This window comes from Toxorhynchites rutilus, chromosome 3, assembly GCF_029784135.1.
Source record: "Toxorhynchites rutilus septentrionalis strain SRP chromosome 3, ASM2978413v1, whole genome shotgun sequence".
Classification (NCBI taxonomy): domain Eukaryota; kingdom Metazoa; phylum Arthropoda; class Insecta; order Diptera; family Culicidae; genus Toxorhynchites; species Toxorhynchites rutilus.
In genome coordinates this window covers 266525143-266649385 of record NC_073746.1, presented here as the reverse complement: position 1 = coordinate 266649385, position 124243 = coordinate 266525143, and the positions used below count along the sequence as shown (strand labels likewise).

The 124243-nt window shown below is 38.0% G+C and overlaps 2 protein-coding genes and 1 long non-coding RNA gene across 5 annotated transcripts; 2 read left to right on the top strand and 1 right to left on the bottom strand.

Moving 5' to 3' along the window:
• Nucleotides 1-2547: 2547 nt before the first annotated feature.
• On the top strand, nt 2548-59439 carry LOC129775902 (ATP-binding cassette subfamily G member 4-like). 2 transcript variants are annotated; one of them, XM_055781125.1, is made up of 8 exons: nt 2548-3446; nt 27170-27748; nt 48011-48137; nt 48524-48729; nt 48787-49361; nt 49430-50134; nt 50202-50302; nt 57645-59439. In XM_055781125.1, exons 2-8 carry the CDS (start codon nt 27402-27404, stop codon nt 58143-58145), a joined length of 2562 nt encoding a protein of 853 aa, XP_055637100.1. In that variant the 5' UTR covers nt 2548-3446; nt 27170-27401; the 3' UTR covers nt 58146-59439. The 2 variants fall into 2 exon arrangements, with proteins under 2 accessions (XP_055637100.1, XP_055637099.1); XM_055781124.1 differs by lacking the exons at nt 2548-3446; nt 27170-27748 and adding an exon at nt 40702-41022.
• A 34132-nt stretch (nt 59440-93571) lies between these two features.
• Nucleotides 93572-111673, top strand: LOC129773657 (period circadian protein). 2 transcript variants are annotated; one of them, XM_055777300.1, is made up of 5 exons: nt 93572-94267; nt 107771-108108; nt 108175-110243; nt 110302-110679; nt 110740-111673. In XM_055777300.1, exons 1-5 carry the CDS (start codon nt 94071-94073, stop codon nt 110959-110961), a joined length of 3204 nt encoding a protein of 1067 aa, XP_055633275.1. In that variant the 5' UTR covers nt 93572-94070; the 3' UTR covers nt 110962-111673. The 2 variants fall into 2 exon arrangements, with proteins under 2 accessions (XP_055633275.1, XP_055633274.1); XM_055777299.1 differs by having other exon boundaries at nt 108172-110243.
• Nucleotides 111674-117166: 5493 nt separating this feature from the next.
• LOC129776317 (uncharacterized) lies at nt 117167-117929 on the bottom strand. The gene is made up of 3 exons (XR_008743087.1): nt 117815-117929; nt 117645-117758; nt 117167-117293 (listed from the first exon to the last, which is right to left on the bottom strand). It is a non-coding gene; the product is annotated as an uncharacterized LOC129776317 (long non-coding RNA).
• Between the last annotated feature and the right edge of the window lie 6314 nt (nt 117930-124243).

Here is a 124243-nt window from a genome sequence, read left to right as displayed (position 1 = left end):
AGAGGGATTGTCTGCAGCATTCTTTCACTAAGCTTCTTGCGGCTGGCATGATTATGTCCATTAGTTCATTTGTTTGTTAACATGACTCTGTTGGGATAGAACTCTAAATCAAGATGAAAAATTTTACTTATCGTACAGTTGATCTTGACATTCTCAAAGTCACAGTAAATTCTGTGAAATATATACCGGGAATTAGTAATTTACCACCTGGACTTTTTCTATTTAAAAAAAAAATAAGTTGGTATTACTCTAAGTGGCCTTAATGTTGATTTTGAGCGCAATCTGAACCTGCTCGGCGATTTTTAATACGATGTTGTCCGCTCGGAATTCCTTCCGAATTATCGAACGGCCAATAAAGAGTATTGGCGTTATGAGGCGTTTGAGAGAGAAAATTCGTCGCAAGCGGCCAGATTTGTGGAAGGATAACACTTGGATTTTGTACCACGATAATCCACCAACTCATCGATCGATCATTGTGAACGAATTTCTGACCAAAAATGGCAAGAATATGATTGAACAAGCACCGTACTCTCCAGATATGGCCCCATGTGATTTTTTTCTTTTTCCGAAACTCAAATTACCGAATCGTGGGACCCGATTTGACGGCATTGAAGACATAAAACATGAATTCGCTGCGTGAACTGAAGGCAATTTTTGAATACAGTTATAAGTCTTTCGATGACAGGATTGTTCAGTGGTAATGTGCATTGCTCCTAAAGAGCCTTTTTTTAAGGCGATAATATAAATTTAGATGATGAATAAAGCATTTTCTTCAAAACACAAATTCCCGGTACACTCGTGTACAAATTTACCCGTTTTTACACGGTTTTTTGCGAGGATTTTTTTTCACGCAGATTTTCGAATCACCGCGGTTTTTTACGCGGTTATAAAACCTGAGCAATATCACATCTCTCTCTCAGCCGAAGCTTTTTGAACATGTGAACATTTCGAATTAAATTTACGTCCTACGTTTCTACGAAATAAGTGCCGCACCTTATGACGATTTTCACGTGGATGTTCAGGTGAACTTGTTTGTTTTTACGCGGATTTTCAAATCAACGTGGTTTTTTTCACGCAAATTTTCGAATTAACGCGTTTTTTTACGTTTTTTACGTGGATTTCCGAACTAACGCGGTTTCTTAGCGGTCCCTCGCATAAAAAATAACCTAAGCAATATCACATCTTTCTCTCAGTCGAACATTTGAACATCTTAAATTAAATTTAGTGCTTCGACGGAAATTAATTCCGCACTGTGGATTTTCAGGGGACCTTGTGTTTTTTACCCGGATTTTTACATTGACGTGTTTTTTTACGCGAATTTTCGAACTAACGCGGTTTTTCAAACGATTTTTCATATTCATTTCACATTTTTAGTTGATATTTAACTTCTACGTCATCCATGTGTACCTCTTAGGAATGTGCTTTCTTTAACAGTCACACGGGTAAACCAACCTAGAACCGTTTCAGCATCTGGGTCGATCTCTGGATCGGACGTGCAATGGTCTAACGCTCATTGTATCTTAATCATTGACCGTTTGATTAACCATCATCATGACTAGAGATCTGGTCTCAAGACGATCAAAGCGACATGACAACGGCCCTTCTATACCCTCTCCAACCCCGGCAGATCCCCTTTGAAATCTGGGAGTCCCTTTTTAACCACAATGTAGAACCTTGGCTTGGATGCATTCTTCATGCCATTCTTCATGAGTAGACCTCCTTGTTATCAATACCTTCAAACGAATCTGTTGATCGTAAGAGTCACTACGACAACGACGTAACTGTCATTAGAATGAGAGAGTTTTGAGACTTAAGTGGGTGGGATTTTTGAGAGCTTGGCAGACAACTAATGTTCTTTCGGATCATATACATCTTTTGAAAAACAAAATAAATGACGGAAAATTACAGATTCAAACACTAGGGATTGCTACAAAATAAATCATTCCAGATTATAAGTGACTAGAGTTTAGTTTACAGGCTTTACAGACCCCCAACTGCCTCACAACAGCCCAATTTTTACTTATCGAGTCAACCTTCGATAGACAAACTGTGAATTCATTTTGTGAACAATATATTTTGAACTCTCGTATAATCGCTCTCTCATCTGTTTCGTCCTTGTGATTATTTCTCCCCGGATGGAGATCGCTGTATTGGTCGTCGAGCATATCTGGCTAACAACTTTGGATTGCTATTGCCGTATCGTAGCGCAGATTTGATCGCGTTGTTAACACATTTTCATTATTATCAACAGCGAAAGAACGCAACGCTTGCCTTTGTTGGGTGGCCGTCATTCATTTATCCAAAACAATCATTCAAGCCGCGCTCGCAAATTCGCCGGGTATCGCTGGTTGCGTTGCTGCCAAATGTTTGGTGTTTGTGAGTATCAGTGAGGGAAAGAGAGTCGACCCGTTGTTCGGCCGCGAGAACCAACCTCCAACCACCCATTTCCTCCCGAAAGAGACTGGTGGGTTCGCGGCGATTCCTCCACAAGAGCGCTTCCCATCGTCGCATCTCGCTGCCGAGGGAAGCGGTTGGTAGGTCGCAAGTCAGTCAATCAGTCAGTCTGAGAAGTGTTCGCCAAGCGGTTAGAGCTGCAAATGCGTGGATTTTTCGGGATTTTCGTTTGCGTTTGTGAAAGCAAATGTCAATTTTTTTACAGTTTGCAAAGTTGGAGTTGTTTCACAAATGGGTATTCTAACCATCAATAAGTGGTGATATACGTTCAGCGTTCGATAAAGTTTGGGCTCCAGTGGTTTAGTCAGTGAAAATGATGAAATTTATGGATAAATAATTGCCCGTTGTGGGGCACTTGTGCAAGCGCCAGTGAGGAATAAGATTACATGCCGTTTGATAAATGCTACATCTGTTTTCTTACCAGGTGGAAAATTGTTTAAATTAGAAAACACCCCCAGACAGCCCTGCAGTGGAAATCCTACATCCCACATTCTCACAACGGATTTCATGCTGGTGTAATTACTATCCTGAAGAATAATTGTGATTGTGAGAAGGTATTGTGAGGTGAAATGAAACATTTCGCGTGGAGAAAATTTGTTACAATCAAACAAGAATACATTATGAAAAACGGAGGATGAAATCTTCATAGAAATCGATCCTTGGTTCTGACGGCTCTGTGCTTGTGTGTAGTTCCAGTGTTTGTGAGAGCGTATCCCGACAGGACCTGAGGCAATTATTTCTCTTCTTCGAAAAATGAGAAATCGAGAGAGAATACGGAACGAGCATAAGAGTATTTGGAGAAGAATAGTGTTCCGAGGGATTTGTCCTGTAAAATTGTCTCAATGAGAAGTACTACACTTCTCTTTTCCTCCCTCTGGGCGAAACATAACAATTTGTGTTATGCTAGACTTTGATACCATAAACACCAGTGTGTGATATCAGCTTTGTGGTGCGCGCAAGATAGCCATCAAAAATAAGTTGGTCATTTGAATGTAAGTATCACCGTAATTTGCCATTACACTTGAGTCGCTTCTCACTCGAGGGATACCAAAATCCGCGTAAAAATAAACCGCGCAAATTTCAAAATCCGTGTAAAAAATTAACATACAGTGAATTATTAGTTTAAAATGCAACCCATATTCTAACAATTGATTAACTGTTTTTTTTGCATGCTACAATCATGATATCTGTTTCTCCTTCCATTTCTCAGCTACTAATCACTGATACAATACAGTTCGGACTCGATTATATGTGATTCGATTATATACAATTTTGGACTCGATTATATATAATTTTTTTTCAGTTCAAATATGACTTATTTCAAGAAAAAATGTAACCTTCAACGTCAATGTGAAATTAAGTGGCTATTATTAGAACAATGGGATAAAAATCACGAATTTTGAAAAATTTTCCTGAATTTTCACCAGGAATTGTATACATCGATATTGCAGCGAAATTAAGGAAGATAGAAGTTGAGTATCAAAGAACAAAGAGTGGTTTGAGAGCTTCAATTTTATTGATAGTAACAATCAAGTTTAATATAATTTCTTGGGATAATATGAATAATCACACATTAAAAATTTCTAACTTATAATTGTTTACTCCCGAAATGTTATTTAAATCCACTGATTTAGATGTTCCACTACTATATCGTGTACATAATTTTCTCATCTTTTAAATGAAAGCAACAGAATTAGCTTAAGAAGCGTACTTTTTAGTGTATAGCCAATTTGAGGCAATAGAGTCCAAAACAAAAAAAAAAAAAGTTCTATAACATTGTTGAAATTCGAACATATGCGTAGAAGGATATTTTTCATCAAATATGATCCCCTCCTCCGGAGATAATCTGGAAAAAAATATTTTTTTCATGTGAGAAAGTTGTTTTCTGGCTTCAAGAGGAAGAATCAAAAGTTAAATTCTTCTTTTATTTTCAATGAAGAAAAAGTATATGCATAAAAAACGAATTAAAGATTTTTTTTCTGGCTCGATTGTATATACAGGATTCGATTATATACAATGAAAAGAAATCGAAGACTGTATATAATCGAGTCCGCGCTGTACAAACTTATTTCGTGAAAAGTCACATCAATGCGAAAATTTCGAAATCCGCGTGAAAAAAATCGCGTAAATTGCGAAACCCGCGTAAATTCCGAAATCCGTGTAAAAATATACCGCGTAAATTCTTAAAACAGCATAAAAACGCGACTTAAGTGCATTCATTTTCCCGGCGCAGCTTTACTGGAATCAATCATTTAAAATTATTCGACTCAACTCAATAAGGCAGATGCACAGATGCACAGGCAGATGTGTTTTAGAGTACAAGTTCACAAATCGTCACATTAATTCCACAGCTTTCCGAAACAACCCAACCGGTCATCAATCCAACCTTTGCATTAAAAAAATTGACTTTTTTCGGATAGTGATAAAAAACTAAGACAGATAATTGAGTTTGATAAATTTCCCATGGAAGGTAATTATATTAGCTTACTTGAAAAAAAAATTCTATGCTCTTGCGAGCGGCCTTCCGGCAGTTAATCGGAACATTCGCCATGGCGGACGAAAACATGCGTTTTGGCATATTTTTGAGTTCTTTCTTCGTTTTATTTATCAATTCCTTCTCAGTTTTCGCGACAAAATTGTTGGAGTAGATCTTACGCTTCAGGTTTGCCCAGAAATTCTCGATGGGACGCGGCTGGGGACGTTGGGAGGGCTCGCCGACTTGGGTATTCATATTCGAATAGTGGGCCGATGCAAGATCCGGTCAGAACACCGCTTCTTCGCCTATATGGTATTTCTTGATTAACGACGCAACTTCCGGTAAGCACTTCGTACTACAAATTTTCCCGTTCATAGCCAGTCCGGAGCTAAAGAAGAGCGGATTTGACATCCCCTTCTCGCTGATTGTCGGCCACAGCAGCACCTTCTTGGGGAACTTGGTGTGTGAAATAAACTCCACTTCGAAGCTCACTTCCTTCGTGGGGGAAGTAAAATACGAAGTGCCCTGCCAGTCGTTGCGATCCAGGATGAGATAGGTCTTGTCGACCATCACCGCCGCCACGTCGTGATTCGCCGGGAAAATCGACTTGACCATCTTATTCAGCCGCTGCCGCTGCATCATTTCCTGCAGCTCCGAGACTTCTGCTTTCTGACATGTATGTCCATGTTCACCAGGTACTTTTTCACTGTTTGGCCGGTTGCACCGACCTCCCGGCAGCGATGTAGAAACTTTTCCCCCGATCTTCCTCTTCAGCATCCTTTGGAGCTTCTTGTCGCTCAGGGTCGTCGGCCGTCCCGAACCGGGCTTTCTTTCGATGCTCTGATTGTTGAACAATAGTGTCAAGATGTTGTAGATGCCGGAACGGGCGTATCCGGCGTCCACAAAGTACCGCACGATGTCCATTTTCAACGTGGCAGGGTACCGTTCTTTGAACGCGCACACTTCTGAACGGAGTAGTTTCATTGTTTTCGCAATCACGGTTAGAGTTCGACTGATAGAGCTGTCATTTTTTTTCTGCTGACTAATGGGTTAATATGATTGACGCTGCATGGGTAGTTCCGACAGTGCGTGTGAAGGTAAACCCATGAAAAATCGGCGATTTATATTCCTTTTTTTAATGCAAACCTTATGTAGAACTTCTTTTCAACTCTTTGCAATATCGCTGTTCAGTTGAGCATCCAACCAAACAACTATGGGTTATTTGGTGGCTGAATGTTTCCATTACTGTCGTATTTATGACGCTTCATGTTGTCTCTCATGTCATGTTTAGGAACATGTTTCCATAATTATGATGATCTACGTATGCAATGTCGTGGTTGTGTGGATTCCAGAATGCATATTGGCAACACAGCCAGCTATAACTGTCTCGCCATATTCGTTCATCCCACGCTCATCGTACATACCCCGATTATAGCAATCCGATGAGCGAACCTCGAGCTCGGTTTGACCTGAGACGAAACATGACAATAGAGGGGTGATCCCGGACCACTTTTTCTGTCAAACTAGGATCACTTGCAAATCGGCTCCTGATTGGTTGACGAGGAAAATGATTGCCTAAGATAAATATTTGGATTCTCCGCTATTAAATCCATAGCAAATGTCACCAATCCAGAGCCAAAGTAAACAATTTGTGTCGAATTGTCATCGATACATCGTTTTTCGCTAAAGCCTTTGTAGGGGCGCTGGTTCTCCGGATTGGTGATATTTTCACGGCGGAATCTGGTCCGTTGGACGGTAGATGTTTACCGTAATAAAAGCGCGAACGGTAACACGTGGTACACTATTGAAATTTTATCCGTAGCGAAATGGAAACAGAACTATCTTTTTTTTTTTTATCCAAAATATATATTTTTATTAAGGCTCATATGGCGTCAACCTGACGGGGCCGGGAGTTCAATATTTCGACAATGTTTGCCTTATAACTATGTTAGTAATATGTAACCGATTACTCGCGGTTGGCTCGAGGTTAGTATTACAAGTGTTTTCGTAATTGTGATGTTGCTGTCTTCAATGATCTGTACCTGTGCCCGACACGGGATACTTCCTATTGGGATGCAGCTGACCATTAATCAGCAACGCCCCCCTAGTCTGTACCCCATATCTAGCGTGGTGCGTCTTCTCGAGGAATCCAGGATAGAATGGTCACTAGCCGGCGCAATCATCAGCTCGTGTAGAGTTGTCATGAGCGGTAGAACCTTTGGCTTTTGTTGAATCATCAGTGGACTGCACAACCTTTGGCCCGTGTATCTGTAAAGAGTGTGTGTATGTATTGCCGCGACTAAGTAAAAGTTTATAGATCGAATAGGAGGGATACGAAACAGGGACACAACGAAGGAAAAATCATTAAACGTTGACATCGGCGTTCCTGAGGAACAGGTATAGATGAAGCAGAAGATCAGGATCACGGCTACCTAAGATATCCCGGACGGGGATATCCGATTGTCTGCCTTTTGCTCTCAGTGCTCTAGAGAGCTGAGAGCGAGCAGCATGGAACCGGATACACGACCAGACAATATTATCCAGAACTATCTTATCCGACGATTTTTATTAGACTGATCTGCTCGATAAAACTGATAGTGGTTATCGAGGCAGAGTGTTTCATCTCGATAACGAGATGCGAGAGAATCCTATCTCCTATTACTACTCTCCTCCGCTTTGCGTCATGCAAAACGGAGTGAGTGACTGAATATAATTATGGCAAATTCTATTAGGGTCAGCTTGTTATTTGTGGTAAGTGCCCAAACATTCCGCCCACCATTGAAATCTTGATTTCAATCATAATCTCTATCTATAAATAATTCGCTTTTCTAACTACATATAACGTTTAGGATACATTTCAATAAATTCATCAATACTGCATCTTCTGGAACAACGTAGTAGGGTGAGGGGAACTAAGCGAACTAAATTTGAGAGAGACGATTTAATTGAAAATACGGTGCTATGTACGACGGCAGGAAGAGCCACTACTGGTGTCTCTTGCAGTTGTTCTTGAGTGAAGATGTTGTCTGATGTCCGAACAATCTCAGGCCAGAATCTATTTGGCTGTTGCAACCATGGAGGCCCTTGCCACCATAGTGAATGGTCGATCAGCTCTTTGGCTGGCATACCCCTAGATATGACATCTGCCGGATTTTCGACACCGGAAACGTGTCCCCAGACACCTGAAGCGGTAATTTGCTGGATTTCAGCCACTCTATTGGAAACGAACTTTTTCCATCGCGATGGCGATGCTGCTAACCAATGCATAACAATCATTGAGTCCGTCCAGAAGAACGGACGGGCTGCAACTTGCAGACTGCTTTCCACCTTCTCGAATAAGTGACTTAATAGAAGCGCTCCACAGAGCTCAAGCCGTGGCAATCGAATAGTAAGTTCGAGTTTTTCAGTCGCCTTAGGGGCGACTTTCGATTTTGCTGTGAGCAAATGTACAAAAACTACTCCAGTTGCAGAAATAGTTCGAAGAAATATACACGCACCGTATGCGCTTTCCGAAGCATCGCTAAAGCCGTGCAGTTCTGTACTGACAGGATCTGTGATTGATGCCGCCCACCGTGGAACAATAAATGTGTCGAGAATTTCAAGATCTTTCCGGAACTCTTTCCAGAATTGTTGATGATTTTCCTTCAAAGGGTCATCCCAGGAAACTTTCGCTTTCCACAGCTCTTGCATAAAGAGCTTGGAGCGTAGAACGATTGGCCTCAATAGACCAAGAGGGTCGAATAAACGTGCTGCTTCGGACAATACCAAGCGTTTGGTAATCGGCGCTTCGCAGGACCAATCAGGTATCTTAAAACGGAAAACGTCGTCGACTGGCTGCCACAGTAAACCAAGAGTTTTTACTTGTGTACTCGATGAATCGAGCTCTAATAAATTTCTTTCTTCGCGAAGCTCCACCGGAATATTTTGAAGAATAGTCACGCTGTTGGATGCCCATTTATGCAATTTAAATCCCGCAGATTGCAAAAGATCGTTCAGTTGGTGGCAGAGTTTGATTCCTTCTTCTTCGGAATCTACCCCACAAAGTAGATCGTCAATATAAAAATCCTTAACGAGGACTTTGGCTGCGTCGGGATGGGCCAATTCACCATAAGTGACGAGTTGTTTCAGCACGCGGGTTGCTAGATATGGGGCCGATGCGGTGCCGTAAGTGACCGTCAGCAATTCGAAGGTTTGAATGGGTTCCGACGGAGAAGACCGGAAGACGATGCGCTGGAGCAAACGATCGCTGGGATATACCAGCAGTTGTCGGTACATTTTCTCCAAATCACTCACAATTACGAAACGAGGTATGCGAAATCGTAATATGATGCTATACAGTTCGTCTTGAACTACCGGTCCCACCATCAAAGCGTCGTTCAGCGAGATGCCGGAATCGGAGGGACATGAAGCATCGAAAACGACGCGAAGTTTCGTTGTAGCACTATCTGCTCGAATAATGCCATTATGAGGCATGTAGTAGATTTTTTCTTCAGGTTTTGAAACATAGTTGGTTGGATCGATCAGGATCATGTGTCCCAAGTGTATGTACTCCTTAATAAAAGCTTCGTATGCTCCCATCAGCTGAGGATTAGCATGAAGACGCCGTTCAAGCGATAGAAAACGACGGATTGCAATGTCTCTGGAGTTTCCTAATTTCTCCAGAACATCTGGTTTCTTAGGTAAAGAAACCACAAACCGTCCGCTGAGATCTCGTGTCGTAGTAGCGGTGAAGTGAGATTCACATTTCCGTTCCTCCACGGAAAGAGTTTCATTCGAATGGCACGACTCAATTTCCCAGAAGCGAGTAAGTTGTTTTTCCAGCTCAGCATTACTACATACGAAAGTGCTGGCTGGTCTCGTTGACTGTAATGTGTTGCATTTACCGGAAACTATCCACCCGAAAACGGTTTCTTTTAGATGGGGTAGTTCCGGTCCGAGGTCGACAAGACCATCACACAGTAGATTAAAATAGATGTCTGCACCAATGATGACAACAATTTGGTTGGGCTCAAAGAACTGAGGATCGGCTAGCTGGATATGCGATGGGATGTTCCAATTAACTATGGACACTTGATTCGATGGCAAAATAGGTTTAAATTCCGGTAAAATGTGGAATTTGAGATCGACGACAAAATCCGTACAGCGTGAACGGATGGTTGCCATCGCCGATTGTTTCGAGTTTGCAGTGCTTTGTCCAATACCTTGGAGTGCGAGAGGATCGTGTTTCCGATTTAGTGCCAATTTCTGCGCCAAATGTTCGCTCATCAAATTTCGTTCGGAGCATCCATCCAAAAGGGCTCTTGCAAATAAAGTATTTCCGTGATAATCTTCTATCTTAACGACGGCGGTCGCGAGAAAAACGACACTGCTATCGGCTGGTACACTAGCGGGCAAGGCTACTGACATGTGGGTGGAGGTAGTGGATTTCATTGACGGTGCAGTTACGGGCGTGGTAGCATATGTTTGCGATTGCGAAATAGATGGATTGTTCGCGTTTGGTGCGATTGAACTTGATCGATGTTGATGTATTATGGAGTTAGATGATTGCGATTGCGATGGTTCTTGTCCTGAGTTGGAGGTGTTGCTTGCTGGTCGCAGATGTAGCATCGTATGATGTCTTTGACCGCAAACACGACAAGCTGAGCTAGGACAAGCCCGCACCAAATAAAAGACAATTTAAACACAAACCAGTCTTTTTGACTGATTCAAGTCGTTGGGAAGGAGTCATTTTATTGAATGAAATACATTTGAAAGGAGAGTGGAAAGGATTTTGACAGTGTGGACAAACTTTCTGGAGGACCGTGGTTGTTGTTAGTGTAGAACCAATTTTCGACTTCATTACCATCCTACTATGTTCTGAACGATAGTCTGACGCAATAGATTTCGAGGAAGTGAGGGGTTGTAGGGTTGCCAGATGATCCCGGAGAAACTTTAACAATTCTTCGTAGATTGGTGCTTCACGTGAATTATGTACTCGTTCCCACAGCCTCTGTGTTTCTTTATCGAGACGTTTATACAACAAATGAGCGATGAGATGCGACCACCCTTCAGTTTTCAGACCGATTTTCTTGAGTTGTAACAGGCTGCGTTCGTACGAGTCGATGAGACCAACGTACGATTCCCGCTTGATCGACTCAGCGTCGAGGAAACTGTCCATCAATGTTCGAGCGATGACCTTTTTGTTCTCAAAACGTTGTTCCAACATTTCCCATGCTACATCAAAATTGTCTGCAGTCACCTCAATCGACTCCACCAAAGTTCTGGCTTCTCTCGTCACCACCGATAACAGATAGTTGAATTTATCAATGGGCGAGAGCGTCGTATCTTTGGCAATCTCTGAAAAGCATCACGGAAACCTAACCAATCTTTAACACTGCCGTCGAAGAATGGAATTTTAAAAACTGGAAGGTGAACACGGGAGGATAAGGTTTGGCTGGGCGGATGGGGAGTGGAGGCTACAGCTGTCGATTGGATTCTATATGACATAAGAAAATCTTTGATATCGAAATAACGGTCTTCAAAATCTAACCGTGACTTTCAATTGGCGACATCTACATCCTTCCTCACTTGATCTTCTTTTTCATCGGACCCAGTCAACTTCAAATCTTGATCTTGCCGAGCTTCAATTTTTGCCCTGTTCTCACGAAAATCTTTGAACAGGACCTCCAAATGCTCCAATCGGGAAACAATTCTCCTATGATCCCGCTCTAGGACGAAATTTTCAATAAAGGATTCCAAATTGGACAATGAATCAATAAAACCACGTTCAGCCTTTGTCAATTCACGTAACGACGCCATTGTTGAATAAACCTCTTATCGCTGTGTGTACTCACGCTGCCGTCTATAGTTCACCGACCCACGCCAATCTTGCCACAAACAGGAGGATGATGTAGAATAGGCCAATTTGCTCCGTGTCTGCGGGATGCTAGTAATAGTGGTTCAGATATGTTGCAAAAAGTCCATGCAGCTCGTCTACTGGATCTGGGATCGCCGATCTGTTCAACCGATGTCGAAGGAACAATGGCACAAAGGACCAGCAACTACAACGGTGGTATTGTCACCACACACAATGTGTTCCTTTTCCCGCCAATAATTTCGATCACGCCAATCCGGTTCCTCGAAGGACCATTAAATGTAGGGGCGCTGGTTCTCCGGATTGGTGATCTTTTCACGGCGGAATCTGGTCCGTTGGACGGTAGAAGTTTACCGTAATAAAAGCGCGAACGGTAACACGTGGTACACCATTGAAATTTTATTCGTAGCTAAATGGAAACAGAACTATCTTATCCGACGGTTTTTATTAGACTGATCTGCTCGATAAAACTGATAGTGGTTATCGAGGCAGAGTGTTTCATCTCGATAACGAGATGCGAGAGAATCCTATCTCCAGCTTATATAGAGATTTGTATGAATTCAATAGCCTGTTTTCGAAGTTTTTGGATCAATAATTTGGGTAAAAGTTTTCAAAACCTAGAACTTACACCCCAGTGTAGAAATGAAAGACGTAGTCCTACGTCAAAATAAGAAATTAAAAAAATTACAAAAGCACAGTGAATACGTTAAATGTGCTCATACTGTCGTTAAATTCCATATTTCTCCGAAGTTTCTAATTGTAAGAATATCTGAAAGAACCATCGATAAGTTTTTGATTACGTTTTTCGGGAAATGTTTATGAACTGAGTATTGCAATTGATTAATAAGATACAGTTTACTTACAGTTTTGAGTTTGACTTTGGATATTTTGAACAACATCTGAAGAAGTTCAAATCAAAACGTTTGAAACGAAAGATCGAATAAGAATATAAATATAAATAAAACATATCGGATTAATTTATTCAGAATGGAAAAAAAAACTCTCCAGAACCCGCCCGTTTCCTGAGAACATAGCTTCAAAGCAATTCAATATCACTTTTTGATTCGTTGATAGTTATCCGGTTTTGAATTGTTTCCTCATTATGCTACCTTTCAAATCATCACAACTATTACATTTTTTGTATGTTCCAAAATACGTTATAATGAGAGTAATTACGTAGCACAATGTAAACAATCATACCCCGATAACTATTTAAACTTTCTTTACACTTCAATGAAGCATTGTACAGTCAGTTTATTGACTGGCTCTATGTGGATACCATCAACATCGATCAATGATTAATCAATAATAACTATACCAAACAGTTATAATAAAGATAAAATTGAGACTAAAAATTAGAGTTATCAATTGAATACTGATATTAATACAGATTTTCTGGAGAACTAAGATAAAAAGATTTTTTTAGATAAAAAACACAGATTTTATAATGGCAGCCCTGCCACCTAGTGCAGAAATGAAAGATGTAGACCTAGTCTTAGAAGCGAATGAACTGCGAAGATAAAAGCCTCTTAATGCCAAAAAGAAGAAGGAGGAGGCCTACGTCAACGAATTGGAGAGGATCGCCTCAAAATAGGCTGTTATAGACTGATTTGGCATGGAATTGAACCATACGTTTTTGCTTGGGAATAGGGAATAGGGAATAGGGAATTGGGAATAGGGAATTGGGAATAGGGAATTGGGAATTCTACGTTATCTCTTTTTCTTGTGTTGAGTATTTTCAACTATAATTTTATCGTAACAAGAAATGGTAAATAACAAAAGATCAGCAAAAAAATGGGATTTCCAACATTTTTACACTGTTGCCAAATATATTCAAAATTGAATAGTAGTTGCATTCACATTTAAATTGATTGAAAATTTCTATTATCGTTTTTTTTTGTATAATTTCGTTTCTTTTACGTTCTGTGTTCAGTTCTCGAAGAGAGGGAAATATTGCATCGGAAGTTCCACTCTTTTTGTGATTCTCCTGCGATCTAGCATAGCATAATATCAGCGGTCTAACAGAAAGAGCATTCAATTATTTCTCAACCGTAAAGCAGTTAGCAATCAAATTAGGACCAGATAACAATCAAGAACCAAGGCAGCAGAAAAAAATATTCAAAATCATGTTCAAACCTGAAAAAAATACAATCATCCATATATACAAAAAAAACGGAAGAGACGCTATGTTGAAATTTGAGAATGAATAATTTTATCAATATTTCAGTACTCTGGTATTTACACGATATCAGGGTTGAATTATAGAGCCTTACTCCCGTATAGACTTCACAGTGAGAACGAAATAAAGTGTATACGCGATGACAACGGTACGGTGTCGACATCTGGATACGGAATTAGTTTTTAACAAGGCTTATTACTCTATCAGATTAGCCGGCACGAAGGCAGTTTAAATTGCTAAAATCTGAATGGAAAATTTTACCTGGCGTTATTAATTCGCTTGAAGCACGTTTTTCTTGCCCTAACTTGACCTATTTTTATATACTTTCCGATATTCCGATATAATATAAAATTATCTTTAGAGATAATTTTTGTAAGAGATTATTTTACACATGAAGAAAACGAAGTTGAACACTAATTTGATACGGAAATTAATTAATTTAATTTAATTTCCATTTATATTTCCTATTGAAAAAATACTCATTCTGCCTGAAAACCAATTTGGGTAAATGATTTTGGTTTATCCGATTTAAAGTGTTTCCTCGCAACTAGTAAATGCAAATCGATTTTTCTTCATGAAAATCACATATAACCAAGAAGAGTTTGGGTTTGTCGGAAAGCCCCAAGTCTCTGCTAATAATACCATAAGGCGTTCAAATTATCCAATTTTTTATGTTTTTTTTTTCTTCGAAATTATGATCACGGTTTGTTTACCTCTGAGCATGGTTTGTCCGAAAAATGATCATGGTTTGTCCGGTTTTAGAAATCACCATTTCTGAATGAAAAAAAAGTATTTTCAAGTAGATTTCTCATTGCTTGAGTTTTCTGTCGTCATATTGTGATTGTGATTAAGAGTTAGCTCAAATGAGAAGCGCGTTGACACCAATAGAAAGTGGATTATATAAGCCTTTAATACATGTGAATCCGTGAAAACGTCCTATGAAACTACTGTAAATTATGAAAAAAACTTTTTTATTTATATGTTTGGAAACATTTGAATACCTGATTTGATACAGGTGCTCTGCACTAGAACATTCAAAAAAGTGGACAAACTATGATCATATTTTCGACTGGACAAACCAAAATCATTTACTTTATTATCTTTGACGCTTCACCAACTTGTAAAACGAAGTTCAATGACGTGCCGTTCATTTTGTTTTCATCGTGAAGTGTATGCGGGAATAAGGTCCATGATTTAAATTCATGTATGTCAACATATCATACTCCTGCTATCAAATCTACGTTTTCTAGTTTTCTTTGTTCACTCCACATTTAATTTGTTTGCATACCAAAATAACCTATCCGGCCAATATTTACTATCCGACCGGATACCGGAAAGCGACCTACTGTCTTAGCGACCTTATATGTTAATTTAATGAAATGTGGATGTAGCTAGTGCAGTCTCCTCATAAAAACAGACGCGAATTAGAAAAATAAAGAGTTAGTTGTTGTTAAGACGCCGAAAGAACGGTCTTTTCCATTAAAAAGAAATTTCCGTTGCCTGGCGACGTTTTGCACTAGGATAAGCAGAGTCCATTTAATATGTTTAAATCCGGTTATCCACAGTGTACTTCTTGCTTTAAAAATCAAAAATTCAAATGAAAATATAAATTCAATAATAATATACAGTGACATGCGTTCGTTTAAACGCACCATGTTTTTCATAGGTTTTTCATTCAAAGCAAATAGGATTTTGAATGTCATCAATGATTTTTATTCGTTATCATAAACTAAAATAAATAGCATCATTTCTTCAAATAAAGTTCACTTGATAGAATAAAGAATGCGAAAAAGTAGAAATTAGCTGATGCATTCGTTCAGACGCACCTCAAGTGAACGTAGTAAAAGCCCAAATTTTCTGAGTCAATCAGTTGGCTAATACTTTGTAGCTCCTCCCTTATTCTTAATAACTTCAAATACTCTTCTGGGGATTGAATTGACAAGGTTATGGAGAGTATTTACAGTGATTTGTTGCCAACATGAACGTATGCATGATTTAAAGTCGTTTACCGTATTGAACTGGCGTCCATCGGCGTAAACTCTTGCAGGCAATATAACCCAGAGGTTCTCAATCGGGTTGCAATCCGGACTACATGCTGGACAATCAAGTACGGTAATGTCCTTTTCAGAAAACCAGGCCTTGGTTTGTCGGGAAACATGAATAGAAGCGTTGTCTTGCTGAAATACAACAGGTTCATCCATATGATCCTCCAAGTATGGAACCAAAACGTCTTCCAGAAGCTCGCAGTAGTTGCTGGAATTCATTTTGGTGGTGATCCAGCAGATAGGAAGCTTCTCGTCATAAAAAAATCCTTCCATTACCATAACCGTTCCTCCACCAAAATTTCGCTAGGATCGAGTGACATTTAATTCTGCCAAATCGTGCCAGTATTTACTGTAAGAGTCAGGACCATCGAAGTTATTTTTTTTCTCATCAGAAAAAATTACATCACGCCACTAGTTAGTCCAGAACTTTAGGCGATTTTCCTTGTGCTTTGTTTCGTTCACTTGACGTTCGGTATTGTGTTCAAAAATCGACTTACGGTTGTTCTGTGCAACGGGAGACCGAGCTTTTTTATTATATGCGGACAACTCAAGTGGTTTTTGGTCGCTTCATGACGGATTGGACCTTTTTGTCTAGCGGCCAATTTGGTATTTTCCTTAGTACATGCCTTAATCCCTTACTTGTGGATATTTTTCAAGTAGGAACGCACAAATTTCTCTGACCGGTGGATTTTCCGAGATATTTGGCGATTGGAATGGCCCAAATCCACCAAAACCTGGATTTGACCCCTTTCGACGTCGTCCAAACGTTTTACTAAACGAAATGGATAATGTTGACGGATTACTCACTATAAACAAAGATATAACCTTTTTTCTACTTTTGTAAACTCAAATGTTCAAAAGTTTTGATTTGTAAATCTATATGTAAATACACTGACTGTATCTAAACGAATGCAACGCAGAAATGTGTCAAATTTTGGAAAACTTGTGTTTACTCCAGATTGAAAGTATAAAAATAGTGGTATAATGCGTGTTTTCTTTTACTAGACATGTCACTAATACATGGGATTTGTAACACTGAGAGAAATGAGATAGTCGCTTTTGATTTCACTGCGTCTAAACGAACGCATGTCATCGCATGAATATGATGATTCGAATAATCATGGACTTGGTAAGGAAAAGAAAAACTTGGGGTAGGAAAAACTTGGGGTAGGAGTGATTGTCCCAAAGAATAAAGTAATCACAAAATAAGTGATAAACCTTTGAATCCGTTTGGATAGTCCAAGATGATTTTTCAGAATGTCAAAAGATGTCTAATTAGCATCTTCCTATGTTATGATATTGTTGGTATATAAATTTAATAAAATTTGTTTGGAAAATTATTATTTATTTCAGTTCAAAAACAAATTCATGGGTAACGATGTGCAGTAGAGTGCAAATGAAAATTATCATCTCAAATTTATGAACGGGATTTCCTGAAAAATACACTATACAGAAGAAAAAAACACTATAGAAAAGTTCACCTCAATCGGACTTTATTTACTAGTGTCGCAAAGATGTCACAGTTTGAGTTTTTCGGAAAACCGAGAAATACCCCAAAGGGCATGAAATCGGAGTTTTGAAAACAAATTGTTCGATAAAAATGTCTTAAAATTGCCTGAAACCTTGAGATCTACGGTCATCTCGAATTCTTTTTGTCAACTGAGAGAGTCGATTTTTGATTTTACGTTAGTCAAAATCAACATTTTCATCATGGTCAATCATCATGGTCGAACGAGCAACGCTTAATTACTTTCGAAATTTGGAGTCTGTGGTTGGAACTTTAAGAGCGCTTACTCCAATTTTCGGCCGTAATAATCGTCCCAACCAGTAGGCTGCACATAGTTTTTGTCTAGAGGATAATGATCTTCCATAAAGTTGTATTCTATTTAAGTTGCGTTAGGTTCACCATGAAAAAACGTTTTTTTTTGCTCTAACTTTTATATTTCAACCTTAACATCAAAATAAAGGGTGTGTCACATGAAATTGCATCACGGAAAAAACGATGTAGAAATTTAATTTTTAGGAATTATATCTTCAGCTTTCGCTTATAATCAGATAAGAGTGTATAGATCACGTTGGCCATGCATCACTGTCAATTTTTCGTAAATTTGGAAAAATGTCGTCGAACGAAAAAGAGCGTCGTGAATTAATCCTGTGCACTCATTTCGAGAATCCGGAGTTGTCACATCGGGAAATCGGTAAGATGCTGGGAATCGTCCAATCCACGGTCAGCAGAGTACTAAAACGATACTTCGAGAACCTAACCATCGACCGGAAGGTGAAGAACGCCAAAACTGGATGCTCCGTCAGTGAAAAAGATCATAAGCGCGTAGTTAAGCAGTTTAGACGTGATCCGAGAAGTTCGGTCCGGGATGTCGCCAATAAGCTGAATTTGTCAAGTTCATTCGTCCAGCGGACCAAGCAGCGGGAGGGCCTGCGTACATACAAGGTTCAGAAGGCTCCTAACCGCGACGAAAGGCAAAACATGGTGGGGAAGACACGAGCCCGGAAGCTGTACACCGAAATGCTGACGAAGCCGCATTGCCTGGTAATGGACGACGAAACCTACGTCAAAGCGGACTTTCGTCAGCTGCCGGGCCTGTTGTTCTTCTCCGCAGAGGACAAATTCAGCGTTCCGGAGGAGATTCGCAAGCAGAAACTATCCAAGTTTGCCAAAAAGTACATGGTGCGGCAAGCGATCTGCTCTTGCGGAAAGCGGAGTGCCCCCTTCGTGATGACCGGCACGGTAAACGGGCAGGTTTACTTTAAGGAGTGCCTACAGAAGCGCTTACTACCACTATTGAAGCAGCACGAGGGCCCGACCATCTTCTGGCCGGATCTCGCTTCGTGCCACTATTCAAAGGACGTGTTGGAGTGGTACGAAGCCAACGGGGTCACCTTCGTGCCAAAGGAAATGAACCCGCCCAACGCGCCGGAGCTTCGCCCAATAGAGAAATATTGGGCGATTATGAAGCAGGCCCTCCGGAAGAACCCAAAAGTTGTCAAATCGGAGGCGGACTTGAAGAGAAAATGGATTTCTGTTAAAAAAAAAACTACAACCTGACGTTGTACAGAACCTTATGGACGGGGTAAAGAGGAAGGTGCGAGCATACGGGCTTGGGTTCGAAGTATGAATAAAAAGAAAATGCCAAAAGTTGTTTAATAGTTTTTATTTTACTGTCTAAAATTTTCAAAAGGATCGGTCTACTGGGCGAATTTCTACAGCGTTTTTTCCGTGATGCAATTTGATGTGGCACACCCTTTAGTCTTGGGACGACTTTTAGATCTATACATCCTATACATAATCGAATCTTAAGAAAACAATTTTTTCATTAATGTATGAATGTTAAACATTAGTGGAAAAATAGCTTTTTTGTGATTCGATTATGTATTGGATTCGAAAACTAACGTTGAAAGTGAAATTGCGATTATATATTATCGAGTCCGACCTGTACTGCATTCCCCACTTCGGGACGATAATGTTCGGCCTCTCGTTCAGTCTGATCGGATGGTTTTTAGTGTCAAGATACAAGAACGTGTATTTTTAGTGAAATCCTATTACTGGAGCAACTGAAGCCTTAATGAAAATTTGTCCTCTTATGGTAAGAATTTCAACATTTCTCGTCGTCAATTACTTCCTCTGGGAGTATGTGAAGGACCGTTGCTATGTTAATAAGCTATAAAATTTGGAGGAACTTGAAGAAGAAATAACTCGGATTTTCAACAGCACTATGCACTATGCACATAAAACACCTTTCTCTCATAATAAAATTACATTTATCCGGAATATTTCAGGATCATATTTGATAAAATATGTCGAATAAATATGACAGAATTATTGACCTTTTTTGTTGCGGGCTCGGTTTGTCCTAAATTGGCTTTAATTTCTTCCAATGTAATTTACGTAGAACGATCCTGTTACTGCCATTTGAAAGATGAGAAAGTTCAATACAGGATACTGTTGTGAAACTAGTAAAAATAAATAAATAATTTTGGAAACAAAAAAAAAAGTTATTGAAGGTGTTATTATCAATTTTATCCTTATGTAATAAACGTGATTGTTTTTATGCTTCGACATACCGTACAATTCGATACAACGTACAATTTTGAAAGTAAAATGTACGTTATATCGAAGTTTCCCTGTATTTGGAATATAAAAAATAGTTTAACTGTATATAATCGATTCTAAAATTGTACAAAATCGAATAATATACAGTATAATCGTGTTCGACCTGTATTCATTGACAACAAATAGCATTGGAATGTACATTAAAAACGGAACCGAGTGGAGCAACTGAGTTTCTGGTTTGTAGAGTAGACCTCTATAATTAAGGCCAGTTTTCTATCATCGATCTTCATTGTTGTGATGATACTACTGCATCCAGCAAAAGCAAGGTCAATAGAAGCGTCCCAACCTAACATTAGGGACAAGTATCACTCGTGTTGTCACAAAGAAATTGTCATTGTGAGTAGCACCATCTAAATTGTGTAGTCCAGCAGTACAGACCGCTACTTGTTGGTTTGCAGCAAATATAAACAACAATTGACCAGTCATTTTCAGCCACTAACGATTATCTTCCAGTCTGTGTGGTGTATAATTGAAACCCCTTCTGCTTCCCTCTCACGGTAGCTGAACAGTATCATTGATTGCAATCGGTGTATATTGTGTCATTACGTTCTTCCGGCGAACAAATCCATCTACACCAGGAACATGAGGATGATTGACTTTTCCTTTGAATTGAGCGCCCTTCCAACCGATTCGATTTTGTCCTTAGCAAGGCAATTCATCTGAGTATTGAAATTGTAGCCTTTTGTGTCTCTCAGGCACAAAGAATGGCAACAACGGTGACGGGTGTCCCACATCAAATTGCATCACGGAAAAAATGCTGTAAAAAATACCCAGTTGATCGATCATTTATAATTTTTCAGACAATAAAATTTAACCCATTAGTAAGTTTATGCCATATTTATTTATTTCAACTTAAATACTTCAAATCAATTTAACTTCAACTCAAAAATTCTGTACAACATCTGGTTGTAGCTTCTTTTGTGCGGAAACCCCGCTTTTTATTCATATCTTTCTCAGATGTCACCTCCTTGGTATGCTTCCGTTGTGCCTGCTTGATGATAGCCCAGTATTGGCCTTAGTTCCGGTGCGTTGGGGGGAAGGCTAATGTCCTCATGTCCCGAAGTGGTACGAACCCGTTGGCTTCGTACCACTTCAGGACATTCTTCAAATAGTGACACGTAGCTAAATCCGGTCAGAAGATCGTAGAGCCTTAGTGTTGCTTCAACAGAGGAAGCAGCCGCTTCTGTAGACACATCTTGAGGTAGATCTGCCCGTTTACAGTTCTGGTAGTCACGAACGGCGCACTCATGAGCAGATCGTTTGCCAAATCATGTATTTCTTGACAAACTTTGAACGTTTCTGATTTCTTACTTCCTCCGGAACATCAAACATGTGGCTCTCTGAACAAAATACTTGGACAGCTTCAACTTTTTGGCCACATTCCTGACCGAAGCATTGGGATTCCATATAAATGCTTTCATGACACGCTTGTGATCCTGATCACTATTAGAATATCCATTCTGACCGCATTGATTCACACGACTCACCGTTGACTGCACGATTTCGAGTTGTTTTCCTATGTCTCGATGAGAAAGTTGAGTATTTTCCAGGTGCTTGCGCAAAATCAATTCGCGACGATGCTTTTCGGGTGACGCTATTTTTTCCAATTTTCGAAAAACTGACAGCGATAAAAATACTGTGTAAACAGTACACTTTAAACTACCTCTACCATATTTTTTTAAATTTAATATTTTACAGCGTTTTCCCGTGACAAATTTGATGTGGGACATCATTTAGGGTATGTGCTTCAAATCAGTTTGTAAATATGTGCATTAAGGTGGCAGCGAAAATGGTCATTTCAAATTTCAAAAACCGACCATGTACATTTTATTTATTGGTCCAAAAAAAACGATCTGTGCCAGGGTACGTATATGGAAAGGTAGTCTGGACTGACTAGTGCATCAACAATAGTGAGCCCTTTACGTGTTAGTTTTGCAAGTATCATGGAGCGGTATAATTAATTTGTCTAAATAAGTTTATATTAGGCTGTCAAAAAAGTCCTGTGGTATTTTTTTTTGAATTTTCATTTGTTCATAAAATTAGTTACAATCATTTGTTTTAAGTCAAATATGCGCCGTTTTGTTCGATGACTTGTTCCCAACGAGATGCCAACTTCATAATACCCCTGTTATATAAGCTCGCTTCCTTATTGGCAAAAAACTCGGATAGCCAATTTTCACAGGCCTCTTTTGTGGCTAACTTCTGACTACCTAGCTCGTTCGCCATGGACAAAAACAGGTGGTAGTCACTTGGTGCAAGGTCCGGACTATACGGCGGATGCAAAAGAACCTCCTATCCGAGCTCCCGGAGCTTCTGGCGCGTCACCAAAGAAGTGTGTGGCCTGGCGTTGTCCTGATGGAAGACAATGCGGCCTCTGTTTATCAAAGATGGCCTCTTCTTCATGAGTGCTACCTTCAAGCTGTCCAGTTGTTGGCAGTACAGGTCCGAATTGAGCGTTTGGCCATAGGGAAGCAGCTCATAATAGATTATTCCTTGACAATCCCACCAAACACACAGCAGAACCTTTCTGGCCGTTAATAAGGGCTTGGTCACCGTCTGAGCCGCTTCAGCGGGCTTCGACCACGACCGTTTGCGCTTCACGTTGTCGTAAGTGACCCACTTTTCATCGCCAGTCACCATCCGCTTCAGAAACGGGTCGATTTTGTTGCGATTCAGCAGCGATTCACATGCGTCGATACGCTCAAAGATGTTTTTTGCGTCAACTTGTGTGGCACCCATACATCGAGCTTCTTTGTGAATCCAAGCTTCTTCAAATGGTTAATAACTGTTTGATGACTTATCCCCAGCTCTTGGCAGATGCTACGGCTGCTACTATGCCGGTCTTTCTCGGCTAATTCAGCGATTTTGCCGCAATTTTCGACGACAGGCCTTCCGGAGCGTGGCGCATCTTCGACGACCTCTACACCAGAACGAAAACGTTGAAACCATCGTTATGCGGTGGAAATGGAAACTGTATCGGGTCCATAAACTGCACAAGTTTTATTGGCAGCTTGAGAAGCATTTTTGCCTTTGTCATAGTAGTACTGTAAAATATGTCGGATTTTCTCTTTATTTTGCTCCATATTTGTGACACTATAACTCACGAACGACTTAACCAAACAAAACACTGTCAAGGACTATATTATAGCGCGCAAAAATACCAAAAAATATATTATAGCGCGCAAAAATACCAAATTCCAACAAGCTATAGTATGACTCGATACAATGAATACAACTAGAACTAGGCGCTTACAACGACACCTCGCGGAAATACCGCAGGACTTTTTTGACAGCCTAATATATATTGTATTTAAGGTTAATGTATATATTTATTCATTGCAGCGTAAAGATAATTTATTTAGATTCAAAACCTAATCAAAACATAGGGGAAATTGTGGTTCGGTAATTCTGAGCTTCCTGAAGCTACCTCCAGCCGTAGTGCTTGAATTATGCCATCGGAACCGGCCGAATCGCTAGGTTTTTCATTAAAGATGTTGATGATGCTGCTCCCGATTTCCTTTGATGAAATATCCCTCTCGGGATAGTCTTGTTTAGTCCCATTAGAAAGCTGAAAGCTGCTTCAGCGAGCCGTCCGGTTTTGATTTCCCGAGATATGAGAATCGTTGGCCTTTCTGACAGTAGGAACAGCTACATATAAACTGTTTGTGTATTAATTGTATAATCTGGGTTTGTTTAAATTTACCTGTTGGTATCAGTTTTCGACGGTATTGTTCTTCCAAGCCATCAAAATGCACGAAACAATCTGGACTGGAGTGAAGCGAGCAAATGTATATGTTTTTAGTATTGCTGTTTAGGTCCTGTCCGAAGAATCAAAACCATTTCATTCGAATGGTCACATCCCTCGGAAATGATAATTTGTGGGATATGTTTTCATAATTCGAGTTGGACTCGAGCTCTGGCATCAATGACCGAACACTAATGCATCCGGGTGCCATACATCGAGCCATAGAGTTGTCTGAAAATGGAAATATTTTATATATATTCCTTCGCAGTCGTGCCGCTGGAGAAGACAAATTTCAAAAAGCAGCACAGAAACAACACATCCAGGGTACTAATTCCGGAAAGCCTTTCACGTTAATGGTTCACTAACTCACTATCTCACGTATTGTTGAAGAATTAAAAAAAAAGTAGCAAAACACGTAACATTCGCAACAAAAAAAAACACTTGTAATGAATTGCTTTGCTGCCGCTACTTTTCGTAAAAGCTAAGATGTCATAGTTGAGAATGTATAAGTGAATCGTGTCCTACATACTTCGAGTCCAGGTTTCCTTGTCATAAACGTACCTTGGATCTGTGCAAAGTTTCCGCCCAATCGGACATTGTTTTGGGGTGCCTCAAAGCGTTCTGATTGTTTCATCCTCGAAAATCTTTCAAGGGAGGAGTAAAGAAAATTTGGAAAATCGATTTTTTTTTTCGATGCCAAATGACTTAGAAATGCATAAAACTTCGAGATCTGGTGTTATCTCTAAAAAAAATTTTTGGTCGAAAATCGACTTTTTGGGACTTAGCCTGAATGTCCAAAAAAAATCAAAACTTTGAGTGCCTTGAGGCACCCCTAAATCATGTCCGATTGAGCTGAAATTTTGCACAGATCATTTTTTGGGTCAATAAACAAAATGTATATGGTCGCTTCTTTAAATTCGAAATTTTTTTTTCACATACCTTCATTGCCTCTCAAGCTTCCCAAAAGGTCGATTTTCGGCCAAATTTTTTTGAGATGACACAAGATCTCGACGTTTCTATTTTCCAAATTTCCTTCACTCCCCCGTTGGAAGATTTTCGAGGATGAGCGCTTTGAGACACCCCTAAATCATGTCCGATTGAGCTGAAACCTTGCACAGGTTATTTTTTGGGCCAATAAACAAAATGTATATGGTCGGTTTTTGAAATTCGATGATAATTTTTTTTTCCGTACATCCATTGCCACCCTAATGTACATACTCTCAATACTTGTGAATGCATTGCAGTTCGCTGGATGTTTCAAAAAGCCTGTAAATCTGTGGACATCTAGTAGTAGCCGTTTATTTCAGTCTGCTTCTGTGATAGACTCGCTCTCCTGAGCTTCTTGGCAGCCGAATACCAAACTAAATATCCAAAAAGAAAAATGGTAATTTGGTGACGACTTATTTTTTTAAAGGCGTTAACCAACATTGTTGACCTTTTTTTGGTGAACAGAAATATAGCTGGTATTGTGAAGTTTTGGACCGATTAAGAACCGCGATTAAGAACAAAAGGCCAGGTTTATTGACGAAAGGAGTGTAACTCAAGAACAATTGAAAAAATTCAATTGGACTGTGTTCGAGCAACCTCCTTACTCCCCAGACCTCGCTCCTAGCGACTATCACTTATTCCCGGTGATGAAACAGGCGTTCGGCGGTCAACGATTCGATAACATTGAAGAAACTCGTGACGCAGTTACATCGTACTTCAAAAAGTTGAACGCTACGCACTTCGCGCTCGGAATAGAAAAAACTCTTGCCACGCTATGAAAAATGCCTCGAACGTTATGGCGATTATGTAGAAAAATAGAAAATAAAACGTAGATCACCTTGTTTTTTGTCCTAACTTCATTTTTCCGCGATTTCTGAGGTACTGAAACTTATTTTTTGAACGACCCTCGTATAATCACTCAATCGAGGGTTTTATAAAATGCACCCTCAAATATTTAAGAACACAATGGCACGACTACGCTCATTCTGCATTCATCTGAGTTACATCGAAATTTAGATTTTGCTACACATTATTTTTGTCCACCTTTCTCGTAAGCTTGTATAGTTTATAATATTATTCGAGCGAAGACACATAGTCCATTAACACGTTCGACGCCCAACGCGACGTTTTTGAGTTTCTTGCAGAGCCCAACTTGAGATTAAATTATTAAATGAAGATCAAACCTAGTTTATAGATAAGTTTTACATGATCTAGCAATGTTTGTTTCCAATTGAAGACGAATTGATGACAATAACACATGCCAAAGTCATAGTATAGGGGTTTTGCAAAAAACTGCAGTACAAACCATCCGTACTATAAATTAATAAAAAATATAGTATAAACAGTATAATATTATGATTTAATTATTTTTCTTCATATCTTATAGTTACATTTAGATGCCTATTCTATCAAATTCCTTCTAAAAATCCAACTCAATTTGAGCGAGGAAATTGTCACCCATATCTGGGTGACGGAGCGTCGAAAGCATTAATACGATAACTATCTAACGTTCAAACATTCAATCTGGGATGATATCGATTAGATACTTTTGCTGTACTCAAATAACTATATTTCATGACTGCTGTTCTCCCTTTCTTGGATAATGTTCAACTATATCACTGGATGGCCCAAGTCGATAATGTTAATGATAGGGCAAAAATAGCACCGTCGTCGTGTTCTAATGTTATATTGCAAAGGGTAATAAATTCAAACATAGCATCTTCAACCTACAAATGAACCGAAGTAATGATCTAATTCGGTTCTGTCATTCAACTGCTTATTCTACGTATCTGCTATAATTTCTGTCCTTCCATGCGGAGTTTCATTCGATGCGAAGCAGTTGATAAGTGATTTTAAAAGGGTATCATTTACAAAGGGAGCCTCATAGTTGCACGCATTTCCCCTCATGAGTCGCGTGTAGCCGTGACGCGCTTCCTCGGTGAGTTGCTTGTAACTGATTTCCCTTTTCGGAGGCGTGATCGCTGATATCGTTTCAGCGTCGATCGTCATTGAAATTGCGTAGATCACATTGCATCGTTGAATTCAACATTCAACATTAGGTGTCAACAGCTTTTGAAGATGGAGCTGTAAACAGATGTATATTATTTATACATTATTTCCCATGCTTCATTAGAGTATCTCTATATACACTTATCCTTGGAGACTTAATTTGTAACCATTAGAGAATGATATCACGTTTAATTGGTGTTAACTGCGTTTACTGTTTGAAATTAATGTACCCGAGCAAAACTATCCCAGGAAACGAACAATAATCCGCATGTTTTATTTTTGTTATTTCAGGAGGACACGTCATCACAAGCAAATAAGTTGCTCAATTTACTAGGGAAAAGACCAAACGGAGTCTAGCTACCAAAATTAAGCGGGAGCCAGCTCCAGCCGGAGCATGTACCGTAGGTGTCCGATTAGGCCGCAATAGGCCTTGAGCGAACGTTTCGTGGCGTGAAAAATCATCCCTCCGAACTCTCACACACCACGGAACCAAGCAGCAACGTACAACTGTTTGGTGCTACCAATGGCTGAGGTCAGCAAAACTAACAGCGACAGTGCGATGCCTGTATCTTCGGGAACGACAGCACCGGGAGTAGCACCGCATGAACTCACTGAGGTTTCGGTTGTGGACATTAATGCATCGCAAGCAGCATCTGCCCCTCCCATGTCTACACCAATAGCTAGTGCGGCCTCACCGATGCCTCATCTACCATCGGCAACTTTGCATGCCGGAATTGGAACCAGAAGTGGGCCCTTCAATCTATCAAACAGTACAGATCTGACGGCAGTTGCCTACAATTCGTACACCCAAAATGTACGCTGCAAGTCCCCACCGGCACTGGTCGATAATCTCAAGAACGGAATGATTGGGTAAGCGCTAGATATAAGTAGACTAAACATTATCGGGTTACAGTGGGGAAGGGTGAAGAACAAGTCACGATAATCGTTTCAAGCGCTAATTTTACTATTCATTGTGTGCCACCTTCCGCTGGGAACCGCATTGAAGTGGTTTCCGCCTGTTGGAATGTGTCATCACACCATTTATCGGTGTCTTTTATTGTGATTCGTTCGTGCACTCAGGTTTCCTATACCTGATATAAATTATACTCGATGGAAGAATTCGGCGTATTGGCATGGATAAAATTATTATTCCGAACTGAACATAGATAATGTGATGCTATAACCCCCTAACCTAATTGCTCGATGTTATCATTCTTGGTCAAATTGGCCGACCGCGATACTAGAGATATTGTAGGTCAAGTGCTAGAGGCGAATGAACTTCAAAGTTTAAAGCCTCTTAAAAACAAAGAAAGAAAGAAAGAAAGAAGGTCAAGTGGTTAAGTTAGGGCTAATACGAATCAATTGTTTTAATCTGAAATTCCATTGAGACAGCTTTTGGGCAACATGTAACGAGTGGCAACTAAAATATTGGAATTTCTTTCTCAAGATGTTAAAAAAAGAATCCCGAAGAAATCTTTGATTGGGCGACGCCGAGGCACATTTGTCGGATTGAGGTATTTAGGTACAAATGGGTATTCAGTAACGATTGTGCAGCAACGTAATGCGATGACGCTTCTTCCGGCAAAAACACGTATTGTCCATCTGCATGATGTTTTTGTTGAAACGGTATCAACATTTTCATCAAACATTCGTTCTGGTACACATATTGATCAACAGCTAAACCAGAGGATTTGAGCCATGGCTTAGAAATACCTCTCTTGCAAATGGCAATGTACAGAATCACTTTCTTTTCAATCTTATGTGTCGTCGTCTAAAACAAAACTTTTCCGGAACCAACCGAAGGCATTGGGATTTCAGCATCGAAATCTGTTTCTCAGTTTATTCCGGAGCTCTTGTCTTTTTTCAACACTTTATTCTGAATCAATGCTTTGCAGATTTACTGGTGAGAACAGTTGAACTTTTCTGCGGCAACCCGTTGGCTCAATGATTCCTTGTTGTCGAAGACACGAAATAGAGAACGAAGTCCTCATGCGTCCATAATTTTGGCTGATCTTCCACTACCTTGCTTCGAGTAGTTGTTGGAGATCTTAGGATATGGTTAACAGTCGAAGCCGCAACACTTTCGCTTCTAAAATGTTGTACCGTATACTTTTTGCCTAGGTTTCTGTGCAGTTCTAAGAACCGTACATTGCGTTCGCGAAATGGTTCTAGTTTCGACCGCATTTTGAGCAAAATTGAGCAAGCATAAAGATAACAAAAAATACTAGCCGAGAGAGGAGAGAGAGCTTCTGTCTAAGCACATTTGTTGTTGAGCATAGGGCGCTCGAAAAAATTGTCTCCCGATGCACCACCCCTTTTTCGATAACGCGTTCACAACTCTAACATTACGACTTCGATGCTGTTGAAAATCCGAGTTTTTTATTCTTTAAGTTCCTCCAAATTTTGTGGCTTATTACCATAGCAACGGTACGTACCCCCAGAGGAAGTAATCGACGACGAGAAATGTTGAAAACCATAAGAGGACAAAGTATCATTAAAGCTTCGGTTGCTCGAGTAATACGATTTCACTAAAAATACACGGCCTTGTGAATTGTACATCTTGACACTAAAAACCATCTGATCAGACTGAACGAGTAGCCGAATATTATCGTCCCGAAGTACGGAATTCAGTGTTTTTTTCGACGGAGCGGAAAATTTTTTTATAAGGAGCTATTCGATTTTTTTGTGTGAGCTTAGAATCTGAAAGACCCTGTAAAATTGTGAGTATTAGTGGAATTAAGGAAATGTATAGACAAATGGTTAAGTGAGTGTCAGGACTACATAGTGAAGACCTGAAGACAGATTCAAGCAAAAAAATTAATTGTTAAAATTTGGATAAAAGTTATTACTTGATGGTTTTTGAATCCTCAAAACTCGTTGTCCTAATAAATATTAGGTTGGGGAAAAAGTTATTTTATAAGTTATTTCCATTATTTTATAAGTTATTTCCATTATTTTCTCATTGACTGGCTTTAGAGATCAATATCTCGCGTAGTATCGATCAAACAATTTCAAGTTTATGCTCATTGTGAAGGTGACATTTCACACTCACAAAATAATTTTTCGTTTGTTTTTGTTTACTCCATAGAGTAGTGAGTTAAAGGATGTTAACTATGGAGGTCAACAAAGAGAAAATTCGGTACACTTTACACTTTTTATTTTATAAATGCGAAAATGCAAGCCAGGCTGCTGAAATTGTGATTGATGTTTATGGTGTCGATACTGCAACAGTAAAATACGTGCAAATTAATTTATTTTCAATTTTTTTTGTAATTTTAAAAAAAAAATTGAATTTTTTTTTAAATTTTATTGTTTAGTGTAATACACTGAATTATGATCTGTCAACAAATGGACCGTTTAAAGCTTGCGATTGTCCAGAAACGTTCAGAATTGGCCAACAGAAGAGGTGTTGTGTTCCATCAGGACAACGCAAGGCCACACAATTCCAAGAGCTTGATTGGGATGTTTTAATGCATCCACCATATAGTTCGAACCTGGCACCAAAAGATTATCACCTTTTTCTCGCATAGGAAGATTTCCAGAGTGATTAGAAATTGGAATCAAGAGAAGATTGAAAAAATCTATTGCTATGGTTTTTCGCTAATATGGACCAAGACTTCTATGATGAAGTCATTATGAAGCTACCTTTGGAAATTTTCCAACATAATGGTGCATATTTGACCCAAACCGGACAACGCGAAGCATATTAAAAGAAGTTTTGTATTTCACCCAAGAATAGTGGATAACTTTATCCCCTACCCAGGGTTGCCAACTATTATTTTCAAAAATCAGGGAGAATGGAAATAAAAATCAGGAGAAATTAGGATGCTCATATTGTGTTGTCCGGAAATTTCGAACCGATTTTTGGAAACACAAACGCATGATTTTCATAGGCAGACATACATTTATTTAAAGTTATATCCTCTCAGAACATGTTTGTTTTCTCGCCGAAAACTGTTTTATATACAAAAGAATATATTTTCTATACTGTTCATAATGTCGAAGTTCGTATGCTTGAGAGGAATTCGCAGCGACCTTAATCGGTGATAATCTTAAGGTGCAATATCCGGTTAGTTTAGCTGGTAGGATAGCACATACCAGCCAGATTCCAACATATATTGTCGTGTTGGTAAAGAGACATGAAGTTTGGCGTTGCTCTGATGGAACACGACGGCTATCGCATTGACTAATTGCGGATGTTCCTCAGGTTTGTTACGATCAGTAGTTGTGGGAATTTATTGACTGTTTGATTAGTAGAAGCTCATAATGGATCTTCGAGAATACTGAATAAGTCCAACTTCGAGATCTGTATCGTAAGATTATGCTAATGATGATGAATTTTTGTGGAAATATCAGGAATTTTATTGACACAGTTTTAAAGTAAGAACTAGGACTACGTGTTTGAATTATAACAAGTAATTATTTTCATTCACAATATAACGATTTGAAACTGCCTTTGGGCGTGCTTATCTGATAGAGTATCACGCTAACTTCAAGCTTTAATAAATGTCGACAAGGTATCTTCAATAAAGCGAATCGCTTCGGAATATATAGATAACAAACAAAAAAACAGAAAGTGGGTTATATCTATGGTATAACCGCAATGGTGACGTAGGACTATCGTTGATTAAGTGATCCTTTGTTTGAAGTTGAATCTGAATCCATTCTGAATGAATGGATAAATGAATATTTGGGGGACTTCGAAAACGAGAGTGTTACGTTGGAGGTACAAGGTTTTATGCATCCAATATTGGATACGAAAATATCCTACTGATGCGGAAGAATAATCTTCAGAAGCTATCCTGTTAATTGCGATTGATTGAAAAATCACAAAACCAAATGTATTTGGTCACAGTGTTACATGGATAGAAAACATTCAAATAAACTCTTTCACATGAATGTATTTTTAAATTCCCAGAGGAACTGGCAGATTATTTTCAGTAACGATTAGATATTTCCACATTTTCCTCGATACTGGAAACCCACCAGTGATTAATGCTAACTCGATAACCATCTGTTAATAGCACTTGATTGAAACATATTTGGTCACAGTGTTACATGGATAGAAAACATTCAAATAAACTCTTTCACATGAATGTATTTTTAAATTCCCAGAGGAGCTGGCAGATTATTTTCCGGATCTTTCTCGATGCTGAATGGCATCCAAACGGAAAGAATTCCACGCGTGTATGTGTGTGTGTGTGTGTGTGTGTGTGTAGCGGCTGCTTCGAGATCTTCCCTGGGAACCGTTTGTGGCATCACTCTCCTCCTGATGGACTCATGTCTGGCCTAAGGTGCACAAACAGGCTCTTGGTGACACCGTTCATCCGCGCTTTCATGATAAACGAAGTGCTTCACCACAACAGCGACAACACGCTCCAATCGCTGTTCAATTAGAACTGAGTGGATTTCCGAGCGGCGCTCGCTTATATACCGATTGGTGATTTCAATAGTCTGTTTTGAAAGCAATTTTAAGACTATTGAAACAAGTTTTTGGATCAAAAAGTAAGTATAGAACGCGTAGACATTTTATCTTTCGAATGAAGTGTTTATCATACCATTTCGTTCAGTTGTTTAGGAGCTATTAACACTCAAAATCTCGGTCTCCGGCGTAACGCTTTCGTTTTCGAAACTTTGATTTTACACCCCGGTATAGAAATGAAAGACGTAGTCCTACGTCAAAAAAAATACATTATGCAAGTGCGGACGGGAAAGCTTTTTTTATGTAGGCTATTATGACAATTCTCATTTCCAACCAGAAAATTTTATATTACGGATAATTTTCATTCTAATAAAGTAAAAAGTACAAAATCAAGAAAAATCAGGAAAAATCAGGATCATTTTGGAAAAATCAGGGCAAATTCAGTGTTTGTCAGGATATCAGGAAACGTGTCAAAAAGTCTGGGAATTCCTGAAAAATCAGGAAGGTTGGCATCTCTGCCCCTACCTAATATTTACTCTTATTATATTTAATCATCATCAGACACTATTTTCGTTGAATATTTTTTCACAACTTGCTGAATGCATGTTACTCTATTACATAGAAAACACAATTGAATCGGGAAAGTGAATTTTCACTGACATCTTTTACTCTCAATTTTTTTTCATTTCACCTGAAGAAAATCCATGATCATTTTTGCTTCACGCCTATGGAACACGAAACTGCCAATGCGAATCTGTTGTGTCTTTTTTTTCTGGGACACCACACCAACGAGCCTTTCTATGACAGCCTTGAGCAAAACATCCCTGCTGGCGGAGGTTGAAACCATGGGAGAAAACTATACTTGCTTCCATTATTCCGCTTTATTTCTCCGGACAGCTGAGTGTCGCCAACTTTTCCTTCACTTTTCCTAGCGAAGGCACATTTGCTATTTTGCGATTTTACTCCACCCTATATGAGAGAAGAAGCGCGAGTGTAATAACACTTACCAATCGTTGCATTAAGTATGAACCTAGTAGAAATGTGCAATTCTATCGATTTTGTTGGGTTCAGTTCTTGTAAATAGTTAATGGCTGTTGCTGATGCAGCGCTTTCTCTTACCCATCCCTCCCTATACTCATTGTGAATTAACACATGTGAACAATTAATTCTGCGATACATAGTTTTAAAGAATATTCACGTAATACATATTGGATGAACTGTTATTTTCTAGTAGATAGCATTACGAGATCTTTGTACGTGCAGATCAACGTGCCAGTGTATCTGCGACAAATTAACCCTTAAACCTACGAATTAATTTCCAAAAGAGCGGACCAAATGCGCACGCCTTGATCGGTAATTTCACTACTCTGCTAAGCGACCTAGCGCCCTATGATATGCAAGTGCACTACGAGTGAGATTCGATGTTGTAGTTTTTGGTACAGCCATTTCACCACAAGTGAGACTCGATGTTGTAGGTGAAAAGGGTAATAGTTTTCCCACCTGACATGGAAACATTTTCAAAATTTTACTGGTCGTTGAAGCCGATTGTTTGAAGTCACTGTGTCCATGTCCTTGGCCAAATTTCCAACCGATTTGAATGAGATCCTCTGAGAAACTTGTTCAATGGCTTGAATGTTATATCTGCAATAGAGCTCTTTCGATCAAAATTGGATCATCAACTTCAGACTGGGCAACTCCAGAGAGACTGGATAATGCCCTCAACCAAACCGCCATGACTATCGTATCGAAAGAATAATGAAATTGAACCAAAGCTTCTATATGAACGACTTGAAATCATTAGCGGCACCAACAGAAGCGCTACATAATCTTCTCCAGAAACTTCATGGGACGTACCCTCATTGTTGAGAGCTAGCGCATGGAGGCGATCTGGCGAAGTGGTAAGATCTATACCTGTCACGAGTTCAATTCTCACTCCCGACATTCTTCCAAAAATGGAAGTAAAAAAGACGAACCAGCCAAAATGTATTGAAAGTCACTATAATACACCCATACCTCGTTATACGGCCGCTCGTTATACGGTATTTCGCTACAACGGCCTCCTTCAACTAGGGCACGTTTTCGATTTACGGCCTAAAATGTTTCGCTATAACGGCAATAAATCTTTTTTTTTCGATGTATATATATCTAGGTAGGTTTATATTAGAGTGCCAATGAAAATTGCCATCTCGAATTTTCAAACGGATCTTTTCTAAAAATGTTAATTCCCACGAAAAACTACCCTTTGCAAAATATCAGCTCAATCGGACTTCATTTACTTGTGTCGCACAGCCGTGAAAGTTTGAGTTTTTTGTAAATCAAAAAAAAAATTTTTTTTTTGAAAACTGATTGATTCATTATACGGCATTTCATTTTGCGGCCGAGTTTGATGGAACATATCTAGGCCGTAAAGCGAGGTATGGGTGTAGAGAAAAAAAAGAGCTAGCGCATGTCAACAAATCATTATCGAACACGTGGCTGTTAGGAGGTGAACTCTTTTCTGAGACAGGAGAGTTTATGGTAGCCATCCATAACCGGATAACAGTGACTTCAAACAATCGGAAATATACCACAATCTTCAATTTACGTATGCTGCAACTGGAATGGTTCCATTGTCTCTCAAGCGGTCATCGGAAGGGCTGTAAGTAACAGAACAACTTGCGGTTCTGTAGAAATCGGTGATTCTTGTAATTTATAACATAATGCGCAGGTTCTTGAAACAACACAATTGAAAAACCACGATTATGAAAAAAAAAACTCCTTAACACGTTCACGCCGGCGCATACCACCGGTGGCTCGCACAAGACTGCCTCATCGTTATTATGTCATGATTCGTAGCATGTAACACCAAACGGATGCCACTGGAGGAAATGACTTTTGCAAGATCATATTTGAACAAACGAAAGTGAATTATTCAGAAAAACGACAAACACTGTCTGGAATAGCCCCGTCCGATAGGGCGAAAAGTATTAAGCGCAGCCGCCAGTGGGCAAGAAGCATGAATTACAGGGCCGGCGTGAACGTGTTGAACTTGAAGGAATTCAGCTTCCACATTGCGCTGAAGTATACAGTATGGGATAAACCAAATCAAGCTTACCATCGCCAGACATTTTCTAAAAAAAAATCCAATCGTTTTTTCCCGTATCGCTTGTTGTTCAAAGTGCACTTAGCTGCAAAACAGCTTCTGAAACCGCAAAAAATGGAGGGAATCTTCATGAAGTGCATCCTGTTGTAACGTTTCGAACCAGACAACGTTTGCAGTGCTACTAAATATTGAAACTGACAAAACTAATACTGTCCCAAGACATAAAAATCGAAGTGTATAATTTATTTTTTACACGTCAAAATCTCCTTCCATGAGCATAATAATTTTTAATAATAACTAAGATAATCGTATTTAGGTTTTGTCTTGGACACTGTTCGGTAAACATAAACTATTTCATTTTCTCCATGTACAGTCTTTTTCAGTTATAATTTGGTCACATACAATAGGACATTTCTCAGCATAGAAATAACTTTCAAAAAAGGGGAGCATGTCATTTTGTAGTTTTTTTTAAATGAACTTTAAGGTAAAATACATGAAAATTATTCGTCAACTGTTCGGAAGAATTATGGAACTTTTCAAGTGATACCGCCCATCATTTTCAGCACAGTACTGCCTGTAACCGTATTCGCTATCTTGTTCCACCACTTTTTCATTCGAGCTGTTTTTTTTATAATTCTGCCACATTTCTTCAGTTTGCTATTGCTAATTGCCCAATACCTCTTGATGGGACGAAAGTTCGAACAATTTGATGGATTGAAATTGACATCCCGGCTGTGAGGGGCTGTCCACATACCACGTAGACAACTTGAGGGGGTGTAGGGGGTACGAAAATGTCCACGGTGAGGGAAGAAGGGGCTTAGATAATGTCCACGTGAACACATAAAATGAATATTTTTTGAAAATACAACCATTTTTACTGCTTTTTACATTTTACTGCTTACGAGTACTCCGTATTTATCAATAAGAGACCAATTTTCTTTTCATATCATTGAAATGTCCCGCTGAAATGTGTATTCTGAGAGTAACGCAAATGAATTGAGAGCGATGGATTTATTTACATTGACAGAAGAGGATCATACATTCCGCCAGGACGAAGACACCACCAAAGAATGTTAGAATCTTAAATTTGAAAAAAGCACGACATAGTTTTCTTAGGTACGTGTTTTGTTGCTGTATCTGTCTTCTGTCGTACTCCTACGTCAAAAAATCATCCAGAAAACAAACAGAAAAACGCGGATACTATTTAAATGACCCAATATATATGAATAATTGTGTGTCTATAAGAATGATGCATTGGTTTTTTTTCCCTTAAAGTCGGCACGAATTTTGGAACAACCTAACATTTTCCAAGACTAAAAAACAGGAAGTGAGTTATATCTATGGTATAACCGCAAGGGTGACGTTGGACTATCGTTGATTTAGAGATCATTTGTTTGAAGTTGAAGCTAAATCCATTCTGAATGAAGTTTTTAATTTTTAGTTTACTTGCTGCTCCTATGGAAAAAGACGGGTGGGTAATGTCGGGGACATAACCGGAGTGACGTAGGACTATACAAAGGGGACAGCTTTTGTTAAATATATATTTTAAATATATTGTTTTATTTTCTTCTCCTACGTGAATACCTACCTATCTATAGGGAAGTCCCCAACTATCAATAAGCTCAGAACAACTGCCAAATTCACATACTCATCAGATCCTGGCAAACAAATTATGAAAAAATCAATTTGTGTTTTATTATTATTTTGGATAATGTTTTAGAAAGCATTGAACTGTATTTCCTAAACTCTTTTTTGGAAGGTTTAATGGCCCTGAAAAGCGCCTTGTTTTATGGAATGGTTCCAATTTAGAAAACTTAGTACTCGTGGTTTTGAAAAAAAACCATTTCGAACGCCCTCGATGCCGCCTTGTTCTGGATTTGCCACCAAAGCAGTTTGTATAAAGAACAAACTTTTTTCTTTTGCTACCTGATGCCGTTTTGCGATTGCGTTTGCCACTCGCCACTCGCTGCAACTGCCTGTTGTCTTGATGTCCACCGAACCAAATGTGTTCTGTTCCGAATGCGGGTTTTCTTATCGTCGCGAGCAGCTTTGCCAGATAACTCGATCACTTCGGCGGCCGAAACTATATAACGCCGGCTAGGTGGACTGGTACTAACGCGCTCGGCCTAGCTACCCTTGCGGGGAACTCCAGATCAACACGGTTCGAGCGGGATTTTGCCTTTCCCTTCACTTTTCCTCCTTTACCATGTCCAGACATGGCTGCTTGGGTTGGTTTGTTGATGTGTTGTGATGCGAACCGATGTGGTGTACGGTTTGAATGAGAATGATCGTTACGGCAGCGGAGCGGGGATTTTTAAGCTGACTGGCTGGCTCGAGAATTACGCATGTGTGAGACTGCGACCAATGTTTCGTTAATTTTTTTCTTTTTCCTTTCCAATCGTGCTTCATTTTATTTCGCTGCTGCTCTGGTTGCCCGTTTTGGTCGGTACGATTTGAGGAGCACAAAATGGACCAATAAAAAATGGACACATAGTGCATTTTGACAATGCTTGATATTTCACAATTATTCAATTATTTATCTCAAGAAAAATGAAATGTTATTCGTTATGATAGATGCGTAGACATATTTCCTATCAATTGATGCAAAAACCTTTGCGATCTATTGAGAAATGCTCGAGTTATAAGCGTTCCAAATCTTGCATTTTTTCCTACTTGTTCAGTGCCTAGATTTCCATTTCACCCCCTATATCTTCCGGTTAGACGTAGTCCTACGTCAAAAGATAGTTACTGGAATTACTGATGTTTCATCGACGTTGAATTGCCTTTCTGGTGGAATGTTGTATTTCTGCTGTTCGTCCAGTAAATCGTAGACTTTCCCGACTGCAACGCGATTGAATCCTCTGAATGCTCTGGCGGCGGTGCTTTCGAAAACCAGCCGATCAATCTATTCCGACTAATTGATTTCGGCCAAACCATACGCCAGCTTCCGGATTTCTCTCATCATAACACTGTAGAATCGTTGTCCCATAGCGAGAATATAATCTAATAGCTCGTTCTCTTGCTCAGTCGTAAAAACATTACCAAATGATCCGAGCAGCTGGAACTGCAAAAAGTCTGCTCAACGTAAATAACGTAACGTAAAGTGTTTCTCGCGGGATACAATGCGCTAAGGCTGCATGTCACACTGACGTACCACTCTTCACTTTCTCGATGAAACAGCAAAGCAGCACAATAAATCAATGGAAATGTTCAGAAATAATACCAGTACGTATTGATATGAAGAGTAGAATCATAAATTTCAGTATGAAGTCTACAGAGCTTATTTTGTTGGCAGCTTTTTTATATGTTTTTCGTCATAATCAGTCAGTGTGAGATTTCTTTCAATATCTTTATAAAACAATTGAACTTGAATGCGGGTTTCACGGAGATACTTAATAAGAGTATTTCTAACACAATTGTTAGAAAATGACTGTTATTGGTTTAACAACAAGCCCAAACGAAGGGTGGACCAACAGCTCAATCAACTTCTGTCGGTTAATAATTGTATATGATAAAGAATAATAATAAGAATAATAATAAAGAACTCCCGAGAATAGATTCACAAGTTAATTTTTTAGATGAATTTCAGCGGTGAAAACAGCCTGACAACCTAAATGGAATTTGGAAGAAACTAACTTCCCGTGGAATGTTGGAGAGAGAATGAACGAATACAAAACAAACCATTATTAATAATTAAGCTACCATTTTTATTCATAAATCTATAGAATAGAAAATAGAATCAATCCCAAAATCAAATTGAAGAGATGTTCAATATTATTTTGAATTTTTTTAGATATAATTGTTTTAATGTCCACGTGGACAACAGGGGGAGGGGTATAGGAAATGTCCACGATTGTCCACGGTGGGGGAGGGGGGTGCTCAAAAACATGATTTTTATGTCCACGTGGTATGTGGACAGCCCCAAATGGCAGCTTGCCGAGTCAGGCCAGAATTTCGCCGGACCTTTGTGTGATGACCCAAACCCATCCGCATTTCTGACATATGCGCACGAAATTCGCTCCGCACTCAAACGGTTAAGCTGCTATACAACCGGAAGGCATTTCAGTGGTACCAATACAACGGAGTAGATTATATCGGAAAGAATATGTATCTAACCAATTCACCCGGATTCCGCCCAATCGAGAAATATTGGGTAATTATCAAGCGGAAGTTGAAGAAGGCACGAAAGGTGACTCGAGATGCTGCACAGTTGGCCATATTAGGACAAACTGGCCGCTGAGGTTGATTTGCAGCATGTGCAACAGATGATGGCGGGAATTTCCCAAAAAGTCTATGATCTTATCTGAGGCCCATTGGGGTAATTTTCTCATTTTTAGATTTTGGTTTTTGTATTTGAATTTTGCTTACTTTATGTTTTTCTTCCGTAAAATCAATCCCGAGATTGTTCCAGATCGTACGTGGACCAGATTATAGAACAGCGGTAGAGTATTTATTGTGTTGGCTTTCTGCTAAAATTTGGATTATAGGAAAGGCGTTGCAATTGTTCCATACTTGAAGCGAGTTTCCAAAAGCAATCTAGATTTTCGCTTGCTTTACGATTTCTGCTAACGTGATGAGATTCGATTTATATATATATATATATATATATATATATATATATATATATATATATATACATATATATATATATGTTTCTTGTTTTGACGTGGGACCACGTCTTTCATTTCTGTATTGGAGGTGTAAGTTCAAAGTTTCGAAAACGAGAGCGTGACGCTTGGGGTGCAAGGTTTTGAACGCAATTGAATTCGGAAATTGTCTCAATAACTGGCATAATCAATAATTTAATCAATACACACAAATGACTACTAAGCCAAAGGTAGTCCTATGTCAATCTTGCGGGTATATCGTACGTATAACCCACCCATAGTTTTTTTCGATCAAAAAAATTAAGCTGACAATGCCGATATAATGTGTCTAGATGAGATCTGCTCTTGATTACGTGATTGACTTAAGCACCAAACAGTACATCGGCTGCTCGCTGTTCATCAATGAATCCATTAAGATTAATTGAATAACTACGTTTGGACTACAAAATTTGTAATTCTTTGCAAATTATTGCTGTACTAATTTCCTTCCAAATCTTCGCCTTTCATCAAAACGTAAGACAAGAACAGCTAAATCATTAGTGATTAGCACCAGTATGATTATAATCACTGAAGTGTCTCTATACTATCACGAACTGAGACAACGCGGGAACAGCGTAAAGTGACGGTAAGGGCGATGGCATCGTTCCATGAGTCGTGCAACAATTCGTCCGTCCGAATCAATCAACTCAGCTTCAGTTGCTTCGTCGCGGTTCTCGCGAGCGGAAGAAAGTTCTATCAGCATCGGCAAGATGTCCAAAATAATAAAACGTCTCAGTGCTAGCCTAGAGGACGATGATCCTCCGTACGAAGAACTCACGAGCTTACCCCCGAAACGGGCTCCCTTAGTAAGGCTGAGCTTTCCTCTATCCGGGGCGAGCAGTTTGGATGAGTTGGAAAAGGGCGACCGAGGGACGAGTCTCCACCATTTAAGCTGTGATGAAAGTTATGGTTTGAGTTTCCATATACACCGTGGAAATGAGGCGGAAGCGCTTCACCAAACATCCGATATCGGTTCAGAGGTTTGGATTGCAAGGTCGGTGAAGTGTTTCAATGTTTTTGTCCGTTTTAATTACAGTTTCGGTAATCGGGTGTGATATTGACCCAAACATGTGAAGTGAGCGAAAATAGATGAATGTACTAATAACTAAATGTACATACAGTCTGTTGAGATTATAACAGAAAAATATACAGATAAAAGCGTCTACGAAATGCCAGCTGTTCCCATCAGTTTATGCATGTGATGTAGTTTATAGGGGTTAATTGGTAACCTGATTTAATAAAGAAGTGCTTGAGGAAGGGAAAAATGAAATGGAATTACTATTAGCGACAAGGGGCCACAACGATCAGATGCTTTGTCGGAGGTTTGCTATAATGGGGGGAACGTAATCGTGAATGAAAAACACTAAAATGCATACGAATATTCAAACTATGAGACTGGCCGATCGATTTTCGGTGTAGACTTTGAACGAAAGAATTATTGCTTATAAGCATAAAGGTTGAAAAAATCGGACACGAAAACCTTGTTAGAGTAAAATTACGCGTTCATCTTTCAATATGTCCAGTATAAATTACTGGATTTTATGCTTATTGTGAAGCCAATGATTTCCTGCTTGTTTGGCCTTCCTTTTGATAAATTACATGGGTTATGGTTCCAGAAGTGTCACTTTTCCATCCATAGATTGCTTGCTAAACGAAACACTTTCTCTTAGTCCGCCGCGACACTCTGCCGATCGATCGAGGTATGATTTTTTTCGTTTGGGATCCAAATTTTGCTTCGCAATACAATCGCGTACAACTTGTACATTAAAACTTCTCAAACTAACTGTCTTCTCTGTTTTCTGGTCATAGGAGTGTGGAGCTCCTGCCATTTTCGCCGTATCTCTCGATGACGACTTTGGGTTCCGTTTGAGAAGAACAACTGTTTTCGAGTTTCAGGATCAGTTTTAGGATTAGCTGTCTTTGCTTTTCTGCCACTTACGGGATTGTCCGTTGATGGTCAGAAGTTTCGAGATATCGAACACCGTGCATTTAGAATAATTCAACAGTTCTGCCAACTCACGAGCAGATAGCTCGGGATTATCATTGTGAGCGTGTGAGATCTTTTCGCGATGCGCTTGTTCCAGTGACGCTATGATGTAAACAAATGAACTTATCCTGACCAATAATGCTCACTGTTGACAAAAGAAAAAAAATCTCATAGAATAAATGAACGGCAACATTTTTCGTATGTCATTTTTTCGTGTTCTATGTTAATTTTTAGCTTCACTTATTCTTTCTCACGCAGTTTTGTCAATATATTATACCAAGTATACGTGAAATAAACAATTTTAGTTTAATTCATAAGACAACTGTAATTTTTTTTTGTGTTGCGTGTGCAACTTAGTTCGTTACTTTTTTTGCATGAAAAACACATTTGTTCAAATAATAAAATTAATTGATAAATAATTCGAAGTATTAGCCACCATCTTTCTGACAATTTACGGATTCCGTCGCGAAATAAGCGTTCATCTTTTGAAACCAAGAATGAATCCGTCCAATTTTTGATATCCTCTTCTGAAGTAAAGCGTATTTTTACTCAAAGCGTTCTGCATCGATCGGAACCAAATGGTATTCGAAAGGCGCAAGGTTTGGACGTTGTCATGATGGAATATTGTCGAATTATGTCTGGTCACATAACCTGAACGTTTTTCGGCAATAGATCCCTTTAAACGGAACAATTGTTGCCTGTAAAAATCTCCATTGATCGTTTGACCAGCTTTTAGTAGCTCATAATTGATGACACCCAGTGTTGCCACATTTTTATCTGTACCAGAGGGGTTACTAATCTTTCCCATCTGCACTTTTTTTCCAAAAATCTGTACCATCGAAAATATTCGTTGTAGAGAAAAAACTGATTTATTAGCATGAAAAAAAAAATTCATTTATTTACTACAAATACTACATTTATATTTGCAAGTGTTTGATGATGCTTATACATAGTTTTTCTGAATTTAGATTTTATTAAAATTTTCGAGTTCATCGTATCGTTGCTGAGCCGATTACGAGGCCTATTTTTGTTCTGATTATATTCAGAAAAAAATCGCTCGACAGTTGCCGAGAAGTGAGGCATAGTGAGAACGTTACAAACAAGACATCGAAGCGCCGAAAATACGAGCCAATCGTCAATTCATTTTAAACATCCAATTGTTGTCCACCAAACCTGCACATGCTCGTCTTTTTTTCTTTTTTTTTCTTTTGTTTTTAGTATCAACAGATTACATTCAAACCAACAGATACAACTTACTTAAACTATCTTATACATAACACTAACATTATTACATTATTACAAACAAGTTATACATTCAATAGTCATGGTGATATAATATTGTAAAACATAAACTTAAGACTAGCACGAGAATTATTAAAGTCAAATATATAATAACATTTGTTGAATATTTTACACATGCTGGTCAGAGGTTCATTTGCACCATAGTTTGTACGAGATGCCGGAATATTCAGAAACGAGTGGGAACATAAATTTATTCGTCTTATGTGTATGTTTAACTGTTGGAGAAGTGCAACGCAGTCTATATCTGACCGTAATAGATCAGCAATAAACATTGCCTTAGACAGGTCTCGACGCACATTTAGAAGTTGCAGGTTCAACAAATTACATCTACTTTCGTAACTTGGCAGGTTAACGGGATCCCTCCAGGGTAGTTTTCGAAGAGCAAAGCGTACAAATCTCCTCTGTATGGACTCAATACGATTGACTGCATTATTGTAGAACGGCGCACAAACTACTGAACAGTATTCTAAAGTTGAGCGGACTATTGAACAGTAAAAGGTTTTCAAACATGCAATGTCTCTGAAATCCTTTGCATAGCGAAAGATAAATCCAAGCAGAGAAGATGCTTTGCTGGCGACATATGACACATGCTGTTTAAAGGTGAGATGAGAGTCAAGCATTACTCCCAAATCCTTCACAATAGACTCTCGGTTTAGTGACTGCCCACGAAGAGAGTATGTGAAGCAGATGGGTGATTTCTTCCTACAGAAACTGATGACAGAGCATTTCGAAGCATTCAGTATCATCATATTGTTTTGACACCACTCAACAAATATGTCCAACAGTTATTGAAGGAAAACTGCGTCAGTACGATCGTTTATGACAAAGTACAGCTTGAAATCATCCGCATAAGACAGCTTCTGGCATTTGATTGAGAAATACGAATGGACCGAGATGGCTGCCTTGTGGTACACCAGAAGACACAGGAAAAGGTTGAGAAACATGATCGCCTATTTTGACGGACATTTGACGACCCGTGAGATAAGATCGAAGCCAGTTGAGGAGTGCACCATGGAAGCCAAGCCGCTCTAGTTTGGCAACAGCAATCTTATGGTTGATTTTGTCAAACGCAGCCGAGAAGTCAGTATAGACAGCATCAACCTGTTTCCCGTTATCAAGCTCGCGGATTATAAATGATGTGTATTGCACAAGATTTGTTGATGTTGATCTTTTCTTCATGAATCCATGTTGTTCAGCAGCTATATAACTGGAACAACTGTGTTTAACGTAGTCTAGGACGATTAACTCGAAAAGTTTGGACACAGCAGCAGCCAGTTGAATATGGCTGCAAGTGGTGTACTCAGGACGTCTATACAGTATTTAATCACCAAGGCGGGGATTCCATCAGGACCAATGCAGGTGGAGTTTTTCAAACGAAGACCAGCTTTACGGACGTCATCTATCGATAAATGTGGATGGGGTTCAATGGCTAAGTGCATGGGAATTTCTCTTGCAGCATTTGAAACGAGTTCATCAGAAACCACTTCGCTAACGAGAACACTGCGAAAATGTGCCATGAACAAATCGGCGATTCCATCAACGGTAGACATTTCCCGATCTCCATTGGACATCGTGGAAGGAAGGCCGGATTCCTTACGTTGATCTTTCACGTGATTCCAGAAACTTTTGGGATTAGATCTAAGCTTATGTTGAAGACGATACTGATGATTGCGATAGAGATGTTTGTTGAGCGCCTTATACTGTTTGTTGATTCGTATGTATTTCTTTCTCGATTCTTCTGTTCGCAGTTTGCAAAACTTCTTCAAAGCAGCCCGCTTAGAGGTTTTTAGGCGCTTCAAACGATGACTGAACCATGGAGGGTGAATTGGTGAGAGCGAAATTTTCTTTGGTACGAACTGATCGATTGCGTAACCAACTATACTTGTAAATATATTCGATGCGGCATTCACGTCACAACCTCGCATTTCTTCATCCCATTTAATGTTGTCGAGAAAAGCGATCATTCTAACGAAGTCAGCTTTCCAAAAGTCGTATGAGATGCTTCCTGTGGCGTTTTGAAAAGGAAAAGCCTGGCACAATTTTAGCGATACTTGTAGAGGTGGGTGGTGGATGCAATGTTTCACTAGTGGCTCAGGTGCCTCAAAAATTTAAGCAGTTGGAAATTAGCTCCTGACTGAGAAAACATAGATCGAGCAGTCTATGATTCGCATTGGATACACTATTTAGTTGACGGAGACCTGCAGTACTATAACTATCCAGAAGGGCAGCCGCTAAGGGTCCAATGTTTGAGCAACTGGATTGAATATAGAGGAATCCGGCATCGTTGATACACCATTTGAGTGAAGATAGATTGAAATCACCAATAACAAGAATGTCGTCGTTTGTACTCATCTTCGATACAATCCAGAAGAGAGAATTTATGTGTTGATTTATAAATTCAGAATCTCTTACTCGGTCGGGAGGCAGATATACACAGATGAAAACAGATTTTGATTGTAGAGTGAAGGACATCCACAGTTGTTCAACACCAGTGCAATTCGGTGGATGGAGCTGTCGAGATTGAAAAGTTGACCGAATGGCAAGTAAAACTCCACCACCATTACTTTTAGGGCTCGTGTCTCGTGACCGATCAGTGCGATATACTGTGAACTCTGTGCTGAATATTTGCCTAGAGAGTGTGCTGCTTTTTAACCATGTCTCCGTGAATGCATAGATGTCGTAACAGGCGTCTGAACAAGCCAATCTGTATTGCGCCACTGACGTGTTGATGCCTCCAACATTCTGGTAATAGATGAGTACGTTATCTTCCAGTAGTGTGTTATGGTTACACGGGACACGGTCGCTGTAACGCGAAGATCCATTATGTGGAGAACAAGATGAAAACAATGGATACTTTCCTGATATTACAGGCTGGACGACTCTTCCACCAGACCCAAGCACAGGCCTGGGACGACTGTTGAACGCAGGCAGGAAATGCTCGACTGTGCTGGGGGGCTCAGAGTCTCCCATAATACTGAACGGTTTGCGTCCCAGGTGATGAAGACTATCAGAGTTGAAGAAGCTGCGATGTGATGGATTTTCAACGTATGAAATGTTCGTATTTAGAGAGTACTTGCCAGAGGAGGCAGCACGGAAGACCCCGTCTCCAGAACTGAACACAGAGCCAGGACGACTTGGACACTGCTGGTTAGACTCAGGATGCAGCACGACAGTGTCAGACGGAGAGGAGTCTTCCATAGTGCTTAATTCGGTGCGTCCTGTGAAGCGATGATCTAAGTTGCAGTTAGGTGACGGATGGATGATCCGTTTTTTTGGTTAGGCTCAAACATACGTACCGTTACCCCATCAGGCCTGTACCATGAGTCACCGACAATTTCAGATACGGCTTTTGATACGACAACTTTGAAGGATACGAAAGAGAGATCTTGTAGACTCTTCCCTCGCGGTACTAGCTTGGTGATTTTTAATAGAGATGAGTCAATGTTAACAATATCATGAATATGCTTCTTCAAGTCGTTTTCGTTCTGTTCCGGTGCGAAGGGGGTAACATAGAAAGACACCATGTCGTTGTCAGCTTGATCCTTTTTTGCCACTTTCAGGTTGAGCCTTGTAGGGCATCCAGTCTTAACACGCGATGCAGCATCAGAGTCGATGCGAGACCGATTGCCTGCATCTTGTGTGGTAATATTATCGACAATAGTCGAACGATTCAGAGTTTGTATTGGAGTGGATTGGCACGAAAGGTTATTACGTGGTGGAATGCTGCTCGTGGGACGGGATATATTGGTGATTTGAAATGGTAATATCCGCACCCGCTTGTTGGGACCAATTACAAACTTTTCTGTTGGTCGTGCAATCACTCACAAATCTGTTCCTTCACGGGGTGATTAACTGTCGCAGTTATGTGTCGGAACTGGATGCGAAAACGTGGACTGGTATATATTGACAGCGATCTGAATCGTGAATCGTGCACCAAATTTGTTTGTTCATACATGAATGTTTATGAAGCTCGATTCCGCCATGTTGTACAATAAGTGTCAAATGTAAGTGTTTGGTTTGATTTTCTTTGGTGCTTGGTAAGCAACTCAAAAAAAAAAATTAAATGTACCCAAAAATAGTTAAGAATGCTGAATAGCTGGAGAGTCCGATGTAAATTGGCTATTTCATGATTTATTGGAAAGATACTAAATATTCTTATAAATAATAAATATGTACGTCTGATAACTATGTTACCTATGTCAGATATTCTTCACATAACCGGGCATGAGTTTCAACTCGGTTTATTACTTCTTAATTCGATGGAAAAATTCATACTCATTATCAAATAGACATTAGGTTCTGTATAAACTTGGGTAACATTTTTATCGATTTATCGCAAAATTTGACGAAAAATAGAATTTTACTATTCTTACTATTGTTACTGTTCTTACCGCTAATTATTTTGAACTCCAGTACAAATGACCTCAAATACTCGTTCAGCTCGTGCCCTCACTACTGCATAGAGTACGTTCTGTTTAATCTGAAGATATCTCCTCTTCTTGTTTTTACAATTTCTGATTCTGACTTGTTCGTTTTATTTTTTCTAAACAACGTTCTACACGTTCGAACTCGTTACAAATTGATATCGATAGAAAATATTTTTTAATAACATCTCCTATTCATTCAATCTTTAGTGAAATATGTTTGCTTCTACAAATGAACAATAATTATTCTATTTCCTTTCCTGCTTCAGGAATTCTCAAAGCGCGCTCTGTAATGGCGCTATCATAACAAACGGGCAGAGTAAGGATGCAAATTTTCCACATGGACTAGTAAGGAAAGTTTTAAACAGCAGTGAAAATGGCCAAAAGAAATCAATGGTGAGTATGTGTTTTTTATTCGTCTGTTTCGTGGCAAATTTAAAGGAGACGGTCAGCATTTCAAACTTCGGCTCTGTTATTATAGTCTCGCATTTTTGATTCTGAAATCCAAAACAGTAACACATACGACCTGATCTCCAAAATCGAAAATATCTATTATAGAACGGACACTCAATAAATCTGAGACCGAACAAATCGCTAGTTTATTGAACCAATAAATCATCTATTGCAGTGACATTCATTCCACATCTGTTCATTCTGATAAGGATAAGATTATTCGCCTACATTGATCCACTGTTGCATAACCACAACAGCTCTCTTCCGTCTCGGATTAGTGTGGTAACCACAGTCAACTAATCGTATATGATTTTTTTTATGTTTTCCAGGTGTCGCTCACACATCTGCCAAAGAGGCCCTCGATCGATATCGAATTTAACGAGCTAGCTTACTCGGTGTCCGAAGGACACAAACGTAGCTACAAAACAATACTCAAAGGTATCAATGGGAAATTTCGCTCAGGTGAGCTGACCGCCATCATGGGACCGTCTGGTGCGGGCAAAAGCACGCTCATGAATATTCTCGCCGGTTATAAGTAAGCACCGTATGTCATATTCCGTCGTGATCCCTAACCTACATTCAAAATTTGCAGAACGTCCAACTTGATCGGATCGGTGCTAATTAACGGTAAAGAGCGAAATCTGCGCAAGTTTCGCAAACTCTCCTGCTACATCATGCAGGACGATCGTCTGCTGCCATATCTGACCGTGAGGGAAGCGATGATGGTTTCTGCCAACTTGAAGCTAGAGAAGGACATTTCGCTCGATCTGAAGAAGGAAATTGTTGAAGAAATTATCGAAACCCTGGGGCTGCTCGAAGCGGCCAGCACATTGGCGCTAAATCTGTCCGGTGGACAGCGCAAGCGGCTGTCGATCGCCTTAGAACTAGTGAATAACCCACCTGTAATGTTCTTCGACGAGCCAACCAGTGGACTGGACAGTGCGACCTGCTCGCAACTAATTCACCTGCTGAAATCACTGGCCCGCGGGGGACGAACTATCGTTTGTACGATCCATCAGCCCTCAGCCAGGATTTTCGAGATGTTTGACAATTTGTACGTATTGACGGAAGGACAATGCATCTATCAAGGACTTGTGAACGGTTTGGTTCCGTTCCTTGCTTCGCTTGGGCTGGAATGTCCTAGTTACCACAATCCCGCCAATTATGGTAAGTTTTCTTATCCCGTTTCATGTTCAGACTAATGAGTAAAAATGAATAACTTGGAACATTAACAGTGATGGAAGTGGCTTGTGGGGAGCATGGAGATTGGAACAGCAAACTCGTGACGGCAGTCAACAACGGCAAATGCAACAATTACAACCAACCAGTCCTAGCTCAAAGTAAATCACAGAAAAACATAACACGGGAAGATGACCAGTCAGCAGAGAAGATTGTTCAAGTTTTATCGCTGAGGACTGGCGAAGACGATCTGGTAAAGCCGTCAGCGGTGCAGTTTACCACTATCAATATGCCCACGACGGAACCGATGAACAATGAGAATAAATTCGCATCTTCTCTTAGCAGTAAAACAACCGATGATCCATGCAGTATAGTAGCTACAGCGACTAGCTCTACGATTGTTGGTTCCCACGCAGCCGGTGGAGGAGGCCCCTCTGCGTCATCGAAGCCTACATGCACAACGTCGCTGCTGGACTCGACGGAAAGTGTCAGTATCGCAGTACCAAAAAAGCTGACCGGATTTCCAACTTCCGGCTGGATGCAGTTCTGGATACTGTTGAAGCGAACCTTCATCACAATCATGCGTGATCAAACGCTGACACAAATGAGGCTACTGTCGCACGTAATTGTGGGTGCGATTATTGGGATGATTTACTACGACATCGGTAATGATGCGGCCAAGATAATGAGTAATGCTGGGTGCATTTTCTTTACCACCATGTTCACAATGTTCACCGCTATGATGCCGACTATTTTAACATGTGAGCGCTGATTCTTTGTTCTAGTCTGATCGTTTATTTAAAAGCTCTGTTTGTTTGCTAATTCTAGTTCCAACCGAAATGGCGGTCTTTGTGAGGGAACATCTCAACTATTGGTACTCGTTGAAATCGTTTTACTTCGCGAAAACGGTTGCCGATCTTCCATTTCAAGTAAGTTTAACATAAATATTGGAAATATGGATAACTGAATTACTTCAACTATTGGTGTGTTATAAAATTTGCTATGATTTATGGTTTTTGCAAACTTTTTGAAAAGTTGAATGGAGAGAAACTCATGTCCTTATATTGTTAACAAAATCTAGGACAAGTGTAGCGTAGTGAACAAACATATCGGGAAGAAATAAGAAATCGAATTTTGTGTTTTGTCAAAGTTTTTGTGACCTACCACATTTTTTGATAATTAAGTCAACAGCAAAGCCAATTAACCTTAGGCGTCGTGCACGAATTACGTAACGCTAAAAATCCGGATTTTGGATTTTTAGCGTTACAATCAATATTGAAGTTATCGAAACTGCCTTTCAGTTATTGAATTATTCATCATCAAAGACCAAGGGGTGATTTTTCATTCAAATACAAATTATCCTTGTATTGAGAGTAGGTTTATTTATTTATTGACGGAAAAAATATAATTTTTTGCATCTATTTGAAAAGGTGCCAAAAACAGTTTTTTCGTAGCGTTTTAGAAAATCATCTATAACATTTCAAATATTGCCGTCAGTTCTAATGTTTTCAACAAAAAAAATCAGCCTAGTGAATCCTCCAACCCTCTGCGAACGACTCTTATTGATACGTTCAACTGTTTTTTTAGCCGATCGATCAAATTTTGGTATAAATTAGAGGAGCACTTCATCACAAAATGCACTAGAAGTACCAAATGATATTCCCTCTGAATGAACGATTTGCCACTTAACAAAAGTTTGTAGATAAGGAATGTATGTATACAGTGATGGGCACAAAAAAATCCATCCCCATTTGAAATCGAAGTGTACCAATATTAAAAGTTGTTTTCAGTCTTTTCGGTATTCCAGTCAATACTACGTAAAAGTAGGTAATTAGTAGACCATTTTTTCATTTTAGTATTTTTGATTTATTTTTTAGAAAAACAAAAAAAAACTCGAAGGGTTGTATCCGAGACACGACCGCTTGGGACATAGAACTAAGCAATCTTTTTTTTTAAATTTGTTGGTTTATCATTTCGGATATTATTTGCGAATATATCTAATTTCATAAATAACTCTTTAGTCAAAAATTCCGGGGACCCTGAAAAGATTCAAGAGCTTGCGTGGTTTTGTAGAATCATTTCGAGAAGCAACGATTCTTTCTTGCCTTTGCGAGAACAATACACTAATTGATCATATGTCGAAATTTGTGTCTTTATATCAATGTACGCATTGCACTAAGTATTTAACGAGAGGCATCTTCCGTACATCGCCATTCAACAAGCATCAAATACGCGTCTAACTGATGCACACAGTTGCAGCAATAAAAATGAAACATCGCGAGAATGACCCTTTATGGCGAATCGATTCTTGACTCTCGTTCAAAACCGTCAAGAAAGCTAGGAACTTGTTGCATCAGAATAGAGCCGATGCGCACGAGACCAAATACCAATGGCAACTCAAAGTATCGAAGGTGTGCGTTTCACATGTACGGGGCTGTCCACATACCACGTGGACAGAAAAAGCACGATTTTAAACTCCCCCCTCCCCCTCCGTGGACAAGCGTGGACATTTTCATACCCCTCCCCCTGTTGTCCACGTGGACATTTTTCTTGATTTTATTAGAATAATTCGGGAAATAACTGAATTGCGCATGAATTAAATTTTAATTCCATTTAAGTTTATTTTGTTTCAAATTTTTCTTGCTGAACCCTGCCACGTTTGCCGTGGCTCATTGGTTTATTATGACAGAAAAATGAGTAGTAAAACAAAGCAAATATTCCATATGAGTTTAATTTTGAAATACTTGTATGTTTTTTGTTCATTGTTTTTGAAAGGCTTTAAACTTTGCAGTTCATTCGTCTCTAATTAAAATACTTGTAATACTTTGTTTTTCTATTATCTTAAAGGCAATCTGCCATCTGGTTTGTCAACACGGAAACGCACAATATCCAGTTGAACAATCCGCATCCGAAAATAAATTACAAAATTCCAAGGATTGATCTTGAGCAAAGCCAATCGAATAAAATTAAATAGATTTAAAATCACTATCAGATACAATTTAAGCTCACGATTTTTGAACACATGCAAAGAATTGTGTTACTGTCACAAAGAATACATATTCAATACTAGAAAGTTAATTTACCTACACAGATTTATTTCAGAAGTGTGCTTATTTCATCTGGAAATCTTGAAGCTTCTTGAGGCGTTGGCAGTAGCAACAACAATTTTTGAAGTGGCTCGTATCTTGTGTTATAATATGAGCTCCATCAGAGCTCGAGTTTTTGAAGCGCACAAAAACGAACAGAACGATTTTATATACATATACTCTTTTTCTATCATTTAAAAAGAATTTCAAAAAAAAAGAAAAGATAAAGTAGGAAGCATGTACTGATATCTATAGATCCTCACTTGACAAAGGATGAGGAGTAAAAGGTCGAAATTTTTCAGAGATTTCGGAACGCCTGAATCTTCGATATAAATGATGACATTAAGATAAAAAATACAGCATTTTCATGCTACAAATTTCTAGTGGGTGATGTGTATATGTGTTGTAGATAAAATACTTTGCAAGAAAAGATAACGCGTTTATAGTTTGTTTTCAAAGTTTCTCTAGATTTTGAGAATATATGCTTAAAAGCAATCCAATCAACATGATTTCGCGTCCATTTTATTCATAGAGAGTTTCAGTAGAACTATTTACTACAGAGGTATTCTCTATCGAATGAAAAATTATCCCTTGATTTCGAATTAAGAATATTTCATGAAATAATGAACGCACAGCAAATCGATGGTCAAATCTACTTATCGCAATCTTGGAAATATTTAATACATGGTCCAGTTGATGCTTTGACGAATGCATTATTTTATAACAGAGTTATAGCGTTTCAAAGATCACTCAAAACATTTTCGACATTTCGCCACAGGAAATGTCGGTTCATTCACACAATCAATTCACTTTTAGTCATCAGCGCAATAGAAACCTTTTCCGCAATAGTTTCAAAGGGTACTAATACCTTATTAAAAATATTTTCAATATCTATATATATTTTTTTATTTTTCAACTGCTTATTGACCATCCTGCATTGCGTGTCTAGATAGCTTCCAAAATGCTCGTGGGGAAAAAAAATCAAAAAACTCACGACTCAATAATTTTTTACTAATCTTGCACGATAAGTTATTTGTATTGCTCTTTAGTTTTCCTCCACTTAAATCCTTATTAAAACGTCACAGTTTACCAGAGAGCAATTCAACGCCAAATTAATCCTCCGCTGCCCCGATCCTCCCCATTTTATTGAAATTTCGTTCATTTTTTCCAAAAATGGCCCTGAAGCCTGTTGCCCGATTGAAACATTTTTTTTGAGAAATTCATTAACCTTCTATTATTTTTTTTTATAAATGTTCAAACTATTGAGAAAACTTTCTCATAAATTGAATAAAATATCGAAAACTATTATATCTGTTTAAAATAATATTATTATATATAGGTTATTAGGTAGCTGATCCGAAAAATTTGAAGAGATAGGGGATCATAAAAAATCTTCCACGCTGATGATCAAATCTTAACTACGAAAGAATTATTGAACTTTTCCTTGAGACCGGTTTTTTGCCTTAAAATGACTGAACTGAAAAGTCAAAAAGTGCGCACGATGCTTTCATTTGAGGAAAACTTGCATAAACATTATGTTGTGAACACATTTAAATTAGTGGAAGATAACAAGAAGGATAATAGTGTGGTGTCAAGGAAGGAACTGTAGAGTGGTTGGAGAGCTTCAATTTGGCTGATAGAAACAATCCAGTTTATCATGCATTTTTGGAAAATTAATTAAAAACACAAAATTTGAAGTTGGTACCTTACATTTGATAGTTGATCCTGGGTTCTATTAATTTTACAATTGCATTCTATGCAAAATTTTCTTATCTTTCAAATGAACAGTATAATTATTCTAAGGAGCGTACTTTCTAAATTAAAGTCAGTTCAAGACATAAAATTAGACTTAACAAAAATTCAACAATGTCCAAGTTGAGAATTGACTACATGCGTAGGATTTTTTCATCAAATATGATCCTCTATCACCTCCTGATATATTCTATAATTTATCAGAACACTGGCTCAACGACTAGTGATGCATAGACAATCTCCTGCAAATGTAAATATTTATTCCTAGAAATTAATGGAATGAAAATACTTTGGAAAAATGATTTTACACGCAATTCTGTATGAAAAACTATACAGACGTTGTTATCATATATTGTTCTCGAGATATAACAAAACGTATAGAAAATTATAATTGATAAAAATCATTTACGCATATCATGGAATCTCAACCATCATGGAATCGTTTAATTTTTATAGTTTTGGCTATGAGGGCTATGCATACCCCGTAACTATAAAAGTTCGATCATAGGAAATAGTTGGTCATTCACAATTTACGTGAGATATTTTTATAACACAGATTTCACTGAAGAAGATCCATGATATGAGAGAAAATATATGAACGTTTGCCTGGGCAGCACTCTCAGGCTTCTCAATCCGTTTATTGATAAATACGGAGAGAAAATTCTTCCTGTCCACGTGGACTCAGTCTATACCCCCTCTCCCCTCTCCGTGGACAAGAGTGGACATTTTCTTACCCCCTACCCTCCCTAAAGTTGTCCACGTGGTATGTGGACAGCCCCTACAGGAAATGAACAAATTCTATGTTTCTGTCATGGCTCGGATGGTTGAGTTAATCATTTGCACACTTCTCTTTTTTCATCTGCTTTGTCATGGCTCGGGTGGTTGAGTTAATTGCCAGATGCACAAAAAAACGAGCAGAATAAGGGACCTTTGTTGTTTCGGGCACAGAAAGATTCTGAGAATTTTCCTCAGAGGAGATGCAATACTTATACGCTAGCGACAGTTTATTTACTATGCAAGGGTGGAGTTTACTTTCGAAATAATCTCTTTTCGCTACCCCCTTCGTTGTTTCTATTCTAGCGGCTACATAAGTTGCCCGTTATTGACAGCTCTGTTCGGGAAAGCACATGGACAGAACAAATGTATGGGGAAATGGAAATGCTTCTAATGTATAGCATATAGAACAAAGCTTAGAAAATTTTCGATTCGATTGGTATGTAAATCGTTAAAACCCGTTTGCAGCTGAAAAAAGTTATTAACATTAACTTTATTTCATAAAAACGTGACCTGTTTTCTGATTTGATACCCTTAATGTAAGATGTAGTCCTACGTCGAAAATGGGTGCTTTTAGGGTATGACATAAAAAACCCATTTGTGTAAATTTGTTTTACCGTGTATTTTTCCTTCGGTTTCGACAACTGGTTGTTTACATCTGACACAAACATAATTTTCGTAGCTCTTTAGCCAACTTTTCGCTTGTAGTGACGTCTTTTTGACGCTGAGGAAGCTTCCGGAAAATGGGTGGAAAGGAAATCTCAACACAGGTCCGAAATTAGATTGTGCGCGACCTCCGGCGTAAGAATTCTCAACGAAACATTGCTGGGAAGTATGGGGTAAGCCGTGGTGCGGTCCAGCTGATCATTCGAAAGCATCAGATGCTCGGCAGCGTGGCCGATCAACCGGGAAGAGGACTGAAATGAAGGACTGATGCAAGAACGGACACGCTATTTCATCAGGGATGTAAAGAACAATTATTCGGGCGATTAAATGAATGTTGAATCGAGTGTGGCGTGGGCCTCTAGAGCCGGCATTTACAACCAACTGTGAAGCACGATGTTTGAAGCATCATGGTGTGGGCTGCTTCTTGGGGCTGGGGTGGGAAACATAGCGCAGGTCAACGATACGGTATTGTGACTATGGTTACATCGACATTTTGTGCGCGAACCTGGAAGAATACATGCTGAGAATGGGACTACACCTACCAACAAGATAAGAACCCGAAGCATACTGCGAAGAAAACAGCAGCAATTTTCTGATCGGCCCGGAACAAACTAATGGTGTGGCCCCGACTTGAATCCTATTGAGAATTTATGGGCGATTTTGAACAAACCTGACGTTACGAACAAGCAAAACTATTTTGCTGCGTTAAAGAAGACTTGGGACGAGCTGGACCCCAACACTCCCGGTGACATCGTGCATCTTTGACCATTGCTTCACATCTGATCTGCCCAACAGATCACTAATACATATGCACGCTGCAAGCGCCCTATTGCGTGTTGGAATGTGTGAGTGCCACATGAATACACTGAGAGAAATAAATAGTAAATATAACGATTTTTTTTGTAAATACTACCAATCTATAGTCATTTTCGACCGTACTAATAAACACATATGTCAAGCAGAACCATGATTCGGAAGCCCAATATCGGTTACATTTTCTCGCCGAAAATGCACGTATTAGAATTATATCCTTATTATACCTCCGTATTGCCTTATGGGAACAATGAAAATGGTTAATACGCGCTTTTCTCACCAGTTTTTAGATATGACAATATCCAAGCTTACTAATGTTTTCGAGTAAAATATACTAATCTTTGGTAGGGATGCGGGTTTGTTGACAATATGTACAAAAAATTTGTACATTCTACTAATTTTGCATTACCAAATGTATTTGGTAGTTTTCGACCGAGGATTTTTCTAAGTGTAGCTGCAGCAAAAGTAACTGCAAATGTAACACGCTGCTTAGGAAACTTTTCCAGAGATACGGTCTGTGCCCCTATGGAGGAATTTGTTGTTCGTGGTTCATTTTCTCAAAACCTTGGAAGTTCTTAAAAACCAGAATGTTACAAAATTCAAACATTCGCTGGCATCTTCATCCTGCCAGAATACCTGGTCCTTCAAAACCAATGAAAATTCATGTTCAAGTCATGTACGTTATTCTCAGAATACAAACCTCAGCAAAGAAGATCAACGATATAAAGAAAATATTCGACCTTGCAGCACTACCAGACAGCTCAACGCTTTTATTGATAAATAGGGATAAATTTCTTAGAAATGCAGAATAGACTTCATATATTATTGAAAACAGCAGATATTTTTTTTCAAAATATTCATTAAACTTGTCCACGTGAACATCATCGATACCCCCTCCCTCCTCACCGTGGACATTTTCGTAACTCCTACACCCCACCACCCCTGAAGTTGTCCACGTGGTATGTGGACATCCACTGTAGTAATTTTCCCTTTTAGGGTAATGTTTACTGAAAACCGGCCGTTCTCGTTGTACACGAGGAGTTTAAGAAAGATGTACATATCAAACAGGCGAACCACTGTTATAATTACGATTTGTCACCAGCGGTCGACGCTCTGGCCAATCCTGATATAGAGCCACGTACAAATTTTCCCATATTGATGATTTCCTCCTCTTTTTCAGGTATTATTCACCAGCGTCTACGTGATCGTTGTATACTATCTTACCTCCCAGCCACTGGAACCCAAGCGAGCGGGCATGTTCGTCCTAATTTGTATCTTAACTTCTCTGGTAGCGCAGAGTCTCGGGCTGCTGATTGGTGCCGGAATGAGTGTGGAGACGGGTGTTTTTTTGGGCCCGGTGTCCACCATCCCGATCATACTGTTCTCCGGCTTCTTCGTCAACTTCGACGTCATTCCGAAATACCTACAGTGGCTAACGTACGTCAGCTACGTGCGGTACGGTTTCGAGGGCGCAATGGTCTCGGTTTACGGCATGGACCGGGAGAAACTTCAGTGTACCGAAATCTACTGCCACTATCGCAGCCCGCAGAAATTTCTCGAGGAAATGTCGATGGACAAGGCCGAGTACTGGATCGACGCAACGGCACTATTCGGTTTCTTCATAGGGCTACGCGTAGTTGCCTATTTGGTGCTACGCTGGAAACTGCATTCCATCCGTTAAGTACCAACACTGACACTCAGAACCTGTATTTGATTTCTACCTAGTTCTGCTTTTGTAATCGATATTTGTGCGCAGACTATGAGGTAATTATTTAGGACCCACTAAGCCACCTTTGCTATAAGCATATAATGCTTCGTGATAGGGATGATCAATTTTTTTAACCTGATTGTAATCCAGATACAGAATATTTTGGAAGATAGTCACTAGCGGTACATTAGAGTCGTACATAAATAAAAAATCCCACATTGTAGTTGCTGCATGAACTCGAATAGTGCTGTCACCGCCTTCCATAGCCATGACCAAGTGTATTCAAACCAGTCGTTGAAAAGTTGATCACTCCGCTTGCGAAAATGAATTCAAGAAACCGAAAGTATATTATTCAATATATCATACACTCATTCTCACCTGCGAATATTTAAATCAAATCAAACCACATCAACATACACTCAAACAAATCTACAAGTGAAACGCGTTTAGTCAAAATTTATTAATTACTAGCTTAGATTATCGAAACAGACGGTGATGTTTCTGTTTAGCGCGTTATTCAAAGAGCGAAAGCTAAAAAAAACACACAAGACAACATAATATACAACTGCTAAAACCATACCAACCCTTTTGTTCGCTAAAATTGCATTGTCTCATCGAGCCGGGTAGTTTATACAACATAAATTATTAAACGAAATGAACGAGGAATAGCAGCCAGGAGTTGCGAGCAGTGTACTCAACTCGGCAAATTAGACATATAACGTGCGGAACGTGTGATAGGAGTGATCAATTAAATTTGCAAGCATTAAATTATTTGTGAGAGTATATCAGTATGATAATTTAGCATAAGTCAGAAAGTGAAATGAACATTTTTTTTATGGATAAAACGTGCAAATAAGAGCAAACTACACACAAGGCATCGGGAAACAAGGTTATGGGTTTATTCTTGCAACAGCGTGATATCGTTTTCTTGAATTCTATCATTTGAAGACAATATTCCTCGGAGTAGATTTTAGACGATTAAATTTAAATTGAGAAAATTCTCCGAAACGATCGAACAAGATATTTGTACCACGAAATATCGCTAAGCGAATATTCATTTTTCTTCGATCGCTCTAGAGAAAGTAATCCTTTTCACCAGTCCTATGTTAAGCCACGTATTATATATGTTCTGAAACAAGAATGAAAAGAGACAGAGCGAAGGACATCTCGGTGTGATTCTGAGCGCAGTAGCGAGCTGGGCACACTTTTTGGTGATTTTTAGCTACGAATTAGTGTGATATAAAACTTCATTTTACAAATTTATAAACAGCTGGCAAATCAATCATTTATCATTGAAAGAACATCCCTTTGGTTTTCTAAGTATGATATCCAGACCCTAGATCTTTCCATCAAATAATCGCAGAGAGCACGGTCAGTTTTCTTCAGACAGATAGACACTCTTTTAAATTCATATGAGATCACCGGGAATGGCTCCGATGAATAATGCATAGCTGTTCATTCACATTTACTCTCAGAGCAGTTGCAACTTATTTCCATCGTTTTAGTAGATCGTGGAATTGACAATCGCCAGACTAGATTGTACTTCGATCAAAGAAGGCAGAGTCTAACTCGAAGAAAGTGTGAATAGGTACATATTAATGATTTCGCAAAAAAGTTCATTCATTGGATTGAAAAACCTTCGCAGAAACGAACAGCAGACAGAGGAGGCGATTTGGTGCAGCAGAGGATTGACCGTGGTGTTGCCGACGAAGAAAATTTTTTTATAAAGTGAACCACGTGACCAAATAGGGTAAAGAAATAATATCGCACGAAAACTGAAAATATGTTTTTTTGTTTTATTGCATTTGTGTTTTGTTCAGTTTTTGTTTCATGTGTAAGAATCGACCTTTACAGATGGTAGGTAAGTCAAGAAATAGTTAATAGTGCGTTAGATGATCAAAAAGTGTGAGAAAACATTGATTATAATATTTTTAATTGGTTTTATTTGTCTTCTTTACAGCCTTATTCTATAAGCGTTAATTCACTCGTCTCGTTTATTTTAATATTCCAGGATACGAGCTCGACGAGAAACAGACGAGTAGTTCGTCTGATTCTACGGCTAGAAAGCTAGTGAATTATTGTTTGTGTTTGATCAGTGTTGATAGGTTTGTTCACTTTGTTGATTTGAAGTATCGGTATCCCTTTGTTCCACGTTTATCTTCAGACATTTCTGCACATTTTATTAACCCTCCTGTACTCGCGTGCAAAATCATAACACGTATTCGCGCACGGTGTCACAGACCGAAAGTTGAATTTATCTGTAGTGTTGCTATTGCATATTTTTCAGGTTTTATTGGCATTTATTTGAAGAAAAGGGTATAATTGAATGAAAAAACTCCAGAAAATATGATTTCTTCGTCATTATTCAGTTTTAACAGTCATCCAATTCAGCCTCTTCAAAACAGAGTAATTTTTTTTATACTCCAACAAAAATAACGACATTCAACTTTTTTTTTCCTGTTATTAATTAAACTTGAAAAAAAACTTGAAACACTTACAAAACAACTAGGAATGTTTTGACGTAGGATTACGTCTTTCGGGAACATATTGGGGTACAAATTGAAAATCGAAAATCGAGCGCACCGTGAAAATTATCCAATTTCAAATGCTTATTGCTCAGTCATTTTATGATGGATTGATGAGATTTTTGCGTCATTCAATTCCGGCACTCTATAACAATTTTTTACATTGACTAAAATAATATATGTCATGAAACTAACTATCGAACAATTAAAAAATCTCAACCCCCATCCTAACGGAAATACCCATTTCTGATAGGTCGAAATTGAAGACACATGCGGCGGGTCCCTAACAGAGACATCTAAACCAAGCTGCCTGGGGGAAATCGGCATTGCAGATACATAAAAGTAGGGGGAGCTTTTATTCTCACCGACATGTATTCCCTAACAGAGATTTCTAATCCAAGGTGTCTGGGGGAAATCAGCATGTAAATACCCTCGTGGTCGATAGTTTAACTAACGACGCGCACAAATGGATAGTGCTCATTGTAACTAGCGTGGGCATTGCTGATTGCATACGTGCTGGCGGATAAGTTCGGAGTGATGAACGAGTTTTTTTTTTGTTATTTTCGTTCCAATAAGAATCTATCGATAGGTAGATTGAAGAATGATGTTTCAATGAGCTGAATAGAACTTATGCTAGATGGAATATAAATAAAATTAAAATTTGGAACTTTGATGTTGGTTGCTTCGTGAAATTTCATATCAATGACCGATCATGTATTTTGAAACTTTTAGCAGAACTGTAAGCGTAAAATTGTATATGGTAGCTATTGTGTTAAAATGACTTGAAATATGAAACAATTTTTTTTTCTCCCAACGAAAGTTCATGCGACAAGCAAAATTGGAAAAATGAAGGAGTATTCGAAAAAGTGATTCCACATATGCTCTATATATCGTATTGGGTGCTGTTCGCTCAATTGAAATTCGCCTTGAGGCATGTAGGATCGTGTTCCGTTGGGTTTAAAGCGAAAAGAAATGGGTTGAACACTCAGAAAAAAAAATTATAAATGAAATTACCTTTTCCATTTCAAATATATTTTCTCTATACTAAAGTAACACTTTTTTTCTGGTGATAAAATTTGTGTTCGATGATGATTGATGAGCTTTTTTTTCTTTATTTCATCCATACATTACACAGGAGCCATCTCGTCCAGGAATACAGAGGGCGGCTTTGGTACGTGATACGCACTATCTAATGACTAATCACCATCCTTCTATCATTACCACTCGATTATGGACACTGGTGGAGTGAACAAACATTTCCTAACAACCAGACAAAACTGACCCAAACCATCGAACGTAGATTGAAGAATGATGTTTCAATGAGCTGAATAGAACTTATGCTAGATGGAATATAAATAAAATCGAAGAGTTTTACAATTTATCCAAAATCAGCATGCAGCAGATAGCCTAACGGAATCCTACGTCAACTATGCGGTCGTGTCTTGGATACAACCCTCCTGTGACTTTTTTTTATCGGGATACTTATTTGCTGTAGTGATAGTATATTTAAGTCAATTTTATTGAAAGGACGTGTGTCACAACCACACACACGCAAGGCGGCATCGGTGGATATAAACATTCAAACGTCGTTTTTTCCCAAGACATACGTTTAGCCGCATGGCATAAAAATCGAGTTTTCGCATAATCACCAAGCCTTTATCTGTGTTTTTTGAAAAAATACTGGGGAATGTTCAATTTACAGGATAAATATTAGATGTGCAAAGTAAGAAGTTGGTCAGATTAGTGATTTACGTAGAATTTAAAGGAATGGCGAAAGGTATTCTATTGACGGAAGCGGGGCGGATAATAATAAAGATATTCAGTGAACAAAAGTTTTCTAATCGCTCGATCGTAACAAAAATTGATCTATCTAAGAAAGTGGTACGGAATTTCTTTAAATAATGCCAGAAATATGGGATATAACGACCAACAAATGGGAACACCAAAGTTACTTTGCGTCTTAAAGGTCGAATAAGACACGAAGCAACCAGGAAACGATGTCCTGCTCATACATTAAGGCAGAATCGGTTGTTCCAGTAACGAAGAGGCATATTGCGCGCATCTTGAATGAGTTACCAAACATCATGTGGAAGAAATCTCAAAGGAAACCGAAACTGACCGCCACTCATAAGCAGAACCATCTCATTTTCGCCCGGCAATACATGGAATGGAAACTAGAATGGAGAAATGTTGTATTTTCCGGAGAGAAAGTTCAATTTGGATGGTCCGGACAGTACAGTTGCTATTGGTACAATTTAAGTCAACGACATGTCGTGAGATCGAAGCGAAACTTTGGGGGCGGAAGTTTGACAGTGTGGAGAGTCGTTTCCTATCACAGCAAGCTTCTCACTCGTTTCATTTTCACCCGAATGAACTCCGAAAAGTATCTTCAATTACTGGAGGACGTTTTGATTGACCATATTGAGAATAACGCTACCGAGGATGTCGTTTTTTCAGCAGGATTATGCATAGATCCACGTTTCCGAGCAATCGAAGGCATAGTTTGCCGAGAAGGACATTCCATTTCTTGAAAGACCTGCTGGCAGTCGATTGCAATCCCATAGAGAACCTATGGAGAATCTTGGCCGAGATGGTCTATGCAAACGGATGACAATTTGACAACATTTCCAGTCTCAAGGCAGTATTTCAGGAATGTTGGGCTATAATCAATATGGTAACACTTTAAAAGCTGTCTGACCCAATGCCAAATCTAGTTTTCGAAGTGATCCGAAATGGAGGTGGACATACTAAATATTAGCTACCGATTGGACTCGAAATTTGCCGCAAAAATTTTTTTTATTGAAATTTTAGGATGCGGCTAAACGAATGTCCACCCTGATTCCACATATTTGAATTACTTAGAAAACAAAAAAAGTGAATTTATACTTTTTTTTAGAATGAATTCGATGAAAATAAACAATAATCGTCTTTTATGAGCAAAACTGTACAAAGAATTGATTTGTTTTTAAAAATATTGAGGAAAATAGGGTGCGGCTAAACGAATGTCTACCACTGTATAACAACGAACAATATATGAATTCGTTCAATCCGGTGACAAAAATGATTAAAATAAACTAAGAATAGTCCGGCAATGATCTTATGCATTATATTCAATAAATATTCCACGCCACTAACATTAATTTATACATTTCATTGAATAATATTCTAAAATAGGAAAGAAGGATCTTGTCCAAAAAAGTTACTCCTACAACATAGTTGGTTTTACTAGTTGTTTCAACATTTCTCCATCTATTACTACACAAGAAATTCGTCTGTTGCGTTCGAGGCATCATGCAATCTTATTTGCGCTGCAAATAGCGAAAACTTCCACCCTTCGTTCTTCATGCTAAACGTGTTCCCTTTCGAAAGAAAACAGTAACACAAGTCGGTATGTGTCTGTTGGAACTAAGAACAATTCTGCAACTTTCTGGGAATTTCATAAATATCATCCTCCATGAATAACGCAAGTTTCTTCGTGTAACAATTTTTTGTTTATACAAACAAAAAACTGTTACACGTTTACCTGCCATCTATTGATAAGGCAAGAGCCCAAACTCAAAGGAACTAGAACAATGTTGACATCAGGTTGCATCATAAATATGCGAGGTATAAATCAGATTTTCTTTTTTTCATCTACGACTGGTTATCTAACATTGAGTGACTGAAACAAAGGAGGACGAATATAGACGAGGAAACTCTTTATATCATCACGAAGGGTGGGCAGACCAATTGCTTACCACATCTGCAGACCGTAAATCACTAGCTATCGTGATCACTCCCTAGACAGTGTATCCAAGAAAATACTCAGCATTCTCTCCGCCAACATTGAACCTTTGCAAGAACCATATATTATATAAAAAGTTGATGGGGCCTAGGCGCACGGACGAGATCTTGACATAGAACTGTGATTGTGTGTAGTAATTGCATTTGAAAAGCGATTTTTTTTTGGTTCAAAATTTGTATTTTTTTCTTTTTGATAATCAAATGGAAGCCCTGAAAAAACCGTTTCCTGTATGAACTTGTATTCTTTAAACAGGTTAGATAATATCTCATCTAACGTGGTAGAATCCATTCATAAATGTACCAAAAATACAATTAAAGCCATTACTACCCTTTCTTCTGTTCATTAAATTATACAGAGTCATCATGTATCCTTTTTCAACACAAGTCTAAATAGTTAAGATCTACATAAATATAAGCCTAAGTCAAATAAATCTATGCCTTGTCCGGAACATTGTTTGTAGAGGGTTGTAATAACTTTATAGTCGGGTAATGTATATCGAGTATCCTATGGCCATGAGTGCTCTTCTGGGTGCGTTCTCGTGTAGCTGCTGTAGTAAATTGATGTCATTTGGTGTTAAGTTCTGCTTATGTATAGGAAAGGGAAAGGAGAATGGACAGAATGGTGCATTCGAAGAAATGAAGCGGGTTTCTTAGGAAGACATATATGGAGAACATAATATTAAGATCGCGACTACTCAAGCTATAATAATCTGGTATGCGTGAGTATACTTTTTCGAACTTCTAAATCAGCAGCCAGTTAAATTCATTAATTGCATTTTTTACATAACCAAACACCATGCTCGATATTATGACATCCTGGTAGGATTGGGCGATCCTTATAAAAAGATCGATCTTGTAGAATCGATTTTCCAAACAGCGTAGGGATCGATCCTCTGATTAAATCGGTACCAAAGAATCGATCTTTGAAAAATTGAACGTTTTTTTTTCGATTTATCTGCTTATTCTATATGAATGTCGTCTTTTCTTTGAACAGGGAATACAAATTTGATTTTTTTATTCAAACATCAAAAGCATTTTGCTTTTTCTCCAGCATAAAGGCCATAATGCATTTATCTTGTGCCGCCAGGCAGTCGTTTTATAAAATTAATTATTGAAAAAGCAACAACCGCTGACAATTATCCCATAAACGACAATCCTGCCATACATCTATCATGCAGTCGAAGCCGATTCTTTATTTTGGCGCCAGTTCTAAGAACAAATCTTTCGCCTGTAATTCATGTCAACATCAGGTTCAGTGATCCTATGCGCAACTGGTTACAGTACATCCCCTCAGTAGCTGCCGTTTTGTCTCTGTTAGCATTTGTGCAGAAGTAAATCGTAGAAGGAGCGAACCAAATGTTAACATTATGTTTAAAAAAATGTTAGTTGAGTTTTGGTGAGATAAAAAAAAATCGATGTATATTGAAAAACAAATCTACAAAAAGTTTTCCTGAGATCGAAAAGATCGGAAACAAAAAAATCGATTTTCTCGATTTTCTCGAGTACAAAAGATCGATCCAAAAATTTGTGTTGATTTACAGTTTAACGAAACATACAAATAAAAGACAAATTTCTGCATTACTAGAGAATTAATCAAGCATATGAAACCAAATTTCGCATGTGGAGGTTTTAGAGAGCAATACATATTTTGACGGTGGTTAGACATTCCACCCCCCTTTCTGAGGGGGAGCTGCCATACAAATGAAACATAAATTTCTATATAACTCGAAAACTAATCAAGCAAATGGAGCCAAATTTGACATGCGAAGGTTTTAGGGGACACGAAACATTTCTAATGTTGTTCAACACTCCTCTCACCTTTCTAAAGGGGGTGGTCTGCCATAGAAATGAAACACAAATTTCTGCATAACTCGAGAACTAATCAAGCAAATGGAACCAAATTTGGCATATGGAGGTTTTAGGGAGCAATAAATGTTTTTATGGTGGTTTGACACTCCTTTCCCCTCTCTAAAGAGAGGCTGCCATACAAATGAAGCATGCATTTCTGCATAATTCAAGAATTAAGTAAGCAAACGGAACCAAATTTGGCATGTGGAGGTTTTAGGGGGCAAAAAACATTTCTAATGTTGTTCAACACTCCTCTCACCTTTCTAAAGGGGGTGGTCTGCTATAGAAATGAAACACAAATTTCTGCATAACTCGAGAACTAATCAAGCAAATGGAACCAAATTTGGCATATGGAGGTTTTAGGGAGCAAGAAACATTTCTAATGTTGTTCAACACTCCTCTCACCTTTCTAAAGGGGGTGGTCTGCCATAGAAATGAAACACAAATTTCTGCATAACTCGAGAACTAATCAAGCAAATGGAACCAAATTTGGCATATGGAGGTTTTAGGGAGCAATAAATGTTTTTATGGTGGTTTGACACTCCTTTCCCCTCTCTAAAGAGAGTGGGGGAGGGTGCTAAACAAAGGGATCGATAAACGTTTCTATGGCAGTTCGATACTCCTCCCCCTCTCTTAAGGGTGGCTCCCATACATATAAATATTGGGCGGGACGAAGTTTGCCCGGTCAGCTAGTAACTGATAAATGCCTATTATCGGTAAATGAAGAATAATTCATTTTACGCGTCATCTCACATCGTGAGCTAACGCCCTAATTTAGGCAAAAAGATTGCTCGTTGCGTCGGGGAGGAAAGCGAGTGGTTAGTGCATTCGGAAGATAACATGCCTATTTTAATTGTCAAACTGTGAACTTTTTTTTACTATATTCACTGTTCATGTTATAAGCAAAAAAATTGCTTGATAAATTTCCAGTCTAATGGTATGTAACACACCATATGCCTCAATAACGATGAATCATGAATCATGAATGAATCGTTACATTTTTCGTAGAGTGACCCTCCCAATATAGCAATCAAAGACATAGTCCTATGTCATAAGTTAGGATTTTCCGGACCAGGAGGTGTACTATATCTCAACTGAAATTATAATGTTACCCGTTAAATGTAAATTACATTTGCAAAGCGGATTTCGCCAGGCACCTGGTTTAAGTCTTCAAGTGTTAAGAAAACACATTTGGGTGTGAACAAAAATTATCTTTTTGCTGATGATGTACAATTATACTTTGATTGTAATAGTGCCTCTGTTGTCCAAATATCTTAGAAAATTAATGATGATCAGAAGAGGATCCTAGATTGGTCGTCTGAAAATATGCTCACTTTAAATTTTACGAATACTAATGCAGTTTTTATATCGAATAGGGTAAATGATCTTGGTTTGTCCAATTTGGGGTGGTTTTACGCAACTAGTAAATGCAAATCGATTTTTCTTCATGAAAATCACACATAATCGATACGAGTTTGGGTTTGTTCAAAAGCCCCAAGTCTCTAGTTGCTAATACTACCATAAGGTGTTGAAATTATTCAAATTTTTATGTTTTTTAACGATTTTCCTTAAAGAAGAATTATGATCCACCTCTGATCATGGTTTGTCCGGTTTTAGAAATCTCCATTTTTGAATGAAAACATTCGAATTCACAATTAGATGTTGCATTTATCATTGCTTGAGTTTACTGTCATCATATTGATTCATTCATAATTTAGGCTTTCTTCAGAATATTGCCTTTTCTTGGGCATTTTAGAAGTGTTCACCTCAACACAATCAACGCAGAAAAACCATACTTCTGCTATGCGCGAAGCACACCATAAACAAACTGCAGCGCGCCAAGCGGTTGCCATAGAAATCATGTAGACAAAACAACATTATTGAATTGGACAACTCATGATCAGAATTGAGTTCACCAAAATGCGTTAATTGAATGGTTTAGCTATGTAAATCCGATACAAATGGTGAGCAAGCATGATGTTTACAATATTTATAAATGTTGTAATCCAGAAAAGGTCTGAATACGTGCCAAATAATCATCTGGTGATCGATTAAAAGCGATCGAATGAGGGGCGCATTGACACAAATAGAAGGTGTATTTTATAATCCTTTAAAACATGTGATTTCGTAAAAATATACTATCAAACTACTATAAATCATGTAAAAGGCAATTTCATTTATATGTTTCGAAACATTCGAAGGCCTTATTTGACACAGGAGCGCTGAATTAGAGCATTCAAAAAAGTGGGCAAACCATGATCATATTTTCGACTGGACAAACCAAGATCATTCACCCTAGTATTTCTCATAATTATTTGAGACCATCCTTAATCTCCTTAATAAAGACAACAACACAGCTGAATTCGTTGAAAATGCTACCAGTTAGGGTATTCGTATCCAATCAAATTTTGCATGGGATAAATATGTGTCTCCGCAATGTGGTAAATTTTTTGCGTGTTTACGTTTATTATACACTTCTTCATTCCTCACTATAGATACAAAATTAAAACTGTTCAAAAGTCTTATTTTTCCGTATTTTGTAGCATGCGATTTCATACTAGATGACGTGTCCAATCTTTCTTTTAATAAGTTAGAAGTAGCTTTGAATTCGTGCGTGCGCTATGTTTTCAATTTGAACAGATTCTCCCATGTTTCCCACTTGCAGCATCGCCTAATAGGATGCCCTCTGGTAAATTTTAGCAAACTACGTTGTTGCTTATTTTTGCACAGTCTCTCGAAAACAAAACAACCTGGTTATCTTTACCAGTAAGCTACAAATAATGCAAAGTACGGGAACTCATTTTTCGTTCGAGGAGTAGTCCATTGGAATTATTTACCTAGCAGTATATCTAATATTAATTCTTTCACAGCATTCAAGAGAGGATGTATTGAGCATTTTAATTTATAGTTTTTTCACCTTGATTTAATTGTTAAATTTTTAATAGTTTGTTATGCTTACTAAATATTGTTCACATGCGCTTGTTCTACCTTACATTCACCGATGTGACATACCCTTTACTTGCATATATTTGCGAAGAGAATTCCCCCAGGCACCCTGGTTTTAAAGTCCGTGTTAGGGAAACACATTTCGGTGGGAACAAAAATATACTTTGTCCAACATTTACAAGACCACTCTGATTCTATTTCGTTGCAACACAAACAGTTAGAATTTCAACAAGATACATTCATACATTATTGAATGCTTAGAATAAAGTATATTTAACGTCAATTTCGTTCAAAAGAGTTGTTTGTTTATTTATTGTGCTTAATTATGATAATTTCAGCTGTCCAAATTTTATAAGACCATTTCAAAATTCGTAAGTATTATCAATGAAAAATTCAAAACGATCGACTGAGTTACATGTCAATAATTGGTAACCTTGCCATTTCGGCTAATAACCTGTAAAATTCGTTTTGGAATACTATTTAATTCAAATGCTGCTGAACGAATTGCTCGATATTTTTCTATGTTTCCGAAATTGCGACCTTGAGCTCTTCAATCGTGGTATACCGTTTTCTCTCAGTGTAGTTTCTTCGTACGAGTATTCCCCAAAACCATTCAACGGGATTCAAGTCTGGTGAGCGAGCCGGCCAGTTCAAAAAAAAAGTTTTTGTTCCTCAATCCATTGCTTAGTTTCCTTGCTGGTATGAATAGTAGCATTGCTTTGCTGGAATGTGAATTTTTTGTGACGATATCCACGAAAAACCCATATAAGAGAGGTTTCCAGAGCATGTATGTAATCCTTGAATGATGTGAAAGCTAACTTGAGCTTTACGGTTGCACAGAATCCTGCTCAAACCATGCACGAGCCTCCACCAAAATTCTTGGTTGAAAAATACTGTTCCTTCTTCCGTAAATCACGCCAATACCAGTTGAAACCATCAGAACCATCCAAATTGAACATTTTTTCGTCAGTGAGGATAAACTATACATTGAAGATCTTTTCGTTATGGTAGGGAGCAAAATGTATTCTTTTAGAAACATTCTTCGTCACAACATACCATGTCCCACTGTCGGTTCATGTAAACTTTGACAAAACTTAGACGTCTTTTGACGTGAGATGGTGTAAGATGAGGAGCTTTAACCTTTTAAACCCTCTTTATGTGAGCAATATTTCCATTTAAAGGTTACTCGGGTGACAGTTCGTCAAATTTTGGTATTTGACGAACTGTCACCCGAGTAACATTTAAATGGAAATATTGCTTTATTTGCACAAGCGATTTTGAGTTATTCGAAGCTGTTCTAGATATTTTCCGTTCGTCCCGATCAAAGAGCTTCAATTTAAGTTGAGCTCTCTTCTTCTTACCGTATCCTTGAGGATTCCCCAAATAATTGAGCACTACATGATGGGATCGTCCAATCCGACTAGCACTAACATTTTCTAGGTGAAATGCATCGATTTGTCTTTCTTCTCTCTCCGTGAACACTTTTTCCTTCGGCATTTTCCAGACTTATTGTCGTATAGAAACTTGACAAATGCAAAATACAAAAACAATCGTTTGCGCACAGCCCTTGCATACACATATATGAAAATCGGGCAGTGTATGGTAGTCGCCAATACCCACACACTAGAATATAAATTGAAGCATTGTTTGTTTACAATGGCACAAAGCAGCAATATCATCACCTGGTCTTAAAGAAGTTGGACAGAGTGTACCCCCGACTTGCATGTGTATGCAAGTCGGGGCATTTAGGGCGTTTAGACATTCCACAGTCATTCAATTGTTTAATTGTTTATGAAAAATAACAATAGAAATATTTCCTATTAATTAATGCAACCATCTTTCCAATCTATTAGGAAATGTTCGAGTTATAAGAATTCGAAATCTTTCATTTTTTCCTGCATGTTCTGTGTTCAGGTTTTCATTTCACGTTTTCTGGTCAATCGCTAGCTTCAAATAGTTCATATGTTGACCTAAACCTAAATACACTAGTTACATTAAAAAAAAATTAAAAATTAAAAAAAAAAATTTGAAAAAAAATTGAAGTTAAAATAATAAAATTGCGCGTATTTTACCGTTACAGTAACCGGACCATAAGCACTATTCACAATTTCAGCGGTCTGGCATGCATTTCGCCTTTATAAAAGAAAGAGTGTAAATGTACCGATTTTTCTCTTTGTTGACTTCCATTGTTAGCACCCTGTAACTCACAACTGAATGGAACAAACAAAAAATAGCAAAAGTTTTCTAGTGTGAAATGTCACCTTTACAATGAGACTAAACTTGAAATTGTATGATCGATATTACGCGAGATATTGATCACTAAAGCCAGCTACCGAGAAAATAATGGATTACTTTTTTTCCCAACCTGATATAATACTACATATCATATCAAATAATCAACTTAAGGTTCTACACCTTTATGTTGCAATGTCTAGTTCTGTATATGATGTTTATCATACTCATAATTCGATTGTTTCATATTCCTATCGTGAAATTATGTCTAAGCTTTGTGTGGATTTCCGAGCTGATATCCGTTTATACAGGAGAAATCACAGAAAAACCGAAACCCTCAGGATTCCCACATATTTACAAGATCTTCCATGTTTCATCGACTTCAAATTATTACAGAAACTCTGTTGAACTCTACATGAACCATTCTACTGTATCTGTTGTTCATTTTATGGCTAAAACTCGAATTTTGATAGAATTATAGAATAAAAACATATGGACGCATTTTACCTGTCAGTGAAACACAAACCAGGATTCGGTTTTACCACGAATGGACTCGTAATTCCAAAACTAAGTTTTTGAACATCGACAAGAAACAAAACCGCCTACCGTCTTACAAAATACACTGAACAACGATCTAAGATGAATTAGGCTCATAAAGTGAAGTGAAATTTTTAATATCTGTTTTTAAAAATATGCGTTAAAAGGTTATTCTTACTAAGCAGTTCATTTTTTCCAACAACTTTGTCAAATTTGTCAGTCATTCCATGTAAAACCGATATAGTGATTCTGTACCGCAAAACATCAGACTCGTATTTTTCCATTTTTTCGTTAGGGTAACCATTTTCATTTTAGGGTGATCCGAAAAATCAACTTTTTCCCCTTTTTCTAAAAATGACTTTTTTCTAAAATTCATAACTTGTGAACTACTAAACCGATTTGACTGGTCGTCATATCAAATTAGCTAGTTTTTCTTGGAAAAATGTTACACTTGTCAAAATTTTAGGTTTTTATTTTGTCATTATTGATTGTATTTGTTTTTTATAGTTTTCATGGTCTCGGGACCAAGAGCGCTATATTTTTTATATTTTTTGTTAAAGCTGAGGTTTTTTACATAACATATCCAAAAATCATAGAGGCATTATTTTTTGTTCTTGAGTTATGATTTTTCTAAATTAGTCGATGGTCCGAAAAAAATAATTTTTACCCTTTTTTTTGATTTTCCGTACCACCGGTTAACTTTGAAAAATCATAACTAAAGAATAAAAAATAACGTTTTCCTGAATTTTGGATATGTTATGTATCAGTTTTCAAGATATTTTTTTTTGTTAAAAATAATTTTTTAATGCAATTTTTTTTGCAAATTTGTCGATTTGATTGGAACAGTCAGTCATTTTTTTTGCAAATTTGTCGATTTGATTGGAACAGTCAGTATCAGGATTGATGCGTCTTAGTCTGCGTCAATTTTATATGCCAAGAAAGTTATGAAAACCATTCGGAAAGTTGGAAAATTTTAAAGTCATTTTTTAAGCAAATTTTGTATGGAAGTTGAAAAATCTGATTTTTAAAATTTAGCTTTGATTAAAATTTTGTAGGTCTAATAGTTTTTAAGTTTGATTTTTTTTGCAAAAAATCAAGAAAAAAACTAAGGCCCTTTCCAAAAAGTCTTCTAGATTTTTGTGAAGATTCCAATTATACAAAGTTGCTAAAATGGCCAATATTTTTTCACCCACAAAGTTTCACTGCAATCTGAGATGGTGCTGCCAATGGCTAGTCGAGTTGGCATGAAATTGAAGGAACTGAGTTTGTGGAACATGGGGATTAGCCAGCCATTCTCATTACCTGCGCGTTTATTCGTCAGGTTCCTGATCCGGAACAAAATTTTCAATCGAAAATAACATTCTACGAGGTTTAGAGTGAACTTACTACGAAAAGCCGAAAAAAGAATTTGTTTTTTGATTTTTAGGGAAAAGTTGTGCCGAAAAGATTTTTCGATGTTTCATCTCGTTGTAAAGTCACAGCAAAAAGTATGGGTACAATCAATCACCAATTCAATCACCAGAATGTCCCAACAACAAACTTTTATTCCGACTTCTGGAAAAAAATACGTCAATTATTTATTTTTCGATCTTACGGGTAGGATGCCCCCTTAATGAACATTCACACCCAAGTTGCAGTCGAAATATCTACCCAAAAATCGTTTCTGATTAACAAATTAAACCAGAAAATGTCTTTCCCATTCACTTGTAGATGAACGTGATGTATTTAAAGGAGACAACATCACATTCGATAGAACACGAGAACTTATTTCCGTCAAGACTTGTAATTAGAACAATGCTTAAACATTCATGGCTACTCAAGTTTATATTTATACCATTTGAACAATCCACACTAACTTTTTCCAAACAATCGCAATGTGCGTCCCAAGAGAACGAACGAAGTGGTTGCACGTGATTTAAATAAACACGTGTTGAATGAGCAGCAATGTCGGGTGTAAAAGTTTTGTCAGTAAACTAAATTCAAGCACGCACGGAAGGTGATATTTGTTGCAATACGACTGAACTAACTGTATATGAAGCAAACCCCCTTATTCCACGCGGCGAGTGACGTGAGATAGCAAAGTTTCTCGCTTCATTGTGGAAGCTACATTATTTTTCAACTTATTTTCGATACCCGAATCGATAACATATGAAGACACGACTTCAAATCTCACTTAGTGACAAACTATAGTCACGCCATTCGCCTACGGGAATGCAGTGACTTGAGCCATCTCACCTCACTCGCCGCGCGGAATAAAGGGCAAAGTTTCATTATTACGAAATATTGTGGTTTCAGTAACGCCAAAAACCTCGTCAGGTTACAACGCTATTCGAAAGACAACGGTCGAGAATCGGTACGCAATCGGCTGCTTTTCCTTGCATCCGTACAAACACTTCGGATGCTCTATGGGTGATCTGGTTCACTGTTTCGTCTGCTAGGAAGATGTAAGATAGAAATCTGTCGGGGACTACAGGGAGTATGTGGCCATCTGCAATCAACAGCAGGAATCGCTCACCTCAACTATTCTTCGCTACCATTGGCTGTCCACATACCATGTGGACAACTTTAGGGGGAAGGAGGTTTCAAAAAGTTCATGCTTTTCCACGGTGAGGGGGAAGGCGTATAGATAATGTGATAAAATACGGAAATGCGGAAAATCAGTTCTACATATCCAAAAATTTTCAAACTTTCCGGACCGGACCGGACCGGGAGCAGGAATTTATCCATCATCTCCTTGATCTTGAGAACCGCCTGACTTGGGTTTAGCCAGAAAAAACAACATTGTGGGGTTGAGTCACCAAAACTCGAAAGAAAACGATTGTTCAGAAGGCTTCAAGCTAAAAATATATTTTTAAATCAGTTTTACAAATTATAATAACGATCTATTTCAACCCACAATGTTAGTGTAAGAATTATAAGAATATTATAATAGGAGCGATCTTATCCTTATCCATCAATTTTAGGTTAACTGTAAATATAGTTAAGGTTGTAGTTTTATCAGTTTAAGTATTTAGTACATCCACTTATTTTTAGTTCGTAAGCTTATCAATAGGATGATAAGATTATAGTTAGTTTAACAATTTTCTATTTTTATCCTATTTGAATGCCCGCACTCTTTTCTTTTCATAAATCTGATCAGCTAATAATTAGTCAAATGCGGCGATGGGCAATCATTTGACATTTGACATTTCCCCATATTTGCTTGTCACCCGTGACAGTTTCGTTAAGACAGGCCTGCTGGAGAGTGTGTCGACGATGTCGCTGAGGCGAGTAGTGTAATTTGGAATAAACTAAATAGCGATAGCAATAACTTCCCAGACAACGTTGGAGAAAAAAGAGCTGAGAACCATTGAAGCTGACATTTTGATCAATAAAAACATCCGGTTGATGTGTTAGATGTTACTAGCGATCCTCTATTTTCGCTTCGTAATTATTAACACGTTCACTCAGGCACTTACCATCAGTGACTTGCATAAGCCTGGCTCATTTGGCGGAGCTAACTACTGGGGGAACGCATTTGGTTGTGCTATGAGACACCTTTGATAAACTCCCGTGAACATTTTAAAGCTTGTATTTGCGTCTGTGTATATATAGTCGGCTAGGGACGATCATTTTTGAAAGTGTCGAAAGAAGGATCTTTCGATTTATTCTCTGTTTTCCCCTTTCTCGACACTTATGAACTACACCGTCCATTAGAAAAGATATTTAAAGAGTTGTACTATAGATTTCAATATCGATGTCACTAAAAACTACTTTCACTCGCTGCCAAACTTCCATCAGTTTCAACTATGAAATCGCCTCTAATAACGTTGAACGCGTCAATAGCATCCGTGATCTCGGTGTCATCCTAGACAGCAAACTGAAGTTAGACGAGCATATCAGCACTACCGCCGCGAAAGGGTTCGCAGTACTAGGATTCTTTCGCCGAAACTCACAAACATTTCAGGATCCATACACGCTGAAGACATTGTATTGTTCCCTAGTAAGGAGTATCGTTGAATATGCAAGCTGTGTGTGGTCTCCCTATCACGCAACGCAAATGTTACGCATTGAGAAAGTGCAGAAAAGCTTTATACGCTACGCGCTACGGGGTCTTCCCTGGAACGATCCGTCTAACTTCCCCGATTATGCAATCCGCTGTTGATTGATCGATATTGAAACCCTACAGTCAAGGCGAACGAAAACCCAACGCCTGTTTGTGACATGTTGACCGGCAACATGGATTGTTCAGAGCTGATACAGAATGCACGAATTTACGCTCCATCTAGACGTCTCCGAGGCAGACAACTCCTAGCGATCCCTCCACGCAGGACCACCTACGGTCAAAACAGTCCTCTACTTAAATGTTTCCGTGAGTTCAATGTAGCGAATAATTGTTTTTATTTTAATATATCCAAAAATGTATTCAAAAATAGAATTAAGGAACTAGCCTAAGTAAACAGTCTGTAGGAATCTTTATATCCAAGACGGTGAAATAAATAAATAAATAAATAAAAAACAAGGATATGTGATGGATAGCCGTTGCAATTTTGGGGGTTGGGTCAGGACCACGTTCTACAATGTGTATATTAGTGTGCCAGTGAATGTATGAGAGAAAATCGACCCTAAAATTTCAAAAAGTTACCTTATACAAAATGTTCACCACCTCAAAAAAACACCCTATGCAAAATATCAGCTCAATCAGACTTAGTGGAGTGGCGCAGATCAGTCAAAGTTTGCGTTTTTTGAAAGTCAAAAAATCACTCAAGGGAGTAAAGGAAATCGTGGTTTTCAAAATAAAATTTTGATGCCAAATGTCTTAAAATTGCATAAAACGTTGAGATCTACTGTCATCTAGATTTTTTTTTGTTAACCAACGACACTCTAAGAATTTTTCGGAATGCGAGGCAAAACTTATGGTTCTGGGTGCTGATAAAAATAGTTATCTAGATTTTTCATTCGCAACTTGTTGGTTCGCACTACAATATTGTAACGTCTGCGACACTATAAAATGAAGTCCGATCGAACTAATATTTTGCGTTGGGTATATTATCGTGCAAACCAACATCTCGCAGCAAGTTTCGAATGAAAAATCTAGATAACTGTTTTTATTTGCACACTAAACCATAAGTTTTGCCTCGCATTCCGAAACCACAACGAGTCTCAGAGTGTCGATTTTCAACAACAAAAAATTCTAGATGACAGTAAATCTCAGCGTTTTATGCAACTTTAAAACATTTGGCATAAACAAACTTTTTTTGAAAACTGCCATTTCCTTTGTTCATTTAATTCTAGGGTGATTTTTGGATTTTTTTTTTCTTTTTGAAAAACCCCGATTTCCTTCACTTCCTCCTTGGTCGATTTTCAAAAAACTCTATCTTTGATCGCTTTGCGCCACTTTCCCTCAAGTCCGATTAAGCTGATATTTTGCATACTTCACATACTGTTCTGTTGTATTGAAGTAATACAGTAGTCGTTCGCTAACTGGAACTGCTTTAACTGGATAAATAATTTACGTCATATTCAATGTTCATTTTTTGCTGTTCGAATGAAATTTTGTTATGTTATGTTATTTGATATTATTTCCGCATGACAAAATTATTCATTAAATAACAGTAAAATAATTTTCCAAAATTGTAATTCATACCTGTTGTCGCACTCAATGCAAAACTTCCAAATCGTTATTCAAATATGCCTGGATGGTCCTGAATCTACCTCAAAAAGGAGGTCTTGAGCCGATCCTCTGTTTTCGTTGCGTAATTATTAACACGATCACTCAGGCGCTTACCATCAATGGCTTTCATTAGGCTCATTGGGCGGCGCTAACTACCGGAGGAACGCATTTGGAAGCTTTTTGTTTATCCAACCTAACTATACAGTGTAAACAACTAACGTCTAGTGGCGACATTCAAGTTTGGGATTCAAACTATTCTCTATCGGATGAGAAGGCCCGAAGGAAATTTTAAATTGTTAAAATTTTTACTTGGTGCCATTTAGAACCTATTTTCTCTATTTTTTCTGTTATTCTAACTGAAACTTATCATTATAATACGAAATTAAATTTTCGTAGAGGATTGTTTCACTACTCGCTGAAAAAAGTGATTTTCATTTACATAGAATACTAATTTCATTGGGAAAAGTTTATTATCATTCATAATTCTTATTTTAAAAGTGTGAAAATCCATTTATTGTCATCGTCGCTTTCCAATTTCGGAATACAAAGCTCAATGCCGTCAACGCGAATCAAACAATTCTTTGAAGTTTCCCTCGATTTGATTTGACATTGTACATGCCGGTTCAGTTAGCAAGCGAACGTCAATAATTGGGCTGCCTTTCTCGACCAGTTAGCGATTGACTGCTGTATCACCTCTCGTTCGAGCTTTGAACTTTGTGTTCTGGCAAAACTTTTACACCCGACACTGCTGCCCATTTAACACGTGTTTATTTTACCACTAAACCAGTGGAGGGACGATGAAATCTAACGTGTTCGTTCGCTTGGAACTGTTTGCGATTGTTTGAAAAATGTTTGCGTGGGTGGTGGAAATGTTATAAATATAAACTTGAATAGCCCTATAAAAGTTTGAGCATTGTTCTAAATACAAGTTTTGACGAGAATTACTTTTTGTTTTCTTCTGAATATGTTATGTTCACCTTAAAAACATCACGTTTGAACTATAAGAGAATGAAGAAAACATTGGTTAATACATTAGCGCAAACGATTTTCATTTAGATGTGTAGAATGCAATTTTGAGTTTGATTTTTAAGGAATCTCATAGAATATGGTTTTCCATGAAACAAATTATTTCTGATCTGAAACCCTACGAAAATTCGCCCAACTAATTCATCAATTTCAGTAGTGTCTTGGAGACGATTCCAGTGCCGAAAATAAACTACTAGAAACGACTCTTAGGAACTAATTCAAGTCCCTCAAACCCTGCATTTCCACAGCAAGAAAGTAACACCAAATGTCGTGTTTTCCCGTCCCTCATGCTTCTGTAGCACACATTTATTACTTTCCACATAGACACTCAAATATGTTTCTTTTTCTATTCTTTTAATTGCTCTAACATCCCTGGGAGGAACTTCGTCTTCTCGAAGCAGACTTATTTAACTCATTTTTAATAAATATTTATGAATGTTTTATGTTATCTTTAACGCCCTGAAACGGTGTGGGTCCAGCGAAATGATGTTTACCTGATCGGATCCATTATATACTCTAGGGTGCCAATTAAAATGGTCATCTCGAATTTCAAAAACTTACTCCATGAAAAATGTTCAGCACCTCGAAAAAACACCCTATGCTAAATATTAGCTCAATCGGATTTAAGGGAGAGTAGCGAAAACGGTCAGAGTTTGAGTTTTTTGAAAATCTAAAAATCACCCAAGAATTAAAGGAGTAAAGGAAATAGCGGTTTTCAAAAAAACTTTGTTGATTCCAAATTAAAATTGCATAAAACGCTGAGATTTACTGTCATCTCGATTTTTTTTTTGTTGAAAATCGACACTCTGGGGTTCGTGTTTTCGAAATGCGAGGCAAAACTTATGGTTAATAAAAAGCGTTATCTCGATTTTCATTCGGAACTTGCTGCGAGATGTTGGTTTGCACGATAATATACCCAACGCAAAATATTAGTTCAATCGGACTTCATTTTATAGTGTCGCAGACGTTAAAATATTATCGTGCGAACCAACATCTCGCAACAAGTTGCGAATGCAAAATATAGATAACTATTTTTATTGGCACCCTGAACCATAAGTTTTGCCTCGCATTTCGAAAAAGTCTTAGAGTGTTTTTCGATATGACAGTAGATCTCAACGTTTCATGCAATTTTAAGACATTTGGCATCAATTTTTTATTTTGAAAACCCCGATTTTACTCCCTTGGGTGATTTTTCGATTTTCAAAAAACTCAAACTTTGACCGCTCTGCGCCACTCCACTAAGTCCGATTGAGCTGATATTTTGCATAGGGTGTTTTTCGAGATAGTGAACATTTTGTATGGGGTAACTTTTTGAAATTTTAGGGTCGTTTTTTCCCCATACATTTATTGGCACCCTAATGTACATATTCCCTTTCGAGGCTCCATAACTAATGGTTCGTTCGTCTCTTACACTGAGTTCTTGGAATAGACGTGTTCCTCAGAAGGGTTAGCACGCGTTTTCTCGGCAAACATTCGCGCGTAATAAGTCATTATGTATTTCTCAACCTAAAATCGCCCGACTCTACTTGCAATCGGAATAACATACATAAGAGTTGTGATTAACATTTACGTCGGCGTTTCTGTTCCCCTCCATAAAATAAAAAGTAACAGGGTTCACAATTCATGGAATTCTTAGGAACTCTACCATGTTTAGTAACAAACAGTGATCGTCGAGATATGCAGAATATGAAGGATGATGCACTGATTCTTAGTCTGGAAGACCTCGATTGTCTCTCACAATCAGGTGTTATATCGTAATGCATCGAAATCTGGACACTTATTTAAGCGCTTACGATGATAATTTCAATTACAAAAATATTGACATATCATTCCATGAAAAATTACAGTTCCAATGGAATAAGAAGGCATTTATGTAAGTTTTGATCATGTTAAATTTGTTCAAAATTTGTAAATTTCTTCATTGTGCCGTGATCTTGAACCCGGAACCTTTATTATTCATGATTTGAATTCCGGACACTTTTGCTTTTGATTCCGGACACTCTTATGCAACACCTTCAATAAGAAATTTCCTCGTTTACTTTGATCCGCCGACCGGATTTAAAATCATTTTCTGAATGCTTTTGAGGGCGGTCCGATAAGTACTCATCGCCCGATGGTGTCAGTATCGCACGAGAGATTACTTATCGTGTAGTACATTCTCGTAAACGGCTACTGTCAAAATTTCAGCCGAATCGGACACGTAGTTTTGTTTTGACCGCGTATGGAAACGGGTGTGTCCGCGGATTTTAGAAAAATGGAAAAAATGGAAAAAAAAGGAAATTACGCCGTCACCACCGTGTACTCCAGATTTGGCCCCGTGCGACTTTTTTTTGTTTCCAAACTTGAAAAAGTCACTCGCCGGACAGAAATTTGAGTCGAATGGGGAGGCCATCGCCACCACGGTGGCCTACTTTGCAGACCTCGAGAAAACGTTTTTTTCCAGATGGATTGAAGAAGTTGGAGCATCGCTGGGTCAAGAGCTAAAAGGAGACTATGTTGAGAAATAAATCGCCACTTTACCAAAATTGTTGCTTTTTTTGTAGGCTAAGTACTTATCGAACTGCCCTCGTATATTCCGGACATGGGTTTGTGGAACACAAATATTTGTTTAGATTTTTGCCATTTTTTTGTCAACTCCTAGGTGCAATGCTTGACACTACACTAAACTGATACAAGAGTAACTATCGGTCACAATAATAGAACATGAAGAAGATGTTATGGTTTTGGCATGGCAGTGGAACTTCATACAAATCATTCGTCGAAAAGTGTCTCCTTTTTCACCGCTTGTTTACATCGACGAGTATATTTTTTTTCCACTATGTTTCGTAGGAGAGTGTATGCATACTGACAGATTTCTACTACGAGGTGTTTAATGTAGGATGAAAGATGGGAATGTTTATGTTTATATATGATTCATCGTACGATTTAATTGAGTGCATAAAAGTTGTCAACAAAACTGGAGTTAAGCACTGGAGTATACACATCATACAAGTAATGTGTCTTAGATGTATGTATACAGCCTCCAATTTTAGATTGTTGACGTAGGACTACGTCTTACATTAAGGGTGCGAAATCCGAAAACAGGTCACGTTTTCATGAAATAAAGTTAACGTTGATAACTATTTTTGCTACGAACGGATTCAAACGTTTTGTATACCAATCGAATTGGAAATTTTTTAAGATTTTTTTTATGTTTGAAATGTTATACATTACAATCCCATAGTCTGTATATGGTTTAAATTGATGAAAATTGGAAGCATTCCCATTTTCCCATACATTTGTTCTGTCCATTTGTGTGCTTTCAAGAACAGAGCTGTCAATAACGGGTAACTTGTGCAGCCGCTAGAACAGAAACAACGAAGGGGGATAGCGAAAAGAGAAAATTTGCGAAGTAAACTCCACCCTTGTAAGCCGTCGCTACCGTATAAGTATTGCATCTCCTCTGAGGAAACTTCTCAGAATATTTCTGTGCCCGAAACACCAAAGGTCGCTTATTCTGCTCGTTTTGTGTTCAATGTTTCCCCTAGATCTGTGAACGCTAGTGAATATTTCAATTGAAGTGCATCTGGCATTGCAATTAACACAACCATCCGAGTCATGGCAAAGTAGGCTGAAAAAGAGAAGAGTACAAATGATTATAGGTCGCTTCTAAACATCAGTGTTTGGTTTTTTGTGTGTTGCTTGTTTTCGTTGCGCGAAACTTAGAACTTAGAAACTTTGTTGACGGTTTTGACCGAGAATCGAGAAACGATTTTTCATAAACGCTCATTCTCGCGATGTTTCATTTTTAGCACTGCAACTGTGTGCATCTGTTAGACGCGTGTTTGATGCTTGTTGAATGGCGATGTACTTTTTCTACTTCTTCTTTTGAATTATAGACACTTGAAACTCAGAGAGTTCATTCGTCTTTGATGGCGATGCACGGAAGATGCCTCTCGTTAATATTCAGTGCAATGCGTGCATTGATATAACGAAACGAATTGCGACATATGAGCATTTAGTGTATTGTTCTCGCAAAGGCAAAAAATGATCATTGCTTCTTGAAATGGTTCTACAAAATTACGCAAGCCATTGAACCTCTTCAGGGTTTCCGGAACTTTTTACTGAAAAGTTATTTATGAAATTTCGACGTATTCGCAAATAATATTCGAAATGATAAACCATCAAATTTCAAAAGAAAAAAGATTGCGTAGTCCTACGTTCTAAGCGGTTGTGTCTCGGATACAATCCTCGATTTTTTTTTACGATTTAGTGTTTGCTGGGCAGGCCCGAAGGCAGTTTCAAATTGTTGAAATATGAATGAATTTTTTTACTTCATATTATTTGATTACTTCAAACATGTAAATAGTACTGAACATTATTTAACCATTTCTATATAAATTTTGCGATATTTCCACTAAAGCACAATAAACAATCAGGAATGAAGTATCCGAGTGGAACTCTTTCGTATCATATGTAAGAGCTTTAATTGCCATAGGATCATATTTCAGATAGCCGTACGAGATAGCTGCGGCTTGATAATTCAAACAACCGGAGTTCAAATCCCATCGGAGCAATTTCCTCATATCGCCACCACTCATATCAAACATTTATATCCCTTAAAGTCAATTGATTAATTCCTATTTGTACAAACATAAATGTTTATAAAGGTTCTATATACATACAAAAAATGGTGATTCCCCGGGCCGAACATTTTACTTTAATATTTTCCGCCATTTTTTTATGGCAGTGATGAGTCGTATGTTCGTATGACAACAGACTTATTATGTTATTAGGTATTGCCTAATAACCTTGCATGTACAGTAAGTTACCTCTAATTCGACATTTAGTTAATTGGACAGACCTGTAATGGAACACAAATAATTGGACATTTTCATCTCTAAGTGGATATTTTGTAAACATCGAGTTTGGTACCACTGACACTGAGTAGTGCCTCGGTATGTCGAGGATTAGAGGTAACTTACTGTATATACTATTTGGGCGCATCATATACCACCCAAAATATCAGATATTTGATGCTCTATATACGACAGTGCTCCCGTGGCCGAGTGGTTAGCGTCATAACTAACATGCCAGGTGTTCGGGTTCGATTCCCGTTCTGGTCGGGGGAATTTTTCGTCAAAGAAATTTCCTCCGACTTGCACTGTGATCACGCGTATTCTAGAGCTTGTCACTCAGAATGCATTCAAGGCGTGTTATTTGGCATAGAAATCTCAACTAAGTACTAATAACAATGACGCAAGTAATACTACGTTGAGACGGCGAAGTTCCTCTTGGAACGTTAGTGCCACTGAAGAAGAAGAAGAAGAAGAATACGACAGTTATACGATTTAATGTTTGTTGGGTTGGCATACTTGGCAGCTTGGTTTGTCAAGTTCATAATCTCATGTATACAGTTTTTAGTTACATGCAATTGAATGACGAAGTTGAACTTATTTATTTTTGTCACTATGTTTATCAGAACTCAAAAGACCGGCAAACAGATAATCTTTCGTTCTTAAAAGTTAAAAATAAATAACTTTCACTTTTCTTGAAACCGGAAATATTCTGACTTAAACATAATTTTCAACGTAATATTCCAAACTTACATGTATTTAGAAAAATCTATAATAATTATCATAATTATCAAGAACGTTTTCCGCCATTCGTTTTTTGGTTGTCTGTTGTTTGGTATACGCATGACAATAGTCGTACTAGATGGGTGTAGGAGTCGTATATTCATCCATCCAATCATCATGAATACTGTTGCAAGTGAAAAATAAATGTGTGTTCGTTGCTTGTGATGCGAACATAAATAACAACATAATACAGTAATTTAAATTTAATACGTCATGCCGAGGCACCACTCAGTGTCGCCTTGGAGGCGATTTTGGCTTGTAATTGAACATTGGCGATGTGAGTAGTACAGTGCTGAGGTCTGGTGGCAACTTTAATGTGGCGCCATAATTTGGGCCCCGAACTCGATGTTTACAAAAATGTCCAATTAAACGTGTCACATTACAGGTCTGTCCAATAATCTAAACGTCGCATTAAATGTAACTCACAGTATATAAACAATATTTATTCCCAGTTGTTTTGAGGCATCTCGCACGAATTGATCATATCATTCAGTTGTCAGTGCAAGTCGGTTCAATTTTTAGAGTGTAAAAAAAGTTCACTGATTACATAAAAGCAATCTCGAATCGGTCCCACTTTTTTTGCTCGAAGTTACTATCCCCTGGTTTTGGTATGATATTGAATATAATGAAAATGAACGATAGAACGAGCGCTCGCCTCGTTTGTTTTCCTATTTCAGAAGCCGAGTACAACTAAAAATTGATCACTGATGAATCAATCGAGTCTTGTTTGTTTGGATGTGTTTGTTCACTTTGTTAATTTAAAGGATCGGTATCCCTTCGTTCTCCTTCTATGTTCAGAAATTATTTTACGCCTGAACTAGTATTGCATAAGCAATGTATGCCTCAACTACCACTATAAAATTTAATCCGAAACTTCTGAGTAATGGAACCATATGATGGAACAAAAAATGTCATTAAGGCAAAAAGATATATGAAAATCATATTTTTGATATGATTGTAGGAATTTTTCACTGAGAAAAAAGCTTTGATCGATCAATTTTAGAAATGTTTGTTGTATGTTTGTTGTTTTTCTCGAAATAAAAACATGTCTTCACATCTGACAATCCTGATCATATCGATGAAAAAAGTGACGGGATCCTTCCCACTCCAACAAATAAAACATTTCAATAAAACTCGTGTACTGGAATAGGATATTTTGTTCGACTCGTCAGTGACTGGTTCCGAGACGATACGAGATGAATTGTTCGTCTCGTCATCTAGAATAGGGCCCATAATCTATGTTTCGTATTGCCATGTGTTCAGGATTGACTCGCACTTGACACGTGGGTTCAATTTATCCAAGAGGGAATCTTTCCATTCTTCTTCTTCTTTGTTTTTAAGAGGCTTTAAACTTTGCAGTTCATTCGCCTCTAATATCTTTCCATTCCTTATTTATTATTATATCTGTTTTTTTTCGGTTATGTGCTTTTCGTAGGTAGGATATTGTAGGGTTTCGGTTGGCTTCCTATGAGCAAAACCTTACACACTCAGCATGCCCTGCCATCGATCGTGAACATAAACTTTAGTCAAGTTCACGCTCAATGGCGGCGAGAATTCGAAATTAACTCACACACACGTTTTTGCTTTTCATCGGTTTCAAAGTGTGCATGTTTGTACTCTGTTTTCTTGAACGATGAAATATAATATTGTGACCGGTGAAACAAGCCGCCGTTTTTCGCCGCTTTCGTTTGCATTTATATATGCAGTGAGGTCGTGTTCATCCGCTATCGTTCGTTACACAACAGTATAGATTTTAGTATGCATCGGTTCGGTGCCATTATTTCCCCCCACTTGCAGTCCTCGCGTCCGTTCCATCAATCTTCTGGATGTGGGATTGCTCGATGAGTCGATTCACGTTTTCCACCGAGTGCTCGTTAGCTAACGCCGGCTGAATGGAGTAACAAGAAAAACGCGTGGGAACATATATGGAAAACAAAAACATTCATCGCAGAAGTTTATCTATAGAAAGCAGAAAGATAACCAGATTGAACAATAACAAATTATAACATTGTTCTCTTCGAACTCATAACTCATAAGTAGGCTGACCAAATAGTTCAGAAACGGGTTCAAAACGGGACATGCAAACCAAAAAAACTAAGCAACATTTTCTTTGAAGAATTTTAGTGAGTAAATAAAAGAATTTTAGTCTTACTATAAATAAAATCGCAAAAAAATAAAGCGCGGTCGTCGTGAACAGTCGTAAACGGTCGTAAATGGTCGTATTCTTGACGTAAACACAAACAGAGTGAGAGAGCGAGCAGCTGCGATGTGTTTTTTGTGTGAGAACGAGCCAGCACCCGCAGTACGCAGTGTGTATAACACTGCCCCGTCCCCCCAGCATACAGCACACAACAGTTTGTTCATTTTATCACTGCGCGAAGTGTGCGCGTCTGCGTGTGTGCATGTGTTCGTTTGTGCGTGTATGTGTTTGTGTGTGCGTGTGTGTGTGTGCGTGTACGTGTGTATGTGCGTTTTGGTTAGTTGGTGGCAAGGCGCTTATATCAATGTAGAACAGGTGAAGCAACATCATCACTTCAATAAGAAGGGGATTACGGTTTGTGGAGCGGGGGTTGTTTGTTTTGTTATTACTACGATACGTCATTTTCTTACTATAAATAAAATCGCTAAAAAATAAAGCGCGGTCGTCGTGAACAGTCGTAAACGGTCGTAAATGTTCGTATTCTTGACGTAAACACAAACATAGTGAGAGAGTGAGCAGCTGCGATGCGTTTTTTGTGTGAGAGAGTGTGTGCGTCTGCGGGAGTGTGTTGTTGGTTAGTTGATTGGTCAGCAGCTGCGATGCGTTTTTTTGTGTGTGAGACTGTGCGCGTCTGCGTGTGTACATGTGTTCATTTGTGCGTGCATGTGCGTGTATGTGTTTGTGTGTGCGTTTTTTTAGAGCAGCGAGTAGAGAGTAGAGAGAGTGGAAAGGAGAGAGTAGAAAGGAGAGAGGAGAGAGTAGAGACAGTAGAGAGTAGAGAGAGTAGGGAGGAGAGAGTAGAGAGTAGAAAGTAAAGAGATTAGAGAAAGTAGAGAGTAGAAAGAGTAGAGAGTAGAGAGTAGTGAGAGTGGAGAGAAAGTGGAAAGTTTAAAATGAAGAGCAGAGAGAAGAGAAGAGAGAACAAAGTATAGAGTAGATAGTAGGAAATGAAGAGTAGAGAGTTGAATTTCAAAGTCAAAATTGGAAGAGCAACAATTGATCGCAGAGAAAGAGTAGATGTTCGAGACATAGAGATATTTGGACTAAAAAAGAAACATTGAATAAAAGAAAAGAAAATAAGTTGCGAGAGTCTGTTTGAGTGCAACAGCAAAGCTATTCCAATGACTTTGCGGTAAACTTATTAAAACATAGAATTGGGCCGCTAGTGAGTAAATAAAACCGAGAATAAAACGAATCAATCAAACATTCTTAGATTTAGCCTGCTACAAAGAAGAAAAATTTATATGCTGAAGAGACTTTGCGAAAAGATTATGATTTTTCGAAAGTTTATCATAAAATTCGTCACATTCCAAATAAAAGTTCTATTTGACAATTATTATGGCGTTTATGTCCTGACTTCTCTGTTGTTCAAATATTTATCATTGTAAAAAATCTTTTAACTTATACGTTACTACAAACTAAACACAAAATATTATCAGTAGGCTTCACGAATTCTTTGAATTTCAGAAATTTCTTTTCCTTTTCCGAAAAACTCGACGATTGGCAACTGGTACGGATTATATGTTTCAACTTTGTTATCTCATCAATTATAATTTCTGATGATTGCGCCGGCTAGTGACCATTCTATCCTGGATTCCTCGAGTCGAGAAAGACGCACCACGCTGGATATGGGGTACAGACTAGGGAGCGTTGCTGATTAATGGTCAGCTGCATCTCTGCCAATTCCGGAATAAACATTAATATAATACTGTTATGATCCTCCTAGGCTAGCCTTCCTTTTTTCAATGTCCTCCAACGCAGTATCATAAAGATTTTCCACAGTTTTGATGATTTTAGCCACCGAAATCAACTAGTCCTACGTCAAAACTACGTCCTTCAGTGGGGGAGTCAAATCTGAAAACATGTCACGTTTTTATGAAATAGTTTTAACGTTGATAACTGTTTCTGCTGCTAAGGGAAGTTGATTTGCGTACCAATCGAAAAAGAAATTCTCTGAGAATTGTTTGATATGTTAAACATCCTTGATCCATAAATTGTTTAAATTAAAAAAAAATTGGAAGCATGACAATTTTTCCATACATTTGTTCTATCTATTCCTGTATTTACCTACCTCTGCGTTTTCTATCCGAGTAACGAGTGGAGTCGTGCGGTATAATTTTTATATACCACTGAGAACAAGGCGTGCGTAAATCGCTCGCTCCAAAATCAAATGCAGCGTTCGTTCGTATGAACACTGGGGAGAGAGGAGATATTGCAAATTAGCCCCGCCCGTTTACACCTTTCTCACATGAAAAAAATATTTTTTTTCAAGAATCTCTCAGGAGGTGATAGATGATCATATTTGATGGAAAAAATCCTTCTACTAATTAAAACAATGACAGAGTTTTAGAATTTTTTCTTTATTTCGGTCTCTGTTACCTCAAACTGGCGCTACACTAAAAAGTACGCCACGTAAGCCAATTATGTTGCTTTCATTTGAAAGTTGAGAAAATTTAGTACATGATATAGTAGTGCAACATCTTCATTAGTGTATTTAAATAACATTTTGGGAGTGAAAAATTGAAAAATTAGTGATTTTCAATGCGTAATTATTAATTTTATTCCAAAAATTATATTAAACATTATTGTTTCTATAAATCAAATTAAAGTTCTCAAACCACTCTACAATTTGTTCTTTGACGCCCAACTTCTATCTTTCCTAATTTCGCTGCAAAATCGATAGAAACAATTGTTGGTGAAAATTCAAGCAAAATCTCCAAAAATCGCGATTTTTACCCCACTGTACTTTAAAGGGGAATGAACTGCAAAGTTTAAAGCCTCTTAAAAACAAAGAATCAATTAATCAATCACTGTACTTATAATAGCCACTTAAATGTCACCTTAACGTTGAAAGGCTACATTTTTGCTTGAAATAAGTCATATATGAGCTTTAAAAAAATATTTTTTTCAAACTGTATATAATCGACTCTAAAATTGTATATAATCGAGTATGTATAAAATCGAGTCCGACCAGTATTATCAATTTTTGCTGATCATTCAAAATGCCATAAACCTGATTGTTTGCAACATAAATGTTATCTGATAATAAATTAAGGTCGATCATTGTTTGTAGGCAACTTTTACATGATTTCGCAATGTTTCTTTCAATTTCAAGCTAAACTGTCAACAGAAACACATGTCGATGTCAAATAATATGGATTTCGTAAGAATCTGTAGTACAAACCATCAGAAATATAAATGAATAAAAAGTATAGTATAAAAATCATGTTTTTATGTTTTTGATTTTATGATTATTCGCTAACCTCTCTAATAAAAATATAATTCAGTACTTTCTGGCGGATTATGTATCTCGGGAACTATAGGACCGATTTATGTCAAAATTGGCTGCAATACATAAAACTTAGAACTTCGACTTTCATTTCAATATTGGGGTGTAAATTCATTTTTTGACTCAAAAATTTTGTTTCTATTGAAATCACGAAAATCTATGATTATGTGTACTTGTTTGAAAATTGATTCAGTCACGATTTTTCTGCGTTTGATGCATGTCGTCTGCTAGGAACAATTGTATTATGAACATTGTCCTCCCCCTGGCTGATTCACTTTCTATTGTGCTAGGGGAGAGGGAGGTAAGTTGGCGACGTTAAGCTTTGGCGAGCCCTGGAGCTTAGAATTTTTTTTAGTTGATTCTTATAGTCTGAAGTGTTTTCTATGGGATGGGCAAAAAAACTAAAAAACTTGTCCACCAAAAAATTTTGCGCAAAAAGTGTGGAATTCGCCATCTTGCCTCGACGTGGAGGTAAGATGGCGAATGCCTGGAGGCAAGTTGGCGAATATGATTTGGTCACCTAAAAATCAACAAAATGTAATTATTTATTTATAAGACAGAAGGACATAAGGAGTTCCAATATGTTCTATGTACACATAAATCACACGCACATATTTGTCAGGATACATCCAATAACTGCATTCAGAATGTGCTGAATTCAAAATCTAACCTCCATGTCTGGATATTTTCGTTGATAGCGTCTCAAAGTTGATTCTGGCACACCAAACTGTTTTGAAGCACCCAGAACAGACGAACCTTCTTCTATAGCTTTCATAGCATTTTCCAAACTGGTGTCCGACCAACATTCTCTATTTCGCTTATAAGTTCTAACCATCTGCAATAAAAAACTAAAAATTAACATAATGTTGCAGTTCTCCAACTCGCCCTCAAGCGACTTTTTCAATAAAAAAATTTAGCTGAAAAAAAATCATGATTGAAACTCGCCGGAAACAAACAGATTATGTACAATAGAGTACCTTTATTATGTATGAAATTATTTTGAATTTTTAACTTTCCTCATAAAGTGGATAATGAAATTTGAAAAAACCTAAAGAATAACAAAATCACAATCTTTCACATTTTTATTTTTTTATTTTTCTTGTGATAACGTTTTCGTCAGAATTACCGAATACAAAGTTTGGCCTTGTTATGATGCATCTTCAGTAAAAAGTAGGTGGCGTTACCTTTATTGCAACGGGTCAAATTACCGATTCGTCATCCTTCCTCCCTCGCCAACTTGCCTCCTTCTCCCCTACCGTGTTGAACGAACATGCTCATTTTATCCTCTCAGAATATATAATCAGAACATGAGAAATTTTGAAGAAATATTCAATTGGACGTTCATCGTCTGTTTCCATATCGTTATTAGGCGTTATCAAAGAAAGAATAATTGGTGGTCGATTATGAATCGCCTATGAGCAATGATGGCATTTTTACTGGAATGATACACCCGCGCGCGAGTTTCATGCCTCAACTGAGGATACAGTCTTCACTCACCCAAGAGAAACCATACGCTTTTCCATTTTACTGGCGAATATATAAAGAGCCAGTGTGCGCTAGTTGAAATATAGGTGCGAGTGAGTCACACTCTCTTTACTCTTACACTGAAGCGCGCTGATTCGCCCTCTGCCACACTGCGGAGTACATTGAAGAATGCACTAAAGAGTAAACTGGAGAGTACAATCTCATTCGACATATAATCCACACGCATGTTTCACCTCGCTTTACTTTTTTCAACGACCCACAGCACTAAGTTAGTTAAAAACCAACTTTGAGCCCACCAAAGTATACTCTCCAGAGAATTTATCCGCTGCACTGTAGAGAGTTTGTGCGCTCTCTTTCCACACTAGAGCGCGACTGAGTGTTGGGTTAAAAAAACTTATCTTCCATCATCCTGCGCTCGCTAGAACTATGGTGATTATAGACTAAAGACGAGCGCTTTCGTAGAGGATGACGAAGAAGGTGGGTGAATTTAAGTTTCTCTTCGCCTCACAGAGGATATGGACGTTACTGCCTATGAGTGAATCTCCAGAAGAAGACATACACACTGACAAGAGAACACCAATCTCGTACATTCTTCTCGCGAAAACAAGAATAAATCATGTATCATTCATCTACAGCTTCTTGCACAAGGTCACGTAACCCCATCGGCTTTTCTCAGGGTCACCAACAAGTTCATTCCATTCTCATACTCAAGAAAAATTCTCGGCAATCTACAAAAAATTGAGTCAAAGCTTTAGAAAAATGGAGGTTGAATAGTCTGTTTGTTTTTGTTTCAAAAAAACTGGAGGTTTTGCTGGGGCCAATTAACTGATGTTGGAGATATGATTTATGTGGCATCGTTCTGAATGACTAACGCATTCTCGATACGAAAAAATACGAAAAAACGAAAAAATAACGAAACGCACAGGTAAATCTACTATCACTTTTTATTTTGATTTGTTGTGCAACGTTAGAACTTCACGACATTCACTAAGACGCGACGCGAGACAAGACAAACACTTATTGTTCTTACTATTTCAACGGTTTAAAAATTACCTTAAATGTCGACCGGTTTCGGGCGCGAAGCTGCCCATCTACGGGACAATATCCGACTAGATGGGCATCCACTATCCCCTACAAAAAAAAGCTCAAAAAGATTGTGAGAACTACCGTGCAATCACGAGCATGACTACGACGAGCATGACTACCCCCGAAAGCTGATAAGGCAAACAAAGATCCCAAAACTTTAATTTCTTTTAATTTAAAAAACTACGCCTTGTAGATCATTGGCATTGCACTATAAATTTGCGCAAGCCTCATAAAGGTTTGATCAAGAACGTCCGTTCCCTTCTCAGGGCTAGAAGCGAATGAGCTGGAAAAAAGTCTCTATAATTCTAGAGAAGAAGAAGGAAGATTTTATGGATTGGAAATGCCAACTTTTCATCATTAGCCAAATATTTTCAATTTTCATCCGTAATATCTGCGGGTTTAAAAAACACAATAGTTAGTAGTGGCGCAACATGTAATCTAACATGTAAAATATCGCAAATTCATTATTCAAAAGCATCTGTTATGTACATATCCTCGGGTTTTGCATTACAAAAGTCCTCAAAGGTATCTTTACTATACTAACATATAGTGGTACGGACTACTCTCTTTCTATTTCCTCCAGTCGGTTAAGTCACAAATTGTGGATTATGCACGATCGGTTCCTTTTTTGTTTTGGGAAAATGCCCCACGGTCTGCATGAAGTTCATATTACGCCATGTTTCTGAAAACCGATGAACCCCAGTAGCATATTATTATGCCATTGTTTTATCATGAATTTATATATATCTCTGCCACCACAATCAACAGTTCGACAAAAGAGCAATTTATTTTTCCACAAAGGATTTTTCATCCAGTTCACTACCCACTCATATATTTTCTAAACGTATTGCTGCATCCGTAAATTTTCTGGCAATTGTTTACAATGTTTTCATCCCCATCCCCTACCACATTTAAACAGGCTACAAAACAGCGCAAAATAAATTGGATATATATTTAGATAACGTTGCATGGCACGCCCTGCAGCACCCCTCCATCTAGCGGCAGACCTTATACATGCGGCCAGAGCTAACTCTGTTACGAAACTCACGTGGCTCGAAATGTGTATACCCAGCCTGGAGAGCGCACCCGGGGAGGAAACTGGGAGCATCGGTGGATTGCCAAGGCATAACATAACCTTAGTAAGAGCTGCTAGTCTAGCTGAAGCTTGTCACGAACCGCTTGCAATCAGTCAGTTATTACCGGTCGCCTAGCTCGGATTGGAATTTACATCCTTGCTAACTTTTACAAATAACGCTCAACACTAGCGGAAAACAGTGTATGAGCAAGGAATAAATAAAACAGTGATCTTTATAATAGATACGAATTACTTGTTAAATGAACGAATAATTTGGTTTCCAGGAGAAAACTTTTGCAGTGTTTTTTAGTGTGTTTTTGTGGTCAATACAGCGCTTAAGTTAAATATGACACCGCTTGTGTAGTGGGAATAGTTATTACACAAGCAAATAAGCGAACAGATTGAATAAATTATTTCGTTCTCCGATATGTGACGAGGCAATATGAGAAGAGGAAACCGCAAAATTGTGACAACTAAGTTGACTGTGTATAAGTTTTATACACAATTATAAGTAGAACGATCAGTGCAAAAAATTATATTTATATATACACACACCAAGTGATAAAAAAGAAAAACATTAATCCAAAAATCGTGTATGTGGCAAGAAACGGAAAGTTGGAGACACATCAAGTTTATTGTAACACTGAAGAGCGCAAAGCGCTACCATAGATACAGTTCACGGTTCGCTAATAGAATGATGGAGAACTCAGAGGGTACAGAATCGACCCATAACACAAAGATCTCCGATTCCGGATATTCCTACAGTTGCAGCAACAGCCAATCCCAACGCAGGTGAGTCGACGTGAAGTATCATTGTCTAGATTAATATCAAGTGAACGTGATAAAATATGTATGTTAGGAAATAGAGCTTTGCACAAATATTTCATTAAGCCCAAATCAGTTAAGTCTCATTCACAGTGTGTTTTAATTTTTACCCAAACACGTATGAAATACCAAGGGTTAAGTGAGCATTACGAATACACGGAAAAACTCAGTAGATATGCGTACGACTTATACACTTGTTCATCGTACAATAGTTTGCTTTAGCTTTTTCCTATACATGTTTATCTTGAATCATAATACATCCAGGGAACACTTATTGTTTCAATGTGTATTGATCGTTTTTAAATCTAAGAGTAGCTCAAGTCCACGATTCGCAACCGGGATGCGGAAGAAAATGGAGTCACACTGTAGGACGTCCTATTTGCAGGCAAATCGCAGGACAGGATGTCTGAACTTATTGCTTGTTTAAAAAATGAGAAGAGAAGAAGAAAGATTTTATGGATTGAAAATGCCAACTTTTTGTCATTAGCCAAATAATTTCAATTTTCATCCGTATTATCTGCGGCTTTCAAAAACACAATCGTTAGTAGTGGCGCAACATGTAATCTGAAAATATCGCAAATTCATGATTCAAAAGCATCTGTTATGTACCTACATATCCTCGGGTTTTGTATCACAAAAGTCCTCAAAGGTATTCTTACTATACTAACATATAGCGGTACGGACTGCTCTCTTTCTATTTCCTTCAGTCGGTTGAGTCACAAATTGTGGATTATGCACGATCAGTTCCTTTTTCGTTTTGGGAAAATGTTTCATTCGGTCAGTTTCGGTATTCATGTTCGCGATAGTTATGGTCATGTTATGTTATAATTTTATACCATATTGATAAATACTGTGGCCGGTTGGGTTTTAAATCCTAAACTATTCATGTAGAAAATTTTTAATCTTATGTTGATAACAATAATCACATGGCCGTGTGTTCATTAAAAAAGAACTGAATCTCTGACGAGGAAGCCTGGCTTCCTGTTAAAAAGTCTCTGAAAACCGCTGAACTCTCCAAACAATTCGTGCGTTGTACGGACAATCGTAGCATCGCATTATTCCGGAGAGCTCGAGGTCGAGCGCAACAGCTGTCACACGCTTCTCGTGCAGACCGAACTTTATCTTTGTTAGAAAACCGAACATAAAATATTAAAAATGCACAAAAAATATTCTTATAGTGTATTTTTTTATATAGCCCCACACACGGGGTAAGTTGGTCAATAATAGGCATGTTATTTTTGAGCAAATAATAAGCGTTTTATCATTAGAAGTTTCCTTGATTAAAAATTAATGAATTAAATCAAAACAAACAGTTAAAAAATATCACGTTGTCAAGTAAAAAAAAATTAATGAAAATTTCAAGTTCTCATCGTTGTTGGATATTAGTCAGGCAATCTTTTCCAGCCATTTCGTCTCTCTTCCAATTTGCGGCGCACCAGAGATGCCAGGTTTGAAGACATGTCTCCGTCTTAAGACATTTGATTTTGTGAAGACATTTCAGTATGATAGCTTATGTGGATTTTTAAAAGATGTTATGTAGGGCTTTAGTCTCAGCGAACGAAGCGGTCTGAATACATATTGTCTCTAGAAGACATTAGTTCATTTGCGCTTGAAAATTCGATTGATTGTTACATTGCATTTGGATTATTTTGGGCCTATACTATACAATAAATTAACCTAGATCTTTCAAACGACCACTTCACAAATCGAAGGTTTTGCGATTACATACCTTTTCAACAATTAGTATATGGATATGGTTTGAGTTGACAGTCAATGTGAATGTCTTTTAGAATTTCTCTCTTCACATAACATTGACATTGCCAAAATAGGCAATGAACCAATGTTTATAAACGCTATCAGACAAGAAGTCCTGGACCTAACACTATGCAGTCCGGTAATTTCTGTGAAAATACACAACTGGCACGTTTCGAAAGAGGCGTCTTTGTCCGTACACAGACACATTATTTTCGAATGGGATGGTGGCTTGACAGCACAAAGAGAATATCGTGATTCAAAGAAAAAACTCGATAAACTACAACGTCTGGTATGCTAATCAATAACTGGAGCAATGCCCAACGCACCCTCCAAAGCCCTAGATGCTCTTTTATACCTTCCACCCTTGCACCAACTGCAGAAACTTGAAGCAGAAAAAGGTGCTCTTAGGCTGAAACGTATAAAACATTTTCTAGAAGGAAATCTCACAGGGCATTTACAAATCCTGAAAGATTATCAACTGAACACTATAGTAAGCACGAATGAAGACTGGATGGAAACAATGACTAACTTCAAAGTGATTGAATTCAATCGCAACGAATGGGAAGTATGTGGTCCCAAAACTTGTCCAGGATCACTCATGTTTTATACCAATGGACCTAAAATTGGTAAATCTACGGGAGCTGGGATTACTGGACCAGGAATCGACATGTCAATTCCAATGGGACAGTGGCCTACAGTTTTTCAAGCAGAAATACAAGCTATTCTAACATGTACAATGACTAGAAAATACAGGTATGCCAAAATCTGTATCTTCTTAGATAGCCAAGCAGCTCTTAATGCAGTAAAAGCATACACATGTTACTCAAAGCTAGTTTGGGAATGTATTCTATCCTTAAAACAACTAGCGGCTACTAACGAAGTTAATCTATACTGGGTGCCTGGTCAATGCGGTATAGAAGATAATGAAAAAGCCGATCTCTTAGCAAGCCAACCGGAGGGCTCTATCAACACCAAGACAATCCAAATTATTCATTACACCTTGTAACAGAGTAACACGTAACCTACTCAGCTCGAATAAGCCAGATTTGAGTACATTAACCAGTCTATTCACCGGACACTGTCCGAGCAGGTATCACCTTGAAAAAATCGGAAAACTGGAAAATGATAACTGTAGTTTCTGCAATTTCGAATCTGAAACTTCGGAACATTTACTATGTCAATGCAGTACACTAATTCAGCGAAGACTGCGGGCTCTTGGAAAGGGCATTGTTATGCCTAACGAGATTTGGTCTACTGAACCAAAAAAGGTAAGGAACTTCATAAAGGAAGACATACCTTCGTGGGAGGATATGCAAAGTCCTGGTGCGACTATCACTTATTCCCTGAGTGATGGAACGAACTGACACCGCATTCATAGTCCACTAAAAAGAGTTTCTTCGACAAGAAACGTTCCGTGGTGGAACAAAAGGCTCGAGCGGCTTCGCAAAACAGCGCGGAAACTGTTCAACAGAGCTAAAATTAATTCGGATTAGTCACAATATAGCGCCCTAACCGAATATAACAGAGAACTAAGACGATCTAAACGAAAATCTTGGGTAAATGTAACTGCGAAAGCTTTGAAAGTACCCCAATCGTTGCAAGACTAAGTAAGACTCTTGCAAAAGACCACTCGAACGGGCTAGGTTCCCTCAATAAAGACGATGGTTCGTTCCCAAAATCTCCTTCAGAAGTATTAGACTTACTGATGAAAACTCACTTCCCGGGATCTACATCTGTTCATTCTGATGTCAATCCTAGCTATAATCGAGACATAAAATGCTCTGGAATGTATCCTGGAAGTGCAAAGGAAGTCGCAAACATAGTTGCTGGATTGGTTTTCGCGAGGGCCAGAATAGAAAGTGCGGTGAGATCCTTTCAACCATACAAAACCGCACGTGCAGATGAAGAATCTAAGCTAATTCCATCTCTAATCGAGATTTTTGAGGCAAGTCTGGTACAAGAGCATATTCCTTCCATATGGAGACTCGTTTAAGTGGTCTTCATTCCAAAATCTGGGAAACGTGATAAATCACTCCCAAAATCATTCAGGCCAATAAGTTTATCATCAATACTGTTGAAAACTATGGAGAAAGCCCTACATGAATACATAAAGTCGGTATTCATGTCCAAATGCCTTTTATTTGAATACCAGTTTGCCTATCAATCAAGCAAATCCACAGTCACAGTCCTTTCACCAAAAAGTGGGTTATATCTATGATATAACCGCAAGGTTGACGTGGGACTATCTTAGCTTAGCATTCATTTGTTTGTATTGATTAATTTTTTGATTGAAAGAAACAATTTCCGAATTTAGTTGAATTCAATATGTTTGTTTTGTGAGTAAAAAGATTTAACAAATGCCATGTAAGGTCAATTCAAGCATTGTGATAGATTATGTCATTACATCTTCATTACAAGTAAATTTAATGACAGTCCTTCAACATTTGGTATGATCCCTAGGACAAAATATGTAAACGGAAGTCTATCAAACGATTATTTTATTTTACATTTCCCTCTGAAGTTTGTGTCTCTCAAGTGTACGTACTTCTCGAACCGCGAATTTGCAGAAGTACCACCGGCTTGCATCTGTTGTGGTACGAACGATCATTATCGTATCGCCGTGTTTTTTTTAGGATTTAGCCTCGTGGGAGGTAAATCCATAAACATAGTGAGACATGTTTATGATCGGTTCGTCTCACAGAATCATATCAGGCATATGGTACAGACGATCGTTATCGCCTCGTCATGTTTATTTTAGGATACAGCCGCATGGGTAGAAACTCCATAAACACATCGAGGTATGTTTAATGTTCGGATAGGCAGCCAAACAGAATAGGTAGATAATGAGGCGATACGATCCAACAAGAAAAGGAAATAAACGAGAAGCAAGCAGTCCTAAAAGTGATCCCGATGTGTAAAGTTCTTATATCCGAAAAGACCTCAACACATGACTCAATAGCTTTCAACTTAGACTTTTTATACTATGGATGCTTCAAACTTGAAAGTTCATTTCCCTTAAGTGTCTGCACGATTTTCCTTAATTTCCAAGTTTATACGACCGTGTTAGGGAAACATATTATAGTTTGCACAAAGGCAAGCGAGTACGAAAGTTGCATTTATTTGCAAAGAGGATTTCCTCAGACGCCTTGGTTTTGAAGTCTGTGTTAGGCAAACACATTTCAGTCGGAACAAAAATGCCCCGACTTGCATGTATTTGCAATGTCAATTTCCCCAAGCTCCATAGATTAGAAGTCTGTGTTATAGAAAAACCTTTCAGTCGGAACAAAATACCCCAGATCTGCATGAATTTGCAATGCCAATTTTCCCAGACACCTTGGTTCTGAAGTCTGTGTCGGGGAAACATATTTCAATCAGAACAAAAATATCCCCTATTTGCATGTATTTGCAATGTCGATTTCCTCCAGCCACCTTGGTTTTCAAATCTCTGTTAGGGATCACATTTCAGTGGGAACAAAAGCTCTCCCTTTTTCATGTATTTGCAATGCCGATCAACCCAAGGCTGCTTGGTTTTGATGGCTGTGTTGGGGAAACCATAAACCGGGCCAATCAAAACGAGGAAGTCAGGGCGTTTAGATAACGCTTAACATTTTACAGTTATTCAATTGTTTATCTAATGAAAAATAACATTTTATTAATGGCGATAGATGCGTAGAAATATTCCCTTTCAATTGATGCAAACATCTTCCCGATCCAGTAAGAAATGTTCGAGTTATAACCATTCGGAATCTTTCATTTTTTCCTGCATGTTCTGTGTTTAGGTTTTCATTTTACACCCCCCCCCCCATATATTCCGGTTAGACGTAGTCCCACGTCAAAAGAAAAATCTGCATCTGCAGTCTCTCAATTTTGGATGAGAGGAAATAAAATTCAACGTTTCAGTGAACTATCTAGGCGTAATTCTGGTAGTTAAACTAAACTGGAACGCACACTTAGATGCAACATTGCCCTATGGGCATGTTCTAAAATGATAGGCAGAACATGGGGCCATAAACCAAAAATGGTTATGGGGGTCTACACTGCAATTGTGAGGCCTAGGATAACCTATGCTTCACTTGTATAGTGCCCAAAGACTAAGAAGACTAAAAATAATAATAAAAGAAATAAAAATTTCTGTAGCTATGGGGAACTGGCCAACAGTTTTTCAGGCAGAAATCGCTGCAATAATAGAATGTTTAAATGTCTGCCTCAAAAGGAAATATAGACATGCTAACATTTGCATCTTCTCAAACAGTCAAGCAACACTTAAAGCCCTCAATGCAATCAAGTACTGTTCAAAAATTATCTGGGAATGCATTTGCCTTTTACGGCAACTATGTCAGATAAGTTCGGTAAAACTATACTGGATTCCTGGCCATTACGGTATAGAGGGAAAAGGGCAGGGCAGATGGGCAGATGAACTCTCAAGACGCGGCTTAAGCTCACTCTTCACTGGTCCAGAACCATTCTGTGGAATTTCTGAATGTGTGTTGAAGAGTGAGCTGAAGAAATGGGAAGCCCGGAAAGTGATGGCCAACTTGACGGCTGTTCAACTTAACCAGTTAAAAAAAATTGATCACGCCGAGTATTAAAATTAATTCTTGTTCCATGTTATCATTTTGACTTAGCACCTCTTAACGTAGGATTTCGTCTTTCGGAGACATTTTTTAAAGAGGACTTCACGCACTTTGTGCAGCAAACCATAATTTTGAATGAAATTGTTTAAATATTATTTTTCATTATTTAAAAAAAAAATTATGTATAGATAAGGGAGTTTATGTTAGTAAATTTTATAAACCTCCCTTTTTATGTGTTTTTTTCTTATTAATGCAACTTTTGTGACCTAATTAGTTATCTAAGCTCTTTAGTATTTTTTAAAATATATCCATGCTCATCCGCGTTTTTGGCATATGCTAACAAAACTTGTTCCGCACTTAAACGGTTAAACACGATCTTAGCAATGGATACAAAAATTTCACATCACACCTTTTGTTATCCAACAGTTGGGACTATGTCATATCTGAGTCACTCAATTTTTGCTCCGTGAGGTTCGTCTTGAGTAGCTCGCATTCGTTATTCAAGCCTTGTGTATTACCTGCTTCAAACAATTGAGGAAATTGATGCATCAATCAAACAATAACATTCTTATCTCATTATAAATTTCGCAAAATTGAGAACTTTCTTTTTATTTAGTCATAGGATCGTTTAACCCAATAGTTTTCAACCTTTTTTGCTCAATTCCCCCTTTTACGAAAATTATTCCCAGTGCTTCACCCCTATCAGTATTTTGTAAGAAAGTATGTAGAATATCAGTAAAGTGATATAAGAATACGAACGGTTTTCAAGTTATATTCGCGATACATTTGATGTTATACTTATGATGTTATCTGATTACAAAAAAGGTATATAAAGCTTGGCAAGTCAGTATGGCACCTGCGCCTGAACGATTTCCGCCAAAATCGTGATTCTTGAGAACGTTGTCGAAAAGCACACTTCATGTCTTCGATACCCACTCTGTTACGGTGTTTTGTTCCCATCAGCAGCATTGTAGGAAATCCAGATTCACATAAATTCTACACAAAAGACAATAACACTCGTAACGCCTATTCCGCATATCAGGATAAGACTCGATCATTTGTAGATTCTTTCTGAAATGGTCATATTTAACATGGAACGAAAATAATTATTGTAGCTCTACACACCGCTTAACATTTCGCTTAACAATTGCCCCCAACGAAAACCATCTCGTTGCGTTGCGTTCAACATTTTTAGAAATCAAGGTATCTATGCATGCACTGTAATAAATTTAATATTTAGAATTTTTAAAAAATCTGTAAATGCTGTATTTTTGCTGAAAATCTGTAATTCTGTATATACAGATTCTGTATCTTAAATTTGACGAAAAATCTGTAAAATACAGAATATTCTGTATATGTGGCAACCCTGGTGAACACATTTGAAGACATTTTATCGTACCATGTGAAGACATTTGAAAATAATCACCTGGCATCCCTGCGGCGCACAGCCGGTTTCTTGCTTGCATTTATTTTGATGACATAAAATATATTGAAATAACCACCAGTTTTGCTACATTACTCGATGCATTATTGTGAGTTCTGATATTCAATGTTAGCGTTATAATAAAAATTTTACAGCAAATCAATTTTCCGAATTTTCGCAAATTTTTCGATTTTTATCTCCATAACATTGATCTACGGGCAGAGACGAATACATCAAAATAAAGATGACTCAAATCGGACGATTCCTTCTTCGGGCTTAGCGCTTTGCAACACATTTAGCCTTACATTTTTATTTACGAGGGCGGTACGAAAAGTACTTAGACTCTCCCGATGGTGTCAGTATCGCAAGAGAGATTACTTATCATTTAGTACATTCTCGTAAACGGCTACTGTCAAAATTTCAACGGAATCGGTCGAAAAGTCACTCGCCGGGCAGAAATTTGAGTCGAATGAGGAGGTCATCGCCGCCATGGAGGCCTACTTTGCAGACCTCGAGAAAACGTATTTTTTAGATGGATTAAAGAAGTTGGAGCATCGCTGGGTCAAGTGTATCGAGCTGAAAGGAGACTATGTTGAGAAATGAATCGCCGTTTTCCAATTTTTATGTTTTTTTTGTAGGCAAAGTACTTATCGGACTGCCCTCGTATATATAATTTATATAATTTATATCTCAAAAACTATGAGTCGTACTGAAATAGTGTCTTAGAAAGAGTCATAGAGTATTGATGTTTAAATGTGGAAAAATATACAATGAGAAAAAAAATTGGTACTCTTTTTTTATTTACAAAAAACACCTTAAATTTGCAATATGTTCTTTTTATTAATTTTTTTAATGTTTTCATATCAAATAAAAGTCATGTAGAAAATTTAAAACATCAGTCTAAGATGGTAAAACTATTTTTGACAAACTTTGTGGAACATAGAACATGTGGACGTTATGGGTACAAAAATAATTACCAAAAATTAATTAACGTCCGGTTGAATCAACGAAGTTCATTTGTGTGGCTGGGATTTCAATTCTACTTTAAAAACGATTTGTGTTTTGATTGTGCAACACGAATAATATGTCAAAAGTTTGTATTGAGATAAAAAGAAGATTTTTTAATATCGCAACGTTTTGTATTAACCCACATGTCTTCAAATGTTTTTCAACGTAACTCCGAAACATATATTTTTACCATAAGTTCTTGGAAATTATAAGCAAATTCATGAAATTCCATGAACATGACGGTATAACACGACAAACATATTAAAAGGGCCTATTTACTATAAAAAAGACAATAAATTAGATTTTTTTTAATATTTCGAAAATGGCTGTGTTTAGAAGGAGATTGATAATGAGCTTTTTTGTTTTAAACCACATTGATTCATAACAGGATTCATAATTTGTCTTGATTTGTGGCTAAAAATCATTGCCAACATACAAAAATTTGATGTTTCGAATATTCATAAAAATTCGACGTTCCATAAGTTCGTCAAAATAGTTTTACCATCTTGGACTTATTTTTTCAATTTTCTACATGATTTCTATTTATATTTTCTTCTTCTTCAATGGCACTAACGTTCCTAGAGGAACTTCGCTGTCTCAACGTAGTATTACTTGCGTCATTTTTATTAGTACTTAGTTGAGATTTCTATGCCAAATAACACGCCTTGAATGCATTCTGAGTGGCAAGCTCTAGAATACGCGTGACCACAGTGCAAGTCGGAGGCAATTTCTTTGACGAAAAATTCCCCCGACCAGAACGGGAATCGAACCCAAACACCCGGCATGTTAGTTGTGACGCTATACACTCGGCCACGGAAGCACATTTATATGAAAAAAATTTAAAAAAATTGAAAATAGGTATTTACGATATTTAAGATATTAAATTAAATAAAAAAGAGTACTAATTTTTTTTCTCTGTGTAATTTTTTTTCATCAATATTGTATAACTCTTTCTAAGAAACTATTTCGGTACGACTCATAGTTTTTGAAATATAATTTATCGAAAATTCTTCTTTCTAAAATCGATACGCTCTTTTCAAAAATTACACTTGAGTCAAAAATTCCCAAATACTGTGGAAAACTCATATTTCCTCCAACCCAAACGGAATTCAAGCTTTCATTCTAATCAAGAATACTAATGTTTTGTCATTTGTCGATTTCAGTAGGAATCGCTCGTACGGAAATGACACCTGGTCGAAAATAAATATGGTCGAAGTTGAACCGTTATTTCGAATTTTTTTGCTTCTACTGCAGAAGCAAAATTCAGATGTTGCTTCTGTTAATGTCTGTCTGTAATTGCTGTTAATGAGAACACCTTCTACATGGCAATGAATACTGGTCAAAAGTCGAAAAGGGAAACGAAAACCGAAAATCAAAGATGATTCCGCGTGTGGCTGTAATTTTTGCGGTTTCGATATTAAGCATTTTGAGTAGTTGAATTTTTTTTTCTATATTATAGTGACTTTCAACTCATTTGGCTGGTTCGTCACTTTTTACTTCCATTTTTGGAAGAATGTCGGAAGTGAGAATTGAACTCGTGACCTTTAGCGTGAGAGGCATGGATGTTACCACAACGCCAGATCACCTCCTGAGTAGTTTAATTCCAAAATTCTATTCTGTACGGAAAAGAGAATTTGTGGTTTGTGAGTGGAAAATTTAAATTATTAAAATAATTGTACTGGTGGGGTGAAACGGACAATTGTCAGTGGGAGTGAGATGGGCTGTTTAGAAGCTGACTGGAACCAAAAGCAAAACAGTTGAGGGTTTGTCCGTTTATACTGCTGAAAAGCACAATACCACTTCTACGTGGATTAATTCGATTTTTTCATCAATTCACGGACATTCGTGATTAGTTCAGACCTTATTTGAATAAAATTATTCCTCTCACGAGCGATAAACCTCTTCGCTTCGTATATTACAAACCTGTCCATATTCCCCACAATATATGTCCATATTACCCGCATCGAAAAAAATGTTGTACTTTTCGGTCTGTTTTAATTTAAGTAAAAAACATCGACACTTTTTTGTAAAACATTTGGCCGATTAGGTCGAAAAACAGTATGTAGAAATGCAAGAAAATGCATGAAAGTTTTGGGAAACATGAGTTTCCAGAGATATAATTGAAGTTCTTTTTAACATGTCCGTATTATCACCACCTACCACCACCACAACATTTTAAAGAATGAAATTTCAGCTTTTGGAATATTTCACGAACATATTTTTATCTTGATGTGCGTGGTGGGAATGGACAAAAATATCGGGAAGAAATGAAAAATCGATTTCTTTCAGTTTTTTCAAAGATTTTATGGATTGACACAATTTTTTGCTAACCAACAAATTTAATTAACCTTGTCAACCAGCTTTCATCCTGGTATTTTTAAGGAAAACAATCGTTTTTTGGACAAAGCTGTATTTATTTCTCGACATAGTGACCTGGTATAGCAAGTTTCCAACACCTTCCTGTAGTACGAAACGTCTAAGTCTTCGAAATATGCCTCAGTGTCACTGTGCAGACTGCCTATTGGACTCAGGAGTGTGGTTATGGATCCACGTTTCATCCAAAACGTCGGAAGAAGTCCACTCGATTACGCTTCAATAACGCCAAACTGACTATTGAATCACTAACGCGAATCACACAGCAAATGCGGCATCCATCGCGCTGATCGCTATTTCATGTCGTTATTTTGAAATGCCTGAGGCCTCAGCTAACTCGCGTAAATTCACTTTACGGTCGTTCAATCCGCGAGCAGATGATCCGCGGTGCTGATTATCCGCGTGAACGAGTAAATAGTATAAAGTAAATCTATAGGTCTTCCCGGAATTTATCATTGAGGTGTAGGCTCGTGCTCTTTTGTTTTGCTCATGATTTTCACACGACCTGTACACGACCTCACAGATAAATAGTTGAATGATGATAAAACATAATTTTCATGCTAAAATATATGTTTTTCGCATTTGGACCTCATTTTTAGATCTTTTGAGTAGTGCGGGGCAAAAGTGCGCATTGGCCTTTTGAAGAAAACGAGCATAAAAACTCGACAACAGTGCATTCGTTTGATACATTATTACACCTGCAGCTCACACATATAAACATGATAGATTTCATGAAAGTGGCAAAAAGTTATGAGGTAAAAAGAGTTTTGCGATGTTTTGATCTATTTTTTCCAATTTTGGGGATGACGATTTAATTCCTAAAATAACTGGAAAGTTCGAAACTACACCGTCAAGGAATCCTTCATTCGATGGTAGATGATAGTGCGTATTCGTTTCTATGAAAAAGTCCAAGAGCTTTTTTTAAAAAAATTCGATTAGTTCAAAAATGGCTTATGGGGCAAAGGTGCGCAGTGGCTGTGGGGCAAAAGTTCGCACCAGCATTTTGCTCTCAAAAAAAATTATGAAATGTTTTTAATCAAACTTTTAACGGGATCCACAAGAAGAAAGCTCATTCGAAGAAAAGCACTCCAGAAATGCTGTCGGGCCGACAGAGGCTTCGGGAGGGAATCTCGAAGCGTCGGATTGCGGCAGACCTCGTTATTTCTAAATCAGCTCCGAGGAAGAGGATTATATCAGTAAGTGATTTATTATTTGAATCTTCTTTTATTGACATTTCTACTTCTGCTGGGATGTGCCATCGAGCACCTAAAGCGGTTCACACCAGTATTTACGAGTGAGAAGTCTGAGGATCTGGCGAACCATTGCAGAGAACTGGACAAAGCTTTCTATGGTGCGACTCTCAAAGATTTGAGGCAACTGTCGTTTGATTTTACGGAAGCCACAATCTCCAGCACGAATTCAACCAAGTTGCAAAACTGGCAGGAAAGGATTGGCCTTCTAGCGTCATGAGGAACCATCGTCTGTCTCTTCGAACCCCAAAACAGCGCAACGAAGCAACAGCGCTCCAAGATAAAGCGTCGGAATCCTCAAAACCGAAATCCAAGATGAGGAAGAAAAATAAACAATTTTCACCATGCATTCAATTCAATAGCGGTTAAGTTTCATTTATGTTTATGTTTTTCACAATGAACTTCAAATAAATATTGTTTTTTTTTCAACAACGAGTTTCAAATAAATCAATTGCAGGTGACTATGTATTTATAAACTTGATCGATAAAAATAAAAATGATTTGATGTCCGTTCCTCACGATTCAACTCAAGAACGGAGCAACGGATTTAAACAGTCAGTATCAGGATTGATGCGTCTTAGTCTACATCAGGTTAATATGTCAAAAAATAAATTATATACCGCGAATATAGATAACGTACATAAAAATAATTTATATGGGAACTTGAGTGTTCGAAATGATTCATATCAATACTAGCTGACCCGGCAAACTTCGTCCTGCCCAACATTTATTTTTCGTTATCACATCCACGTTTCTTTACTGTGCGTTTTATCATAATAAAATCCATTTACACTTTCGAACCAAGACCAATTTCATTTCAGAGGAGGGAGGGGTGTTATACTGTCATAGAAACATTTCTCGTACCCAAAAACCATCACATCCCAAATTTGGCTCAATTTGCTTGATTAGTTCTGGAGTTATGCAGAAATTTGTGTTTCATCTGTATGGCAGCACCCCCCATAAACTGCTTCTCGCTTCCAACAGCCTTTGAGGGTCTTCTACAGATTTCGCCTAATGATGGTCCATTATTAATTCAACATTAAACATGAATATTTTCTAAAATTGATCATTTGTTATCCAATTCCAGCGGCAGCTCCAAGTCCCGTCACAGCAACTGGTCTGGCACTAGCGGTTTCAATGGCAAGGGAAGTGCTCTGCCGGACGGAACAACCGCTACGCCACAACCACCAGCGAAACGCATCAAGGACAAGAATCGTAAAAGGAAGCTCAAAAATTCTGCCGATTCCGTGGTGGTGAATGAATCCGAACTCACTTGCATTTCCGATGTCACCGATGGTCAAGATGAGGGTAAAATTTCAATACACGTATCATCCGCTGCCGATCAGCAGGAAGCTCCCCAGAGTCCAATGGAAGCAGCAAACGTAGTTACAGCAACCATTGAAAACCAAGATCATGCAGTTGAAGGTAACGATGCTCGAGAATGAACCATTGAACATTATCGATTTAAATATGAACATTTATTTTCAGTAGAGGACCAATCACCGATAGATCAGTCAGAAATACATCAATCTATCAGAATACCGATAACCCCTCCCCGACTTTCACCAAGCCGTTGCACTGGACTTTCTCCGAAAGAAAACCATGAACCAGAAGTAGAGGTCAGTATTCGAGAGCAGCTGGGTGGGTCAATCACACCGGCAACCCCCAAACCTAACAATAAAGAGGGATTCTACTGTGTCATCACGGAATACGACAGCGTAGTTTTGTACACAACGCCGGGCATAACACATTGTATAGGTTTTCCGAAAGATATGTGGCTGGGTCGATCGTTTCTTGATTTCGTCCATCCCAATGATCGAGCGTCGTTTGCTAGACAAATCACTTCCAAAGTGAGCATACCCGTTGGCGAATGCAATCAAAAGAATCAAAAAAACTCATTGTACGCATCGTTGCGCAAATACAGAGGGCTGAGAAGTAGTGGTTTCGGCGTTACCAAGACTGCGGTAAGTTACGAACCGTATCGGTTAGTACTGACCTACCATGAAGCACCTACTGGGTACAATGAGTTCATTACGAATACTGGTAAAAACAACCTGCTAATAATTTCTGCAACTCCAATCAAAAGCGTATACACTGCACCAAATGAGCAGTTGAATGAAAAAGAGTTAAAATTCAGTACCCGTCATACCAATGCGGGAATTTTAAGCTATGTCGATGAAAGCTCTGTCGAATCGACCGGATATCTACCGCAAGATATTCTAGGCCGCTCTATAATGGAGTTATACCATCCCGAAGATATGCCACTTCTGAAGAAAATTTATGAAACTGTAATGTTGAAAGGGCAAACAGCTGGTGTGTCCTTCGTGAGTGAACCGTACCGATTTTTGGTGAAAAATGGCGACTACGTCGTGCTGAAAACCGAATGGACCAGTTTTGTTAATCCATGCTCTCGTGAGCTAGAGTTTGTCGTTGGAAGACACCAAATAATAGAAGGTCCAGCGAATCCTGACGTATTTTCATCGCCATACTGTTGGCAAAACACATATTCCTTCCCCAGAGAGCTGTTGAAAAAAGCCAAATCGATAGAGGAGCAAATTTTGCGATTGTTGAACGGACTAGTGGCAAAGCCTCTGTGTACCGTTAAGCAAGACTTTCTGACGCATTGTAAGGCAATAGCTTCCTTTATGGAGGAGCTGGTAGAGAAAGTTACACAGTCAGAAGGTAAAAACAATGCATTGAATGAATCCGAATTCACTTTTTCAGAGCGAGTCTCTGTTATGCTTGGCGAGATATCTCCACATCATGATTATTTCGAGAGCAAAAGTTCTTCAGATACATCACCGTCCTACAATCAGCTCAATTATAATGATAATCTCCAACGTTTTTTCGACACCCACCCTGTGATGAACATCAAAGAAACGTTTAAAATAGATTCTTCCGGCTCGACAAGCACGGGAACCATCGAAGATCAAGCTAATGCAAGTCCTAATCAAAAATTCTGGGCAAGCGGCGAAGGAAGTGGAAGCAGTGCAGGAAATGTGAGCTCGGAAAGCAACAATCAAATGGACATTACTAGAAATATACCAAATAATATAAAGAATTTATCGGATGGATTTCAGCTTCCAACATTGACAGAACAAATGCTTTCTAAGCACAATGAAGACATGCAGAATGTAATGTTAAAGAGACATCGAAAAATGCGGTCTATGGCACGAGGTACAGAGAAGAACAAGAAAGGTCCACTAAATAAAGCACACGCAAAATTAGCACATGGAGTTAAACGAAGCTCCGCACACTCCTGGGAAGGAGACGTTCATAAAACTGTTAAACATCAGCATAGCCCGAATACTTCTGGCGACTGTCAACTTCAGCTACCCCCACCACAACCACAAATACCTCTTAAACCCTCGTCATCACAACCTACCGTCACTATGGAGTCTTGTGCCTCGGCTGTATACTCATCGGCGGTCTCCGTTCTCAATCGACTGCCTTCTATGCTTCAAACATACACAATACCTCACAACGCGTGGTTCCACACAACCCAGAGTTCTACCATATGTACAATTCCACACAATGCACACACTTCGATGGCCAATCGGGTAGGAAAAAATTGCATATCTTCTTTATTGTTAGTACTTACTCAATGAATCTTTCCAGGCTGTTTCGAAATCATCTAGGAAAGATCCCAGAATGAACAGCAACTTCCAACATGAGTATATGAGGAAAGGACGCTCAAGTGGGCAGAGAACATCAAGCGAAATCATCGATGACACCAACGAATCAAGCTTTTCCAGTTTCTACTCAAGTTTCCTAGATACGGATAGCTCCTCAGGGAGGACACCAGTACTGGATCCTAGTGAACTGATCTGGGATACCGTTGGAAGTCATCCTGTGCTCAAGAATCGAAGAACTGATCCACCCTGGTTCGACAACGTTTGTCAAACAGAGGAACTCATCTACCAGTATCAGTTAGGCGAAAAATCCGTGAACAACTTACTGGAATCCGACTTGGCTGCCTTAAAAAAACTGAATCAGGTATTTTCAAATTTCGATTAGGAACATTTTCGCTAATAGTCACTCATATTTTTCACTCAGCCAATTCTGGTAAACGATCAGCTGGAGCAACTGTATGTCGACCTGGAAAGCAGATGCCTATCAGCCAAGTTATCCCTCGGTGAAAGCACATCCAGCAGTAGCAGCGATGGTTGCGACAACCAGAATAAGGCTAGAATTGTTAAACGAAACCATAAATACAGCCGGCTGGTGTGGATCTACGAAGATAACGCGCCGCTGCCACCGCCCGACGTTAATAAATGATTTGACTCCTTTATAGTTTGAACGGCTTCAACTTGGAATGCGTTATCATCTCGATTAGAGGGGAATAACGCATAAAATACAAGGTTTCCGATAGAAAATTCTAGATTGCTGGAGACCAACTTTGAAATGTCCAAACCAGTGCTGACTATCGCAGATGTTTTGAGGCGGCGCCAGACATGTAGTATTCATCAAATCCCAAGAAACATTTCGACAAGTAATGGTGCATATCTGTTACAAATTACTCTACGGATCAAAGCGAACAGCGCATATATACCATGCATGTCTGAAATTGCCTTCACAAACGTATGCTAAAACTTGTTCATAAATTTGCACTGGGTGGTCCAGTGCCGACATGGTGATGCGGTGCTCCGGAGAGAACTAGCAAGGTTCACCTCCCGGAACTCCATCTAGTCTAACATTCATATAGAATATTCCCGCTTAATGAAGGGTGAAATTTATATAGACGGTTCGGTAATGCTCAAAACTAATTGAGCCCAGAAAGTTTTGTTAGTTGGCTTTTGAGTTGAGCGTAATAACTTCATAAAATAATTCATAATTTACACAATATTTGTTGGTTCTATGTTTGCAACTTACCAAGGAAATATCTCCGAGTTACATGTTATTTGTGGTACAACTAGTCAAAATGTCCATGCTAGTTTAAATGGTATTCCATGTTTAGAGAATGATAAACTATTTATTAAATATAAAATAAATTCGATTTTATAACTGTTCTAATTATATCTTTATTTGTGTCTATGCTAAAGAACTATCCATTTCACTAGAACTGTAACTTTAGGCCCTACACCCAGGAATCGAATTACTAAAATAAGTTACCAAATCTTTAGTAATGCGAACATTAGTAGAATGTACATATTACTAACAGTATGTAAAATAAATGTCACATGCGATACACATCCCTACCAATGATTGGTACATTTACTACGCGGTATTGGAACCTTTGTACCATTCCTGGCAATCGCGAAAAAACTATCTGTCATCATTTCAATGTTCGCAATAAAGGTAAGTTATTTTGAATCATTTTTAAACATTGCATTTTAAGGTTTGTTTTATGGCTTATTAAAGGGTAGCCACCTATAATTTAAAATAATCAGGAGGAATGAAAATAAAAATCGGGATAAATCAGGATAGCTCATATTGGGTTATCCGAAAAGTTAATGTCGATTTTAGGGACAACAGAAACATCATTTTCAATCAAAGCATTAAAACTTAATTTTATATTCATAGTTCTGTTTCACAATCCTTCGCCATATTTCACACAGCTTCAATATTCTATCCTCCCAGAACATGTATGCTTCCTCGTCGAATAATGCTGCGCGCCATACATGTGAGAAACAGGATGCTTGGTAGTAGTTCATAATATAGAATCCATTCCAAATCCCACCAGAAACAGAGTATATCTCCCTAAGGGCGAAGACCGGATATGTAAAAGAATTAATGAGCATAAGCGGAAATGCTTGTGTTTCGCCTGATTTTTGATCGTTTATATTTTTCCGAAAAACCTACAGTATCACTACAGTCAACTGCAGAGAAATCAGTATTCAAATTTTCATCCATGCTCTGGAATGAATCTTTAATCAACAATTGAAGAAAGCATATCAGCAGTAGAATATATGTTGAATTCTTACTAATTTTTATGATATTTAGTACGTTTATTGATATATTTATCATAGTCCCATCATTGAAGTTGATTCTACATTGAATCAGACGAACAAATTACACATAAAGTGTTTTCATTTTGACTGTGGACTCAAAAATTTTCTATTGAGTAATTTTACACCCTGAAACGTATTCCTACATTAATAATTCTGGAACACATCTACATACACATTATCCTCAATAAAGCAATGTTGTTCATCAAACTTAATCTCGTTGTAATTTCATAAATTCGTCAGACAATCTGAATCTGCTTTGCCAATTCATGCAAGTCGGAGATATTTTTGTTCTCTCCGAAATGTATTTCAATACAATACATATGCATACTGAGACAAAGGTAGGCCCACATAAACCTTGCGGTAATATCATAGATATGACCCACCCATTTATTTCAGAAACCTCAGAACTCACAATTTTTTTTTTCAGGCGTCGCAGTCGTCAACCGGTCCCACATCATATCACATTTTGATGTTTTTAACATTCCTGATCTAACCTCAATTAATTCATCACCCAACGGCCATTTTGCATTGCCGCAAATTTTCATCCGTAGCAAAGTTAACTAACCTTAATATCGTACCGACCACGCCAATTTGTAGAGGTTTTCTAGTCCTTGACATTCCACAGAATACTATAAACAACTTTAATTATATGCATAAGGATATTCATTGGGCCTGATCACGAACGTCACTTCACGGTGAAAACGAAATGAATTGTATGCAATTTGTATGGACTTCATTTCGTTTTCACCGTGAAGTGACGTTCGTGATCAGGTCCAATGTTATATTCACAAATAATATCACCACTTAACTGACCCCTGACCCGGGTGACGTCTTTAGGGAACCCCTATTGAACTGACAGGAGCCAACATATCGAGTATCCTATTGACATTTTCCCTTTGTTTTCACATGAATTGGGCATCCCACTGACAGTTCTACTTGAGATTTTGCTAACGATCATAGCATCAATCATAGCACCCGGCTGCTGTCCTCACTTTCAATCTGTCCCCTAGTCACATAGCGAATTCGTTTTTACTCAGTTTCAACCCCAGTGCCACACTAACTGCTGTCAAAACGTTTTTTTATTAACTCAGTTTCAACCTAGTTTCGCACTAGGTTCAATCTAAGTGGTGCGGACTCAATCCACTTCATTTTCAAGCAAGTTAATGGATTTTTTCAAGCGATTTCTTGCAATAAATTCTCAGACCACCAGAGATGCCAGATTAACAGATATGTTTGTAAATTTACAGACATATCTGTAAAATACTTTTTATTTTTGTTGCAGACTTTTTGGATACAACAATATTTCACAGGTTTTTGAAAAATTAGAGGTTCTATTTATCACATCAAAGATATTTGACTCATCATATTACATTTTTCATAAAAAGTTTTTATATTTAGTTTATATCAATACACATGACGTTAGACCTATTTTTTGAGTAATTTATTAACACTTTGTCTTCCGGCGTAACCACAGTGGTTATGTGCGCAAACTAGCGCCTAACTGCCGGTGTCACCACAGTGATTACGTGCGCAAAATAGGTCGCATTGCAGTGATGTCGTGAGCATAGTATCGCTCAGTGGCCGACGACAGTACTTCAGTATCTTTTACATTCTGTTGGTGTTTTGTTTGGTATACAATAAACAATAAATTGTATACATCAGCGTTTTTCATGATTTCATAAGTACTTTTGCCCTGAAATCATTGCAGACGAAACAGACAATACGATTCTTCACGATGAATGAAAAATTGCATTAAATGTATTTATACTATACTTCAAAATTTCATGACAGTGAGGGAACAGAGTCGAGAACTTATGAGAACTATCGATGAGATTGGTAAAACTTAACAGATTGTAATTTCCCGAGAATATCAAGAACAGACGACGATAAACCAAGTAAACCGAATTAGCGCTGCCGCCGCCAAGCGAATCATTTTTAGCAAACGTACGGTGCAACATGTGCGTCGTTATTTTCCTTGACCTTGAAAATGACTCTCCTAGAGGGGTATCTTTTGAGCAAACGACAACGAGTTGATTCTCAAAGCCTTAACCCTTTCGTTACGAGCGTCGTCTATAGACGACATCCGCGCGACGAGCTGTGTGTACGAGCGTCGTCTTTAGACGACATGAAATTCATACTGCTCTTCGATCACACCAGCGCGATGTGCATACTTTTCGGCGCAGTACTCCGTACAGGGATAGCACTTCGGCGGAGCACACTGCCGTTATGAAAGGGTTAATTGAACATCTTTGAGTAATATTAAGATTGACCACATCCGAGCGAAAACGGAGACCGTTTTATTCCAGTCCATGAGCATCCCTTCAACCTCGCACTGTTAGCCTATATATATCTATATAAATGGAAATGGAAGACCAAATCTGTTCGTAAGCGGGCCTCGAAGAAGGGATGATCCGGTTTTAGCCTTCTTTATTTTGTTGTATTCGTCTCTTCCCGTAGATCAATATAATGGAGAGCAAAATCGAAAGTTTCCGGAAAACTCAGAAGGAATGTCGGAAAATTCGGAAAAATGAATTTCCATATGACCGAAAATTACATCATGATAAGATGATAAGTTTTTAGTCCATTCAATATTTGCGCTAGCGAAGTTGATCTTTGTTCGAAAGTGGAAATGGATTTTCAGGCAAAACAACACATTCCTATATCTTTTAACTATCTATATAAATAAAAATGGAAGGCTAAATGTGTTGCTTATCCCAAAATCCGATGAAGGAAAGGTCCCTTTTGAGCTGTCTTCATTTTATTGTATTTGTGGTATTCTGTTCACAGAACAATGTTATGATGAGAAAAAGTTTAGAAATTCGTTCTATAGAATTTATATCAATAATGATATGACATATACTACATATACTAGCTGACCCGGGACGAAGTTCGCCGGGTTAGCTAGTATATGTATATACAGTTGTTCACATTTAATGCGACATGCCGAGGCACCACTCAGTGTCGCATTGGAGGCAATTTTGACTTGTAATTAGACATTGGCGATGAGAGTGATACAGTGTCGACGCCTGATAGGGACTTTCAATGTGGGACCATAATTTAGGCCCCGAACTTGATGTTTACCAAAATGTCCAATTAGAGGTAAAAATGTCCAATTAAACGTGTCGCATAACAGGTCTGTCCAATTTGCTGAATGTCGCATTAAATGTAAACTACTGTATACATAGCCATTTCATGCCAATAAAGTGGTTCTCAAGGGGAAAAATGATTTTTCGGACCACCGGTTAACTTTAAAAAATCATATCTCAAAACGAAAAAAAATAGCATCTCTGAAATCGAGATATGTTATGTATAACATCCGCAGCCTTCAAGAAAAGTATAAAAAATATATAGCGCCCTCTAGTCCAAAGCCATAAAAAAAACTACAATCGATAATTACGAAAACAAAATCCTTTTTTTCTTTGCAATTTCAATATATTATATTTTAATGAAAAGCTAGCTCATTGGCTTTAATTAGATATGTCGATAATCTAAATCGGTTCAGTGATTCAAAATTTATGAATTTTTGTCAGTCAGTTTTGGGAAAAACTGGGGAAAAATGATTTTTCGGACCACCCTAAAATGGAAATGATCACCCTAACGAAAAAAAAGGGTCTAATGTTTTACGATAAAGAACAAAACTACCACTTTTCATCGAAATCTGAGAACCACTATATCGGTTTGGCATGGAATGGCTGTACATATATATAAAAGATGTACATATACAAAATATACAATTACATACAAAAGACAATCTCACGTGCATCGCGATGTACAGTATCAATGAATCTGGAAAAATTAACGTTAAAAGAGATTTCTACAGATCCTCACACTTTTACAGACATTTCCACTTTTTTAACAGACTTTCACATATTTTTACAGACTTTTTTTTAAAATCATCTGGCAACTCTTCGTTGAACTTTTAATCGAATGTTTTCAAATCGCAGGAGTAAACATTTACGTGACTGTGACTTCGTTTGTTTTTATTTCATTCGGAGAAATATTATATCAGGGAAAGTGGACATTAAAAATGCGTTGCTCAGGCTGCCCGAATACGAGTGAAAATGTTCGCGTTAGCTTTTATCGTATTCGTATTTACGTATTTACAGACGCATTTTTGCGGAGACGACAAACTACCCAGCAAACATTAAATCGCAAAACAAGCGTATATATAACATCATATGCACTAAAATTTGGTTGGCATATAATGCGCCTAACTGGCATATGCATGCAAAAGCGGAGGCCATATACATACATGGCAAATGCTTACCGAATTTGTTTGGATAAATATGCAACTTTGACCGGCTATAATAGCGATTATGTTGAAATTGAATTGCGATCTAATATGAATATATTCATGAATTGTCAAAGCACCAAATACGACTTTTGCCATACTCACATACGATTGGTTACAGACATGTTAAAAAAAAAACAAATGGCGCAAAATATTTTCGTGAAATGTTTATTATAGCCTCACGAATCGTCATTTTTATATATGAGTATTTATGTTTGTAGCAATAATAATTGTTTGATTGACTCGTGTTGGGAGTGGAATATGAATGTTTAAAATGACGAAGATTGATGTTTGGTGGAAACTGCTCCGATGTGGGTTCGAACTCCAGTCGTCTGGATTATCATCCACCAGCTATTTCGCGCGGCTATCTGAAATTTAATTCAACAGCGGTTAAAACTTTCGAGTGCATCAGCGTTTCATTGACATTTCAATACGATGTAATATGTTCTTTATTAGGATTTAATATGATTACTGTTTCATGATTTTCTTCAGCATGCAACACGATTTACTACAGTACTGAATCGATTTAAATTATACGCTTATACGACACATAAACTGCATCAGCGTAATATACGCATATGATGCGGATTAAATATATTTTACGACAATATACATCATAAAATTGATGCTTATTATACCGAATTGCGACTTAAATTGATAATGATATATAAAATCGAATTTTTACATTTTATGCGATTTCAAATATACACGATACATACTTTGATTGATATTATACGCGATTCTGATTTATTCGGATTTCTTGTAAGACTTGGCACGTGCAAAATTATACGATTTAATGTTTGCTGGGTAGTTCCGAATAAGGGTTCGCGTATCTGTGGAGTAAGTACGATGTTTGAATTATTGAAAACCAAAAGTGTAAATAGCAAACCTTTCATACACATTTTCAGTATTTTTTTTATAGCGTCTTAATGCAGTGGACTGTAAAGATTGCTACTTAATCTCGCTGTGCGATACCAAAGCAGCCTTTATGCGATGCAGACTGCCTTCATTGCAGTGATGTAGCGGGGATTTTCCATTCGCATGGAACTTCACAACACTGTGGCAGATTGAGGGACTCGTTTCATCGGAGACAAAACACAAAACACGCTTAAACTCTAATTATGTACATTGTATTTTACTCAATACTATAGAAATATACATGAAATTATACAGAGTTATAAATTATACAAGCATTTAATTTTTTTCTTAAATTCTGCTTCAAATTTGCTGCTGTTGCGTACATTCTGCTGTCTTAAATTGAACTGGTGTGCTGTCCTTGTACAGCAAAAACTATCATCCAATCCGTTGGCGGAGCATGTTCGATTCTTTTTGCAGGAGAGCTGTGGATTGCACTTTAGGGTCTGGCGTCGAGGGATTGCATCGCATGCATCTGTTCTCTCTTCAGTGCGCTTGCGACTGTACAATTTTGATAGAGATACATCGTTACATTTCAACCGGAAAAGAAACCTCGAAGAGCAGATTGCTTTTCCGTTATACAGTTGAATTTCACTCGTTGGGCTATCTTTAGTTGGGCTTCGATTTAGTTGGGCTCCCGTTCGTTGGGCTATAGCCCAACTAAATCGAAGACAAACGACAATTCTGACAACGTAAAATTTTTTTCGAGGGGCTCGTGGATGGTGTTTTTAGGTTTAAAATAAATTTTAAATCGAATCGAATATTATTCAACAAAAACAATATTTATTTTAAACGTTTCAAACAAAATTAAACAAACCACGTAAATTCATTTTCAACAAAATGGTAGAGTTCTTCAACATGCTCGTTTTAGCCATTCAACTTCAGTGATTTTCGAACGTAGCGCGTTCAAACGGCATACTTCTGCAACATCATGCTTCATATAGCGAACTAGGCAATCAATTGACTTGATTGCATCGCCAAAATCAGGATCTCCGGTACTGGTAATGGAAGTATCAAACGAATTACTTCCATCTTCTGTGTCTACCAACCATTCTTCTTGCATTTCAGGTTGATCTTTCTTGAGAACTGATGACAAAATCTCGTCATCAGAGAACACTTCACTGGTTACCCAATCTGGATTATGATCAGCATCATACACCTTATTTTTGATCCACAGATCAATATCTTGCTCAGATGTTTTTGTTCCTGCCAAACTGTCAATCCTGGACACAAGCGCTTTGAAGTCATCATCGGCCGCTTTCGAGTCTACATTAACAGCATCCTCCGGCAAACCATCGATCAATTTCTTCCACGAATTACGTATAGTTTTGTCAGATATCTCCTCCCAAGAGGTTGCCAACCACGAAATACACTGTTGAAGATTAATCTTCTTCAATCGTTCTTCGAAACTAAAGAGGAAAGTACATAAATAAAACCTCAATTAGAATTTGAATTTAAATTTTGAAAAAGCACAGACGAAAAACTATCGTGCGCATAGTTTTGTGTTTATATTTGGAATTAATTACAAAAATTTAATGTTTAATATTTGGAAATTTACCTTAAGTGTTCGTTTTCCAGAATTAATGCGAGCATCAGTTTTCTTTTATACTTTCGCTTGATTGCATTGATGACCGCTTGCTGGCATCGGCTGGCATTCAGCAGTTACATTTGGTGGGAGGTAGATCACTTGAATCAGTCCATCGTCACTCTGTAGAGATTCGTCAACGTCATAATGACTGGTGCAATTATCAAGAACCAGCAATGCCTTTGGCTCCAATCCTCTCTCGGCCGAAAATTTTCGAACAGCGGGGACAAACTCTTCGTGGAACCATTGACGGAACAACAGTCTGGTCATCCAAGCCTTTTTGGAATGATTATATGAAACGGGAAGTTCTTCGATGTTGATTCCTCGTGGTTTTGCAGCAGTGCAAATGAAATACAACGGAAGCTTTAGGGAACCATCTATGTTGGAGCAAGGCATAAACGTATACCTTGTCTTGTTTTGCTTCCGTCCCCTTGCCACGGTCTCATCACAGGTAACGACAGAGCGTGTGGCTAGGAGCTTGATGAACAAGGCAGATTCATCTGCATTAAAGACTTGGGATAGTGATAGCTGCATTTCCTGAATCTTCTTCTGTAGAACCTTCTTGAAATTTAGGTACGCTTCAACGTTTACCGATGCCTTTTCTCCTGTTACGGCTTTCACGCGCAATCCAAACCGCTGCTTAAAACGATGCATCCAGCCATCCGAAGCAGAAAAACCGTGCACCACATAGAGCCCCCGGTCCTGGAACATCTTAAACAGCAGCTCCGCCTTTGCTTTAAGAATATCCACTGTCAACAAAATGTTGGACTGCCGCTGCTGTAAAATCCAGATTTAAAGAGCTTCTTCCAGCAAAGGGAACGTCTGCTCTTTCAATGTTTTTCGATTATTTACACCATATTCCTTGAACTTGTCCACCGCCTCACGAATTGCTTCTTTCTTTTGGATTATTCTCGTGACCGTAGAAGATCCTACGCCGTACTTCTTCCCAAGAAAGTCATGCGTACCACCTCCTGCTTCAAAATCTTCAATTATGCGAACCTTCTCCACCAGCGTCAGGAAATTGCTCCTCCGTTTCCGGTTAACGTTCGTACTGGATCCTTGCAAACCATCCATTTTGAGCCTGGCGATCGAAATGAACGTATATTAAATCTACGCTAATTTTAATATCAAACTTCATTAAGAACTTACCAATTAATCCAACCTAGAACGAAACTCAACCACGAATGAAATAAATGTCAGTGGTGTGAAAACTTTTCTGCGTTTCCCATAACAACAAACAATCGGTGTGACCCTCGATCGATTTTCGACTTTGACAGTTCAGCCCAACGAGTGAAAGTCTTTCACAAATTGGGCTAAGAGCTTAGTGCAACGAGTGAAATTCGACTGTATTCATAACCAGTACTAGCGGATCATAATTACGCGGATTTCATTCGGCCAGCTTCACTAGCAAAACTGTTTTCACCGACGTTAGAAAAAATAGTCCCCAAAACATTTCACTTTTGCTATGTATGTACATATCAAAATTCGCCAATGTCGAATTTCGCTCCCACGTTAAAATCTTGGAGTGAACTAAGCGTTAAGGCCCATTTATACGTTGCTAGTAGCTGACTTGACAATGAGCAGCTACTGACCCGGTGGACTCGCTTGACAATTGGTTGACTCGCCTTGTCCGTTCACACAGTGTGAGCTGCTGGCGAGAAACTAGATACTACGGCACGGGTTTACCAGGGATGCCAGGCGACTTTTCAAATGTCCATCAAATAGTCAGAAACAGCAATCAGGTCCGAATTTGTCAAATGATTGGTCCAAAATCGACTTCTTTATTGGCAGTTTTCATCTTAGGTTTTCAGTTGAATGTATCATCACACAATTTTATAGCAAAACAAACGCTGATCGTGTTTAAAAATACATACTTTGTGCTGAATTTCTTTGAACTGAAGGTACTATCCGAAAAAGCAGAAAGAGAAAAGGATTCGGGCCAGGAATTAGATGCAAAGAAAAGGAGCAACAAATACAATATTGAAGGAACTCTACGATGAGGATCCCCGAGATTACAGAGCAGTGTTGATAATAACACCTGAACAAGTGAAAAAACTGTTGGATTTAATTGCTCCACGAATACAACGCCAAGATACAGTCATGAGGGATGCTGTACCTGCAAGAGTTAAATTAGAAATGACATTGATGTGCCTTTGTTTTGGAATATCGTTGGGATTGTTGTCGATATTTTTTAGAATCTCGAAAACATCCATAGCTCAGATAATTCCGAAAGGATGTGATGTTATAAATGGTAGTCTAAAAGATTTTTTTTTTTAATTTTATTTATTTTGTGAAATGAAAATGATAGTCGATTTGCAGGTGCAATAAATACGCTTCAAAAATTTTAATAATGAATGAAAATGTACTTTTTTAAATCGAATATGTATTCTGTTTCTTAGAACAATACTTTTTTTTGTAAGTTGTGATCTGATAATGATTCTATATTAGAGATTCTCAAGAAAACTATCTCAAAAAGAAAGCGTGCCCCGCCAGCGTGCAAAACGAAATAACAATTATTTCGTTTAGAAACTATGAGGGTTTTATTTGTTTTTCCAATAATTTTCAAGTCTATAAATATCTTCACATATTTTCAAATATCTTAAAAATAGAGACATTTCATTACATTTGGCATCACTGATTCGAACGCTAAATTCTGTTTTTGACGTTGTGAAGCATGCAAGTGCGAGTAAATTCAAAAAACTTTGAAGTAGCTCGCACGCCGGATCACACATGACAATAACTGGCATGATGTGTTCACACGGTGTGAGTAGCTGCACTGCAGTAACTGACTAGACCGACTCGTATGCTTACTCGCACCGTCTGAACCCGGCTTTATTCGTAGTTTGTTGATGATCGGTCAGGTTCTGATACCTTGCAATATGAGATTCTCTTTAAGAGATGCAATTGCCAATTAAACAATTGACGGAAAAATTAAGTTCGTTCATTTTATATGTTTCATTATTTTTGCCTTTAATAACAATACCTTTTTTATAGTGTTGATCATAAGAAATCATGAGAAAAATAACACTCCTAATCGTTGGATCTCTTTTGACATTTCAATTGGATCTTTTTGACAGCCTTTTTGATTCAGTCCGCAATACCTAGGGTTCAGCCCAAAAGCTGTTAAGGTAGCCGTACACTGTTTGCCCGGAGGTCAAATATTTGATATTTTTTGACAGATAAGGTTTGATTTGATATTTGTACAAACACTATTTTGTTTGCCACTCTTAAATTTCCAACAGCAGTAAACAATATCAAACACCGAACAAGGAAAAAATCAACTGAAATATTCAAGGTAACCTAACCATATACCGACAGGTTCGAAGAACAGACTGAAAAAATATTTTAGGCATCCAATAATTTAATATTTGCTTGTCGTGTTTTGTGTAGAATATATTTGATCAGTACATGTTGCACAAAATTTATCTGTCAAAAAGAGTCAAATATTTGGCTTCGGTCAAACAGTGTATGAGCACCCTTAGTTTCGCACTGAGATGTTTCACGGGTTCGCACTGGGGTTCACCAATACAACTATACTGAACTGTCATGTTCCGAGTATTATTTTGGAAAATCTAAAAACAAAGCCTATGAAAATGGAAAACCTGCTACTTTTGCTTTTGTATTATTGTATTATGGATTTCTAGATGGAATAAACATGCTTTCAGAATCAAAATTATGAATGAAAATTTACTTTAACGTATCGAATATATATTTTATGTGATGAAATAAGAGGTTTTTTGAAATTGCCAAAACATATTGAACGAAAACTGTGTCTGATGAATATTTTATATTACAATAGTAATTATTTGTGGCACAAACAGGAAATGCGTCGACAAATGGTTTAGTGAGTGTCAGGACTACATGTGTTGGGTAAAGGTAGGTTTAGAGTTCCCGTGAACGTGAACGCGAGCAAACACTTTTTTGTTAAAAATTCATCAGTACATATATAAAACGCGAGGAAAACATCTTGAAACGATAGGAAGAAACATTTTCTAGTTGAAAAATATATTTAAACACAATCCATTTTGAACAAAGTGGATGAATTGATTATTTCACAGCGGTTCTGAATTTCCACCGTGGAATCGAGATGTTGGTGAACTCATCATAGTTCACCGTCCCAAAAGCTGTCAGTGAAATGATCGTACTATTCCACCACCTGTTCCAAACCAAACTGGTGCTCTATTTAAATGAAAATCACTTTTGCTTGCAAGTAGTGAAACAATATCATACGAAAATTGTGTCTAAAGATAATTTTATATTATAATGGTAAGTTTTGGTGAGAATATCTGAAAATTCATAGAAATTAGTTTAAATTAGGGTCGGAACAACCTGCTTCTAGTAGGTAAATAACGCCATGAAAAAAAATTTCATACAAATTTTAGTAATTTGAAACCGACTAATCTGATAGAGAAGAGTTGGCCTCATACAAACTAATGTCATATCCAGATGTCGACACCATTCCGCCGTCAACGCGAATAGCATTCTCTCTCCATCATATTCTCTCCTCTATGTCCTTGACCACCGCAGGGGTATACTTTATACCACCACAGGGGTGTTACACTTTTGTTAATTATATCACTGAGAGAAATAATTAGTAAATATAACGAATTTTTTGGTAAATACTACCAATCTATAGTCATTTTCGACCGTACTAATAAACACATATGTCAAGCAGAACCATGATTCGGAAGCCCAATATCGACTACATTTTCTCGCCGAACATGCACGTATCAGAATTATATCCTTATTATACCTCCGTATTGCCTTATGGGAACAATGAAAATGGTTAATACGCGCTTTTCTCACCAGTTTTCAGAT

Excerpts from the sequence above, each read along its gene's own strand:
- LOC129775902 (XM_055781125.1), top strand. The coding sequence starts at position 27,402 with ATGGCTGAGGTCAGCAAAACTAACAGCGACAGTGCGATGCCTGTATCT. Across the intron at positions 48,138-48,523 it reads ATGGCCAAAAGAAATCAATG|GTGTCGCTCACACATCTGCC; the intron begins GTGAGTATGTGT and ends TATGTTTTCCAG. Across the intron at positions 49,362-49,429 it reads CCACAATCCCGCCAATTATG|TGATGGAAGTGGCTTGTGGG; the intron begins GTAAGTTTTCTT and ends GAACATTAACAG.
- LOC129773657 (XM_055777299.1), top strand. The coding sequence starts at position 94,071 with ATGTGGCAAGAAACGGAAAGTTGGAGACACATCAAGTTTATTGTAACA. Across the intron at positions 94,268-107,770 it reads AACAGCCAATCCCAACGCAG|CGGCAGCTCCAAGTCCCGTC; the intron begins GTGAGTCGACGT and ends ATCCAATTCCAG. Across the intron at positions 110,244-110,301 it reads ACACTTCGATGGCCAATCGG|GCTGTTTCGAAATCATCTAG; the intron begins GTAGGAAAAAAT and ends GAATCTTTCCAG.